This window comes from Triplophysa dalaica, chromosome 17 (genome assembly GCF_015846415.1).
Source record: "Triplophysa dalaica isolate WHDGS20190420 chromosome 17, ASM1584641v1, whole genome shotgun sequence".
NCBI classification, from domain to species: Eukaryota; Metazoa; Chordata; class Actinopteri; order Cypriniformes; family Nemacheilidae; genus Triplophysa; species Triplophysa dalaica.
In genome coordinates this window covers 4,230,059-4,369,733 of record NC_079558.1, presented here as the reverse complement: position 1 = coordinate 4,369,733, position 139,675 = coordinate 4,230,059, and the positions used below count along the sequence as shown (strand labels likewise).

Here is a 139,675-nt window from a genome sequence, read left to right as displayed (position 1 = left end):
ATGAGCAGATTTACTCCCTGTAATTCCAAAATAAGAGGCACTCTTTTTGTTCGAAAATATCTAATAATTAGACGTCATAGTCACACTAATACGCTATAATGCCCTTCCGGCACTGCGGTGAAATTCTTTACAATTTGAAGCAAGGTCACGTTTCACGTGGCAGAGTATCTGTTTTGTACTGCGCAAAACCTCAGGTCTGGATTTAAGCCTGACGTCAGGGGTGGCAAATAGCGCTTCTGAGGACAGTAATACAGTACTGATGATTGGGTGGCAGGTCTAATTCGAAAACTGTATCTGGTGGACAAAATTAAGCTTCTCCTCTAGGTGGCGCTTGGCGGCTCATATACGCATATATGCGTTCAAATATCAGGGCAGTTGTACATTCGCTGAATGAATGTGTTTATGTACTCATTAATATGACTGATAAAAAAACACACACCTGTTTATCCACCGTATCGGTATCTATTTATTAATGCTTTAAAACCTTCATCGAGGAATGTCGAACGACTGTGATTGGCGTATCCTGACCAGCGCAGGGAAAAGTATTGCGCACCACGTGATGACGTTGTACGCCTGCTACTCAACTGTCTCGACATTTTTAATCCTAAAATTCACTATGAATACTTTGAAACAAAAATATTATTAGTATCCCACCCTGTGTGACGAATCAGAATCGAGGCACAGGACTCTTATCTCCGCCCATTTTGTTACCCTAGCCTCATAGTGACTGGCATTCTACCTATTACATTTCTATGGCACCAATACGCATCTGCATCCCATCGCTCAAGCGGCCGGAGGACACAAGATACAGGGATGATGATAAATATACCGAGAAACTGTGTTATTACAGACAACATCTCACTTAGTTTGGAAGGCGGTATGTATGCCTCATCTTGGCAGGAGATGCCGACCACTGCAGGAGAGTCAACCTTGTAAACGGGAGACGCAAAAAGAAGCTTATGTCTGCAGACAAAACCACGACTGTGGGACTCTGCGGAGCTTAAAGAGCATTAAGAACACAAACTAATCCTGCGCATTGGTCAAAACATCACAACTAAGAGCGATTTGATCAAAGAAAGATGATGTTTGTTTTAACGAAGACTGTGGAGCAGTAGGATCGCGATCTTTTGGTGTCATTTTAATTGTAGACTGTGTGAAATGGGAGCTTTGACAAGCCGTCAGAATGCCGGAGTCGAGGAGGTCGATATACCGTCCAATTCTGTTTACAGATATCCACCCAAAACCGGTGAGATTTTTTTATTATATCACTATAATTTATATAAACTTTAATAATAAAATTGTATACTTATTGTTTAAGCAGATCAATTACACACTAAGGTTGCAATTTATTTAAATTTTTATCTTTTCTTGGATTTTAAATGAGAAGGGCCCTCTGTTCCTTTTACCAGAGGCACAGAGCCACCACCCACTGTGTCTTGGTCAGCAAGTCTGTCTCTCAGAAGAGCAAAGCAGGCCAATAGATGCTTGCACTTACTGTATATTCATACGGCCTATTGAAACTATCATCACTCAACATCCAAACGCATAATATGAAACTAGTAGGTCAAAGTAGTATATTGTACAGTGGATTTGTTTTGTCAGGTATCCTAAAAAGTCTTTCTCGTGGCAATTTATTTTATTCAAATCAAAATATTATTCTAATCAACATTGTGGTTATAAATATAGTTCACCCAAAAACAAACATTCTGTCATAATGTATTCTCCTGATGTTGTTTAAAACCTGCATGACCTTCTTGGTTCTGTGGAACACAAAATAAGATATTTTGAGAAATGTCTCAGGGGTTTTGCGTCCACACAGTGGATTTCAATGGGAGCCAGTGTTGTTTGCTTACCAACATTCTTCAAAACATCTTATTTTGTGTTCTGCAGAAGAAAGTCACACAGGTTTGGAATGACATGTAGGTGAATAATCAATGAAGAAATTTCATTTTCGAGTGAACTATCCATTTAAGGTAAAATTTAATGTTAGGACATTTTAAAGTACAAATTACGTTCATTTTACACCAGTTATTATTGGCTTTACAAAAATCATAATTAAACAAATGTTGGTGTGTTAACCACAAGTAACCAGATATTCAACAGTCTATGGGCCTGATTCTTGTAACCTGCTGCTCTAGTTTCATGGTTTGTCATCTATCTACTCTTGTATCTTCCCCTGGTAGTGGCCTCTCTATCCTTGGCCTGCACTTGACTTTGTCTTTTTTTCAATCGTTTCTCTAGTTTGTAGTCTTTATGTATAAACCTGAACATCTTTATAATCACCTCTACCTGCTGCTTGCCAACTGATCATTTTAAAAGTGGTACTTATGTGTGGCTAACACCCACAACCTGCCTTTATCCAAGAACTACTGGGAAAATGTTATGTCACCCAGTTAATATTCATGAGTTGTGGAGGTTACTATGTCCTACATCGGTCGCTATAGAACATAATGATGTATTTCATACCTATAGTTTTGTCAGGTTACCTTTAACCCAAAAACCATCTAAATTAAGAAAAAAGCATTACTAAATATAACTTAACTACCTTGAATACATAAGGTTGTGTCAGGTAGGTTTCAGAGTACATGTGGACATTCAGTCTTTATGTTTCTTCATTATCTGTCAAATCTACATGGAAGTTATGTTAGTGTTTCCTTAAAATACCAATATTTTCGTCACATAGGGAGTTATTTCGCTAGCCACTTCATAATGGGAGGAGAGAAGTTTGAATCAACTCATCCTGAAGGCTATCTCTTTGGTGAAAACACCGACCTTAACTTTCTGGGCAACAGACCAGTAGTGGTAAGATTTTATTTACATTTCTGGTCAAATTTGAATACGATTTACCGAGGGGTAAATTTTGCAGAACAAATGTAAACTTGTTAAAATGTCATAAATGCAGATCTTGATATGTATGTGTGTTTTTCAGACTTAAGGCAATGTATAAATGTATTTCTGTACACTACAGTCTTTGTGAGTTTTTATTTACAGTGTGTGCATTAGCTGGTGGACCAGTATCAAACAGCTTATACAGAGAGCCACATTCAGTCTGAACTGGGGGAAGGGGAGGCAACAAGCTCTCTCAATGTTGACCCACGAGCATACACACGCTTGTGGCCTCTCTGGCACGTGGACATGCCTGTCTATCGCTTTTTTAGGGAGACAAAACACACACACACACACACATATGCATTAACAGAACAGCTTGTCCAGAGATTAGCGTCCATGTAATGTGGTGTTTTTGGCAGATTAGGAGGTCAAATGTCTGCTTATTTTGTGGGTCTGTCATGTATTGTAATCAATAATTTGACCTAAAACCCAAAATTCACTTTCAATAAAATAAGTTTTGTTTATGCTAAATCTGTATCGATATGATTTGCAGTTTCCATACAATGCCCCCCCTCCCCATGAGCCGGTCAAAACCCTCCGCAGTCTCATCAACATCCGCAAAGACACTTTGCGACTTGTGCGGTAAGATTTCTCTTCACTATATGTGCCAATGCTTCTAAAGACTACCTGAAATGATTTGACAAACACAGATCTAGTGGTGAAGTCATTTCTTATTAAGGATTAGTCAGGGCATATCAAGGGGACCTTGCCAGCTGTGAAACATTTTTCATTTCGTAAATGTTTGAAAATTATTAGACATTGACAATTTTAATTTCATGTTTTTTTAAATATATTTATAGTTTTATTCTCCTTCATATAGGTCCTCAAGGGAATGAAAAATGACATATTTTGCTCATTTTTAGGCTACATCTTTCACAACCACAAACTTCATAACTAATATTTTAATCGTAATATTCTCTTCAGGTGTAATGAAGACATGAAGGTGCCCGGACAGGAAGCTGGGAAGAGCCACAGCTGCTACAATATTGAGTTTACCTTTGATGCCGACACACAGGTCGCCATCACGATATACTATCAAGCCATTGAAGAGTTTCACAATGGTGTGCCAATGTAAGTTTAGACACACTTTAAAAAAACACCTGTTTAAAAAGTCTATTTATCCTCAAAAAACATTTCAGAGTTAATCAATATTAGCTGATCATAGTGCAGCAGGGTAGGAAGTTACAGGAAACGTTGGCTTTTGATTGTTTTGCACTGTTTATTGTTCACATGTTGACAGATACTTGCCACAGGACAGCTCTCTGCAGTCAGAGACGGTGCATTTCAAACGCGGCGTCTGCCAACAGTTCTGTTTACCTTCACATTACGTCAACCTGTCAGAATGGGCAGATGAAGAGGTATCATTTACTATCATTCATTTGGGAGATTCTTTTATCTTACAAGTAGGAAAGCATGTAACACAAACAGTACCGTATCACATCTATAGGTATCACATTTGTAATCCTTGCCCTTGTGGATGAGTGTGTTCTAGAGAGAGAGGCTGGAATAAGTCAGGTTGAAATGATGCACATCTTACTGAAGAAAAGATTGAACGATTCATGATGCATGTGTGGTTATGGCGCTAACTGTTATGTATTGTTATTCAGCTTTTGTTTGATATAGATAAAGAAGTCTTCCCCATGGTTGTACAAGCAGTAGTGGACGAGGGAGATGGTGAGGATGGCTTCAATCTTTTTATTAATAAAAACGATCGTTTTAAAAGCATTGTTTGTTTTCATTCAAACTGGACTTGATTTTTGGTTGCGCAGATCACTTGGGACACTCGCATGTTCTTCTCGCAACCTTTGAGAAGGTACGTTTTTTGTGTTGTTTTAGAAAGAAATACATCCTAGATTGTTGTTATTGTTGTGTATATTCAAGAAGTACAATTGCCCTTATTATTTTTGTATATAGAATTTATGCTGACTTAAACATGAAATCATGAAGTTATACTGCATGTGTATTTCTGCCCAAACTGAGTCTCGAAAAGACTATTTTACTAAATTATTATTTTTTTAATTAAATTTTAACAATTAATGTTGATTTTTATAATATTACTTTCCTTTTCTCCTAGCACATGGATGAAAGCTACTGTGTTAAACCTCTTAAACAGAAACAAGTGGTGAGTCTTGACTCCGATGGCTTTGTTAGGAGTCTCTTAATATCAATGGACACATTTCCAAATGACATAACTGCTCTTTAATCTCATAAGCCTGTGATGAATCTCTTTTAGGTGGATGGTGTCAGTTACCTACTGCAAGAGATCTATGGAATTGAGAACAAATACAACAGTCAGGAATCAAAGGTAAGTTCCACATGTACAAAAAATTAAAATCGGTAAACTGAACTGACTTAAAGTATCATATTTATTATGTTATTTCAAAGTATTTTTGTGTGTAAAACACAGGCAGTTTCCAGTTGGGGAGACTTAAAACAGAGACAAATTGAAAATGAGAAGTAGAACACCACTTCTATATACCACTGCTGTGTGCACAATGTACAGCATCTGCTAAATTAATTTTTTTTCCACATTTTCAATTTCTCTCTGGTTTAAGTCTCCCCAACCGGAAACTGCCTAGGGTTCTTCCTGTGAAATGTGGAAGTCAGGCATGCATAGAGCCCATTCACATCAATGCGATTCAATGTCTGTCATTGCTTTCATTTGATTCTTTGATGGGGAAATTTGCAACAATACACATTATTGTTTACAGGTAACTGAAGATGAGATCAGTGACAACAGCGCTGAATGTGTAGTGTGTTTGTCAGATGTGCGGGACACACTTATCCTACCCTGCAGACACCTGTGCCTGTGCAACGCCTGCGCAGACACGCTGCGTTACCAGGCCAACTGTTGCCCCATCTGTCGACTACGTAAGCCCCAACCCCTGCACGACACTCATTTAATAGTTCTCTTTGATTGAGAGTTCCATTAAAACAAAATGTGCAGCCACCAAGTTATTAACACAAAATAAATCCAAAAAGGTCATCGGAACAAAATGTCATCTTTTATTTTGTTCCATCTACCGTTTCCATCTGTGTTTTTTATCAGGTTTTTGTTTTTACTGTTTTGGTTTTCTTGCTTTATCTATAAAATATTTACACTCACAATATAATATAAGTTATTATAATATAAGTATTGTAATTTTTATACAGGTGTATTCTTTTCTACAATATATCCGCTACTGCATCAATCATTTAAAATCTTCTTTTCCGAATCCCTGCAGCATTCCGCGCGCTTCTGCAGATCCGAGCGATGAGGAAAAAATTGAACCCGCTCACGCCAACTGGATTCAACCCTGTCATTACTTCCCACACCTCAGACTCAGAGGAGCATTCGGTAACTCACTAAATCTGCTTTATTATTGTTTCTTATGTAATCAAAACATTCATGGACATCATTGTAGTAAGATTGTCTTAAAAGTCTAAAATACAATTCTTACAGATGCATTTTCTCATATCACCCGGCTGTATGAAAAAGGTTTTTGCTACTCCGATGAAATATTGCAAACAGCTAATATAAACATTGAATTGTGTATGTTTTAACTGCAAATATTTCTACATTTCCGTCATGCTCATTAAACACACTACACATGTTTGTTTACTACAGGCATCAGAGCACATCCCACCCGGCTATGAAGCTGTGTCCCTGTTAGAGGCGTTGAATGGGCCCCTGAACCCGTCTCCATCTGCTCCTCCGCTGCAGGGGCTCACCAGGGGCCATGTTTCTGGATCTGTTCCCACATATGGCAGCGATAGCCACCACACGCCCGCACGCTCCCTCTCTCCACTAGAACACTCTGTCAACTCCAACATGAATGTGAAACACAAAAAAAGTAGCACTAAGTGAGTGAAAGTCAACCAAGGGTTAATGATTGACTAAACAAAACTGTGTACTGTTATTACGCTCTACAAAAATACTAATTAACATCTTCAAAACATTGGTATATATAGCAAGTGTTTGTTCTTGCACACCTGGATATTATAAATATAAGGTGTCAGCTCACTTAATTACCTGAGGAAGTTAAATTATGGACTGGGGATCCAGACAGGTAAAGAAGTCGTTGCTAATAATGTGCTTTGAAAACTGTTTAGATCCCTTTCCCAGAGTTCTTCAGTGCTTCCTGAGGAAGAAGATGAGAAATCATGCAGTGAGTCTGAAGTGCAAACGTGTAGAAGAAAACTACATGTAGAGCAGCAAGAGGTACAGTCATTCTTAACATAACCTTTATATAACCTTCTTAACATAACCTTTATATCAAAATTTACACAAAACAGCTTTTTTGTAAGAGCATGGCACTAGCAATGCCAAGGTCATGGGATTTATTTTTGTTGCAGTCTGGGGTAACCCCGGAAAGTGACAACCTCACCCTGTCATCCTCGGGGGCAATAGATCAGTCCTCCTGCAATGGGACCCCGCTCTCCTCCACTATCACCTCCCCAGAGGGTAGAACTCTTCAGTGCGTTTCAGTAAACAAACAGTAACACAGAGCTCGTGTTCACATTAATTTGCTTATTTGTACAGATCCAGTAAGCAGCAGCCTGGCCCAGTCTGTGATGTCGATGGCATCCTCTCATAGTCAGCATTCACAAATCAGTACCGACACACTTTCTTCCATGTCTGGATCTTATATGGCTGGGGCCGAGGGAGAGGAGGTACCTGAGACACCTGCAGAGAGCAGGGCCCCATTCCACCATGAGGGTGAGGTAAGGGATGGTGGTGACATTATAGTTTTACGGAAGGCTTAACATTAGCATTGAAACAGTCAGCATATGCTTTTATTTAAAGCAACTTACAGAGGTGAGAAAAACAGTTCGAAGGTTGTGGAAACATCTAAGAATGAAATAGAAATTACAAGGTAAATAACACAATAAATAAAATGTAGATTAAAATATTATAGTATTATAAATTATATTAATGTAACTAATAAAATATCACATCATATAAAAAAGAAAAAATCCTGGAAAAATCCAGGAAAGATAAAAAATTATAATATAAATATATGAATTCAACTATTAAACATTGACTTAAAATAGCTTTTTTTTTGTGCCAGTTTACATAATTATTGAAATGTCCTCCGCAGGAAATCCCAAATTTGGATGCAAAAGGGCATAACTTTGTGGCTGCCATAGAAGAACAGGATTCAGAGGTAAACCGTTATTACAGCTAACCGTCTAATTCTGAACCCAACATATTTCACTCGTTAAGTTATTGTTTATTTATCCAGCTCTCAATTTTTTCCTTAGGGAAATGATGTCACAGAAGAAGATTGTGGATCTCCAACCAAAGAACAGGGTAATTGTGACCTCATCTTGTATGATTATTGCCTTTGGATATCACTGCACTATGTACTATATTAAAAAGAAGGAACACTCTGCATTAATGTGAACCGTAGGTGGTATTTCACCCACGGAGCTTCTAAAACTGCCTACACACCCGTTTCTTTTAAAACGCAGTGTTTGCAGGTGGGCCACAGGTTGCTCACTACAAAAATAAAGGTCACGTGATTCATTTGTGGGGCATTCAGTTCCATTTTCATGTTTTAATAATTCAGCCCACATCAAAGCACATTTGTCATCTGACTGTTAAACACACATTCAGTATGCAGCCTTTTCCTTTTAACTGTGTAGGGTAGTGGGATTTTTATCTGGTCAGACTGGACCATCTTAAACCAGCTAAGACTAACGATGTGAATTTAATCATTTTGAATGACCATTTTGCATAAATATGTTTCGTCTGACCACATGTGCTGTGTGTATATTTTGACAAAAGTAATGAATGTCTATAATAGGCCATTTGTCAGCACTTTCATATGCACGTGCCAACCGCATCCGCTCTGCTTTCACACAAATATATGTGCATCCATAACCACAGCCATCACAAAATGGCTGCCGTAGCATCCTGCGCCCCGACCCGCTCACCGCCGCCTCCACTCAGCCGCTCTGCCCTGCCTCGGCTGCTCTTGTTTGACCTCTGACCTCGCTTGCAGGTGGGCGCAGGAGGAGCGAGGTGCCTTGTCCAGAGTTTGACAATAACAATCAGGGACAGTCTGACACCCACATTATGACAGGCCTGGACAATGAGCAGCCTCCTGACGGCCGATTCGCTGGTGAGTGGCAACCCCTCGAACATGGACTTTCAGATTGGAAGCAATTGGGTGAGGTGTCCCTTTAAAAAACGTCACTGGCTCTAAAACCCTATTGGCTTTCTCTGCTCATGCACATTCTTTGACCCTGCTGTAGTTTTGTTTCCGTGAATTGGTATTGTGGCCAATGCCCCCCCCCCCCCCCTCTTTTGTGTGCGTGTGTTTGTGTGTGTGTGTGTGAGAGAGGGTTTATATTATTGACTTGTATCTTTCTCTCTGGGTCACACTAATGGCTAAGTTCATGTTCAGTGTCTGCCAGCTCAAAGTAGCTTTGCAAGTCCCTTTCATTTCTACATTCATCTGTTCATTTTCTGCTCATCCTTACTCTCTTGCCAGCATATTCCATCCATTTTTAATTTACAACGTGGTTTATGTTATCTAGAGAAAATGTTGAAGAACCACCATAACTGTAATTTGCTTCAGGTGCAATAGTCTAAGCGGAACATTGTCTCAATCTCCAGTCTGCATTGTTCTATAAATATCACATTTTGCTTTTAGTTGAAAAATGAACACTAACTGTTGGCTAATATTGCAGTGTTGGAGTATCCTTGATTAGCGTCCATTAAATGCTATACAGATGCTGTAGTGAAAGTGCAGTTTCTCAGAAGAACCCCAGCGTCCATCATCTTCTCTCATCACTTCATTGCATTAAGCTTCTTTTCTCCCTCTCAATCCCACTCTTTAGTTTCCTTGGAGGGTTGGTTGATTCTCTTGATGTGCTGTAAATGTGCTGTGTTCTCTCTCTTCCTGTATCTGTTTTTCCCTCCATCATTTCCCATCTCTCTTTCTCACTGTCTACCTGGATGTCTGTGGAATGGACAGACGAGGACTCGTGTCCTGTTGACATTGAGGAATAGGTATGGACTTGTAGCAAGTTAACGCACAGAGGTCACGGATTTTGTCATTCACTATTGCCATCAGTTGGATTCTTGCCTTTTGACCTCTTTGGGGTAAAAGAGCCACTTCATTTATTTAGGATGCATGGTGAATATTCAGTGCAGGACCTTTCGATTTAGAGAAGTCTTGGAGAACAATGGATAAAAGTGTTGGTCTTCTTGAGGGACATTATGGCTAAATTACTTCAAAACCTCTAGGAAAAATTACTTTCTATTGATCTTCAAGAGCTACTCCAATACAAGTCTAGTAAGGCCTAGTTTTTCTGATTTGTTCATTTCTTTCTTATCTTCATTCCTATGCAACGACCACACAATGCTGTTATGTTTATTATTCACAAATATCACTTTTTTATTTCTCGTCTGTTTCACACCAATCTCACGTGTAACTTCTCACATGGATTCTTTCTGTGGTATCTGTTAGGTCTGTTATACCTTGACATATACCGTCACGGACGAGATCCTTTGACACATCATGCGTCCACCAGCAACATCAACCTGGAGGAGCCGGAGGTCAACAATGATGTGTCAAACCCAAAGAATAAATCTCATCGTGGACATCTAGCTGTGTGAAATCCTCTTAGCCACTGTGCTGTCCTTAACCAAGAACAGATCTACACGACTTCTAACATGGTCTTCATGCCAACAAACCTTTTGTCTGATTGTAGAAAATTCTCATGATTCACATCCTACATGCAAACCAGGGCCTAGGAGGATGAACTGTGTGATTTCCCCTCTCCATTGTTCTAAGTGTTGTGTTTTCAGTGCTTTTTGATGTTCATACTGTAAAGCACCACGTTTACACCAACGCTCTGCCCTCCTCCGTGTGTATGAGCTGAGGGAGGACTCGAGCAGCTCTCCTGATGAAATCTTGAAAAACAAGGTCATGGTAAAGACTCCAGCCTCTAATCCAGGCAACACTGCGGTCTCTAACAACCAGGCAAATTTCACGGCTACGCTTTGTGAACGCTCAGATGAAATATGCTGGCACTTATTTCATCTATTATACTTAACCCAGATAAACATAAATCATCATTAAATCCTATGTTATCTGAAATAACAACAATTTTATCAGGCTTGTTCAATAGAACACTCATTAGCGGTTGTGAATACACACCTACATAACTATAGTGACATCACGTCAAATTCAAAAATGAAAATACTGTCATTATTTACATGCCCTCACGTCCTGTCAAGCTTGTTGAGCTTTTAAATTAGAGGGACGATTCAATTATTTACTATTGGACACCAGTGACTATGATAGTAGGAAAAATAATGATGTTAGTCAAAAGTGCCCCACTTTGGCTTTCCTACTTTCTTCAAAATATCTTCTTTTGTGTTTAACAGAACAAAGACGTTTAAAAAACTTTTTTTTCCTACTATGGTAGTGAATGGTGGCCAAGAACTGTTTAGTAACAAGCATTCTTCCAAATATCTTCTTTTGTTTACATCAGAACAAAGAAATGTAAACAAATTTTAAACAACTTGAGAGGGAGTCAATGATGATAGAATTTTCATTTTTGGGTGAACTGTTCCTTTAAGATTAAGAACAGATGAGAACATTTTGAGCAATTATAATCCCAAACATTTCTGCCCTCGTAGTTTGCTGCAGCTCACTTTGAGCGATACATAGGGGCCTGCATGTCACAAATATACAAAGCTACCGAGCTGCCAGACCTGCATCACACATAACGGCCACGGAGAAGACACTTAACTGCTTATCGCTGAGCCTTTTGAAATATTTTGTACTGGGAAAACCTGCCCGTGAGGTCCACATCTGTGGTCATATATCTCTGCTGTTAATGGTATCCCAAATGTAACAAAGCTACTGTCAAGTTTTTCGTTTGTTTAACAAGCAGGTATTCATGCCATGTGTTACGTGCAATCTAACATATACATAAGCTACACTTTAATCTATTTATATCCAAGCCTTGTAATTACAGGAAAAGCAAAGCTGATGTATTGTAGCTCTTCAAAAGAGTGTTGTTGGACTGACATGGATTGGTTTGTCAAGTCATTGATGTAGTTCTCATGTATTGCTTTTGAAAAGTGTTGCACTTTTGGGGATCCAGTGTTTACTTAGTTCTTAAAGTCTTCAACTGTAAGACATGATGTTGAAAAGTGTGCCACAACTTAAAAAATAACAATTGATAGTAACAGTTCTGCCAAACATATTTAATACAAATATGACCTGTTTTTCCGTGGGTTCACTTTACACAATTCCTTTAGCTAAGACAGTTGTCTAGCTCCTTTGTTTAACTGTCTGTATAACAGAAAGGATTAACAGTAATCAAATATCTGTCTTCAAAATGTCTATCCTACTTTAGAAAACAAACTTTTCTTTTTTGTGTAAAATATGTTCTTTTCTATTTGTTTGTTAGATTTGCGCTTGTTATCAATGTAACAGTCTGTTAAATGTGTTGTTTAGTATATGAATGGTGTGAAATTGCTCCAAACGGGATTGTATACTTTACACATGCACTAGTAGATTTTTTCTCCCTTGACCGCATATGCGGTGCATGAGATAAGCGCATGGTAGTTGCAGTCAAGATAATAGAAATTTCTCGTTTGCACTATATGTTTAGCTCTTCCACACCAAGCTTCCACACACTAACACACGCAGTTTAATCAAGAGGCATTAAATCACAAGACAAGCAATACACTGGCATAACAGCACGGTGTCTTAGAGGTACAGATAAACACTGTACTCATGCATTGAATGTTTTACAGCGGAATGTCAAATTTACCTGCAAATTTACTTGCGTCTTTTAAGGGGCCCGGAAACTAACATGCATTCAGCATGGATATATTCAAGGGTTTTCTCGAATTCTGTTATCTGTATTGCTTTTGTGATTCTGTTTTGTCCTCTTTCTGCACCAGAAGGAGTGACACTAATCCAATAGTATGTTAGGAATGGGTTCTATCAATGCTTCATCACTTTTTTAGAATGAAGATTACAAAATGTCAAAAACACAATAAACCTTTTGTTAAAAATATATTTATTTGGATCATCTTCTATGACAGGATAGCACATGTGGATGGTTGATATTTATAATTGCATATGTGGTCTTTAACCTCCCCAAATTTTCCTTTTGGGTATATTGGAGAATATAATACAAACTACAAGATACCATCCCCCAGCACTGAGGCAAATCAACAGCTTGCTGATGACCTGAATGAGTATGTAGATTTGAAACCTCCGGTCTCACACCCCACACTGACCACAACTTTACACAGCCATCAACACCTCCAGCTACCACACTGACCACCTCTTTACACAGCCATCAACACCTCCATCTACCCCCCTCTCCTCCCCTTCTTCACTTCAGATCAGTGATGCTAATGTGAGTCAGGTTTTTAGGAAACAAAAGAGAAGGAAAGCACCAGGACTAGACGGTGTGTCACCAGCCTTTCTGAAATACTGTGCTGACCATCTGGCCCCCATTTTATCACAGATCAATGGAACTGTGCAAAGTCCCTTCCTGCTTCAAATGCTCCACCATTATTCCCATCCCAATGATATCCAAAATCACAGGACTTAATAATTACAGACCCATTGCCTTAACATCTGTGGCCATGAAGTAATTTGAAAGACTGGTGTTGGCTTACCTGAAAGTCATCATGGGACCTTTACTGGACCCCCTGCAGTTTGCTTACCGAGCAAACAGGTCTGTGTATGATGCAGTCTATATGGGGCTGCATTATACCCTACAAGGGAATTATGCGAAGATCCTGTTTGTGGACTTCAGTTCAGCCTTTAATGCCATCGTCCCAACACTCCGTCAGACCAAACAAAACCAGCTCTCTGTTCTGTCTGTCAATGGATCACCAGCTTTCTGACAGACAGGCAACAGCTAGTTAGAATTGCTAAATTCACATAGATCAGCCATATGAAAAGCACTGGTTCCCCCAGGGATGTGTGCTCTCCCCACTGCTCTTCTCCCTGTAAACCAATACCTTCACCTCTACTGACCCCTCTGTCAAGCTCCTGAAGTTCGAAGAAGACACTACAGTTATTGGCCTCATCGAGGACGGTGACGAGTTGGCAGTCTAGTGCAGTCATAACAACCTAGAACTAAACACCTTAAAAACAGTGGAGATAGTGGACTTTAGGAAAAACACCCCTGCACTCCCCCCTCTCACTGTCATGAACAGCACTGAGTCATTCAGGTTCCTGGGCACCACCATCTCACAGGACCTTAAATCTGACAATCAAATTGACTCTATTGTCGAAAAGGCCCAGCAGAGGCTGTACTTCCTTTGCCAGCTGTGGAGGTTCCACCTGCCACAGGAGCTGCTCTTACAGTTCTACTCAGCTGTCATTGAATCCCTCCTCTGCACTTCCATAACTGTCTGGTTCGGCTCTGCTGCAAAAACTGACCTCCGAAGGTTACAACTGATGGTACGGACTGCTGAGCGAATCACTGGCACAACCCTCCCCAATTTACAAGAACTGTTCTCATCCAGAGTGAGTAAAAGAACTCGCAAAATCACTCTGGACCCCTCACACCCGTCCCGCTTTCTCTTTGAACTGATGCCGTCTGGTCGGCACTACAGAGCTCTGAGCACCAAAACTGCCAGACATAGGAAAAGTTTCTTCACTCAGGCCATCTACCTCATGAACAGTTAAATGTTCTATTGCGCAATAAAAACATGTGCAATACACAACAATATACTCATATTTATTATGCAAATGTTATTTATATAATATTCAGCTATCCACATCCCACTGCATAACTATATAACACAGTATAATTTGTATATGGCACATCTGTACATACTGCCTATTGTCCTTTTGTCTAATATTGTCCTTTTTTGTCAAATGTCTCTCACATATTTTTTGTTACCTGTGCCTTGTCACTTTTATTACCTGTATGTGGACTAAAAGCTTCTGTCACTAAGACAAATTCCTCGTGTGTCCAAGCACACTTGGCAATAAAGCTCTTTCTGATTCTGATAATGTGCCTTACATTACAAACTCCCTACATCTTTTAAACTGTAACACGCTGTTTTTTCCCCAGAAGATTTACTTTTATTGTGTGGTTAGACTTGTTTCATCTATAATATACTATATAGTATATAAATAATATGTGACCATGGACAACAAAACCAGTCTTATGAGTCAATTTTTCAAAATCAATATTTTTACATCATTTGAAAGCTGAATAATGAGGCTTTTTATTGATGTATGGGTTGTTAGGATATGATAATATCTGGTGGAGGTATACCTGTTTAAAACTCTAGAATCTGAGGGTGCAAAGGAATCAAAATATTGAGAAAATTGCCTTAGAAGTTGGTAATAAGAGCCCCTGTTACTGGTCATCCACTCACAAAAATAAAGTTTTGATATATGTATGGTAGGCAATTTACAAAATATATTCATGTAACATGATCTTTACTTAATATCCTAATGATTTTTGGCATAAAAGAAAAATCTATAATTTGGACCCAAACAATGTATTTTTGGCTTCAACTACAAATGTTACCTTTTTACTTAAGAGGTTTTGTGATATTTTGTTTAACAGATTAATTCCGGTGCTTTGCGGCGTCATTGCGCCCCCTGACGACGGGCGATAAAAAGAAACTCCTTGATTGAAAATAAAGCTTTTAAAGATTTACATTTTCCCAATGCAAACAAAATATGAAAAAATATCAATTTGTTTGTGTTTGAAAGAACAAATATTGAATGAACCGAAAATACAGAGATAGTTATTTTTGGAAATAGAAATCAAAAGAGACCTCCAGACCTCCCGCCGCTAGGGGGCGATCATTGCGGGCGCTCTTGCAAATACAAGACACGACGTAAACTGCTACTCTTGGCATAAGCGAGTAGTGACGTGGATTATCATCCATTGCTGTGCAAATCTAGTATTAGCTGACTCTCCACATCAATACTCCACTGCAGGGGGTTTCGACTGTTTCTGGGCATATTAAACGAGTAACTTTCGCTCTTCACAATAAGACGTAATAGTAAACCTCTGTTGTTTGTAGTCAACTTTATCTACGAGAACTCTTTTACTTCGCTCAAATCATGTAGCTGTCAAAAGTTGTTCCGTTCATTCTTATTAATACATGTAATGCAGTGGGACTTTAATCGACTTGTTCAATTTATTCTCGTTTCTTTATTTTATTTTATGTGTTTTTATGTCTAGCAAGGAAACAGGATGAATAAAGGCAAAGTTGAAAACCTTAGAGACAAAATCGATGGCAATGAGGTTGATCTCAGTCTCAGTAACCTTACTGAGGTGCCAGTTAAGGAGCTGGTAAGTGTGGCTATATTTCTAAAGTTTATTATGTTATTTAAACCAACCAGCATTAAAACCTCAGAGGTAAGCTTTATGTAGACCTTACTGGGTTACCTAGTTAACTACACATTAATTGTGTCATCACATTTTCACTTTCAACTAACAAAATCTATGAACAATGTGTGTGAAGACACCCAATAAAAATCTTTGCTTTTTCTTCAGGCTACATTTCCAAAAGCAACAGCTTTGGATCTATCCTGTAATAACCTCACAACATTGACTGTAAGTAGCAACAGAGTATATTTCAATGCGTAAATTAGAAGCAAGTTTTTAGTAATGTTTTTTATTCTTACTACGCCAGCTTGAATTCTGTAACCTGACTCACCTTGTCAAAATCGATCTCAGCAAGAACCAACTTGTATGCTTACCAGACGAAATCGGACAGCTCTGTAACCTCCAGCATCTGGATTTATACAACAACAAACTGAGAAAGCTTCCCGTCAGCTTCTCGCAACTAAGGGTGGGTATAGGGTCTCAGGGCTAGGACCCTAGGACATCACCAAATCCATGCCTTAACTTGTTTACTTTAAGTCAATACGTTGGTCAGCAGCAGATGATAATTTTTTTTTTTTTTGTAGAGTCTGAAATGGCTGGATTTGAAGGATAACCCATTGGAGGCAACGTTGGCCAAGGCTGCAGGTGATTGCTTAGATGAGAAACAGTGCAAACAGTGTGCGTCCATGGTGAGTGAAAATAAAAGCATTGGACCGAATGAATACGGTTATTTACTACAAAGTAGATGCTTTGAAACTTTCTGTTCTGTACACTAAAGTAAAATTATGTCTGTATTTAGGTTCTCCAACATATGAAGGTCCTTCAGGAGGAAGCAGACATGGAACGAGAACGTCGGCTCTTAAAGGAGAGAGGTAGGGGCTAGGGTGTATCGAAACGTTCAACTAAACTGAAGTATTTTGCATTTTATTTAATGTAGTATCTTGTTAAAAATATATTAACAGCATAACACTTCTAGATTGAAATTAAGATACATTTTACATTAAGTATTTAAATGTCCGACATTTTAAAATAAGGAAGTGCTGATGTCACAACTTTGTTTGATTAGTGAACTAGAAATAGGAATGGATCCTAAATATTTCTTCCTCATTTTACAAAACTTATGGGGGGTTTATTTCTAAAACATGAAATGCTTACAGTACAAGAAAAGAAAAAAGAAGATAAGCAGAGGGAAAGGGAAGCCAAGGAAAAAGAGGCACAGAAAAAGAAGAAAGCTGATGAAAAGGAGAAGAAGAGACAGGAGTATCAGGCTCAGATGTCTGCTCTCGCCGCTCAAGAACAACAGAAAAAGAAGAGGGAAGAAAAGAAAAAGAAAGCTGCTCAAAATGACGGTATGTTTACATAATGAAAATTCTTTGTGTTGTAAAATGATACGCCTGTAAATTGCTTTGTCAAAATATGTGAAATGTGTAAATGTTATTTTAGCTTAAGCTAAAACATTGTGACTTTTATTACACTCTCTTCTCCACAGGTAAAAAGACCAACTCAGAGTCTGTCTCCAAAGGCAAGCGGTCCATCTGCTCCTTGTTCTTCTCTTACCTCCTGAAACTCCTCCTTCTGCTGATTGTGGGAGTTTCAAGTGTTTTAGCAGTTTGTCAGTTGACTGAACTGAGAAAAGAGGCATACTGTGTTCCAGTAAATGTACACTTTGACGAAACCGTGAGATGGGCTCAGACTCTGGACATCGTACGGCAAGTCAATCAAATAATGTCTGATCTCAGAGTGTGGGATTGAAACGTCTGTCAATAATCCATCCTGCCCTGGATCTGAGGCGGCATGCAGTGGATTGGGACCAAATCACAGATCTGTCTGCGCGAATTCCTATGGAATTGATTTTCTCTTATTTTTTAAATGATCATTAATGCTATGGATCAGTCTGTGAATAAAAATCTGGCCCGTGTGTCTTTAAACTGCCAAAACAGGACAGGAAAATAACTTGAAAACTTCAAGAAACGGTTTATGAATTATTACAGTTGTGACCTTTGTAATCTGATGTACCACAACATCTTATAATAAAGGTTGTGATGAATTTTCAGAATCTCACACATTTGCTGTTCATGTTACCAAGGGGATAAAAACAAATTAAAGCTTTTACCAAATGAAAAGTGTGCAACACCTTATCTGTAGGTTTTCTCAGACAACCAGTAGAGTCTGAATGAGTTATAGGTTGTACCAAATGCTTCCGAGTAAAGCTGTACATTTATAACATAATGCCTGTAAGATTGTGATAAGCATTTTTATTTTTAAAAAGAAAAACAGCCACAAAGTCTTTTTAAAAAGACCTTTATGTATTTTGATGGAGGACATTAATACAATTTACTTAAACTAAATTTACTACAAGAGAAACAGTATGTACATAAGAATATCTCTTAAACTAATTCATTATTATATTAAAATATTGGCTAAATCTATCATTTATGTTCACTTTGCAATATTGATTGTAATCAAAACAACATCATCATGCAGATGGAAGGCTTTAGATTGGAGTTTTACAATCCAATTTCTTTATATATGCCTTAACAAGATAAAATCACACAATATGACAATATACATTACAATGTTTAGTTGCGATCGATTGCTTTGAGTTAGAATTCTTGTTACACTTAAACATTACAGACAAATGTCACCTACTGGAAGTATATCAGCTTTTTTGGACACAGTGAATCATTAATAATTAATATGCACATAAGGCTTTTTTAAAAACAGAAATCAAATCTTCTATGAAAGCCAATTCTGCCTTAACTGCATTGTATGAAGGCTATTCACAGAGAGAAAGGCTGGTTTGCGGCTTGTCTACTATCTCGTGCCTTTCCGTATTCTCTCTGCAGCATGAAGTCCATGTTTCCAAATAAAACTTTCCGTACGTTCTCATTCACGGTGACCCCAAGAGTAACCTCCTGAAAGACTTCACTGACAGTGAGCTGCAAAAACAATTTTCAATATGTCATTTTCTGGAGTATTATTGTAATGTAAGATGTCATGTGAAAATAAAAGTAAATTCACTCTTCAAGTCCTTCAAGTGATAGTTGAAAATTCTGTCATCATTTACCCACCCTCAGATTGTTCCAAACCTCTATACATTTCTTTGTTCCAGAATGAGATCATGTTTTTTTATACTGTGCATTCCAATTAATATCAAGTAAACTGCAGTTGGTTTGTTTTGATTTAAGCCTTAATAGCTAAAAAATACAGCAAATTAACAAAATGATAACATGATAAAAACATGATTTTATTATCTCATTTTTGAACCAAACTCTTCAAATACTATGAGGGTCAATGGGGGATGAGATATGTATGGTTGCTGACATTCTTCCAAATATCTTCCCTTGTGTTTAACAGAAGAAATATATAAAGTTTTGGAACCACTTGAGGGTGAGTAAACAATGAAAGAATTTTAAGTTGAGTTTGTTTCTCTCACCTCCTTAAAGTGAAATTTCTTGAACATGGCAATACTGGTTTTATTATCCAAGCCAATCTTGACCTCAAATTTTTTAATTCCAAGCATGCTGATGCCTGTTTGGAAAAAAAACAAAAATACTTTAGTTACTATAGTAATGGTTCCTCATTAAACAAATCATTAGATTCATCTCACCATAGCACATCATCATCCGAGTTACTTCTTTGCCAAGTCCTTTTCCTCTATAGCAGGGCACTAGCGTGAAAAAAATCTTTATGTTACTGCCAGACCTAGTAGAGCTAAGAAATGTAACACATTGAATACATATTACCTGCGATCATGATCTCCAGTTCAGCCAAAGTTGGGTCACTGGGGTCTGTCAAGAAAATGTTGACATCTCCCACCATGCATCCCTCTTCTGGTATACTTGGATCTGCCCATTTCTGTTTGTCCAAAACGATGAAGGTGCACTCTATGGGGGAGAAATCAAAGACGAATGAACACAGAAACATATCAAGTAGAGAGCATGTGCGTGAATGACAACAGGACACTAACATGAAACATGTGCATGTGTTAGGTGGAAGCTCACTGTCGTTATCTTCTTTCCAGCTCTTTTGCATGTCATACTCCTGCTCCAGGGTCAGGGGCTCTGATGCGGTCAACTTCTGCAGATCGGGAGACGACATCCATTGATGATATCTAAACAGGGATGAAATGAATAGATTTAAATGAACTGCTACACCCATCACGCAAGATGACATCCTGAATCCGCAACTTAATACCTGGGAACATGATCTGCGTTGTAAGGTACCAGCACAACCTTCTGTCCCTCTAGTAATGTATCTTCATTTATCCTCATTATAGCCTGTAAAATAGAGCGCTTTAAAAACATAACCTTTCAATCTAAATAGCTGTTTATCACGTTTCGTCGCTGTCATACCTCAGATTCAATCTTGTAGAATAGTCGCTAAAAACTGTCCATCTGTTTAATTTACGAATTGAATTTTTAATGAAACGCACACTGTATGAAAAAATCTTCAAATCAACAGCGGCGCACGTAAACTGCGTCATCACCGTGAGTCGAAACGACATTTCCACTTTCATCCACTAGAGGGCACAATTCTCAAAGTTAAAAAATCATAGAAAGTAAATAATGATTATTCAAGTAAATTAGACAAACATTGCTTCATTTGTTTTTTTTGTTATGCCAATAAATTTGATTAAATGTTTAATTGTCAGTTTTTAATATTTATGTTTTATGGTCTTTAAATGTGACCACGAGGTGGGGCAAAGGGTCTGTAAAGAGGACAATGGCAGACTGGAGCAAATAATTATAGGTGCTTATATCGCAATTTCACAATTAAAAGGATCTTCAAATATAATGTTAAATAATGCTAAAGTAGAGTAAAGTAAAATAAAGTAAAATGAAAATAATAATAACCTTTAGCTTTTTCTGTCACTGTGATCCTTTTGTGGAACTGCGATGATAAGTGGCCAACTTCATGGCAAAAAGGGCAGTTTTGTATTTAAATGGATAGTTCCACCAAAAATAAATGTTACACTATTTATTCACCTATTTTGTTAAAAACCTGTGTGACTTTCGTTCTTCTGTGGAAAACAAATCAAGATTTTTGGAAAAAATGTGTTGGGCCACTAGGCCAATGGAGACCAGTGTTGTTTGGTTATGACATTCTTCAAAATATTCTTTTGTCTTCCTACAGGTTTGAGATGACAATAGGGTGAGTAAAAGGATGACAGAATTTACATTTTTGGATGAACTGGTCCCTTCAAGAATTAAGGGCCGGTCTGTTCTTAAAGCGACCAGCTCCTCATTCCCTTCACCCCGTCTATATTGACAAGTGGTGCATTTGGCATCATATTCCTGCTACAGCCCCTATGCCAGTCATCCACAGCGTCATGGCGACGAGCCGTCACTCAATGCTAATGAAAGAGATTCATTCAGCTCACTCGCTGGGAAAGCGCCTATCAGTCCCCTTCTCTGAAATGAGTCTAATGGAGTCCCCACAGCCTGATTCCTCTGAGGTAATGAATTAAGTGACAGTGAAGGGGCCATAAGTACGGGGGCCCGCCTGTGTGATAGACACTCAAGCGGACAAGACAATCCATCTCTCGATCTCAAAGCTCTCCATCTCGTTGATGTGCCTGTAGATACAAATAAACACAAAACAGCCGACAGGCTGCAGATTCAGTTCTGGAGGGGATATGTGAAAGATTTATTTCACTGACAGGCTTTCCCCAAAAAATCTAGCACAAGGTGATTATTTTTGTAATTAATATTTTCCGACTTAATGATCCTTTTCGACGTGCCCTGTTAAACTGCAGGAAATGCACAGGAGAAATCAACAGCCTGTTATAGGGCTGATATTTGAACAGAGAGTCGTGATTGATGACTGTCCTCTCTTGTCATCTCAGAAATCTGTTGCAGGTGCCATTTATTGTGACGGCTTCATAATCCATGATATATGCCGAATTTGTGATACAGACATTTTTGTGTCCAACTGAAAGCAAAAGGATTTTTACTTTTTTACACATCAGATCTTTCACAGGCTGTACCGTTATTGCTACAGCATAGCAATACATCACTTATTTCTGCCTTGTTTGTGTGCTGAAATTTACCTTTTACATCAAACTAATACAATTAGATGAAACTCGGAGGTACAAAGTATATTCTTACTTTTGTCACACACTGAAAAACCAAATAAGTTGGGAAAACTCAAAAAAATTGTTTTGAAAATTGTTCAAAGTTTTGAGTTTGTTGTACTCATGCCCGTTAATTCCTTTTGATTTTGAACATTTAGTAAGGTAACTTTTTTATTTACAGTTAAAAAAAGGCCCCAAAAGTAAGAATTAGTTACAGGAACTCAAAATAGTAAGTACATTTTTTTATATAAAATTAAGTTAACACTACTTCAACTATTTAATTACTTTGAAAATTCGGGTTTACAGTGCAGAAAGAGTTATTTGGACATTTAAACCACTCAACAGTGCATAATAAAAAACATACAGAATAAAAAGGCTTACATAGACAAGCAAAACATTTAGAGAAAAATACAATAGATATTTTTTTAGTATTTGCAATTATTGACTGAAAGTAAAACTTCAAAAAAAGTAAAATAAAGGAATATGAGATACTTTCATAGACAGTCAGGTTTACACTGAATAATAATTACTTTTTATTACACCTGTCCTTCATAAGCCTTTCTTATGGGACATTGTTGTTTGTAAAATGATGACTTAAAATATTCAGTTTATTCCATTAGGAGATAAATGCAAATTCTTACATCTACTCCCCCACTCTTATGTGAATTCTAATTTTCTTATTTCGTGTTCATATTTTGCATTATGCAAAAAACTTTTCTGCCCTGAAACTACATAAGGGAATAAATTTAAGGTAAATTGGTGTGAAATATAGTCCATGAACCTTTTGAAAAGGTACGTGTCATTTCAGATGTTTTTTCTGCAATTCTAAGGTATAATTTTACTCTTTTTGTGGCTTACTTGGGTATTCCATTGACTTTGAAGATTGTTTAAAAGCGGTCCAGGTAGCGTAGTCAGTGGAAGGACTAGAGATGGTTCTGTGCCAAAATATACAGTATAAGTCATATTGCAAATAAAGCAAATCTACAGCAAGAAATCAGGCATAGTATTTACAATATCAATGGATCACATATAATTAAAAGGACATAGTTGTTTTATCATTTATACAAAGTCAATAATTGATTTCCCCTCCAGATACAATCTAAAAACATGCTTCTTATTATGTTTATTTTAAGCTGAACATTTTTATTTTATACCAAAACATCATTTAAAAACCAAATGAAACCTTCCAAAATATGTAATTATTTTTTCCACTGTTGACACAGAAACAAATGAATCCATTAAAGTTTAATAGCCTAAAACTATTGCTTCTCAGGGAACAACAGCACATAATTACACTTGTTGTATTACTGCATGTCTGATGCTTGTCGCAATTATTTCCATAATCCAAGGACAGCCATTTAAGATTTCTCTATATTTGAAATGTAGTATGAATAATGTTGCACCAAACATAACTGCGTTTATGTAAATATGTTATATTGTCAATTTCTGACATTTAAACAATAAACAAAGTTTCATATAATCAAAGTTTCAATTTAATAACAGTTATTATAAAGAAATACATGAAAATAAGATATCACAACCACTTTCTTTAGAAAACATAATCAAAGTCTTTTTAAGAACACACAAGTTTGCATATAAATGTTTGTATATAAAGTTCATCTCTTCCCTACCCACCAAGTGAGGAACCAACCAGAACATTATCCGAAAAGTCCACACAATTAATTTGAATCTGAGAACGGTTTCTTTTCTTTTTGACCTTGTAGTTTATATATTAATTATTGAACAAGAACTCTGCATCATCCCCTATACTGATGAATGTCAGTCTTCTGCCACCTCACCCTCAATGACCACACGCGTCATTCTTTAAACTCTGCCGACAGACCTCCACCCTTTTCCGCGCTCATATTTTCATCATCATTGCCAATTACGTTATAGGAGGTGTTTTTGTGTGTTTGAGGTATTGAGGCATTGTGATAGCGTAGTGGGGATGCAGCAGGATGACGTGGCAGATGGTTTATTAGAGATGATCTCAGCTGGAAAGCCTGAATTATGGAGAGGGCAGAGACATTCTGACAGCCAAGACACACACTTAGACACACGCACACATGACTTGGCCACTCTTCGATCTCATAGAGCGTTTCCAAATCACACAGAGATCTCAATGACCACATATGCTGGACACATATTCATCACGGACAAACATGATAACCACTGTCTGTTTACCATGAATCTGAATATTTCATTCATTTCATAATGCTTTTACATATGGTTGGGGACTTCAATAAACCCCTGAAATTCAAACTTTGGTCTGTTTACAACTGAAATTAATGATACCTGAGGAGAGGCGTGCCATTACTTTTCAAGTTTTGCCTGGTGAAGGATAAAAAAATGAAAAAATGTATAGGATTCGAGAGAACAATTTGGGGATTGGCTCTTTTGACAAGTTAGCAAGCATCTGGCAAGCATTCTAGCAACCATCCAAGGGGTCTTCAATGCAACCTCCCAGGGGCTGTGTTTGGGTGACCTCTGAGAGAAAGGACAGATGGTGTTCGGGGAGAGAGGGGTCTTCAGGATCACAGTGTTTACCCAGGACCATCATATCAACGGTGGGCCATGCAGCCTCTTGCTGGATGATATGGCAGAGGTAGTTTGTCTTTGGGTTATCTGACATGTCTTTTGGAGGACACACCGCGCAAGCAAAGCTAATTAGAGGTAATAAAAACTCACGTACACACTTGTGAAAATGGGCTCATGCTGGGTACAAAATTGCTGTGGATGTGAAATAGTGTCTCAGTCACACAAGGACGGAGCAGGCGTCTTAATAAGTTATTTATTTACACTTAATAAGTGTAAATAAATCACTTATTTACACAGTTCTGTAGCTTCATGAAACATAATTCTTAGCAACAAATGTGTTTTCAATGCATTTAGATTGCAATATAATATGTGGGGCAAGAATATATATCTTGCTGAATTCTACATTAACATCTCATGAAGTGATGCTATTTTGTGGTGTGTATTTTAATATTAATATCTTTTACTTTAATATGGTTTAGACAGTATCTTTAAATGAAAAACTCCAATTGATTTTACATGTGTTTGAAACCTTTTTAATTTTGCTACATTTTTGCGTATATTTTTTTACATTATTTACTATAATATATATATATTTTATTATTTTAATTTTAATTTTGGTATTTTATTTTATTTCATTTAATTGATTAATCACACGCTTATGATACTTATGATTTATTTCAGATTGGATTTAACCTGAATGATAAAAATAAGATTAAAGGTGTTAAGATTAAAATACACTGTAAATTTAAACTTTAAATTTAAAAGAAATAGTTTAAAATATACAAATTGATTGAAATTAATTTAATTATTTTGTATAATGATAGATAGCAGTCCTCAAAAAGGTAAAAACAACCCCCTTAAAGTTGCACCAAAGTTTATTTCTGTTTCGCTCATTCACTCTTTGAATGTTTATAAAACAAACAAGCAAATCAAAACACTGCCAAGTACACCAGTGGTCTTGTTTAAGAGACCTTAAAGAGATTCCAAACTTTTTTTGTGAACTGAGAAGAATCGTGAATTATTCATGCATGATTCATTATAAGAGAGCGTCAATAGAGGACTAATCTCTAACTGAGCCTTAGTTCTGGGAAAATTACGTCCATTTAATGAGATAGATAAAAGATAATTATGATTAGGACCCCAAGATGCAGAAATCTCTCCATAATTACAGATAAAATTACAGCTGGCGATATTGTACCCCAGCAGCAAGAAAACAAAGCACCAATGAGAAGAAAATCATACTCGTTGTCTGGTTGCAGAACAGTGACTCCGCAGAAAGTTCAGCTCAGTTTTCAACAATTTTCAGTGGATCATAGCAAAGTAACTCAAGTTGTGAAGAATAACAAAAAACTAGATCGATTTTTAAAAAGAACAATGTGGATATTTTAGCGGCATCTAGTGGTGAGGTTGCAAACCGCAACCAATGGCTCCCTTCCACCCTCCCTTTCAAAGCACTTTGATGACTGACACAGGATGTCGTCGCATTTTCGTTTTGCCGAAGCAGATAACATATTTACAAAACCCGCTGTAGAGAAGTTTGTCAGTTTAGGGCTACTGTAGAAACAACATGGCAAATTCCATGTAAGGGGAAACCACGGTGTATGTGGATAGAGCTAGCTCATTCTAAGCTAATAAAAACATAACGCTTCATTATGTAAGATCTTTATACACCTCTGAAGACATAGTTATGTATATTATATTGCTTTTCTGTCAGGAGACCCTCCTTAATACTACACACTGGACCTTTACGAGTAATCTGAGGTAATATGGCTCAGCAAGTGTCTAACACAATGAGAATAAAAGTAAAAAAGCTACCACCAATTATCAAGTTCCTAAAAATAAATGTGAAATATATAACCATGATAGCTACCTTGCTATTACAGTATTATGTCTTGGAACTTTAAGCTAATTTTAGTAAAAAGACATTGACAGGAATTTGAATCTAGCCATAAGGACAGATATCAGAGTTAAATTATAATGATTTACTTCTCTAAACATTTCAGATCCAGATCTGATAAAGACAGATTTAAGTATTTAGCTCAGGTCTTCTCACACTTTAATGCCTTTAGTTTTTTTTTTTGTATAAATAGTCTGACTGAATCAGGTTTGGTGTCGGTGAAAGAATGAGTGAAAGGCGGATGAGATGTCGATGTGTCTAATTTTAAAAGTTTTAAAATCAAAAGAAGACAGCGATATAAAGCTTGCTAAAATCACCTGATAAACTTGGACAACTAGAGTGAAACTTTAAATTATAGACAATTATTTGAAATCCCATAAAATAGTATTTTAATCAAAGCTATTTTTCCATTCATACTGAAAGGAAGTTCAAGTAAAAGGTCTCTTGTAAGTCCTCTTCCTGGTTCTGTGTGGAAACTGAGCAATTCTGACAGACCTGGCAGTCCATGTCTCCCACAACAATTACAACTTGACACGGAGCAGCTTTTGAATATAAGGTGCAACCTTTTCTCCTGATGAGTGCCATCTGAAGGACATCAAAGAAGGAGACAAGGGCCGGACATGGAGGGCCTTTCACGGTCACCGGATATAAGTCTGATCCTCACTGACAATACCAATCCCTTTTATTCCTCACGTGATGGACTGACTGAATAATTCATTCATACAGTTTGTGCTACATTTTATGTTTTAAAGCATCAGGTGCAAATTCAAAGTATTTGGGGTGAGAACTATTAAATGTGTTCGATATCGAAGACATGTGACAGTTGCTTGGGCTGTTTTTGTAACAAAATATATTAGATAAAGTATTGTCAAACTTTTCCAGGGTAAAATGTTTTTGCTCACGAGTCAGAGAGTGAAAAGGTTTTGGTCAAACTAATAATTCAGGAGATATAAAGTAATTATAATAATTAGGACCCATAATAATTAGTAATAATTCAGTAGACACTGCTCCTTATCTTCTATGGAATACAGTCTCCACAATACTCACATTGTGCCATTCCACTCAGTATTTAAGCATCAGGACGGTCTCATAAACATGTTCATTAAAACCAGGTCAGAGGCAAATATAGTCATGAAGTTTGACGACTCCCATTTCTTCATTAATGGAGGGGCGACTTTGAAACGGCGGCCCTGGAAGCGGAAAAGCAATATTTTGAACGCTTGCATCCATTTCTGGTCTAATTAATTTAGCTTCTTAATTATGCCGGTTTGATTGTAATGTATTCAGTTGATTAATGATGCTAAAGGAAGGCTTGACTCTCATCTGGAGAGCAATTATCAGCGCACCCGAGCTGCAGCGCACCTGTCAAGCTCTCAGCTCAACTCTCAGGTTCTCAGGTTCCATCAGATTGCTTTCCACAGGCACCTAATGGTTTGGGCTCAAATATAATAACTGTATTTTTAGGACTAATGTGGACGTATTATATCTTGCTGTGGGAAGGGATATAGATGGGTAACAGCTTTTGATTATATTTCAACTCAGACTTTGTGGATTACATTCTCACTTTCATCTGTGATGCGATTGTAGATATGTTTAACTAATGCTTGATTCTTTCTATATTTCAGTGGTGATTGTTACCTGTGAGGCTGTATTTGTGGTTTCACGGCCAATTTAACACCCGGTAGGAAAATAAATGAATGTAACCTTTTAGTACCGCAGTAATTTGTTAAGAACAAATATCTCCATCTCTTTTTACAGATGGTTGTTGTCTCTACATGCTGAATTGAATGTGCCCATTTATCTGGGTCTATTTTCAAAATCATGTGAACAGGATTAACATGTAACCTCTTATTTTTGGGGAGCAAATATCAAACTTTTTACTGCATTCTTTTTACATTTAATAACATCAAATTCTAATACTTTTTAACTAGTACTTTTTTTGTAAAAATTCTTGAATAAAATTAAAACAGTACTAGATTTGAAATGTCCAAAAAAAGTATAAAAAGACATTTATTTATGAATATTTTGAAGTAAAAAGTATGATATATGCTTTATATTGTAGTGGAATAAAATGTTTCCTAAAGTACCCAGATAAAGCACAGATATTTGAAAATGTACTAAATGGCAACACCAAATGATGACCAAGACTGTAAGCAATTTGGCAACATTTTATTTTATATTATTTGAACTCTTTTAGACTTAAATTTAAATTGCTATGCTCTAAAAATCTCCCTAGTGTCCCTGAAATCAAATATGGCATCTGTGGTATTTTCACAGTTTACTAGTTCAATACTTTTAGCAATTTTTTTTGTTTATAAAAGTACAAACGTACTTGTAACTTTTATTTAAATGAACTCAACATCATGCTTACAGTTTATCATTCATGTTTTTTAGTAAGGTATTTATTTTATACTTGAAATATACATTTAACTGTACTTTATATAGGCCTATCATAGTATATTTCGATCAGAAGATTTAGTATAGGGCAAATATACTTAGACTTTTCTGTCAGTATGAGTCAACTATGATTTAAGTCTTAAAAATAAAGGTTCTTTAAAGTTTATTTGATGCCATAGAAGAACATTTTGGTTCCATAAAGCACTTTTAACAACAGCACATAGGCCTATGAAAAGTAAAACTTTCATTTTAGATTAAAAGACGTATACTAATAGCACACTTTACAATCACAAATTTAAAATCACAAAATGACAAAAAACTATATTGCTTGTTGTTCATTCAAGCTAATGCATTTACCAAGGTTAACAACTACGACATAATGTGTCATGTTACTGACCTCTGACCCTCCATATTAGATTGAAAAGTGAAAGATTGACAGTGAACTGTAAAATGAATGGCTAAGTGTCAGCCTGCTCCTTCTGTATGACTTTGAATATGACAGTTATTTTATCTTTTTTCATCATGCTTTTAAAGTAGGCCTACTTTTGATCTTTTTTTTATCTTGACAGCTCATGACTACATTGTCACATATTCCACTCTAAAAAAAGAAAGCACACAGGTTTGTAACAGCATGAGGGTGAGCAAATACTGACAGGATTTTCATGTTTGTGTATTCTTTTAATCTCATGATGTTTACATCATACATATACATGCGTGATGGGCAGTGTGTAACTCAGCAGGCTTCCTCCTTCCGCGTGGCGTGCAGATGTAATCAGGGCGTCTCTCTGCGGGGGCGTGATGAGCTCATTAAGATGGATCAGTCTGAGGAAGCAACGCCTGCTGAACTGATAACGGCACATCCATGTCTGATACCTGTTCCTGGCATCCTGGTTCCCCATCGACTGACATCAAGAGCCATACAGCTTTACTGCTCCCCTGGAGGGATGGACGGAGTCTTTCATCTGAGCTCTGATGACGGTGGAGAAGCGCTTTGATCGGTGCTATTATTTCAACGATTAGTCATTTTGATATGCGGTTGCAATGTGGCTCCAGCACGTGTTGTCTGGTCCTGGGTGAGTTTCCTTGGGGAAAATATCCCCTCAGAGTCTGAAATTCAGAGACTCCTCAGACTAGACAGATCAATGGTGATTGTTCAGTCTCTATCTTCAGATGTCAACGCCGTGGTTTGGTTTCAAATCGTTACTGACAGGAGCGACGGCATGTGTCAGATACAGCCGGAAACACACATCAACGACGCGAGTGAAGTGAAACAATAGACTCTAGAAATAACATGTTAGCAGATGTATTAATTCCTCCACGGCTGTGGCTATATTTGGGCCTCGGCTAAATGTTCCATCCTGCGTGTTGTGACAGATCGATGAGAAAATAAATAAATAAATGGAAAAAGACGTAGCCAACGAAACCTATCTGTGGGTATTGGTGTCTGTTGTGAGTTAATAGGATGTCAGTGAAGATTGATGGCCGGGCCGTTGGGGGGAGAGGAGACTGGAGACGCGTGCATTTATGAAAAGGGGGCGAAGGGACGAGAGTTGAGCATTATTCTCAATCCATCTGAGTGTTCGGGTTGGATGAGAATTTAAAGGTTTACCCCAGAAAGAAAATTCTCTCATCATGTACACATCCTTCTGTCATTTTGAACCTGTTGGACTTTCTGTCTTCTACAGAACTCAAAAGAAGATCATTTCAAGATTGTTTGTAACCGGCACCCTTTCTCTTACATCGGTTTTGTGTCCATACAATAGAAGTGAATGGGTGCCGGCGCGGTTCAGTTACCAACATTCTTCAAAATATCATCTCGTGTGTTTCGCAGAAGATAGAAAGTCATACAGTTTTGAAATGACATGAAGGAGACAGAATTTTATGTTTTAGTTAAGATGTCCTTTTAAAACTCATTTAAAAGATTTAGCTTTTTTATGGGAGTGTTGCATTTATACACATTACAACAAAACAGAAGTTATTCATATTTTTTTAAATATTTTTTAAACAATTATTTATTCTTACTCTTTGATTGTTTATCATATAGATCATGAAAAGATTTGATTTCATTTTTTCCCTCATTTACCCATCCCAGTGTCATTCCAAACCTTCCGAATCTTCCGCAGGACACAAAAGAAAGATATTTTGAAGAATGTGGATAACCAAACAACATTGGACCCCATTATCTTCCATTGTGCAAACACAAAACCATGTTCCACCATTTCTTGCTTTTTAAAAGCTACTTTAAAACTACACTTTTCTAAATATTGTCTGTTAAAAAAGAGTCACATAAACGGTTTGAACGACTAAGGGTGAATAAATGACATTATTTTTGGGTGAACTATCCCTTTAAGGTTTTTGCTCATGCCCCATTTCAACCTCTTCTCTCCATTCGGCTCTTTTCCAGATCCAATCAAATCCTCTCCTAAAAAAAATTCTGTTGAATATCACAATTTGCTCCAACATACATACTGTATGATTATGGAAATAAAGTGGTTTGCAGCTGCGTTTCACATTGACTCTAATATTGACTTTTGTCAGACACAGTTCAGTTCGATCTCTGTGTTTCGAACAGTCCCTTTAAATTGCTCTGTTTGTCTGATACTGACTGAAAGTGTTACGTGTGTGACCCTCAGGTGAAGAAAGAGTTTTTCTGTGTAAACCTGACACGCTATCTCCAGGGCCTCCACACCATCTCTGTTTTCTTAGATTAGCCTCCCTCCCCGGATCTGTCAACTATTGAGACTGAACCTAATTCTGCACACACTGAGAATGCATTCTCTCTATTTCAGATTTTCCCTCTCTCTCTCTCTCTCTCTCTCTCTCTCTCTCTATCCCCGCTTCTGTCTCGCTCCCTTCCCTCTGCTTCTTTTGGGTAAGAAAAGCCCATTGAGACTTCTCTGTCGTTCTGAATCTCACATCCATCAGTCAGCCGTTGAAGCGGAGTGTTGCGGGTGTGGATGAGATGAGTACTGTGCGGTGTGTGTGTGCGCCGTTGATACCTCAGACCGCCATCCCTGGGCAGTCTCACAAGCACGTCAGAAAAGGAGCCATCTGCTCTCTTCAGAGGATTCGCTTCAGGTCAAGCTTGAAACCAAACGTTGGAGATGCTTCTGGAAAGCTCAATGAACTCGTTTTCATTTCACTATAACAAAGAGCTGCTGGTGAAGCGTGTGGTCTGTGGGATGCTGATCAACGACTCGGTCAGCTTTCCAGATGGATGGTGATTTCTAGGGGCATTCCAGAGCATAATGTTATTGGACAGAGCTTGATCATTTGTAGCTCTGGAGATTTAATGGAGATCTCAGTTATGTGGAGTGTTTGATTGTTGACATTTGGGTTCAATTCTGAGGACAGTGTGAGAAATTGACAAAATTGTGACAGGATCTTTTTCTCAGGAGAAAAGCTTTATTGAACACAAACTAAAGTCTCCACTTGCTTATTTCTGTCTAGGAAAAACAAGAAAGAAATTACAGAGATCCCTTTGTAATCTTTTCTCACTCATTTACTCAGTCAGTCAGTCCATCGGTCACATGGTTGACTTCCATCCAAATCTTCAATCATTCTTCAGTTTGACAGCCATGACAGCAAATCCCATTCGCCATTGGGCTTGACACCCGAATGGAAGCAGACAAATGGAGACGATCACCCTCTCTGGCACCAGGACGGTTAAATCACAACAACCGTTCCACCTTCAAAACCTGCCGGATGTACAGAGACACACATCTGCAAACACACTCAACGTGTGGGGAAGCAAAGTTTATTTATGCAACATCAAACAAAAGATTCATGTTCTCGTCCCAATGCAGAGTATGAGCACTTAAACCGTCAAATGTGGGGTGATTTATTCAGGGAGTTTACAAGCCCAGTTCACTTCTTCATTTTAGTTTTGAGGGAAAATTTATTGTTTTGAGGGAATCTATCTATCTATCTATCTATCTATCTATCTATCTATCTATCTATCTATCTATCTATCTATCTATCTATCTATCTATCTATCTATCTATCTATCTATCTATCTATCTATCTATCTATCTATCTATCTATCTATCTATCTATCTATCTATCTATCTATCTATCTATCTATCTATCTATCTATCTATCTATCTATCTATCTATCTATCTATCTATCTATCTATCTATCGTTCTATATCCATCCATCCATCCATCTATCCATCCATCATCTTTCTATCTTTGACCTGAATAGCCTTTGACCCGAATAGCTCACCCTTGGACCCTCTATCCTGGATTTCAAAAGTCCAACTCTTCTGTTCCACTTTTGGGATTGCGATGAATGTGTTTCTGGGCTGAAAATAGAAAATTGTTTAGTGATGTGGCCAAAAGCTTCACAAACTGGTTGCGGTCCAGCACGGTCAACATGACTGCATGCAAAGATACCAGATGTCACATTGGTACCTCTTTAGTAGCTGGAGAGACTACAGATATCACAATGCAAAGTCAACTCTTTCTGTGTATTTTGGTGGTGTGACAGTCATTCTGGCTGGCCGAAGCGTAAGGTGAAATCAGATGAAGGTTAAACGATCAGCGCGATTATATATAGACCTTTGAACTGTAATATGCTGTTAGCTTCGCTGTCTATCCATCTTTAACATCTGCTATGTATGATTGTGACGATTTATACTTGATACATTTTTATAATACCAGCAGCCATTTTTCTATAGGCTGCAGTTGACATTACAGCAATGAACAACAATCAATTTTCATACAAAATTGATCGAAAGAAGAAAGTTCAAATGAATTATCGAACTAGCTTCAAAAGAGGCCAAAGTAATGTCATTAACACGGATTGGTAATGATGCACGTCTAACTGACGTTATTATGATCGACTGTGAGCTGCTGTTGAATCTTAAAAGTGTTGAGATTTACTGTGATATTCCCTGGATGATGAAAGAAGCTCTAATTAAACACAGCGACTGGGGGGATTAAAGGACCTCGGCGGATTTGCTACCTGTGGCACAGTAGCTGAATATCAACAGATCTAATGACAAGCTCAATATGATTCATTTATGACCTGCACAAAGTATCACAGGGGAGTCTGGCCCACATCAGGTATAGCCTACAAAAATATGCCAAATGCAAAATAATTGCATTTTGAAGGAAAGGATATTACTTACATTTTTAAGTGCTTTTAGTCATACGATCAAAAAAAGTTTTATAAACATTCAAAGAACACTTTTTGTTTTCAGGTTAAAAACAAACATTTAAAAAAGGTGTATTGTTACTCTAGGTGTTGGGTAGTTTCTAAATCTAATTATTTGGCAAACCCTATTCCTTAAAAATAAGTATATTTAGGGGCCATTACTGCTCATCAATGTCAGTTCCAAAAGGAGTTAAACTATCAGAAGAATTTGGAGGCGGGGCAAGAGATGCAAGCTAATGTTCACAGTAGCAAGTTGGCATGAAAACTGTTTTATTTGACGGCAACATGGCAGAGGAGGCACATAGTGGCTGTGTCCGGATACCTGCATCTCGAGACCCTGGTGTTCTAGGATATGATTTTTTTAAATAATATCTGAGCACTGCTCGCAGAGGCGTTCTGTCTGAATGGGCCCTCAAAGTTTATTTTATGCATTTTTAGCGCAAGGTGCACATAGGTAAAGTATTCTATAATAGTATGGTATGGTAGTGTATGGCATGGTATATGTATTCTTTTGTGTAATAGGTATAATGTATACCAATGTACTTGTAGTGCAAAGTAAATTTCAAAGCACACTTTAAGTGTAATTGAGTACACAGCTATTGCAACTATACTACCCGCAAACTTATAGGTATCCTACTGATAGTTTTCAATAATATTTTAATAAAATTATGAGTAAAGGCCAAATATTCTTGTCAGTAGAGGTAAAGTATACTTGAAGTGTAAAGCTTATTTCTGAGAGTGCCTTAATTTTTCGTTAAAAAGAAGTACACTTCTAGCTCATCAAATGTATTTTCTGTGATGCACAACAAATGAACAGAACTCAAGCCAACAACTTGAAATGCCAACCTGATCTCATGGGAATTCGTAACTATTTTACGAGATAATTTGTATGTTGTGAATCGTATAAAAATGTTTGATTACTAGAAAAAATAAATATTGAAGCCCCCCCAACCCTAACGTCACTGGCGCGAAAGCAAATCTCACTAAACATTGTACGAAATACCCAAAATTAGCCATATCGTGAAATAGTTGAGCTTTTGCCATGATATTGTATTGGAAATGCTCAAAATCACCTCTGAATTTGCGATATTTTCCAACATAGCAACGAACAAAAAATACTCAAACGTATCCACTCCATTGTTTTTTGACCAAAAATCTCAGCCCATTCGCACCAATAAATACACGTGATGTGCATTATTGTATAACACGGACGCCAAATTGCGATTTTGCGTGCATAAATATGCCTATTTTTGCATGCATATGATACGCTAATTAGCATGTTTGCATATTAAACAGCAATTTGTCTCATTACCCTGTCCCCAAACCCTAAACCTAACAGTATTATTTTAATTATTTCAGCGTTTCCTGTTCATGTACGTTTTAAAATGGCTGCTCTCCACCCAGGTACAAGCAAACATTGGCGTATCATATGCACGCAAAATCGCAATTTGGCGTACGTATAAGACGATAATGCAGCAGCGTGTTATTTATACGCAATTGGTGCGACCAGGTTGAAAATCTATACTGATGCAATATAGCCAACATAAAGAATTTGCATTGTCTAGCTACACTTACGTGCGAGTTCCCTTTTCTGTTTGTGCATGCGTGTCTGTGAGGTATGGAAGTGAAGGTGATGAGTTCCTGAGAGCTGGCCTGTCATCCCGAGCTTCTTGTGATTCAAACAAAAGTATATCCTCAGTGTCTCCTAATCATCAGGGACAAAAGAAAAGTCTGTGTGACAAATGTGCCTTGTCACATCTTTTCCCCCAACATCTTCTCACCCTCCTCCACATGCACTCAGGAGTTTGACGTCTAGGCTGGTAATACTTTAAAGTGCCCTCAGGACAAAGACATATTATGATGCTTGCAAGATCGCTCGCAAAGCTTTAGGGGTATTTCCTTCCAGCTGTGTGGCAATGAACAAATTTTATAAAATGATTTCAGGTGAATCAATTTAAAATGTTAATAGGGTTCATTTAGAAATCTCAGAATTTGCTAAATAAGGCCTGTAGGATAATTGGTTAAATAAGCGGGTCCTTAAAAGGTTTTTAATGGCTTTTTGTTGGGGTGTACGGTTTAAATGCGGTGCATTGAGGGAATCCAGTTATTTGTAAATTAAAAACATACAACGCATTCACTCATATTGATCAATAAAAAAAAGGTATTCATAGGGAATAAAGAACCAATGATAGACATGTGTTTCTCGAAAAAAGGAGTCAAGATATGACATGAGGATATGTATGCACTGAAAGAATGAAAGAAAATTTCGTTTTAACTAAATGAATGATGGAACAACAGAGAAAGAGACGTCTCCATGTCTACACAAAAAAATGTGTGAATAACGCAACACTATTAATAGAAAAGAGAGTGTCTAAGGTGCTATGTGACACTCCTGTGAAAATGTGAACTCATTTGCTTATATTCTATTTTGAGCCATTTTGTCTAGGAAATCCCTAGAAATAATACAATTTCTAAACTATTTTGATTATTCACCTTGAAGTCTTTCAAAACCTATTAGTCTTTTATTTGTGGAACACAAAAGAAGATATTTTAAGAAATGTGTTCTGTCCCCATACATTGGAAGTCAATGGGGCAAGTGTTGTTAAATTACCAACATTTTTCAAAATATCTTCTTTATAATGACATTGGGGTAAATTACGCTCCCAAAATTATTTTTGGGTAAACTATCCATCACGGTTGATAATATGAACCTATAGCACACTTAAAAACGACCCCTACAATAAGTATGCAACCAAATTTTGAAATTACTAAATATTTTAAGCTGCATTTAAAATCGTCTAAAAGTGTAACTTTTGGGAAGACTATGATAAGATCATATGCCATGTTTTGAAACCTTTAATCTTTAACACTATCCAGTAAATGTTTAGTCCCATCTGTCTTCACATCACATGATTTGAATCATATGAGCGATCATGACGCTACAGAGGGAAGAGGTGATGGCTTTTCTCACAGAAGCAGATGAGCGATGTGTGAAATGGATTTTTGTGCTCTGCTGTGTTCCTTTCACACTTTGGGCTATCATAAGCTCCGCTAATTCAGCTGTGTTGCCTCAGCCCATGTTAATTATAGACTCATTGACAACAGCTCCAACTTCGGTGCGATCTAACCAGCGTGCCAGCTTATTGAGGGTCGACTGAAATGAGATCCAGTTTTATGAAAGCCCCCAGAAACTTCAGCGATGGCTTAAAGCAATGCTGATAATTAGATCCTGTGACACGGCTCTAAAATGAAGTTAACGCTTTACTTGAACCCCGTTGTGAAGAGAGTTATATCAAGAAATGTACCTTTTCAACATGTAATATGAATGTGTGCTACATGAAAAAGCCACTTGTTTGGGTAAGTGTTTGAGATAAAACGTTTTCACAGGCCTTTTTATGACCGGCCTTAATGATTTTACTTCAAAGACATGATTTAGCAAGTTTACCCAACAATAAAAATTCTCAAACCTGTATGACTCGTCTATGAAACACACAAAAAAAAGATATTCTGAGAAAGGCCTCCACACAATAAAAATCTGTCCATAGAATGGAAGTCAATAGGGCCAATGTTGTACGTTTACCGACGTTTTTCAAAGTATCTTCTTTTTTGTTTTGCAGATGAAAGAACATAATACACGTTTAGAATGACATTTGGGTAATTATACTACAAAACTATTTTCATTTCTCTCTGGTTCACTACTGTCAAAAGTGATTGACAATAAGCACACAGTTTAGATTGGTGGTCTTGTTCTGTTTTGGGCAAAATTCCCTGCCCATCCATGCAGACAGCATGAATAAGAGCAGGGAGCACAGCGATAACCCCCCTTAGGGTAAACAGAACAGAGCAAGCAGATTTCATTAGCTCTTAAAGAAATTTAAAGGTGCAATTTGTAATTTTTTGCAGTAAAATACCCTAAAACCCCCTAGCTAGTGTTATATATTTTGTTCAGCTGAGTACTTACTATATCTCAAATGTTTCCAACTACTCGTAAATCGTGAGAAAATCGCCATTCTAAACAATGGCATCATATCCGTGTTTACCTTTATTACCACCTCTACTGACGAAGAAACCGCATAACAAGAGTGTCTTGGACAAATGCAGGAGTTGTGTCTAGCGTCTAGCAAAACACTAACTTGTTTCAAGCAGTCACTTATTTTTGGACCACAATTATTCGCAACAATCATAAAACTTTACCTCATCTGCTAACATGATTTCTCATTCCCGTCTGATTGATGGCCATCAGCGGTGGAGTTGAAGACAACAGATCCCATCATTTCACGCTCCTTCACAGCCTCATCAAGCTACGGCATTGTTGCTGTTTTTACAAACTGCACCTTTAAGTGTAACACAATAAAATTTGAGACTTATGCAAAGGAATAACAGAAGTCGAGTTTCGATTGTAAATGTGAGGTGAAGCTAGGGATGGAGGAGGGTAATGTGCTCCAGAGCAATGCAATAAGCTGCTAATAGCTGAATGTATTTTAAAATGGAATCTGTGATTGCGTCATATTTCTATTGGTAGAGGAGGATCAGCTGATACAAGCTTGACTCATGTGATCTGGAAGAGCTGCCGCTATATGCTTTTTGGGTGAACTAGCTTTCACGGTCAAAACCAGGAATTCCATCAGAAGACATCAAAAAGGTTTTAATCATAAATACCAAATTTTGTAAAAGAGGATTGAAATATTGTGGCCATTTTGTTACATTGGTATTTTTTTAAGTTATTATTGCAATAATTTATTTAAAAACAAAAACTTTTTTTGTCTCTCATAATAGACTTTCAACTTATAACTAAGATAAACTTACATGATTGTTATCTTGTATAAGATTATAAATGCTTTCTGCTTGCAATGCACGTGAGTATGTGTGTGTGAATGTCACATCAAAAACCTTGCGACTGTAAGTAAAATCTAGCACTATGATACATTATAAAGTTTCAGTCATTTCACAATGACATTGGGATCAAAGTAAAGGTGTCCATTATTTGAGAGGCAATGTATTACACTTATCTTTAGCCATATTGATTCTTAGCTGGAAAACAAAACTCATGTTTTCTGAGGAGTACTTTGCTTCATTCACATTTGTCTTCATCCACGTCAGGGGCGAAACCAAATGCGAGCAAGCCAACATACAGTATCTGCCAAATTTATTTTCTCACTGGAGGAAGAGCATGACTCTTAGAAGAAACAGAGTTTGCCTTAGTTTTTGCAATATCTAAAAAAATAACAGTAAATTCTTTTTTTAACATGCACATATAAACATCTTTTAAAGGTCCAGTGTGCATTTTTTGTCTCTATTGATGGAAATGCAATACAATATACATAACTACGTCTTTAGAGGTGTTTAAAGACCTTATTATGTCTTTATTACATTAGAATAAGCTATTTCTATCTACATACACCTAAAATGTAATTCACTATATTGTTTATACATTAGCCCTAAACGGACAAACTGCTCTACAGAGCACGTTTCATAAATACTTTATCTCTTTCAGCAAAGAATCGAAAGCACAAAAACATCTTTATCCTGTGAGAGCTGCCGTAGTGCTTTGAAAGGGAGGAGGGAGGGTGGAGTATAGACTAAATAACTTAAGCACATGCATGGTGTTTTTATACTCATGGAAGCAGATCAATTTATAATCTTGCTGTTGTGGGAGAAACTAAACATCCACAGAGAGTGAAAGTTTAAATCGTCTGTCTTTTTCTTTCAGGGAATGAGTTAATCCTGGAACACTGCGATTAAAGTCCTTGGAGTGTCCATTATGGTTGACGTGCAGCCTCTGGCTTATAAAGAACCATCCAGTGAGGTCTCTCTTTAATTAACTCAATGACCAAAACCAGAGGAGACCAAATCCTCATCAGAAGCTTCTAAAACAGCAGAGAAAAGACAAAACAGCTGCATAGATAATTGTGTTTTGACAACCCCACATGGGGGTTAGGGCGAAAAGTGTCCTTCTGTAAAATGTTTGGTCGTAACTCTGAGGTAATGTTTTGCCTTTGCTTCTTTTGGCTGTTCATCTTTTAAGTAAGCAGCATGATTTCTGAAGATCCTTCACTTTCTCCCTGGACTGAAGTTTGACAGATTGACTCACCCTATTGAGTTTTGAAATACATTTTTAATTTTAAAGATATGCAACTTTTACAAAGTGTCCCAAATTACATACTTTACACTTTGAACTTAAACTATGCACTCAAGCATGTAGTGTATCAATTATAGAAGGGTAGAATTGTCCCAAAGGAATACTAAACGGTATTATACTAACCGGAAGTATCATTTTCCCAGACAAGCGCAAATGACGTCAATTTTTTTATTGGCATGCACAATGCATGCCAATAAAAAATAAATTTGTACATTGTACATTTAATTTAGTTTTCACCTTTTTTTGCCCAGCATTACTTTAGTCATCATCAGATTGAAGCGTTATCATAGCGCGGGAGTGTTTCGCTCGAGCAGCATCTGAAAGCCCTGACTCTCTTCCGGTATGAACCAATACTGCAACCTCTGAGTGCATGACATGTCCGCAGTTCCTCACTTCATATTTTCGGTTGAAAAAGTACATTATCCGGAAACTTAAAGTGCACTTCTTTTTAGAGAATTTTCAATGTAAATGTACTACTCAAATATTTATACAACAAAATGGCATAGAATAGTGCATAAGTACGCTACATATGTTTGCATATTAAAATCTGAATTTACCCTATTTGATAAGCTTCTTGTTTAAATCAAGTGAGATTAAACGTAAGCATATTCATAGACGTATGAACGTAACACTTCATGCTAAGCACGTTGAGTACACTGTTAAGAATCTCATATCAATTTTTTTTTATTTTTCGGCAGTTGGGGCGCCAGAAAAAAGTAAAATGTGTTTTTTTCCACGAATAACATGTTTTTCATGTTTTTCTTGAAAATTGACATTTCTGTAAAATTACTGTTTTTATAGTGTACATCTGTTTCGTGGTTAACTGACATTTAGAGTGTTAATAATACGGGAAACAGATTGGATTGATTTATGGATTTATAGACACGGAAAATAATGTGGCTGTTATCCTCTTCGCCAGTAAAGTACAGCAGGGTCTGTGCATCCTATTCTTTGTGGGACAGCAGACACAATTTCAAGCTCTAGGGACAAGACTTTACTTCAAATCTCTGGGGTATACGATTATCAGCATAAAATGTGATCCGTGGCTTAAGACTGCAAACGTGATATCGATCAGCTCAGTGTGACTTTAATCTGATTCTTAAATGTCTGTCTCTTCTGGATGAGCTTTTCTATAAGGCTTGATCTCACATAGGTGGATGATAGAGATAGAGAAGTAGTCTGGTTTTCATCCCTCACTCAACAGTGGGTATGACGCCTCCAGTTTAGTCCACTTCACTTTTGTGGTGTTAACTGACTTTTTGGTCTGATTCATTCTGGACATGCTCCCTGTCTGGCTTTTGCTATATCAGACAGACCCACCGCCCAATCTGGTTTCCATATATTGCCTGTTTCACCTTTCCTTTTATAACTTTCTCGAAAAGTGAACCATATACCTTAGGGGCTCTAAAAATGAGAATAGTCCAGCGCAAAGCTCATTATTTACTGGCCCACGGGCCAACCGAGTCCGGTTAATGATTTTTATAAAGCCCTACAATCAATGTCGATGAAATCTCTGCACTGCGTGAACCTTCAAAGCGCTCTTTGCGCAAAATTTAGCACTGGGTTTTCGAAGCACTCTCTGATCGTCAGTTTGCAGAGCGGTTCCTAGCTGGTTCAGTTTTAGAACCCAGATTATATTACCCAATATTATATATAATATATTATATTGGACATCAATTAGGCTTTCCTGTGACCTCCCCAAGGTCATAAATTCGATCACAGGGATTGCACATAGTCAGAAACAAATGTATAGTATAATGCAATATTCGTTGTTTTGGATAAAAGCGTCTGCCAAATGCATTAATAAAATAAAATAATGACTAAACAAAACGTCCTTCCAAAATTATGTTTCCAAATATTTGATGCTCTTACACAAAATGTTGAGTTGCTTCAACTCATTGTTTGGTCAAATATGGACAACAGTTGGTTATAAACAAATAAGATTTATTTTGTCCCTATAATGGGTCCAAACAACTCAGCATTTGGGTTGAAACAACCCAGTGTAGGTCATTTAGAACTCAACATTTGGGTTAAAATAATGGTACCTATATATACTGTATATACATTATAATATTGAAATATATTAACAGCAGTGTAAAAACTCTTTGCTTCCTTAAATTTGAAAGAACAATCAACTTGGCTTCACAAATTATTTAAGCAATTTTAATATCTTTAATATCAATTTATGATATATCTTAATAATTTTTAATATCAATCTTTTTTTTTATTACTTCAACACATCAAAATAAGTTAAGGAGGTAGTAGTTGGAATAGACATAATTTACCCAAATATGAAAATTCTCTCATAATTGACCACCCCCCACATGCCATCAGATATGACTTCTTTTCTTAAGCTGAACACAAAAAAAAACTGTAATGCTATCTTCTTATAACTTTGGCCAACATGCCAAAGCGCCAAAAAGCACATCCATCCGTCCATCCATCACACAATATTGACAAAGAAAAATAATGAATATATTAAATTAATGTAGAACAACATTAATAATAAAAATAAGTAGTAATAGTAATATGAATAGATATATCAGTCCATCACACATTATTGACAAAAGAAAAATAATGAATATATTTAAGTAATGTAGAACAACGTTACTAATAAGTAATAATAGTAATATGAATAGACATATAACATAAACATTAATACTGTACTTTAACATTACTATGCACAGCATAAAATATGCATGTTAATTTTGATGTTGATGCATCTATGCATTGATAATATTAGCATAAATATACTCATATTATAATATATTAATCTTAAATATTTTAAGATTATTTAGCGACCAAAATGTTGTAAACAAACAAATAGAAGTGCTTAAAAGGTTGCACATTCAAAACTTTAAGTTTAAATCTCTTTTTTTGTCAGGGCACTTGTTTCTGCCTATTGGAATGAAGTAGATGTATTTTAACTTTAATCCTTAAACTGCAACACGGAAAGTAGTTGAAAACTTTATTGTGCTGTTTCATTGCTCATGTATAACCTGCGGAAGTTTCCTCATTAGTCTGTAATGCTCCTTTAATTGGTCTTTTAATTTGGGTCTGCGGCGCAGCCAGCAGACATGGCCGGCTCGGGGCAGTGCAGCCCTCTCGCAGTTTCTCAGGTGGCGTGTTTATTGCGCCCACCTATTTGCTTTCAATCTGTCAGCAGCAGGGCAGAGCGCAAGAAGAGAGGAGAGGCATTTGGCAAGCCATCTTTCACATGACACCCAAACAGTGTGTCCCATCTGCCAGACAGGCGTCCAGGCCGGGACCAGCATTTGGTAGAGTGTCTTCCTAGATACAGCCCCCCTTACTCTCTCCTTTTTCCCTTCAAGGTATTTTTTTTTCATGTGGTGGATGAACAGATGAGGAGGTCATGTACTTGTTGCTTGACTGAATGAACCTCTGGGTTGTATCTTATTTTAGCTCCGCTGAGCTCCCAGGGTTCGGCTTGCTTTCTAAAGAAGGCCACCACTTTCTTTTTACACAGTGTGAGTGTTTTCACATCACGTAGTTCAGAGGTTCAGCTTCATCTTTTCATTTGGGGGAAAAAAGAACAAATGCAAAATTAACCCAAGGCGACAGGACGATGTGTAAAACCAACTTCAAGGTTTAAACTAAACACAAGGGCTGAAGGGGACTCAATTAGTTATAATTTTGGCCAGTCAGATCGCAGAAATGCAGCAAGTCCCGCCCCCCTGCAGACCTATGGATGGAAACGTCCTAAGTGGAGGGTGATTATCAGGTTGTCACCTGCCCTTATTAGCGGTGCGAGGAGCTTGCCTACCGACCGCTGTTGTCCTGACTCACACACAGTCAGTGGGCTTTTTTGCCCGGAGCAGGATTATTTTCAACTGTCTGCACCTCAGGCAACGTTTCACATCTTTGCTTTGAACATGCTCATTTACGATGTGATGGCAGGCAGGCATTTGTCTGTGAGTAGCGTGTGTATTTAGACATATGTGCCCATGAGTATGTATAAAAAGACAGAAGATACGTGACATTTCACTGCATCAGTATGGTGCCGTTTCACATGATTACACCTGACACTATTGCAGAAGTAATTGCATAATTTTCTACATTATTTCAACAAAGTTTCAAAGTCACCTCTATAGGACGATGAAGCAATGTGAAACGAGCAAATGGAGACGTTTGTCTAGTAAAATATACTCGTACAGCTGCTGTGATAGTAAGTATTTTAACATCAAAATTTCACAAATGTTGGAAATCCACAATTCAACAGTCCAAAACCAAAAAAGGCTGATTTGCTTTTGTGGTTTGTACTTGATTTGAGTTTCTGGTATTTGTTGTAGGCCTATTTCAATTCAATTCCAGCATTGTGGATGTGACATTTCAGTCAAAACTTAATATATACATTCTCAAAGAAAGTATTTATTTCCAATATTGGACCATCTGCATACTTTATAGGATTTCTGTGAACTGTGTGCAAACCAGAAGCAATAACACCCAACAAATGGAAATGGGATGGGTCTTCACAGAACATAAAATAGTTATTTTAATAGTTATATTTTTATGTGCACATTTATAAATCACATGCTTTAAACACAAAAAAGTACCTTAAAAACTGTGCGACCACACATGGGTATTTAATTCACCAAATATTGAGATCTGACCTATCAGTATGGAGAAAACCTTTGGTAAAAAATAATAATTTTAAGGTTACAGATTGTTATCACCTCCTCAAAATCTATTTAATTGATTTACCTTCCTTCATTTTTTTATTTTCTTTATATAATTTATTTTCATTCTATATAAAGAATACAGTATATATATGAAGAGCTCTTTTCCAAACAGAAATAAATCCATTTTAATAGTTTTCATGAAAATGACATTTTTTTACCTAGACTTATACATTTTGTTAATATTCAATTTATCCTGTTAAAATGGTCTGTTGGCTCAGTCTGAACATGTTAAACAATGATTGTTAAATGAAACAACAATATTGTCGATTATAAATTATAAAAGAGTATATATTTTTTTCAAACGCTACAAATCCATCCTTTTTTAAAAAAATATTGGTTTATTTCTTTTTAAAAACAAACAAACAAGAGAACATGCAACATATGAAATCAGGGACTCATACTATAAATTAATATAAAGCAAATAAATGCAAAGGCATGAAATAAATAACAGCCATATAAAATAAATAGTAACAAACTAAATAGTCAAATAAAATAAATATATTCAATTTCATGTTTCAATATTTTCCACCACAAACAACAAGTTTAAAAATAACACGCATACAAATACCACTAAAGAGCGAATTCTGATTGGTCGAGAGGAGAGGTTCAGAACATTTTAAACAAGGAAATATAGCGATTTGGCCTGAAACATTGATGAGCAGTGAATAGGTTAAATTTGGTGTTTAATGCGTTTTGGAAAAGAGCTCTTCATATATTCTTGATATTTTTTTCTCTTCATATTTTCTTTCTTCTACTGTATATCTATATATTTCTAGAACATCTACATAACATGTGCTGTATTCTCTCCAGGGCTGTCTCTCTCTATTCTACAGTCTCTGGTCTGCCTGTCTCCTTCTTCATTTACATTTTCCTGAAATAGGACATTCTCTTTGGCCTTTCCCTGTTTTAAATAACCAGACACTTTCTCTAACTGTCTTTCTTATGCACGTTGATAGGTAGACGCTCAATATCCCAACAGTGCATATGAGACGTTCACTGGACCAATGACATACTTTCACAGTTTGCCGGCATCTGAAGCTGGTTAGCTTCATTGTCACTGTAAAATATCTCTGGTGGAACAAACACAGATAATCATATAAGACCCAAATAAGTGGAAACAAGTGTTATGAGGGGTTATGATATTTTATTTTTTATAAATAATAATCTTTTGTTGTTGTTGTTTTGAACGAAAAACTGCTCAACATCTTATAAAAGCTGTATGACCTTGACAGAGGTTTTAATCTTTTGATATGTTCAGAGAATCCATCAGTAAACATTCTGATGTTACAGTTTTTACACCATCCACTTTTAACTCCGATGTTAACCCTGCGTCTGCCAACTTCCGCAAAGCAAACAATGTCATGCAAAGTCATTTAAATGACTGTCATAGCTTTGAATTAATCTTCGCCATATACAGTCAATTCATCACGAGTTGGTAGAAATACAGTGATGTTAAAATACATTCTGCAAATATACAATAACCTTGCCTGTCTCCATACACTCCACACCTTCATCTCGATAAAGATTTGAGCCTGTCCATCTATCTGATCCGAAAGGACTTGAGGCAAAACAATCCCCATTCACTCATTAAATATGTTCGTCTGGTGTCTAGCTCCATCCGAAAGCCAAAACTTCAGCCTGTCTAATAAATGAAAGAGACATTGGACTTATAGGGGAGACTTCATATAACATCCCAAAAATTGACAGCAATGCTCCTGATATCATAGACATGAGCTTGATCACACACTGCGTGCAAGCTAATTTTCTGCATTTATACACCGGACAACATTGGCCAACGTGAGCCCTCTCTCTCCCATTTGCTGAAATGCCTAATTCTGCACCTGAGGCTTGTCTGTATGTGGGCCGAGCGGGCGATGGAGAACAAGTAATACAGCTTGGGATCTACTTACCGCTGACTGTTCCTCCTTGTAAGCCCTTTAATTCAGTCTGCTATCCAACTCCCTGTGGACTGCTCATCTGTTTTAATGACACATCATAAAATGTCGAAGGAACAAAGTTGGCTAAATTAGGGGATGTGTTTTTGGACCCCCACCCATGGACTCCCATCTGGTAGGCCTCCGGAGTGAGAAATTCATTGTGGTAGAGCAGAATTAACAGAGAGTCTGTAGATGGATGGATGGAGGGAACTGTGGGGGGTCAGACAGCTCACAGAACATTGGAGCTTATGCCACTTGTGATCTGAATACAGAACGCCACTTGACTTGATGATGATATTAAATGACAGCAATGGCATATGAGTGATGGAGATGGATACAATGAGTGGCTGTGATTGAAGTTCTGGCTGAAGATCATGCTGAATATTTCACCACTTGTTATTTGTTGTTTACACATTCTGTTTATAATTATAATGACCAACCGACGGGATAATTCACACAAAATAGTCACAATGTTTGGTGATGATGAATCTTTTATTCTATTAGGATTTTACCACAGTTGTCTCTGTTCATTTTTGTGTATGAAAAGATGACACGGTAAACTCAGTTTAAGTTTACTTTGTCCTTTTCTTTTACAAAGTCATGTCAAATACAAGTTTTGGGTGCGATGAAAATAACTAAATGATGACAGAACATTCATCTTGTGTAAACTGTCCCTTTAAATGACAGTCTGTCACTCGCGTTTTAGGAATATGATAAATAGTTATAGTGATGTTGTCAGAACAAAGATGTTCGGAAACTAAAATATATGGGAATATGCTGGGAAACAAATACAATAAAAATACATTTTAATATATTGGAATGAATTGCATATATTTTTCAATATATAAAAAGCAGCAATTCCTCATGTAATATTACTTTTATATAATACTTTTTATTTATATATATATATATTTATATATAACTATTAATATATATACTTTTTATATATTTACTAAAATGTTAAAAAATCTTTGCTACCTGTTTGATGTGTTGAAGTAATAAAAAATGATTGATTTGAAAAAAATTGCTTTTGTAAAGCCAAGTTGATCATTCTTTCAAATTTAAGGAAGCAAAGAATTTTTATACTGTTGTTAATATATTTTAATATTATAATAAATATATATATATATATCTTAGCGGTAGACCCCTGCAAAAATCTATCACTGTTGAGAGTTTTAATTTAATTCAATTAACACATTGAAATATTAAAATAACTGAATGTTACCATAATATAATAAAAATATTTGTTATATTATATATTATATTATAACCAAACATCAATCCGAAGTTAACTTCGAGCCACGGGAGTGTGTCTGATGAAACCGTATTGTCAAATATATATGAAATGATTTAGTATAGTGACATTTAATAGAAAAATATATTTTATTTGTGTAATTGAGTGAATCTCTTTATTAATTTCAATGTTTTAAATGAAAAAAACGTGTTTCAGTTGCATACTGTACATTACCATGTACAGAACATAAACAATTTTGAAATGCGAGGCAGGTGAACGTGTCAGTGATTGACAGGGCTCTTCACAGTTTCATTGATTTCTCATGTCCCACATATGACAGGCTTCTTTTCTCTCTCGTTGGTGCGCCTGGCACTTGGCTGATGTCACACTCATTGATCTGTGCAGTCTCAATCACATCACTGACACACACAGCAGGTCTATTTTTTGCCTGTGCTTTAGGGACTCATACTGCCTGCATACGTCGACACTTCATATGTCAAAACCGCCTGGATGATCTCAACTCACCGGACAGTACCTTCTGAGAAGGGCAGTCTTAAAGGGGCAGTGCACCAAAAATGAAGAATGTATATCTATATACTAAAAAGGTTTTATCTTGTGCAATATATTCCAAGTCATCTGAAGTCATTCAGATTTAAATTGAATTCTTTACTTTTTAAAAATCATTCCCGCTCTTGCCTTGCTGCACATATGAATATCAATGCTGGTGACATTGACTAATCGTTTTTCACCTTCATGTGGTTCAAACCGTGTATATGACTCTTTCTATTGTGAAGTGGTTTTGTGTCCATATAGTGTAAGTCAATGGGGTGAGTAAACAACAAAACAATTTTTATTTTAGGGTGTACTGTCCCTTTGACATCTGTTCCTTACACAAACTATCATATGATTTCAAAAGACTTTAAATGTATTATAAATACTGTACTATGATGTTAAGGATGTTTTTCTTTTTTACTGTACCATTAAAATAAGATCATACAGTTTGGAATAACGCAATTCAAGTTTTACACTGAACTGTTTCTTTAAGCTCGTACAATAGACTCTCTGTTAAGTCTGATTCATCTCAAGGGGCATGTGGTCACAAAGCCACATCTCCACAGATTCGGCATCAGTTCCTTTAATCTCTTTCTCTGCGGTCTCCTGAAGGTGAGGCTAGAGTTTAGCAATTTCCAGGACTGTTCTCCCTTTTCTGTCTCTGTCATTCTCGATGCCTCCGTTGTCGTGTTCCCCGTCCTCTCGTGTCAAATTCAAAAATTGATTGCCGGCCGATGTTTTCACCTTAATTAGTTCCTATGTGACCACATCCATCCCCTGCCGCCCTCAGCCAATGACAGCACAGGCAACGGAAAGATTCATAAAGATCAGTCTCTTGTATATACAGTCTGCGTTCTGTCAACAAAGTGATTATAGTCTATTTAGTGTGTGTGTGTGAGTGAAAGACTGGCATAACAGATTCATTCATATCGGTTCATTTCCACCTTCCGAGTAACTGGGACAGTGCTGTGTTCTGTTCAGCTGACCTGAAGACCATATCTTGCCTTTTTATACCTCCACAATGTTGTAGTCTATTTTTGCATATTCATAATCATTATTATTGGTCTAAAAGGGTTAGGTTACCCAACAAGGACAATTCTACTCACTCCTGTGTCTTTTCTACAGATCCAAAACATTGTGTGTCTGTCCCCCTTGGCGGCCGAGAAAAGGTCATCATGATTTGTCTTGATGTCCGAAAGCACACACCAAAGCGAGCTCCTTTTGTAAAGAGAAATGGCGCCTCTGAATTTTCTTTCTCTCGTGAGCTTCTGACAGAAAAAGAAGTTAATTTAGTTGCTGAAGGCTTAGAACATGTCATTTCACCCCAATTCAACATTTATTTATCGCGATACGATCTTTTATCTGTCAGGGTAAGAGCAATTGAGATTCTCTTCAACAAAAACTGATACGGCAGACTCACACGTCGCATTCATTGAAAGCCCGCACTAATCCTCCAGTCTCAGCTACAAGTTTAAATCATAAATCTATTCTGTTCGTAATAAAATGGCTCATTATTTTTCCAAGTAACTGAATAAATGAATATGAAGCGAGTCGTTCGCAGTCCTCCAGCACAATTAGGGCTAATATAATAGTCCATTTAAGAGGACAATTGACTTCGCTTTAGTTAATTCCTGGTGGCTGTTTACTAAACCGCTTACATCTTTCACACAGTTGCGTTTTAAAGCCCTAAAGAGGACCTCATTTCATGGACTTTAAAGTCATCTATCCCAATTATACAAATAAGACACCCAACACTGTGTCTTTGGACCGGTGTCATCTGACCGTCCACCCTGTGGGGATTGCCGATCGGCTCTTCAGATGTACATTACCCACGTCTCTTTGGGACTGAATTTGTGCCACAAATGCGATGTAATATGGTGTGGGGTGTTGCAATTTTCCCTGGGATATATATCCGTATGGCAGGAGTGAATGGATCTTAAGCTGCACAGTCTATTATATTGTGTATTAGGCCAGGCAAGGGCTGAGGCTATCAGTGCCTTGTGCACTTTATCACGATAATGAAAAATCTGCTGAGACGCGTCGGACCGCACCTTGCTTTTGCACATCTCCTGAATTTGTCAGAACGGGGCGGCACGGGGTGTTTGCCGGCAGTCTGCGTGAAAAATGAAACTGGTGCCGGGAGGAAAAAAGGCATGCTGTACAATAATGTACGAGTTAGTATGCATAGGATCTATTTGTTAGACTTTATTATAACATTTGTTTGGAACATTGACTTGATCATTTACGTCTTTGCAGTCAAATTGAAACAAATATACTTTCTTATTTAAAGTAGGCTATCTGAAATCCAGAGAATGGTTTTTAAATACTGAAACATTTCTTGCATAGAGTATGCTTATTGGTAGCTGAAATTTTTTTTATATCTTAAATGTTTCAAATAAAATTATAAGATGATGCATATGCATATGAATGTTATAAAGTTATGATATCAGGATTTTGTAAAGTTAGAAACAATAAAGATTTCAAATATATTAGGGACAGTTAACCTACAATATTTTTTTGTCATCATTTACTCATCCTAGAGTGGTTCCAAATCTGTATACATTTCATTCGTTCTGATGAAGACAGAGAAAGATATTTGAAGAAATGTTTGTACCAAACAGTTCTTGGTCATCATTGACTACCATAGTAGGAAAAATGACAATAGTAGTCAAAAGTGTCCCAGAACTGTTTGCTTTCCCTTATTCTTCAAAATATTTTCTTTTGTGTTCCACAGAGCAAAGAAATTTCCGTACTATGGTTGTCAAGGGTGGTCATGAACTGTTTGGTTACAAGCCTTGCTTCCCGTTCTGGCTGCTTTCTTTCTCTGTGTTCATCAGAACAAAGAAATGTATACAGATTTGGAACAACTAGAGAATTTTTTGGGTGAACCGTACCTTTATATGGATAGTTCATCCAAAAAGGAAAAATCTGTCAAATTCACTCAGATAAATATATTTGGAAGAACGTTAGCAATTTTAAGATCATCCACTACCATAGTAGGAAAAAACATTTGTATTTTTTTGTTCAGTTGAAAACATAATGAGACATTTTGGAAGAATTTAGGACTAGAAAGAGTTCTCAGGCACCTTTGACTGCGATTTAATTCTTCTATGGTAGTCAATGATGTCCCGGAACTGAAAATGACTAACATTCTTCCAAATCTCTGTGTTCATCGGAACAAAATAATTTACACAGGTATGAATTTACATAAGGGCGTGTAAATGATCACAGGATTTTCATTTTTGGGTGTATTATTCCTATAAGTCAGTAAACCAATACTTGTTGAGTTTGATAAGCTTTTGGAGATCAAGTTCCTTCCAAAACACTTTGACGTGTTTGCTTTGGCAGAACAAAATCCCATTAATATGAACCCATTAATGCAAAGATTGTGAAGTGTTAATGGCCCTTTTGTGCATTTTAAGAGTGTTTAAATGAATTGAGACACTATAAAACGGACACTTGCCCTGGGCTGCCAGTGTGAACATTTGTATTCAAGAACACTAAAGAGTCCGAAAAAGCGATACAGTCTAATGATGATTAAACATGAACTAAGTTATTCTTATGATAACATTAATGATACCAGATATTAATGGTATCAGAACGGACACCGTGCTGCATTCAGAGCATGAGTGTGTTTTAATTGCCTGAGCTCTTTCGTCCTCTTCTGCGATACACAATAGGATGACCTTCTGCATGATATAATACGGGTGATCATCTACAAGATTATAATCAATGTGCGGGTTGGACATAAACACCTCCTCAAGGTGAATTCCTTCATTGTATTATTTATTTGTAAGGGACTTTGGATAAAAGCATCTGCTAAATAAATAAATGTTAATGTCTCAGCTGTGTGTCGAAGTTTCAGAACTGTTCAAAATCACTCACCTATATTTCCATTGTGTCTAATTTAATCCACTAGTTCCCGCATGATGTTTCTGTCAGTGATCAGGTGGAGTTTTACTCTCTCGTGACCCAGGTTGTTCATCTGCCCTCGGTTCCTGAGGGTTTTACAGAGCCAGAAAATGGGTCAGATTTGTGGAGCATGACTGAATCTAAATTGTTCCTGGACTCCATATCATTTTTTACGAATACGCTGCAGGCAAACAGTACGGTTTGGGCCGTGTCTGTAACCTTATTCACAATTATTCACTCTGTTCAGGAAAACATTGTATTTATGTGCCATGTATATAAATATGACACAGATACACACTTGGTGCCAAACTCAGACTTTTTGGTCTATCCACCTGGACTTCAAAATATGGAAATTTAATAAACACAGGTATCTTTATTTATTTAAGTAGATTTATTTATATACAGCGTCGTCTTTCAAGGTCGCTTTACAAATCACAAAACGACAGTCACAACGTATGTTTCGTCCTGAAATGGCATTTCTCATTTCAGACAGAGCCGTTCTCCTCAGTGGCGGAGCGAGAAAAGTGATTTAATTAGAGAGAATTACAGAGCGTTCATTTCATCTCTGTAATTGCTCTTTTTTAAATTTGATGAGAAGAGAACAATTGTAGAATCGCAAAATAAATCAAACTCATTGATAACATTATAATTAGTGGAGCTATTGTAAAAAACCCTCTTAAACTGAGACGCACAAGATCGTACAGAAGTGCAAACAATGGCACAACGGTGAAAAGAAAAGCTTCTACTCTAAAATCAATTATGCAATACAACTAAATGGAGTGTATTGTCTGTTTGTACTGTAACTATTTTGAAGTGGGGAAGTGGGGAAGTGTTATTAATTGAAAAGATATGAGAATGAATAAAATAGTAACAAAATAACATTCTGTCAACATTTATTCACCCTCATGTCGTTTAAAACTGTAAATACAAAATATTTTGAGAAGTGGTTTTGTGTCCATACAATTGGGGGTCAATGTTGTTTGGTGACCAACATTCTTCAAAATATCTTTATTTGTTGTCTTACAGGTTTGGACTGACATCACATTCATTGGTTTTCTCAGTTCCACAGCACAACAACACCTACGGTAAATCCCATGTACAACAGAATACAGACTCTGAAGATACTCATACAAACAGGTGTGATATGAATCCAGTCACCATGCTCTGCTAATTTCTTAAACACGGTCGAGCAGAATAATGAGAGAAAAGTGGGACTTCACTTGGCATTCTCATTCAGATTAGATTTTAAGTGCTCATTTGAGACCTCATTTATTAGTAAACATCATCTTGACCAGCAGTATCTATGCTTTGAATAATTTCAGGATCTCAAATTCATTCCACAGGAATTGAATGAGTAGATCTTCATGCTTAGTTAAGCACTTCTATTGTGCTGTCTTTCTCATTATCTTACATTGATAACATAAATCAGAGCGAAAAAATTGACTAATTTCTCTAAATCTATACCAGGAGGCAGTTATTATGCTAAAACATACGCCGCAGAAAAAAATGAAGAGACCATAGAAAAATGATTTCGCTTTTTTTTGTTTATTCATGGGTATGTTTACTATATTAAAAAATAATGTTTGGTTCATTCTGTGAAACTTACAATATTTCTACCAGATTTAAAAAATATATATTCTTTCTATCTGCATTTATTTGCAGAAAATGAAAACTGGAGCAACAGGTCAAAATGACAGAAAAGATGCTCTTTATTTTATTCGGAACTCAAAAACTGTTTTTTGAACAAGTTTTCGTTCCCTTTTAAGCAATAGAACAGCAATATTTATGACAGTTTTCATGTGTCTTGTCTTTCTTGCCAGTCTTTCACATTGCTGTTGGATGACTTTGTCAATCCTGAGGTTTGATTTGGTTGAAATCAACAGACACTGGACTTGAATGGCCAAAAAATATTTAGAAATGCTGAATAAATGAAAATGACACGGTCTATAAATGTTTTCCGTGGCATTAGTTTTCATCTCAATTTAAAAAAAACTATTTACGGCTCCATTTTCGTCACATCCTTCCATTAGCCAAATTAGCAAATGCAAAAGAAATGTCAAGGGCTGTATATTTGAAAAAAGGCTTGTGTTGTAAACTGAGTCGGTGGTTCAATCTGAATCTCTTCTTAATTAGAAATGAATTTGTATCCAAGTGCTCACTGGCAGGCTGCTAAAGTGTCGTCTCACCCATACAGGGGACTATGGCATGGCAACCTAAGGGATGTTAATTTGCTGCCGTATTAAGAGCCAAGGCTAACTGCTGGGGCTGTCACCTTGGAAGGACAAAAAGAGAGATGATAAACAAAGTAGGATTTATTCAGGCATCGGTGATTATAATGACATTAATGCACTGATATGCCATTTGTCTGCCGGGTTGTTTTTTCCCTCATTGTTTGTTTATTCAGCGAATTGCCTAAAACTTGTTCTGAATAAAATGTTCCCTATGGAAAAAAACAGGATTCCATGTCTGGAGGGTAAGACACAACTATATCCATTTCTTACATCCTATATTGGTTTCATTCTCCATGGCCCATAGAGCAGAAGATGATCTATTGCTTATCTGTGGCCCTGTACATAGCCAGGACACTCCTGACACAAGGTGAAATTGGTCTTCGCCAACACATTTTGAACTCTGTCTAAAGATAGAATCTCGGGCAACTTGAGTATGGCTGTGAACAGAGAAACCGAAATATATAGTATGATTTTACATAGATTTACTGGTCAACTCTCATTTTAAGCCATTTAGAGAATACTACATAAAGTAAATTAAATGGTTAAATGGTCCAGACTTTCCCAGACATTTGAAATAATTATTTGTTTAAAGCCATAGAAAGTCATTCGTACTTAAGCTGTTTCTTAAACTGAATTAATGTTTTTGTTCTGTTGCCAGATCAGTCATTTACCATCCAAACAGTTGCTCTGTTAGAGTAAGTTAAGGGTAGACAAAAATCCAGTGTGCTTTTTATATATAACTAAGCAATTATTTTTCTTATTTATTGGGAACAAAATGGGGGGCACGGTGGCTTAGTGGTTAGCACGTTCGCCTCACACCTCCAGAGTTGGGGGTTCGATTCCCGCTTCCGACTTGTGTGTGTGTGAAGTTTGCATGTTCTCCCCGTGCCTCGGGGGTTTCCTCCGGGTACTCCGGTTTCCTCCCCTGGTCCAAAGACATGCATGGTAGGTTGATTGGCATCTCTGGAAAAATTGTCCGTAGGGTGTGAGTGCGTGAGTGAATGAGTGAGTGTGTGTGCCCTGCGATGGGTTGGCACTCCATCCAGGGTGTATCCTGCCTTGATGCCCGATGACTCCTGAGATAGGCACAGGCTCCCCGTGACCCGAGGTAGTTCGGATAAGCGGTAGAAAATGGATGGATGGATTGGGAACAAAATCATAAGTTGGAAACAAAGGTATGTTACAGTAGTTGAATAGTATGAATGCACACATAGACGCATAAAGAATACATCCATGCTACCGCCTTTAGAAACCACAATATTTTTTTCTAAGATATGCATTGCATTTGGACATGCCTTGATGTTTAATATATCCATCTACTGTCTAAGAAGACAGCGTTTATTTTATTTCAGATATCTACTTAACGCTAAAGATAACCAACCTAGAGGAACATAAAGGAGTTGGTAGGAGTAGGAAAATTTGCCTTATAAATTTCTTTGTTCTGTTGAACACAGAGATATTTAGAAGAATGCAGGAAAGAAAACTTTTGACTATCATTGTATTTTTTAATGGCGGGCAAGGACTGTTCAAGCTGCCAAGCATTCTTCCAAATATCTTTCTCTGTGTTCATCAGAAAAAATCATTTATACAGACTTTGGACAACTCGAGAGTGAGTGAATGAAGACAATTTTTATTTTTGGGTGATCTGTCCCTTTAAGAAGCAGGCTGCCAGCATCTTCTAGTGACGTTTCCTCCAACTTACCGGGATAATGTCAGATTGTTTGACTATCTCAGTTTCTGTCTTTTAAGCCCCGTCACACCCCATCTAATTATGGAGAGAGCCGGCGGTCTCACCGCCAAACGCGTGACAAAGACCGCCAGCTTCTGATGACAAGAACATACCCTTATTATCCCCCTGCTGTCACTGAAAACACCGGCCCATGAACGCTTTTAAATAATTAGCCAGCGGACCGTGCCTTTGATTCAAAAGAGCGGTTATCCAAAGTTAATAACCCCTCAACCTCTACTTTGAGGCTGGTTGAAAGCTCGGCAGGATTCAGGTAGAAGGTGCAGAAAGGTCAGGTCAGTCTGTGACCTGCTGCCGCACGACGAGATCCCTTTTGGGCAAACATGAGAGCCAGAACAGATAATAAGTACAAAGGTTGGGAAGTATTCATATAGCATAGGGATGCTTTAATTAAAACTGAGCGGTAGATTTTTACATGAGTTGACTACAACCATACGAGAAGGGAATGCAAATTATAGTTAGAAGCTAGACAGACTTAAAATGGATGGAAAACCATTAATCAGATCATTTAAAAAACCTGTATTTCACAGCATATAAACTGTTTATAAATCCCAGAAACGGACGAGGAAAAATCATGTGTAAGTAGTGTTTAAAAATGAATAACACTAGTTTTTGATGAATTCTGTTTAATTTGCAATGTTTTGTTACAGGTCTTTCTTTATAGATGCGATCTTTACTTTGGATTCCTGATATAACTGCTATTCTTTAATATAAAAACATACAGAAAAGTATAGAACTGTACACACAATTCTCAACATTGTGCTAGCAACTTGATCAAATGACGTCATTTGAATACAACCTTTTTTACATAGGCTATACCTATTTCCTGTAGCTCAGTGGTAAGAGCATTGTGTAACAACGGAAGGTTGTGGGTTCGATCCCAGGGGATTGCAAATACCTATGTAAAATGTATAGGATAAAGCAATGTAAGTCGCTTTGGATAAAAGCTTCTGCCAAATGCCTAAATGTAAAATTTTGTTGCTTCAAGTGTCATAATAGATTGTGATTTAACTTTTGAACTTCATCCTGGCTTTCAGGGTCACATTTCACCAACTCGGGACCCCGACCACCAGTTTGAGAACCACTGTTATAACTAAATTCATTATACTTGGGCTCATGACCGAACAAAGCATAAATAGTTTATGTTTAGATGTTTATTGCTGCCTACGAGCAATGAGTTAATGAGTTAATTCTGCTATTCATTAGTCTTTTCAGAACGTCACATCTCCAGCCTCTATGCGCTGTCTTCCTCCATCACCTTTCCCCTCTCCCACTAAGCTGCGAAGCCCTTGGCTCAAGGTGACCAGCAGCATCTGGGACAATTAACAGCCCCTGAACTGACACTTTAGAGAAATGCAACCGTATGAAGGCGTGGCACAGTTGGTATGAGTAATCGTCGTATTGTGAGTGTGTCTGTAAGTGCGTAGGTATACAAGCTCTTATACATTTTTAACAATTTCTTGCTCTTAAGAAAACAACACTATATACTTAAGGAATATTTCACTCAAAAATGATCACCTTGGCTTTCCATAGTAGGAATATAAATGACCATGGTCAAGTCAATGGGGACCATTTTTGAGTGAACTATTTCTTTCCTGATGCTTTAAAAGCCTGGAAACTATACTGCAACATAAAAAAAACAATATAACTTACTCAGAAACCAACAAAGGAACATTAAGAAAACCTTATTTGTAAGTGCGTATGCTATTCTGGAGGGCACAATATTTAAAATGAACAGACACATTTAAACGAACGGGTGAATTATTAATGTTTGGATAACACGTCTGCCTCGTCATTCCATTGCATCTTTCTCATTACCGAATGAGACAAGCCCCCTTGACTTTTAAACGCATTTCATTTTTCACCACAGCTACCTGTGGCGTTGATATATTACTGCTTATTTCTTCCAGAGGACGATCCTCGGCCTGCCTTGATGTTTTTATATGCATGTATTGAATCATTTATCACCTTGCAAGATCATTCAATAATATGCTTTTCAGGAACATGCAGAATACGACCGGCACGATGATGATGATGGCTTTAGCCTGCCTCTCCTCGTGCCTGTGTTTTTATGAAAATGAAATGCATGTCATTCCGCACCAGGCTTCTTTTTAGCTGTCACAGAACTGGCAGGAATGTTATGAAAAAAGTATGATTATCCTACCGCACATAAATCTATCGGTGAGCACTGGCAGTATTGAAGATTAAATCAACGTGCTATAAACTGCAATACAGCAATAACAAAGAAAAGATGATGAAGAAAGCACTAGATGTTTGGATTCTAAAACGCTTCTCACTGGAAGCTTGAAAATTGGGCTCTTTTTTCGTAGATAACAAAAACCGTAGAGCATAATTACCACAGCCTGGGTCACCTTGGACGTCACAAGAATGCCGTGCGGTAGAGACAGCCAACATAATGAAATTCTTAAAGTAAAAGACACTTTTTGGTAGAGCGTCCTTCTGGATAATCACTCCACAGAGTTGGTTTAATGAGACTCTCATGACAACCTCAAAAGCCAAAAGGCTCATAAACATTCAGATATTGTAGCTTAAATCCCAGCTGACAGAAGTGGGGATTCTTTCCTCTCCTTCTCGCTCTCTCGTTCACACTCACAAGTTAATTTTGAGGCACATACAGACGTCCTCGTGGGTATGTGAGGTGCAGTGTGCAGGTCAAACAGGCTTATTGTAGTCGTCCATTTCCACCGGCCTAAACCTGATCTACGAGCATCACATTTAACAATATTCTCACCATTATTAAAGTAACATTTTGATTTCCGTTTGTGTCAAACAGTCGGCGACGTCTAAAATATGGTTCTGCATATATAAGGCAGTGTTCAAAGGGTTGTCTCCGTCAGCCATCCAAAGACGACAGCGGTTACAAAGGACTAACTGATGGGCCTTTGTGATTTATTAAAGTGTGAAGATCCTCGATGATGCTAATATTAGAGAACCATTCAAACAGCTCTTCTTCAAAAGCCCACTCGCAGCCAATAGAGAGAATAGGAAGATCGAGGCATCGGATGAGAGACAGAAATATAGCCCTGCTGGTAAAAAAATATTGAACAATAGTCGTTTACAAAATTCTGTATCATAGAGAATACATATTGTGTGTTATACCAAATTTACTTAAATAAATAAAATGTATCACATTACGTGTTATATAGATACAGATATATAGTTAAGTTAATCGTCTCTACTACAATCTCTTAAAAAACAACAAGAAAATCTTTCACCAAGTCAAACAATAACTGTATCTCATTTTTGGGGATAAGAATAACCAAACATATTCAGTCCAGTTGTTTGTCCAATCAAAGGTTGCCATTGTTCCCTCAAATCCCTCCTTTTTCAATGATTACATTATTGCACTTTAAATAAAAAATGAATTCATCAAAAAACAAAACCCCACCAACGCTAGTAACACGGTTAATATTTCAGCTTGTGTTGAAGCTGAAGTGTCTAGTTTTTCAATGTCAGCTAGGCTGTGGCAAATAGGGGTAGGTAGGTGGAATCCTATGAAAAGCGTAAACACTGTGACTCGGTGGTGCTATCAGGACATTAGCCTGTTTATTTGAGCGTCCACACCAGCTCCACAAAGTTTATGGCGTAATGATCCGACCAATGGGAAGCATTCAGAAATCCTGTTTGAAAACCATCACTTTTAGTGACTCTAGTGTTGCAGAAATGACCCTTAAACCCTAAATCGGTTTATTAGTCCGTAAAAGACTCGACCACAGGGCTAAAGTTTATAATTGTCAGGTGTACGGATAAGTTCACACTTCCGATTCCAAACTAGAAATTCTCCCCCATGACATGGGCACAATGGGGCTACTATGAACCACCCTGCTGCCTGGGACAGGCACTAAATGGTCATCCTGTAGATGTGTGGGCATCCTGTACCCTCTAGAAACATTGTCAGCGGGATGTCCCATGCAGGGGAAGATGTTGCATAACTCCGCTGGTCCGTACGGCAGTGGACTCTGATAGATCGGCAGCTCTGGGTACGAGTAGGGTCTATGCACCATGCTGGAGGCCCTCCTTACAACCGCTGGATTGTGAAAAACTGCCTCCATGTAGGACGGAAGCCTGGTTGACTGGCTGTGTCTTAGCTTCTGAGTTTTCCTTGTATGTCGTCGGAACGGGTGAGGGTAGGTGTGATCCACTGGTTGGGCGAAACAAGTGTTTTTTCTAACCCGTCCGTGTACGTCCACGCAAGGGAAGAGGTCTGGGATGGTTGCTCGTGAGGAGGGTGCGGCCGACGGTCTGTCACCAGGAAACCAGACTCTGTCAGGACCCCAAGTGGCTTTTAGGAACGAAGGTCTTCGATGAAGCTTTCGTTTCCCTATCAATGGTATGTTATCAAGAACAGGGTCGAAGTACGTTTTGATGCAGGAATTGTATGCCGTGTCAGCCGATGTGAAAGGATTTTCACTGTATAAAGACGAGAGGTTGTTTTCACCAAAATCTTTTGCGTCTGCGCGAGTCATGTGGTCTTTATAATCGTGAAGACCCCTCAAATCCATCGACTCTATGAGGAGATTATGGGCTCTTTTTTTCTGCCTGTGGTGTTCGGTGTAGATGTCCGGCACGTGTAGATCTCTATAAGGAACGAAGGAAGAACCAGTATGGGCCGGATCTGAGTGAAGATCATGCATGGCAAGATGCGGAGTGCTAAGACTGGAAACAGGAAGCATACCGTCGTACAACCCCCTGGTCCTGGCAGGAAGCGTGTATCGTAGAGGAGTGGGCCGTGTTAGGACTCTGTGGTTGACCATTGGTGGTGGGCTTGTGGTTTTGGCATGTTGAGCGAAAGGTGGAGTTATGGACTGCTGTAAATGAGGTATGTGGTTCTCGGTGATGTAAGAGAAGTGACCGGGAGCTTTCTCAGTGGTGGTCACCTGTGGGATACGCGCTGGTAGGCTGCCGCCATGTCTGCTCCAGTTCTCGATGGTCTTTGTGGCATTATCCAATGAGTTTTCCACCTTGGTTGAGGAGACGATGTCCTTGGCTGTCCGAAGCATTTTTAACATGTTGGCCTGAGCATAATTGGCGGTGACGTCTGGATTCTGTATGCTCGCCGATCTGCTGATGTCTTCAACGCCGTTAAAGCAGCTGTAGATGCCCTGAAATGTAAAGCAGCAATATGAATAATTTGCGTTGATACTGTCCATTTCTAGAATAAATTTCATGTATGTCTCTCCTTTATAAAAAATATTAGTTTTTTTATTTAATGTTTTATTTCATTTAATTTACGATAAGGTATTATAAATTAACAATAGTTAATAAAACAGGTTTCAACTTACAATGAACAATACCCAAAATTACTAAATAAATACCTTAAAAATGTAATGGTAATTTATATAAATATGGTTTTGTTATCTTTATAAATGAATTGTAAGCTCATGTACATAATGCATTCATGTACATTTACATGTTACTTCTTGTTTAATCAATGCAAATTGTATTAATAACAAAGACAAATAAATGTTGTTTAACTACTGTGGTGACAATACAATAAAGTAACTGATGTTTATGCATTAATTAACCTAAACAATATATGTTGGTCATCAATAAATAAAAATGCGACTGAAAATGCAGGAAACGTTAAAATGAATCATACTGTAGATGCTTTGTTTATTGTCAGTTCATCTTAACTTAAGTAAACAAATCGTCACTGTCCTTCCAAAACCTCAGATGTCCAAACAGGCTCTTTTTAATACTTTTAATTGGTTAGATATTTGCAAAACCCAATGACGAACATAAAAGTGACTAATAGAAATGATAACTGCAAAAAATACACATCACGAAATATGAAGATGTAAGTGTTGGCACTATTGTTTATTGTTTGTTATCTATTACATTAGCAATTCTATGTATATAATGTGCATCTTCTCAATAAATTATTAATGTTTACCAAAATTACAGATTTACTTTTATATTTGCTCTACAGGCTAGATAGCAACACAAGAAGATAAAAGTATACATTCATCAGTGCAACTTGAATGGAAAACACAAAAACACTTTTGGAATGTAAGGTATAAAGGAGGTCTTACCCTACTAATAGCCAGCAGAAAATCTAAGTGTTCAGACTTGCGAACAGTGTGTCTGAGTTTCCAGTAAAGAAAATGTTCCCAAGCGAAGACCAGCAGGCTGAGACCCATGGCCACTAGCAACATGTAGAAAACACCTGCCATGTTGTCTATGTCCAGTTTGGAGCTCATGACCTCGTTTTTCTCATTCTGGCATATTCCAGAGAGCCATACTGTCTCCAGTCTCTGCGTGTCCCCTGCATGAGAGGAAATAGGATCAGAAACTTTGCCAGAAGAAACAGCAGTCAAAAGCCACTTAACAAAGACAAAACAAGAGGACCTTATAAGAACCACATGCAGCCTATATATGTTCCGTTTAAAAACCTACAGAGTAACACCTCAGGATGGCATTGTAGAAATGCTCCCGATGTTAAGGCTGTTCTAGTAGTCAGTACAACTTTTACTAGACTTAATAATTAATAGAATAATATCGTCAAATATTAAGGGAGTGTCGTGTGATCCTCCACGTGGAATGCAATCCCAGAACGCCAGCATCAACAGTTTAACAGAGATGCCCGTAGTCTGCATTGGCATTACACAACCTCTCAGTTCACAGCACACCGAGTACTTTATCGTGAAATGTGTGGTAGTTTCATGCTGTGCGGGAGGATATTAAGTATGGAACAGTTCCGGTCCCCCTATTGCAATTTACCGTCTCCCAGGAACTGGAGGAGAGCCAGATCTATGGGGCGCTTCCAGCGGGAGTCCTTCTGCAGAGCAATGCCATAACCTGTGGTAGCGAAGACCTTCCCACTGCCAATGGTGACCAACTTGCAGCCCTCGTCTTTGCCAGCCATATAATTAAGAACTGCTGCATCGTATATGAAGGCATCCAGCTTCCTACACAGAGGATAGAAGTGAGCAAAATGTTTTAGCAAAACACAATGAATATGATACATGAACCATTTAGTTTATCTTAGTTCAAAAGTAGTACCAAGCGATGCTGTACCGTGGTATCACAACGGTGCTATTTTGTAAAGGGTCAAAACTTAAGACATAAAGTGTTGTTGTAGAAGCTCACCCTGTTTTTAGGCTATTGAGAGCTTCTTCCACTCCCTTCTGGTTGTATTTTATCATGTGGGTGTGCATGTCGGGGTAATTGCTCCGAATGTTTCTCTCAGTGCTCCCGTTTGGAACCGTCCCAAAGCGGAAAGGAGGATAATGTTCCTGTGGTTTTTGAAACTGCAACAAAAAGGAATAAACTGCATTTCACTTGTTGATCTGAAGGCAGGTTGCGGATTAACCTTGTTAGCACAGATCAACAGATTTTACACAACCACCTACTGCTCAGAAGCCCTAGAGAAAGAAAATAAACTGCGAAAAACATTTTCTCTAGGATCTGATTTGTATTTTCTTGCACTGATCAAGGAGTTTGGACACTAGGCAGGATATAATTTCCACAATACACAAGGGATCTAATACAAGATAAATACAACGAAATACAATTTGCTTGGAGTGATCATATTGGACTATTGTTCATTTTTCTGTCATGACATGAGAACAAAAACAGGCCGCAGGACAGAGGATTAGAGGTAGATAGTCATTACTGTTGTACCCTTGAGAAAGCTGAGGTCTTATAAATATGCATATCTAACGCTACTGTGTATCACTGCTGGCGAAACTGAAAGTGTGCCTTCAAGCGCTTATTTTGTTTTTATTTGAATCTACGAGCGATTAATCTGTCCCTGTTTTTCCCCCGAGGTCTGATACGTTTGCATAATTTGAAGCATTTCTGTCGCTTCTGGTGTTTTTCTTAAGAAAACTAATGAACGTAACAGCAATCAGTAATGGTGAGGTAGACTGTAAGGCGTCAGTGAGAGACAACTTTGAAAGTTGCCAATTAACTGATATTCGTAAGAAGCGTTTGTTTCTGTTACATTTTTCTTTCTTTGTTCAGTTTTGATGCCTGCCTAAATTGCTCTGCATAAAAAGTTGACTAATCATCAGAGTGATATATTTCAGACATACATTCCAGACTTGTGTGCCTTATAGGAATACATTTTAGATTGTTGTTGTGAATTTTTATTAAGCCGAAGATTTGTCACAAGGTTTTATTTTCAAACTTTTGCCATAACTGTTATTTACACTTTAAACAGTGGCCTCAAAACATATAGGGATGAGACTTAAAATACTTAAGAGAATTAAATTAAGAGACCGTTCCAAATTTTCTAGATGAGGTCAGTCCAGTCCTGTGTCTGTTGAACCTCAAAGTCAAAGTCATCCAACAGCAATGTGAAAGGAATGAATCAAGGTTATCATCACCTAAAAATAATTTCTGACATTTTACTAAATACATGTACAAATATTACTGTTGCGTTGCTTAAAAATTGAATATGAACTTGTTTTCATTGCAGTTTTTGAGGTCTTATGAAACAGAGCATCTTTTCTGTTATTTTGACCTGTTTCTCCAGTTTTCATTTTCTGTAAATAAATGGAAATATAACCTTATTTTTATTTGAAATTTGGTAGGAATATTGTTGGTAGTTCTCAGAATGAAACAAAAATGATAATTTTACCAAACACATAATTATAAATAGTCAAATGTAAAATCAGTAAAACGGATTTTGAAATGGTCTCTTAATTTTTCCGTGGCTGTATGTCCTTGAATTAAGCCCATATAACTTTATAAATGAAATCAATAAACAATTAATAAACATGATGCAGATATAATATATAATCAGGGCTTTATTTGTGCCGGAACCGGCCGGATTCGAATCCGGCACCTCCGAAATCCCATCCGGCACCTCATTTGGCAGATCCCTCTCCTTAAGCCCTAATGGAAAAGTGCTGAACTGTTGTGTGCATATATTACATTAAAAACCACATGTGTTAATTACAATTGCAACCCTATTTTATTTTGATAATGAACAGGCTGTCAAGTTTGAGATGCTGGAATATGTGTGTGCGTGTAAGGCGTCGGCGCAATCGCTTGAGCTGTTGAAACGGCAGAAACATTTATGGTTAAACAGATATAACTATGAGTACGTCATTAGTTAAAAATGTAGCTACTTTTATTCGTGTACATACCTGCACTAAAGGCGGCCCTAATTTGTTTACATGCACAACTATTCACAACATCATCATTGTGACAAGTAACGGTTTCCACACATTTGAATTTAGGCATGCAAACTCAAGGTAAATCCCGTTAAATTTCTTTGATATTTCTATGATTTTTCATGCACATTTTTCAAAACATCTAAATAGTTAGAAAGAAAACCCCACAGAGATTACAAATTCCATTACACCGCGCCCCCATATTCCAGCACCTCAGAATTTACAAATGAAGCACTGCATATAATCTACATTAAAACTGACCACATCTAGAATAAAACTAGAATAAAACGTGCAGCATATTCAGAAAAAAGTTAAAGCATAATTTGTATCTATATCTCACTTAGTTTGACATTTTCTATCTAATGACATTCATGTTTTTTGTAATTGCAAAATTGTCAAAAGTGCGATTTTGAATACTACTTGGGCTTATTGATGTTTGGTTGTCTAAAGGTTGGCAAAGGCATCATCTGTCACACACCTCATTTAAAAATACTTCTCACCTTTTTGTCACTAAGTCCAGACACAGTGTCAATGTACTGCTCTTGGATCATGAAGGCGGCTAAATTGGCCGTGTAACTAGCGAGGAAGATGACAGCAAAGAAAGCCCAGACCAGGACCATAATCTTGCTGGTCGTGCCTTTGGGGTTTTCAATAGGTACAGAGTTGTTGAAGACAATTCCCCAGAGAAGCCAGACAGACTTCCCAATGGTGAAGGTGGGACCTCCAGGGGCTATGAGAACATGAGCAGGAGTGAGTATGACATAGTATACAAGCACATAGCAGAGTAAAATACATATTGATAAATACTTCAGTTTTTGATAACCTATATTAAAATGAAAATTCTGTCATCATTTACCCTCTTGTTGTTTAGAGCTTGTATGACTTTTTTTCTTCCTCAGAACACAAAAGAAGATATTTCCAATAAACTTGGTAACTTGATAACAGCACCCATTCACTTCTATTGTGTGGACACGAAACCAATGCAAGTCAATGGGTGCCAGTTAAAACATTCTCCAAAATATCTTCTTTTGTGTTCTTTGGAAGAAGATACATGTTTGAAATGACAAGAGGGTCAGTAAATGATGACAGAATTTTCATTTTTGGAGGACGATCACTCTAAGCTATGAATGATAAATGCTTAAAACACAAAATACATGCATACCCAATGCCCAAAAATAAAACTTGCCAAAAGCCGAATGAAGGTCAAATTAAATTTTGCTAAATTAGCAAAACTGACTTACTCACGTATTACAATTCCAGTAACACTATCAACCATTTTCTCAATTGGCATTGGCAGGTGTGGCATAAATGCATTTTAAAACCATGCATACACCCAACATAACAGATGTTCTCATTTTAATTGAATTAGCCACAGGTCAGGTCACATGTGCAAAATGATTAAAAGCCGCGAACCTTCGCCAAGACTTTCTATTCAAGTTCCACCTTGACATCAGTTCTTAAATGTGCCTCGTGTGTTACATACAGCCATGTAAAAGCCAAGCAATCAATCAAAGTCGAATTAGCAAAGCGACAAACGTTAATTAAAACGCCGAAAAATGACCTTTTATACTAGGAGACAAGTACACACCCTGTCAGCCTGGTTTATGTGGATTGATTAGACCGGTCTTAACTATTCTTCTTCTTTCAAAGCTTTGGAGACAAAAGAGGAGAGTGTTTGAAAAACCAAGGCTGACCTTTGGCACTGACAAGGCTTCGGTTGTAGCCAATTGGACTGAAGTATTCAAAGACGAACACGGTGACTGCCACGACAGTCAGGCACATTACAAACATCATAACCCATACGGCAGGACTGTAGGGCTCTGAAAGAGAAAGACAGAGAGCAATTTATACCGAAAAATAAATCAGATGATTAACTGCCGTTGCTGATGACAACTCGCAGATAAATTTGGGTATTTGTTTGTCACAGAGACATGGCGCAATTAGCATGAATAATGAACTGAATCATGTTTAATGTAGACAAAATGCCTCTGTTTGTGTGCAAAGTCTGAGATTAAGTTCAAATTGTTTTTCCCCGTGAGGATTTATCACTGGTTTAATCCAACGCAGGCATAACATTTTAATCTAATCACATTCAGATCACAACCGCCATTGGGTGTTAATATTTAAAACTGTCTTCAGGCTCTTCTCATCTATAGAAAAGGGCTAATGATGACTTCTCACCCAAAAAGGCTGAAGGTGAGACCGTTCCGTTGCTTCTGGCCACCATAACACTAATCCCTGTTTCTACGAATGGCACGGAGAAGTCTACGATCTCGGACCGTTCCTCATTTATCGTAAGAGAGCCGATGGCCATATCTGCACGCTTGTAGAAGACCTTGAACCAGGAGAGAAAGGGATTTGAAGTCAGCCACGTCAATACACACACATCTGTGGAATTATTACTATTTCAGAGGCGTAAAAAGTATAGAGAAAGTATAATTAGGTTAAAATGGAATCGTGGTAAATGTCGAGTCAGTCTGTGAAAATCAAACATCTAAGTTTGATTTCAACCATTGATTTCACTATGATTTCAATTGTTGGCGTGGTCTTAGTCAGTATTGAATATATCATGGTTATATTTTGAAAGAATGTTCTTAATAATATATATGAATTTAAAAAAAATACTTTAGCTGGGTTTTCACAGGCAGTGGCAGAATTTTTCACAAATCATTGCTATCCTTATGAACCATTTTATGTCCAAATTCACCGTTTTTCAGAAAATGTAAAACACAAACACTTTTGAAATGATTAGATACTATGTTGTCCAAGTTGACATGCAATTTTTAATACTTTTAATGGTTTAGATATTTGAAAAACAATTGCAAGTGACATAAAATTTTAAACATTTAGAAAGCAACTAGAAAAATGTGAATCTTTTTGCTTTCAAATACTGTAAGTAGATTTTACATATGACTTCATCAGACATTGGTCATTTTTCTCATTTAAGTAACTTGCAAACTCTGTATAGCTGTTTAAACACATTTTCTGAGGCACACACATTGTTAAACTGAAACCAAAATCCTGCTACCTGAAATAGTTACATTCACGGTGGAGGTGGTATATATGGTTGTTTATATTTGTCACCCCTTTTCTCAATTTTAAGTTCATCTATTTTCAGTAATGGTTAATGAAAGGTTGTGCCTTAAGTTGAGGTGTCTGTATGACTCATGCAGCATCTCTTCACAAGGATCAAAGACCACGGTTGTGGCCGATTACTGGATGGGTTTCATTGCTTTAAAAGAGTGCAATTTCAGAGGCTTGACAGCTCAATACATTTATGGCATTTTTAAGTCATGATAAAATTGTAAGGAAAAGGTTGTTTCTTTCTTCATAACATACAGGTACTCCACTAACATACAAATTCTTCAAAATAATACTTGAGTATAGCAATGAAGTACAATTACTCATTTTAACAATTTTTGAGAAAATAATAAAATTTAACCCATTGCTTTCATTCCCCACCTTGATTTCCAGTTTCTTTAACAAAAACAAATGGACATAAACCGTGTTCTCTGTCCTTACAGGCCTTGTAACCTCGCAAATCAGTGTTGATAGGTTTGTTTTCCCGTCACTCTCAATCAATAAAATTTCATCACATCACACTCATGACAGAATTTAATTTCTTTCCTACAATTACATAATGATTATTTATCTCGAAAGCGTTTAAGGCCTATACAGTATGTGCAGCGAGGGGTTGCTATCTTTAAACTTCTCAGCGTGTGAGCAGATGCAGGTGATGAGATGCGATGAAGCGATCAGCAGCTGTGGAAGACACTTAACCACCGGATGAAGTGACGCTACACGCAGCAGCAGATCACAGGATGAATGCGTCAAGATGACTTTTTAAAGCCAGATTTGCTGCAAAAATGACTAGTTTAGCTGCAGTTATTGAAGGATGTTATAGATTTTTAATAAATAGAGGAAGAGGCACGAGTTACGTCAGGAAAAGTGCTAATTTAGCTCAATTCCCGTGAGCTTTGAACTGTTGACATGTTTGAAGTGCGAGCGTGCTTATGTGAGTAAAAAGAGAGCGAATGTGCCATTTCATACCTCTCCAATCATCCCATTCCAGACGCCCCGAACCATCTTGCCGTGCTTCCCGTTGGTGACCAGATAAAGGTCATATGAAAATTTGATGGTGCGCGAGAGCTTCTTCAGGATGTCTATGCAGAAACCTTTGCAGCAGAGTTTGGTGTACGGCTCTGTGTGACCTGTGATACTTCACAAGAAAAGAGCAAAGAAAAGTGCAACATTACCAAACATTTTCAACTTCTCTTCAAAAACAAACTGAATATTTCGTGAAAAGGATCATAGCATGTGGTTTTTGTGCAACACAAACCGTGTTTGAGATTACTGATAAAAATTATTTGTGGCCAGGAAATGACTGGAATAATACAAGCATTATTATGGAGCGAGGCAATGATTTGCGTTGCTATAATAGGATTAGAAGACAATCGTTTCAATAATAATCATACATTCTACAGTTTAGAGGATAAGGAAAGATTTTCAGTGAATAACTTAAGGACATACTGTAAGTCATTCCCTCACACAAATCTATGGTATGATTTATAAAGTGTACTAGTTGTATTGACCAGAGGTGTATATCTTTAAGGTGCTTTTTGTCACATGTCGCGCTCATGTTGGATAAGCTCCCACATAATATAGGTTAAATAAAAAAAAAATATCACAACATGATGTTTTATGTTCAATCATCAAACTTAATCCATTCAAGTTAGGACTACATGAATGATTTGTAAATCAATAGTTGAAACTGGGAAGAGAATTTTTTTTATTAACTGTTATTTTATGTGTTTTTCAATGAAAAGAAAGACTTGTTAGTTTTTAATGTTCATTTATCTTAGAGATAGAAGAGTTTGTTGTATATATTATAGTTTTGACCATTGTTCAGAAGAAGTTGCTTGTGGAAAGGCTGTGGGAGGTTACGTTTCTAACAGCTATTTCTGTTAACTTACATTTTTTATTTACATTTACATTTAGTCATTTAGCAGACACTTTTATCCGAAGCGACTTACAAGGAGTTAAGGGAGCAATAAGCGATATGTCATACAGGAGCAATAATACAATAGGTGCCAATACAAAGTTACTGGTGTCAACAAAAGTGAGCCAACTACCTGTTGAGAGGGTTAGTGTTTTTTTTTTCATTTGTCTGTCAAGTATTCGCAGAAGAGATGGGTTTAAAGTAGTTTTTTGAAAGTTGAGAGAGATGTGGTTGACCGGACCGAGTACGGAAAACATTTCAACCAGGAAGGAGTTGTGAATAAGATTGAGCGGGGAAGGCAGTACAAGACGCAGCTGGTTTGCTATAGGAGGGTTTGAAGTAATAGTCCTGTAGGCAAGCATTAGTAACTTGCATCTGACAAGGGCTTCAACCGGTAGCCAGTGGAGACAGATGTAAAGGGGTGTCACATGAGCCCTTTTGGGCTATTGGAATACGCGGCCTGGTGCTATATTCTCAACCAGCTGGAGTGGTATGATAGCCTTTGCAGGAAGACCAGCAAGGAGAGCATTGCAGTAGTCCAACCTTGAGATTACCAGGTCTGGACAAGGAGTTATGCTGCATGCTTAGTGAGATAGGATCTAAGCTGTCTAATGTTGAATAAGGCATATCGGCATGATCGCGTCGTCTTTGCAATGTGATCATTGAAGGACAGCTGTTCATCAAATATGACTCCGAGGTTCCTGGCTGTTTTGGAAGGAGTGATTGTGGTATTGCCAAGTTAGATAGTGAGATTGCGTTGCAACGTGGGGTGTGCCGAATACCTGGTATTTATCTTTAACAAGAAATTAAGTCACAATAAAATGTTTAAGTTAAGAAACTTTATACGATAAAACTGTTTGTTTAAACTAAAATTTAAACAATTTGAACATGAGTGAACATCATTTTAAAGGGATACTTCAACCAAGAAACCAGATTTCTCCATGTCTTACTCACCCTCAAGGCATCCTAACTGAATTTGACTTTCTTCTTGAAGAATATTGCAGTTGGAGTTATAATATCACGTATCCTTTTTCTTTCAAGCGGTAGAATGGGAGTGAATTTTTTGAAGCTCTAAAAAGTGCATCCATCGCTCAAAGAACTGCTCGACATGGCTCTGTACTCTTAACAACGGTCTTCTGAAGCGCATCGATGCATTTGTTTTGAAAATATCCATATTGACAACGCTATTAACGATAATGCTAACCTTCGTTATCCCTCGGCTGCACGTGAACCCTCGGCTTGTTTTTCCGGCAAATGTCACAGGCGACACGTCGTAAGTTCTGGTGATGAATGCAGAATTTTTTATTTTGTTCCAATAGTCTTCTCTTTGGGATAACGGAAGTTAGACATTATCGTTAAAGCGTTGTCAACATGGAAAATTCCCCCTAAACAAACACAGTAGCCTATCCCTTTATGTGCAACCTATATACAGTACATATTTTTATGTTATCCAAAAGTCTTTTTATTTAGTGTATATGGGTGATGACTGAATTATCAATCTTGGTGAACTTCTCCATTAACAGCTAACTTTTTTAATTGCAAAATGACATTTACCAGCAATGACATTTACAAATACTCTGCATAATTGTTTACTCATATCAATAAGTAAATGTCGGAAGCAAAATTCAGACCCGATAAGGATATAAACGATAACTCTCCTATTGTAAACCTTCACCCATCCAACTACACAAACGACATATTGGTTGTGAGCATTCGGACAAACTACTTGAAATATCTCTCAAGCAAACCGATGGCCTCCATTAGCTGTTAGCTGCCTAGAGCACTCAGCAGAGAAACTCACAGAGCAATAATGATACATCACCTCTAACCCTGCACAGACCTCCTGCGCAATGAGCTGTATGTGGAGGGGACGCAAACGGAGGGCCGGCAATGCGAAGCGTTCACCACTGGCAGCCACCATAACAAAGAAAGACAAATGAAGTGTTTGCAAAAGGTCTGGGTGTAACGTAAACAAGAATGTCTCTCTCTCGCTACCCTGTCTCTGGTGCTTTGGGTTAAATGGGTTGCGATTTAAGGATGAGATGTTTAATCAGTCAAACATACACACAAGGCATGAGACAAAGATGAAGAGAAAGTGGGTGTCAAAGTGCCTCAATCTAATTCCTGATATGTAATGGACACAGACACTTAATAGGAGTGGAGAAGATTGTCTTAGTCAAGCATTTGTTGAGAAGCTGGTCCCTATACCATCTTAAATTGCCTGTGCGTAGCATTAAAAAAAAAGAGAGATTTTAGGCAAATGACAGATAGCACCAAAAAGCTATAATAAACTTTATATATTTAATAACTTGTAAATTGATTAATACATGATGTATTAAAGTATTAAAAAAGTACTTCATACATTGTAAAAGAGACTTAATATTTTTGGTGAAATCTTTAGAAATATTTGAGTTAATCAAATGTACTTGTAATTTTATTTACTGAAATTTTAACGTTATATTTCATTGATTTTACAGCTTTAAAATGTACAATTTCATTTCAAGTAAAATTACAATTACGTTTTTAAAAGTGCCGTTTGTGAATTATTCTTCCTATATATGAAGAGTTTGTTTCCAAATAGAGATAACTATAATAAATCATTCGTATGAAATATTTTTTTTATTATGTCATAATGTTTTTATTGTGTTTTGTTGTGTAAGTTAGCTGTATTTTTTAGGGTATTATGGCATAAATCAAAACAAACCAACTGCAGTTTGATTGATATTAATTGGAATGCACTATAAAAAACATGATCTCATTTTTTAAATAAACTTTTCATATGCTCCATTATACCATTCTTATTTGACACGTAAACTAATTAACAGATGTAAATTACACATTTGTAGACCAGATTTGGGATTTCTTTCTAACTTCTCTCTCACATCAAATGCTCATTGTTACCACAGGTCCAATTAAAAACAGCTGTCAAACTCTCCAGAACTTCAAGAACACTTGCACCAATTAACATGAAGGTGTGTGATGGACCCAAAGCAGAGCGTCACATAACAGGTTACTGAGCATTGTTTCCCCCTCGGCCATCACACGCTCCCTGAGGGGTGATTACTTTGTTTTATGATTTATTTACACTTTCTCCTCTCAGCATGGAGCTATAATGAGGCTGTCATTTCTCTCTGGATGCAGCACGCTGCTCACTGCTCACTCACCATGTGTTACCTCGAGAGCCCCACAATACAGCGAGACTGCTTTCACTCACCCACGGGAACAAAAGACAAAACTTTTGGAATGCCACTATTTACTTGTTCATGTCTAGGAATCCCACTGACAGAGAAAAGCAAACTACTTGGGGACCTGTGAAGTTACAAATTCAAAATTGCAAGTTTATGTCATAAGACATGTGGAGCTGGGGATTAATTGCTGGAATGAGCCAAATAATACCTCATAATGGGTTTGGGTTAGACTCAGAGTTTCAATTGAACGAGCTTGTGTTTAAGTCATTAAGCCAATCTGGTAAATAAAGATGAGACGTTCATGTGAGGACAAAAAACATTTAGATGGTTTTGGGAGCCTCAAAGGTGCTTGAATTTCAGTCTAATTTTACTGTTTTTCACTTCTTTTACTTCACGTCTATTTTTAAAAACACAATCCTATTGTGAGTAAATATTAAATACTAAAATAAATAACTAATTAACTAATAAAGCATTGTTTATGTCTTTTGATGTGGTTTAAAAAATATGAAATATAAATAAAATAATACATATTTTTACCAGTCCCCTAAGGTCTTAATCCTAAAGAAGAATCAGGCCAGATGGGTGCCAAAGAAAGCTCAGTATACACAAATAAAACATGAATGGTTAACATAAATAATTGAAATGTTTTTAATTATTGGCAAACAATTCTATCAGGAAGGCAATGACTCCTAGTATTTCTAGACACTATTTTAAAGGGGCTTTAATCCCCTGTTTTTCATTTCCGATCTTCTAAAACAGCAACATATCCTCCATACCATACAACATACAAATGTATCCTTCCTCCAGATTCCACACCATCAATGAAAACAGTGACTGCACAAAGATAAGTGAAGATATATGTAACCCCAATTCCCTGTAAGTATTATATTGTTCTATAGATGTAGTGCTTGTACACCAAATAAAATTACTGGGTTGTCTTCAGCCCATGGTTGGGTAAAAAATACAAAATCAATCACTGGGTTATATATTAACCTAAACTGGGTGGGTTCAGCTAAATTAACCCAATAGTTGTGTTTGTACATATTTTACCTGGGGAGACCACCAACCAACAAACCATATGTGGGACAGTTAATCCGTTTGTGTGGGACAATGTGGGACACTATTGAAAGGAAGCGTAAACTGTAACATATTTTATTTTGTTTTCGTTTTATTTTATTTTACCTTTATTTAAAGCAGCTCTGAGATTAAAAATCTCTTTCACAGGAGTGTCATGGCCAAGATGATCAGCAGTACGATCTGTATACATCATTGAATCATCTTCCAGTTTTCAAATAATACCTGTAAAATGTCCCAAAGACACAAAGTTTTGCAATTTCAATTTTGTTTGTAGAAAATTCCAATCAAATGAAGCTGCATAAAAACTTTTTTCCTAGCTCAGTTCGAGCAAATGTAACAGAAAGAGTGTAACAATTATGAGAAAAAAGGGCATATTTCCAAACATTTTTCTGTTGAATAAAACCACTGAGATATGACGGCAACGACCCTAAAATGGATTCGTAAATCAATAAGTACCAATGCATTTTTCTTCTTGTGAACAAAGAAGGTCATAAATACGGAATGAATAAGTTTCTATATATTTTTTCTACCTTTTAGCTTGTAAAAATTATTTGTTATTTAGTCCATTCCAACTACAAAATTTAATTTAAGGTTAACTGGTTAAATTTTGAGCACAGATCAGACTCCGAGTTATCATGTTGTACATTTGAAGATGTTCTCAAAAGGTGAAAACTAAAGGAATAAAGAAGAAGAAATAAATAAAAAAAGAGTTTATCGTTTAAAATGTATTGTTGTTAAATTATGCATTTCATTATTTGCAAATGATTTTTATTTTAATACGCTATCCAGGCACGGACTGTCCATACGGAGAACCGGGATGATTCCCGGTGGACTGTCGACTGATTTGGCCTGCTGCCAGCCACTTGTGGAATTTTCTACATACAAATGTCGATGGCATGTTATTGTAGCACAAACGTACGTCGCTCGCACACGGTTTTCTATTGCTCTTGCTCAAAACTGGACGAGTGCTGCTTATGCCCAGGGAATCAAAGGGCATGCGTCAACTTTTGTGCAAGAGCAAAAGAAATCTGCTTGCGTGCGGAGAGGTTCCTTTCGTGCTTAAATAACGTGCTCTTGACATTTGACAGTAGAAGCACGCGATATAAGACTGACATAAAGTTGGCTTGACGTTGGACATTCAATAATTTAGAATTTAGGGGCCGTCAACAATGTGACATTAAGGTTTCTTACGTCAACAGCATTAATAGGGAAAACGGTCATAAAGCAGTGCAGGAGAGATAATTGACAGCACGATTCAATTGTTTATCTTCACACACAATTTACGCATATAATGTGTGTAGTAGAGTAGGCGGGGCGAGACCGTGGTTCGAGTCCGGTGAGTAATTGTGAATTAGCGCCAGCTGTGCGCACACCGGGAATACATCTCAATAAAATGGAAGGAAGGAGGCGGGAACCGGCAAACATTTAAACATTTAATAAAGTAATATAACAGCCGGCGGCCCCTCACGGACGACCGCCGGCGAACAAAACATAATATAAATACAAACATAACATAAGTTCGGGCCCGGTCCTCTCTCTTCGACGGTCCGGTCGCTCGTTCCTTTTATGCTCCCATCTCCTACGTGATTCGAGCCCGGTGTGCGCACAGCTGGCGCTAATTCACAATTACTCACCGGACTCGAACCACGGTCTCGCCCCGCCTACTCTACTACAATGTGTTTATGTTGTTTTATTACAAAACCTAAAAGATCGACTGAATCGATATAATATAATATATATATATATAATGCATATAATTGCAGTAAAATTAATTTAAACGTGCTTCATGTGGCCACATGATAAAATTCACATGATTAAGATTTCTTGAAACTTTCTGAAGCCAAACTGTATTTATTTTGCTCATAAACAATGCACTGTCCCTTTAATTAAGCATTGATGGCTTAATTATATGATGAATACAAAGCGTTCTATATTTAAAAAATTAGATTTGTGGTTTGTGGCCAGGTTGAGTGTGGGATATCTCGGCCTGAATTTGTTTCCCAGTCCGGTCCTGATGCTAACCAAAACTTAAAGGGTAAACACCGTTTTAAAATCACACAGTTTATGATGTTTTAACGACTTATTATTTGGCAGGTTGGCATGAGAGGAATGTCACCCGATAATAAACTTTGCAGCCTCTTGATGACGGAATCACTTACATCTTTTCATACATTGGATATATGTCAGGATATAAAAGATAGTTGGGTTTGTATGAGCTTGTTGGACACTGTTGTGAACTGGGTCACTGCTTTTGACACAGCGCTGTTAAAGAGTTAAATAAACAACGGCACAAACAAGCGTCATGTGCGTTTCGGGTCAAAGAATGTGTTTCCTTTGACAACTAAACCAACACGGACAGATGAAATGTGGCACATTTTCTCAATATGCGACATGCGGGACAAGGGGTGAAGATGCTGTGTGGTACAACGCAAAGCGCGACGGGGGCGTGTGGGGGGCATGGGTCACCCTAATTTTACCCAATCATATGTTGAAAACAACCGGTGTGTATACCAAATGATTTGTGCATCTTCATTAAAACAATCTACCGTTCTGTGCTTTGCTTGGGATTGTGTTAGTGAACATAACTAAATTCTTGATATAATACTCCAATGAGGTAATTAGCTACTTGCCCCTTAGAGAATAAACAAATGCAACATTCCAATAAAGTGTTTAACAAGCTTGCTGGACTGTAACAAGTTGCAAATGTTAAATGACTCTTCAGGCATATTACTAAATGTGTGTGTGTGCCATTTATTTTAATTAGCTGCTCTGTTTTTGCTCTATAACATTAGCACAACTGCCAAATATTATTTAAACACAATGGAAGACAGCAACAAATGTCTTATGATTAATCTTAATTGGTTAAATAAAAACCACTCTCCCTTTAAAATGTTAAATTTAAAAAGTAAAAAGATTTCATATGTTTGTATAATGACTCATTCTCGAAATGAAAAGGTTGCTGGATGCTTATGTTATTGTTATTAATGGACAGTTGAGGGTATAATCCATTCAGTAGACACTCTTTATTGCTCCTCTTAATAGGAGACCATTAATTTTTAGGATCAATGAAATCAAATTAGCAAGTTTGCATGTGCAAACTCTTTGAAAAAGCTGTGCACTTTATGAACTTTCCAAATGTTGGTCTCACACACAACCTGTCTGAGGAATAACCTGACAAACAGCAGCCACAGATGTTGACATTTGTGTTTTTACCTCTCGGTCCTGTTGGCCTGGCGACGGCAGGGCACGGTATTACGCACACAAGTGCCGGTGGCAGGATCAACGCTCTCCACGATGACAAAGGGCCTCTCCTCAAGCGTGGCCACTGTCAGGTGGCGATTGTCAGACACGTGCTCCAGGAAGCTGCCGTAACGGGGCCAGACGGGGTAACGCATCTGCAGAATCCCACCTTCGTAGCTGCCTACCTGTGGAAGATTGGTGGGCAGGTGAGGATTAAAATGGGATTATAATCAGCAAACAGAGTAAAGGTTAAAACACACACAGATGTTTGCCATTCTATCACGGTACGGTAGGGACTTTCTATTGACTTCTATAGTTTGCTAATGAATACCCACACAAACACAATCGAGCAAGCAAATGACAAAAGTGATAAAGGGAAAATGTTCGAAATTGCAATTCACAGTGTCTTCCTCACGGGTACGTTTTATTTATCATCCATTATTGATGCATAATTCGGAAGACCTACCATCAGCGTGATGTATAATCGAATACGCCCAAATCTTTTTTCATGTTATTCTCTTTTTATTGCACATATTTCTTAGGTTTTCCCCGAACCCGGAATGAATTTGTAATAATGCTTAGAATTTAAACTACTTCAGTAATGAAGGTGTTGCGCAGAGCCCTAAATCTCCCAGGGCTCAAGGGCTCATGGGAAATCTTCACAGGCTGTTTTCTAGACTAGAAAAGCCCTATTATCCAGAGAGAACACAGCCCACTGGTCCAGTTCAGCTTAAAAGAGACTATAGAGAGCCGGTCCAAGTTCTGCCTCCACTTTCCCAAGAATATAAGCGTCACACTCAAATACCTAAGGGGGCAAGGAGTGACACTGTTAAAAAAATCCAGGAGAAGAACATGCACTTCATCTAAAAGTAGACTGGTCCGTATCGGCCATTAGCTAGGGCTGTTACCTTTTTGCTACTTCTCGAAAAAGTGACACCTGGAACTTTGAACTGAGCGATAGCATTCGCATTTCCAACCGACAGAGAATATGAATAGTTTGTTTTGATATTGTGCATTCCAATTCCAATATCAATTAAACCGCAGTTGGTTTGTTTTGATTTGAGATATAACAACTAAAAAATACAGCTAACTAACACAATAAGACATGATAACAAAATTAAAACATGATTTTCTCAAGAGTTATCTCATTTTGGAACCAAACTGTTCATATGTTTCGCACCATGCTTAAGAAGTGCATTGTTGCATATCCCTATAAAAGCTCACGAAAGCGTTAACACTAATTGTGTAGTGGCTGTTATACGGCCTTGCCCAAATGCAGGGAAGGCTTTACGGATTGGGAATTGTAATCCATGTTTGGTTATGGTATTAGCTGTGAGGGGAAGTGAGCGTGATAAACCTCGCCAATAGGGATTTATTGAAGGATAATTCATAAACTTCAGCAGAACAAATAGATTCAATCTCCAGGTTTGGTTTACATGACATCCTTGTGGCATTACATTGTCTCACTTGATCTAAAACCTAATAACATTTAATGTGAAAAAATTTTTGTGCATAAGTGAATCTTTAAGGCGATGTCTGTAATTTTTTGCAGGATCTATTGTCAGATATGCAATATAAAATACATAACTGTTTCAGAGGTGTATAAAGATCTTATATTATGAAGCGTTTTTATTACCTTACAATGACCTATTTCTATCTACATACATCACGGGTTCGACTTGCATGGAATTCACCATGTTGTTTGAACAGTAGCCCTAAACGGACAAAATGCTCTAAAGAATATGTCATCTCCTTCGGCAAAGAAACGAAAACATGACGACATCTTAGCCCTGTGTCAGATTCTGTAGTGTTTAAAAAGGGAGGAGTGAGGGGTGGATGCCGCTAAATTTCATACACTGGACCTTTAATGAAACGTAACAACTGTGATTAAATATAGGGTTGTGTCAAGGAAACTGTTAATATACGTGTAAAGAATAACTCCAGAAAAAGAAAGCGATTATTTTCGTCAGTAGTTTAACTGAGCACCTTTGAACCGGAGACTGAAATAGGCTCTGTAGTGAAAGTGAGGGGTGTAGTAATTCAGTAGACTATAATGGCAATAATAGCAGGCTATTCTTGTTCTGAGGCGTAAAACAAATTTCGGTCTCAAGTAGTTATTTGGAATAGCCTATTTCTTTTTGTAGTCGCAGAGATATGTCTAGCATACCCAGAACTCTTCGGCTGTAGATTTCTAAAAGCTGTCTAAGCACAAAATTCATCAAGTACTTCAACTGTGATTGCATATTGTCTATTGAAACAGTTTTCCACCAATGCTATAAGAACTTAAAGTGGGTCACAGGTCTTTTCTTAAGGTTGTGGACAGGAGGGCAAAGATAATGTTAACCAAGATTACATACAAATATGGATAAACATGGTCTGTTTAGTGAATTACTGGCTGAAAAGAGCATTGCGCTTGTTTACTTTAAGACTAAAAAATACTGTGTTAAATCAATGTCCTTGTGAAGCAAAACTGGTTTTAACACCGATTTTCTTTCGTCAACAGCTGTTTTTTTTCATAAATTGATCTGCATCTTTTAGGCTTTGTGTGTCTTTGAGATTTTTCCTTTGTACCAACAGAGACAAACAATATCTGTGCTGTCAATAGTACTGTACTTTAAAACAGAGAAGCAATGATTTATCGTTCTAATGGCCTAAATACACAACAAGAGCGGAGTGTGCACAGCATGAGAAAGTGAGGCGATACATAGAGTGTCAATGGGAGTGTGAGAGGGACTACAGCGCAAGGTGACCAGATATAGATAAACTGTTATGTCACACAGTGGGTGGTAAGGTGAGCTGAGAAGGCAAGAGATTAAGAGGAGTTAAAACTAAAGACTGAATTAAAAAAAAACATTTATCTATCAAAACTTTCACAAACTTTTAAATTGACAGCGCAGACATATTTCATTTATGTTAAAGCTGTGATTCTGCAGCTTAGTAGGTGGAGCTTTGCAATGGCAGCACAAAGATTGTGGTTTTGAATCCCAGGAAACACACACATTCAGATAAAATGAACAGCTTAGGCTGTGTTCACATTTGACTTAATTTTGGTAAGAAAAAGTTGACGATGGCGGCTTTTTAGTTAGTAATAAAGGCTTGCAGCGTTGCGGTTACAAACAGCAGCCGGCAATGTTCACAGATAGCATTTTTGCATGAAGGCAGCTTAGAGAGACAGGCTTCATAGGCAGCATAGCTGAATTGTCTTCATTAGCTCTGTCATTGGTTAGCTGTGATAAAGGTGATTGACGTAGGGCTTTTTTTCAGAAAAATTACACTTTTTTCAATTTCAGTCTGAGCTGTAGAAAAAGACACTGGCGTATATAAAATACTTTTTTGAAAAGACGGTTTTCTAAATAGAATTATTGTGTAAAACAGATGCTACAGACGAGTTAAAGAGTGAACACGGCCTTACACTTTAAATCTACTGTAAATCATTTTCAGCAGAAACATAAATAAATGTAATGTGTACTAAACATCCGTTATTTAATAGAAGATTTAATACAAGCAATATATAATAAAAAAGTATAAATTAATATTCATTTTAATGAAATATAAAGTAAATGCGTCCGCTGAAACTGATTATATGCATCACAAAATGAAAATAAAAAATCCATACATACGAAACTGTATACTGTATGATGAAATAAAGAGACAAAATCAATACAATTATAAAATAACGATATAAAAATACAGAAGAATAAACAAAAGAATAAGAAAATACACTTCTTAAGGAAGGGCCCTAGTGAGATAAAGCAGTGGCAGCGCCAGGACGTTTTTCTTGGGTGTTCTAAGAGGGGCTTAAAGGTTTAGAGGGTGGTCTAATGAAATTATTAAATTAATAAATGCCTTAGCTAGACAACATGCTATTTTGCCATTTAAATACAGAACAGCTTCTTAAAAATATTGTTGTAGCGCATTAAGCCACTGCACTAGTTTTTTAAACATTTTAGAACAAGCTTACATTATATGCTGTGCTATTTTGTTGAAAACATTATGCAATGAGTAAAATAGACTACGAAACAAACGTGTTTGTGCACTAAACTGAAAAAAAGCAAAAGCAAATGAAAAATACAGCAATGAACATACAGAACGTACTGTAGCGTACATTCTGCGTATGGTTTTGTAATAACTTCAAGTTTCTGTTAAGAAAAAATAGCAAAGGCCTATACACAAGCACAAGGTTCGAGTACTTTCACTAAGGGTCCTTCGCTAGCCTAATTATCCTTTCTATAACCATAAGCAAACTAATCAATGCTATTCTCTTCTGTTCTTTGTATTGGAATGGAAGTTGCAGTAAAACACACTTATTTCAGCAAAGACCACGACATGTTCCCATAAAGTGCAGATTAATCAATCGTTGAATATATTCACAAAAAAACCCAACCTTATCCTACAACTTCATTTTTAAATACTCGTTAGCCACTTTTCAATCTTTTTTAATTTTATTAAGAATAAATAGCTTTATGATCTGATATGTGATGGGGAAGAAAAGTAGGCAGGAGGCAGATTTAAACCTGGGACGATCTGAAGTAGTTAACATACGCTTTACTCTCTACGCTACTGGAGACGTTAGTCAGGCAGTGGCATTCTTACATCTTTCTGAAGAGAAACTCACAGACCTACCGATAGAGATGTTTTGTTTAATTTTACTGCCCAATTCGCTGAAGACATTATGCAAATCTAATAACGGCAACTACCACATTTGGCACATAATAATGCCCGACCTTGTGGTCCCATGAGTGGAGAATGCAACAGGTGATCTGACACACTTTACTAGAACAGCACATCATTGCTCCACCCATGAATCGGACCTCAAAAAAATAAACTAAAAAAATGCTCTCACCTGTGCTGTGCACCTGAATCAGTGTACACTACCATAATTGAATCATCACTTGATGAATTACTGCTGCCATAACCGCATATCTTTGAGCCATAACAGAGCAACCATACATTTCGTCAATAGGGCGTAATCTATAATGAGGGTTATTTACATGAGTCGCATGACAAGACAAGAATAACTATTGTTTCTTCTAAACTCACTTACAGTATTAATGCTTATGGGCAGCACTTTTCAAGGTGTGTATATTTACCCCTCTTTGGAGATTACGGCAAAGATGATCAGACATGCAATGTTTTGTTGTGGCCTTAGATGACAACGCACGCATCCTCTAATATCCGTATCATCTAATCCACCTAGAGGAGGGCGTGATGACCGGATGTAAATTTGGATGTCAGTTTGATCTCTATTTATTCCTCTAATCTCTTTTTGTAGTCAGGTGGCGTTCACACATTGCCAGCTTGCCTACACATGTCCCTATCACAGGCCAAATAACTGGAGGACTGCTGGCCCTGTGTTGAGGAAGGGACCGTTTCAGGGAGAGAAACGTAATTGCATCATGACCCGATGCGGACGGTCGTGAATCTACTACATTTGAGGAATCTGTGAATAGTTTTTTCCTCATTCTAGCTACAATGTATTAATATGAAAATCTGCGATAAATAAGAGCTAAAAATGCAGTGTTCTTGATAGAATTGTATGTACAAAACAGACTAATAATCTCTTTGCACCACCTTACATCTGCACTGTTGTATATTTCACTGGTTTGCACTCTATCTGCCATTACCTATCTTCTTTCTTTCTTTTTTTTATATCGCTACTTGTAATTGTTGTATTTTACATACTGTATAAATCTGTATTTATCTGTATTTTTGATACATATTTGTTTATTCTGTGTAGTGTTATTTGTATGCACCATGGGTCTGAGAGTAATGCAATTACAAATCCTCTACATGTATGTACTGTACATGTGGCAGAATTGACAATAAAGCAGACTTTGACTTTACATCATCTGTAGTGTTCCAGGCGTTCCAGGAATTGCAAGATCTGACTAATTGATTTTCATAAAGAATATATGTAGACTAAAGATCCATTTATGCATGTGTTTTGTGCACATGATGAGCTATGGCATACATCAACATTATTACCTTGTCCCATTGTCTCTCTCGATCCAGAGCGATGATCACCATGGAAGGATTGGTAAGATAGCCATCAGAGTTGAATGAGAGATCCTTGTGCTCCCATGAAACATTTAGCATATGCCTGAACAACAAACCAAACATAAGCTTTGTTATGACGTCCATCCCGCTACACTTACAGCAGGAGTGATTATAAATTCAAAGTTTTGTTAGATCTGTGGCCAATTATCTGAACACCAAGTAAGAGTGATGCAGATTTACTCCATCTCTAAAATTTTACAGAAGACTATTTAGCTGAGGAACGAGGACAGTTCGAATGCAAGTCCATACTATTCCATGAGTGAAATGAATATAAATCACAGGGTGCAGAGACTAATACATCTACAGTATTCATTCTGCCCACTTTAATCCTCTATATCTCATAGACCTGAACATTTCTGCTAAACGAATTGTTCACTTAAGGGTGGCCACAGGCAGATCTGAACATGAAGCAGGATTTAAAGATGCCGTTCAATCCATTTGATGCAAAAGCATGCTGATACAAGCAGCTAGTAGCGGAAACCCTTTACAGATATGATTACATGACTATCTACACCAACGACCTTCAAAATCTAAAAGACAGTTTGATTTGATCATATCCAAAATCTCTCAGATTTATAACCCCTGAACAATAGCAAAGCTCATAAAGATTTATTCAATCGCAGCTGTGATCTACAAGCTGGAAAATGCATTACTATAATTAAACAAATATGTATTTATGTATAAGAACAATATGAATTATTCAACCTAACCATGGGACCTCAAATCATCCCACCAGGCTACTCATGTGTGTCATTTTTCCAGAAGAATATCTTCCGTCTTGCAACTTGCAATTAGGCCACACTAAGAAATGGGGATCCTCGTGATAACATAGAAAAACATTTTATCTGAATGGTTCCATAAAGAACCTTTAACATTCAAGGAAACTTTGTGTTTCACAGAAAGTCGTGCTAAGAGGTCCTTTAGATAATAAAACAGAATGAAAAGATGTGGTTAACATAAGAACATTTGAGTAAATGGTTCTTTGGGAAACATTGGAAGCACCCTTTTCAAGAGTGAAGATACAGGTGAGGGTTTTTTCCTGTGCTCAAAAACAGTTCTGTATTTAAAAAAATGTCTTCTGACAGATGTTTCTTTTTATGTGAAAGATGGGCTGAAACCCGAACAGCACATAAAGGCTGGGAAGATTCCGGATGGAGGACCCAGTCACTCATGTGTCTCCGATACGCTTGATCACAGAAGGCTCGGAGAGGCAATTGGAACGCTTTTTAATGAGGAACCTCGACTCCCAGGTGAACAGCCGATTTAACTAGAAAATCTGGAGGATCTGCCAGTCTCATTACAAGGGAGGAAGACCACAAGAAAAAGCATAAGAATGCAGTGTTTTGTCTGTAAAATCTATTTATGATCAAATCTCCACTGGCCAACTAAACTTAAAGGATTTGCCAGGATTTTGGGATCTGTAAATTTGCCACCGACACATTGCTGTTTAGCCGAATTTGTCATCAACAAGTTGGACGAAAAATAGGGCAGTGGTGGCCAAGGGAAGACTAAATATATGACAGCTTCTTCAAACATTACTGGCAGCCAGAATACTCCAAAAAGTCCAAAGGGTATACTATGATGCATTACATTTTTAATGGACGTGATTTTGATGTAAATCAATAAAATAAAAGGTACAACAAAATGTTTTTCACACTAAAGCCATAGAGAAACCATTTTTGTGTTCTTACTGTACTATAACCATTTATGTTACTTTTACTGTCTAAGAAACCATTTTCCACAACTTTTCGTAAAACAAAAAGTTCATTAGATGGTAAAGGTTCTTTATTGAACCAGTCATCCACAAATGTTTTTTTTTTCTGTGGTATCGTGAAGCACCTTTATTTTTAAAGGCAAGAAATGAAAAGTGGCATTTTATTAACAAGCAATGTGGCTCCCAAAATCTAAAAAAGCTTTCAAGTCTTACCTGAAGAGGGAATCATTGGTATGTGGTTTGGCAGGACTGTTGCAGTCATTGTTACCCTCTGGAACAAATCCTCTATACTTGTGGAAACTGTGCACCCCTTTTACAATAACCGCCACACCTTCTCGAACCCTCTGACGTAACGTTTTCTTCCAGCGGTCTGTGATAATACTGATCACCCCCACTGGGAAACTCTCAGGTGGAGACACTTCGGGGTTTCCCACAGCCAGACTGGGAATGACCCAGATGTATCCAGGCCCCAGAAGTCCCACATCCGACGCCATCCTAAACAAGTACTGAGCCTCTTCATGCGAGCAGTACACCAGATATACCTGCGCATCCACCTGCTGAAGTAATCTGCGTGAGCGGATGTCATTGGACCCCACGGACATCTCGAAGCTCAACACATCCTGCAGCTCCCATAAGAAGTAGCTGGTGTCTGTGAAGGACCGTATGTAGTCCACGAAGGTCTCATAACCGGGATACAAGCTGGTGATCACCACAAAGTTACCCCAGTTGTACTCCTCCATCACTTTGAACATTGCATTAATCTGCTGCTCTATGGAAGCACCCATCTGTAGAAAAGTCGAGCCTTCAGCCTGCAGAATCAAAGCAGAGAACAGAAGACATGTAATCCAACATTTGATGAAAAATATCTATAAAGCACTCATGCAGGGAGACCAGAAGAAATTGTAACATTTTTAACACTTCCCTTCGTAATTCACACTTAACACACAATAATAGACGTATAATTAAAGACCAAATCATATCATTACATGTAATACATAAAGGTCAGTGTTACAATGGCTCCATTTCAGGTGATTGGGGTGATTGTAACACTTAAACTATATTTCCCTACTATAAGTAGTTCTGTCAGCCCTATGTGAAAGAACCACAATAACCACAACAAGAGAGTCGACGAAAGAAAGTAAAAAAGAAAGTTCACGAAAGAAAGAATAGAGACAGAAAGAAAGAAAGAAAAAATAAAGTTCACGAAAGAAGGAAACTCCACGAAAGAAAGATGCATTTTAATATATTAAAACTATTAATTTCTTTGAATACAATTTCACGAATAATAAAAATATTTTAAATTGACAAGTGAATGAGCCTCAGATCACATTTCAGTTTTAAAATTGTTTAACGTACACGAGATCTATTGTCATTGTATTGTAAAAAGAACCACCATAACCACAAGAGAGTTGACGAAAGAAAGAAAGTCCACGAAAGAAAGAAGCATTTTAACAAATTACAACAATTTAAACTTTTTGGGTAAACCATTTCTTTGAATACAATTTCACGAATAATACAAATTTTAAATTGTCAAGTGAATGAGCCTCGGATGACATTTCAGTTTTACAGTTTTTTAACGTACACGAGATCTATTATAATTCAATCATGGCACATGGGTCTCTCATACCACTGAAGTATCATGTATTACCGAGTAACAATAACCTTGAACATGTTCCAAAGCATAAAATACCAGAATTGGATTTACAACGCAAAGACAATTCAGACTATTGATCCTATCTGTGGCAGAACCTCGCCGTAGCAGTCTTGATTTATTGCCTGACTTTGAACCATTATTACCCTTTCTGTAATCCCATTAAAAAGATTTACACATGACACCTAATACTCGTTTGTCCATGGCACATCAGATGTGCAGATTACACACTTGGCATGTGTTTGTATGTGCATGCAAATAATGACTCTATATCTCAAACTTTGATCTGCCCTTAGTTGAGACTCGCAGGAAAGCGTCTTTAGGTCATACACTGCTAACTATGTTTACTTCCGCCGCAAACCACGAGGTGTCCTAAACCTACAGGAGGAGGCGTTATCCAATTAAGTTTCAAAGTGAGAAAAATGGGCATGGATTTCTGGGAGTGTCAGGACCCGAGAGGTGCTCTCCCAAGACTCCACTTCGGCAAGAGCTTTCTCCTTGACAGACTGATCTGGTGTCCTTCAAATAACTTCAGCGGTGAAAGTAGGCTACCTCATGGAGAGAGCTAGTGCTAGTGGATGTCAGGTGCTCTGGGATTGCTGCTCAAAGAAAAGAAGCTGGCAGTGAAGAAGTTGTAAAACTCACCAACAACCGGCTCAGCTCTCCTGCGATTAGCACTCCTGAGCCCCTGTAAGACCATTTTCGAGTTATGCTGTAGCAGTCAAAGAGTTTAGTTTGCACTCGATTCGGGCAACAAAATAGCAGGATTCTCCGAAGGCCACCATGGTATTGTTACATTAATAGGGATTGCATGTACACCCTGGGCATGAACCTTGGGTAGAAGTGTACAGTATTTTTCAAAATGGAGCAGCATTTTTTATCCAAAGAGACTTACTCTGGATTCCAGGACCTAAACATAACAATTCATGGGTTTCCTGGACATCTTGATCTGATCTTGATGTTGCTACCAGCCTGCTTTACCTGTTGAGTTACAAAAACTTTAAGCTTGGATTTTCTAGCAAATGATTTTATACTTCATGTCGTGTATATTTGCATAGAACATGATGCCAAGTCTCAAGCTACTGGGATTTCATGGGAAATCCTGTACCAGATGTCTGTGATTTCTAGTTCAATCAAGAGATACACAAGAACAGCTTATTCAATTGCATGGGATTTCTATGTGCAATTATACATGACCGTTGTGTTGTCTTGACGTTGCATGAAGATCGGTTGTGACAAAGTCAAAGTACACAGAACATGTTGTCCCATGTGAATTGTTTGCTCGCTCACTGCACGCTGCAATGACAACATATTTATATGATACAATAAGCATGCAATCCTAACGGAGATTAAACCATTGATATTGGCTGTCCATAAAATCTGCTTTCTGCTTGTTATTGTGGGATGCATGCATTAATAAAAAACTGATTAGATGGGGATTATTAATTATAAATGAAAACAGGAAACATGTATTTCATCGCGCCTAAGAACTTAAAAAAAGTTATTTAAAAAAACTATGCAGAGGTACAAATTTTAAGCTCTACAGTTACAAAAAAATCCTTCATTCCCTAAATGCATCACTTTAATCCAATCCTTACAGAATAACCTATTTTGGGTTTTGTTCTATTTTTTACGCTATCAACCTTCATCAATTTTCAAATCTGGGAGTCTGAAAGGCATTACACAAAAATGACAGCTGGCCAGGAAACAGTCGTCGTTTTCTCCCGTACTGAAGATCCTCATCTGTCCCATTGAATTAAAGGCTATTGTGCTTCTTATTTAAAGATATACATCTTCTACCATTCCATGTGCATCATAAATGTTTCCAACAGTTTGTGCTCTTTTTATATTTCATATCCATCGAGGGTACACAAAGATGATGCAAAGCGGGCTGCAAATGGGTGCTAAAATTAACAAATTGATATGACCAAACATTTTTGCCCTTCAGTGATGCCTTTTCAATTCAAACCAAGAGTGCAAACACAAATAAAAATCATGTCTTCATTTATTCAGGTCATTTCCAAGATGTATGAACATTTTCTGAAAGTGGAACACAAAAGAAACATTTATATGTAAAAGAAATTTATGAGGACTGAAGTTTTAAAAGGACACAGATAACCATAAAAGTATTCTACAGAGATTTGTGTGCAGTTTGTTCTTTGGTATGGCACTTCAGGATGAGGCCAATACGAAGTTTGAGCTTATGCTAGGAATGTGTAAGAAAATATCCATATTTAATATTTTTCAGTGATTAATACATTTTGATATGTTCATAGCTCATTTAAAGCATGCCAACAGCTTCAGAATACTTGGAGCATAGTGGCATGTTAACATCATTTTTTATAGCATCAGTATCAGTAGGCCTACTTGAAATCTCATTTTCTGATAGCAAAGAGTCGTATGAGTAATAAGATGTGAGGTTGGAAAAATGATGACTGAATTTTCATTTTTGGGTGAGTAACCCCCTAAATGTCACTAAATGTACTCTTTGATCTCTTTAGTAAGGAACACTCAGTTATCTGTCCTTAGAATTTCGGTGGTATTTCTGAGCTGCTGATCATGTGTAATACCATTTAGAAGCAGTAATGCTACCATAACTGCTGCTATCGTGAACTCATCTGTTATTTATTGTTTTCACCTCATGCACTTGAAAAATGTCAGTGTGTAAAAAACAGCCAATTTAAAAGTTAGACAAGAGTAAATCAAGTACAAACTATATTTAGGGGTTTGTACTATTCTATCACATACAGCTTGGATAACATGCAATTGACAGCTTTCCTCAAAAGAAACGTAGAGACTGCAATGAGTCCATTCCCTAAACAGGCAAGACATTCCCATTTTCTGTTCAAGCTGTAAACGCAATTTCAATGTCTTTCAAGCCGTTGCTTTAATAGATATTGAAAAGCCGTAATATTACATTCTTGATGTTACTCAGAAATGTTTTTAGAAGTTTCCACCCTTCAGTAATCAGTGGAAAATGGGACACCGCTGTTGGGTGCTGGATATACATCACAACACCTATTGATTTTCCACACCTCGCAAAATCACTTTTCCACGCTGCTGTTCAATAACATATCAGTGCAGGGTGCTGACTGGAAAACTACGGCACAAATCACATGTACATGTTAACATTTCTCAACCTCACAGTAGTTATTTTAGACACGCTGTGTTTCTGAAATGAGCTGCGAGAACAAGGTTTCTGAAGTGATTTCACAGATACCCCGGATTAAATCTGGAGTCAATATTTGAAAGGTCATGCCTATTTTTGTATGCGTTTTGTCTTCTTTCTGTGTACATTTCACCTGTACTTTACCTGTAATCTTTAACAACTTCATTTAGCCAAAACTCCGTCTCCACACTCACCTTATGAGTTATAACAACAGCAGAGCCTCCACTGATGCCCACGATGGGGATAGATGTCTGGGAAGAGATAAAGTCTAAGATCTGTGCCACGGCTTCCGAGTCCACGTCATCTTCAAAGACCACACCGTGAAGGTTCTCTTCAGCCATGGTCTGACACAGACGAGTGAGAAGAGCTCTGGGGTTTGTGTCATTCACCAGCACGGTGATGGGGTTCACTTCCAAGGGCATGTCTAAGAAGTTTTCTGGACTCAGACGGCCCTTGATCTCGCTGTGGTGGGCCAAACCGCTGAAAACCACAGCCACATTTACCGAGGGAGGGACGAAAAACGGACGGCCACAGCAGGGAGGCATCACGTTGAGTAACAGATTGACGAAGACGAGGAGTTGAAGAGAAGGACCCCAACACCCTCGAGGAGTGGCCATTTCAGCCTCCTACAGCCTGAGAAACAGAGAGAAAATATTTATAACATATATAATATTATAACAATATTGTATTTTTTTTTATTAAGAAATAAACAAAATAATGGTTTGATAGCTGTTTCAATGTTGTTAATGCATCAGTTTTTCACATTAGCATGTCATTGTTTTTTTCCAAAACCCCACTGACTTGTTCTGTCATGAAATCAAATGACATCAAACCCAAAATGATTGACAGGCAGCAAGATAAAAAAAAAATCCTGACACTTTTATGGCAGTTTACAGAGTCTATTGTGTCACAGAGACTAATCATGAAATTAACATGATTGACAGCCCTAATTTCAACATAAATTACCCACGCACTCCGAATATTGCTGTCATATGACCTATACACTGTATACTGATTTATTTTACAAAGGTGAAATATTATGTAATATGAAATAAATTTCTCATGTAACAGTTAAAAGCAAAAGTTCAATGTAAAGTAATGCAATGCTTAAAATATGACGAGAGAGCATACATGTGGTCCGAATGTCTATTTCTGTCACTCATAATCTGGGATTGCATGCATTCTGGTGCGCGTCTGTGTGACACAACAGGCCATTAGCAGACTCGGTGGGAGGTATACATTGAATACAGCAGGGATTCGCAGCAAACCAAGCACTAGACACTACACAGGGGTCGGTCCCTGATCTTCCAACCCACAGATGGCCTGGGTCATTGACAAAATCAGCTTTGGTGAGAAAGAACTGTACATTTTATTTTTTATATCACACCACAAGTCACTGGTACATTTGTATGCTTTCTTGGAAGTAACCAGATCCACACAGATGATCTTTAGTCTAACCCTATCTCTGGCATTGGCATTAATGTTCCGTCGGTTAATAGAAAAGTTTTCTGTCAATTATGAGAAGACTTCAGTTTTTACAACTTTCCATCTTTTACTGTTATACATACTTACTGTTACAAATACTCGTTCCAGATTGGAACGTAAAGGATGATAAAAACATTTTCTCACCTGTTTGCTAAGAATGTTGTATTTTTTAATAATCATACCCACATATGAATTGACAAATGAAAACTAATAAATATCTTTCTCTGTTTTTATCAGAGCAAAGAAATTTGTTAATACAGAAAAGAAATACAGATTTGGAACAACTTGAGGTGTTGGCTGCATTTTGTGTTGGCTGACAGAACTTGACCCATCAGGGTCACACCCCGCCTCGAAGTATGTTGCGGTCTATACAAATAAATCAGGCTCAAAGGACACAGCAAAGACTTGCTTTTCAACGGCAATCTAAATCAGAATCTGATGAGATGCACTTGAATTAGAATCTTAAAGGTTAGGCCCATCCATCCACGCCAACGGTTTACAACTGTGACACCACAGCCTATTAAACTATCACAGCTAGCCGCTGGACCATGCGCTGTAATTACTACCAATGATAAATGTAACGCTCACATTGCGATTGCTTATCATGTTCCATAAAACGCTCCCATGAATACATCTGGCCACTATCAGACCTAATTGGTATGTTGCGGGTATAAACACCACGCATGAGGATTTGCTGTATTGTTACGCCACGGAGTTCTTCATTAGTAGCGCTCCTCGCCAAATGTGGGATCGCGAGTACTTTCTGCTCTAGTGGAAGACAGATGGTGAGGTAAGAAAATAGATATGCATTCCCATCGCAAAAGTGACAAAACATAACACTTGCCAGGAGAAACCCCAGACACTCTGAGAGTTAAAGCCGTCATGCTCACGGTTTTCATTCTTTCTTTATCACCCTCTCTAGACGAGATTTGTTTTTTAATCCTCATTAAAAAGAAAACCGTTCAAACTCCACTCAATTCTGGCAAAGCATCAATGAACATTTTTGTATGCTCGTAACTCAATGAAATCCGCACACTTTATGAAGCTGTAGGGTTAACATAGCGACAGATACAAGTTTCAAGAGAACACAACAGAGGGGGATAGAGAGGGAGAGAGAAAGTGACAAAAGAAAAAGTTTCATTTAAAAAATACAGTTCTATGGGTGTTTCTCAGTCGTTTTGGCCCGGTGGCCTCTTGTAAGACACTTTTGATACCCTCACTAACATTTAATGTGTTCACTAACAAACTGTACATAGTACAATTGTACATAGAACATAAATCACATGAAAATTAGACATTTATGTGTATGTGTGTATGAAATTCTGGGAAGATAATGTTCCATTTGATGTTTTTTGTAGGCCACCCCAGAAAGTTAGCGCTGCATTGGTTCCCTCGACCAACGCCTGTGGATTTTTCCCATAGACGTCTAGCAGATTGTAAAAAATGATCTCTGTGACTAACAAAGGTTCATGATATTTACAAGTGTTGTCTATCAAGATAATCTTCACAAATTAACACAACATTTGTTATTTTTAAAGCCAAAATTCAATCTGCAGAAGTAAAAAACTAACACGAGGCTATAAACAGCCTACAGGATTGCTCAATAGCTCAATACTCTTTGAATCAAACCCCATCCACATTTTTAGATATTTGTGTCTGTCATTATTTGTAATATTTCGATGTCTGCACTTTATTTACTTGTAAGCAACCGTTTTTAAGACAATAAAGCGTTTAGAAATCAATGAGCAAGTTATAACTGGTGTGTTGTCTATGTTTTATTATAGATTAAAACGTAAAAATATTTAGAGGTTTTGATTATCACAGATCTTATTTCAGGCAATTTACCAAAAATCCATTTAAAAAAACATAGACTTTGGGGCAATGGAACCAGAAGTGCTGGAAATGCTAACTCCCTTCCGACTTTGAATACAAAAATAAGTCATCCCTGAGGTACTCTATTCATGCATAACAAATGTAAACTTATTGTAAAACATTACCAAAATATTTACACAATAAGAATTGAACTACTCTAATCACTCTTTCTTTGGATTATCATACATTTTTAAATGTAATATTTTGAAAATGACTTTCAATATTTTAAGATTAGGTTCGGGAAAAGAAAAAAACATCATAACAAATCTTCCAAATTTGTTTACTTCCATATATTGTGTGTTTGTTGGCCCACCACACATGACATTCTGAACAGCAATGAGACACCTGCAGCTTTGCTTTGATGACAGCAAATGGAGCACACACACAGTCTAGTCGAGCCGCTGCTTGCTAATATATTCACTGTCCTGCTTTCAGTCTGTTAGATCTACTGTTGATGTGGATCTTCACATGTGTTTTTCAAGTCTTCAGATCTCTTTTAAACAAGACACTTTGATAGATGTTTGACCATAGATCACATGGACAATCACATCACAGCTAATGCACGTGCTCTTATTTAACTCAAACAAAACACCAAAGGAAAGAAAATGAAATGGAGTTCATCAACGTCTGATGAATAACAGATCCATACAATCCGTCTTCACTTCATGAGATCATCCCTTGAATTAATCAAAATATAAATCAAAAACATATATAACTAATGATGGTTATTACAATGGTCTACGTCTGGCTGAATGACACTTGTACTCACAGCATTACAAATAAACACGAAAATTTAATCTGCACCTTCCATGTAGATAATCGCAGATAGAAATATTTTCTAAGTGAAACACCAGCTGTGGGTGCCAGCTGTCCATGCGGTGTCTGATGGGTGAAGCTGATTAAAGCACAATGGCTTTTAATACATTTTGCATCTGTAACTACAACCTTCACATCAGCCATCCATTTCGGCGCTGAAACCGATATGAAATTTTAATTACGCTTTCATGATTAAATGACAAAGAAACTTAAAAATAAAACTATCAAGAGGATTTATGAAACATATTTTTTTTACATTTAATATTTGCAAACTTTCAATTCGTCAAAACTATTTTAAAGTCAAAATTTTTTCAAAGTGTTTGTTTAATGTGAATCATTACATAAAATGCTGTCAAAATGATTCAGGCAGTCAAGAAGAAATGTCAACTGCACAAAATGTGTATCAAAATATAGGCTTTTAGCTTCTTCTATACATGGCAGAACCTTAAATGGTTTTAGATCGGGAGGAAATAAAAACGACAATAAATGGGCTAGCAATGTGCATGGAATGTCTTACACAGCGGCCAGATGGTAGAAAAAAGATGATGTGTTATAGTAGCATGAATTAACATCTTGTGTGTTCTATCAACGTGTGTGTCTCGGAGTTAAAATGCCACCACAAATAAAAGTGTTAGCGAGCTTTAAGGCTGAATTACATTTACATTTGGAGTTACACTGTCGCTGCTATTTACACCGACAATCCCTATCCCTTTTTTACTTGAGTGATTTAATTCACGCATAGCTAATTTGCATTACCGAAATCGTTCTGTAATGTGGGACATGGGCTGCCTGGGATGGTTTTGGTCTTCAATCTCATAGATGAGGAGCGGGATCATGGTAAGTCTCACTTTAAAGCTTGAGGTCACAAAGGTTATGACACAATCCCTGCCTTCCAGATGTTACTGGCTATGTTAACCGCTGTTTGAGCAACCGAATGCTGACTGACATTATATACATTGAACCATAGAAACCAACTTTGTCCTAAAGATGAGTATACAATACACACACAAATGAAATGAATGTTTACATAAGTTAGGATTTGGTCCTGGAAGGCTTTCGAGACACACGTAACACGCCAAGAGCCATTTAGTATTCCATAACTGTGTTCCTTAAACATTTTAAAGAGTGATCCAAGGTGAGAGGGATGTGCAATGTCATGGTCAGATGCCACATTAGGGATTCTCAATAAATGTACATTACATGCTATCACATCACCTGTTCTCTCCATTATCTATTCTTAAGAAAGCCAAGAGTCCTGAATAATCAATATATAATCTACACAATCTCATAACATTACAAAATAATGGAATCTATTCACATTATAGAAAATATAGAACAGCATCTCAAGCATAACATTTCCATTGTCCACATTTGTAACCTGTGTGGCGGTGCAGACGGAATCAGACGCTAATTGTGATGTATTAGTCACAGTCCAAACAGTTGTGATTGGACATTTGCTGATGATCTTTTTAGAAATAATCAGAGTCTTATGTCTCATGAATGCTAAAAGGGTCCGGAGTGTCTGTCAGAAATAAATCACCATAACATGTAAGATCTGTGGGGTGGGCTCTTGTTATCTCTGACACAGGAATACAAACCTATACACACACAGTATCACATTCTTGAATAAGTGTTTACATTTATGTTTGTAGACTGTCTCTCTGTTAATGTATTTTGGATAAATAAACAAATATAGAAAGACACATGTCGAACGGACACATGTTTTATAGCATCTCAAATGTCATTTGTATGTGGATTTAAATCATGAGAAAAGCAAATAGACAATTTGCAACAGCCAGAAACTCAATTTCTCCCCTTTGACCTTGTGCAACATATGGTCTACAATGTGTGGATATCAATTGCACGATCTGACCGTCAACTCAATGGGTAAATTTTTCTGATACTGTATTTGTTTGCTAAGTGAAATCATTGAATTAAAAAAGGACCTTTGCCACCTTCGCAATCATGTACGGATTCGATTTCACAAAAAAGTTATCACCTTTACATGATAAACTGTTGCATTATATCTCTCTCGCCATAAATAACACCCTCAGTTTTTCCCTTTCTCCCATTTTCAATTGTATGGAAACAGTACCGGTGTCTCAGTAAGATCGAGACAGACAGTGAACTGATATATGCACGCCACTGAATGACAAAAAGTCCCAGTGCAGGTATGTGTCTGAACCGCATGTGTCAGAAAGCATTTAGATCTTCGAAATCCTGTTTGCTCGTTTCTGCAACCACGAGAGAGAATGACGCTCCACCTGTTAACCACAGCGGCTCTAGCCCTATAGGCATATTTCCCCAGCCACGCACTAAACCCACAGACAGAATTACGCTCTCTGTTGACACGTGTCCCTGAAACTGAGCGAGTTTTTCTACAGAGGGGCTGTACATTTCCCCAGAGTTAACAATCAACACAGACGGTTTCAATGAAAGGAAAATCTTTACCTGTGCCGTCTGAATGCATCCGAGCCCGACCCCAAGCTGTACATGCTTGTGCTGCCTGTCTCCGTCTTCTCTCTTCCCTCCGTTTGGCCTCTTCTATCTTTCGCACCGTCTCGCTCACCTTCTCTCGACACTTGTGCGAGTCTACTTGTGTGGCAGCTGAAGACCCCGCTGTGTTTATGCCATTTCTCTCTCTCTTCCTGGCAAAGAGGGTCAAACTGAAGATGGTGTCATTGACACAGTGAAAAAAGCTATTGGGGACTGAGTGAGAAATAGAGAGACAAGTGTCCAAAAAAAGAGGACGAAGCAGCTGTTAGCAGCTCGAGACGGCGATGAGAGGCAGCTGGAGAGTCGCAGTTGTGATCTCTGACTGAGGAAAGGTGCGAGAGCAGGTGGGGAGCTGCGCTCAAGAGCGTGCCGCGACTCCCTTGCGCGTCTGTGTGAATGTGTAAGGTTGTGTCTCACTCTATAAATCCTGAATCTCACGTGGATCTTGTTTACCTGTGTGGTAAATTACAATATTTGTAATATATTACGCTTACAAGCGAAGTTTCTTTTTTGAATCAAGTCTGGGTTTCTGAGCTCAAAAAACAGATGCCGTTTATGCGAGAGAGTTCTGGGGTGGACTAACCATCCACCCTCAATCAGACCGCTCATCCACAGCCTCCGCCCGCTCCGTCACAACCAACCCAGTTCTCCAACCTTGGGGAGTAATCATGATGGAATGATGATGCTGAGAAGAGAGTACAGCTGATTAAAATAGATTCACATGAAAGACTGGAGCTGACCTTTGGTTTTGTTGGTGGGGTCTGATTTTGAGGAAGAAGTCCATACAGATGCTTTTCAATTAGTTGCAATGAATTTCCTTCGCTCGCTTACTTCTGAATCCTTTAAATCCGCAGGTGCCACTCCAACCAAATCCAAAAAGTTTGAGTTGAGCTGTGGACTGAGGCGATCATGAAAGCAATCCAAAACAAATACTCAATTCAAAATTAAGAGATGATGTTTGTCCAGTTTGTAGAGCAGATGCGCACCTCATCTGTTTGATGTGATCTGCCTTCTGCTCTCCAGACCACAGAACAAGCTTCTGATACCTAATCATGATGCTGTACAGATTTATCCTGCCTCCACCCCCCTCTCCTCATTTACGCATGCTTTTATTCTCTCTTTTTCTCTCTCTCTCTCCATCCTGATCCCCTTCTCAATGCATTTATCCAATCGTTTATTTCTCCTTTTGAAATTGTTGGTTCTCTCTCCCTCTGTTGTTTTCTGACAGTCCTTCCCACATTGTTTTTATTTGGTACTTCTGCAATTCAAACCCTGTCTTTTCATTTCAAGCCTTTCTGCCTCATGTCATTCTTATAGAGAAAAGCAGGTCTGACTTACAAGATGCTTCAAGCTGTCCTGTTGATTCTTTCTCTGTCTCTGTCTTTTCTGTTTTTGTCTGTCTCCCTCTCTCTTGCTCTCGCTCCCTGACGCCGTCTCTGACACTTGTAGTCATCCCTCAACATCCTTCAACCTTGTCTGTCCTTCAGGTCTGAGGTTGATCCGAATGCAGTTTTGTCCTCTTTAGCTGGAGGGCTATTACCAAATCTCTCCACGTTCTCAACACAAACAAAAACACAGACAGACCTTCAATGTTTCATTCGAGGTTAATGATATTTTCAATCCCCTAACCTCTCCCCTAAGCTTACCCTTCATACAAACCTGTTGATATTTAAAGACGCTAAGGGTAAAGACGTAATTCGGCTAATATAAGAATGATTTTGCTAGTGAGAGCCACAAAAATGCCAGCGAAAAGTTTATTATATTTATCAGGACATTTTTTCCAATTATAGTCAAACATGCACACACACACACCTGCCATAGTGATGACTTTCCATTAACTTCTATTTACAATCCAAAATTAGCACTCAACAAGCACCAAAAAGAGTAAAACTTTAGGTACTGCAAGATAATGTATGGATTTTATCAAATTGTAACAGCGATATTTGACAGTTCATATTTTTGTGACATGTAATTTCATAGCAGGCAGTATATAGGGAACCTAATATTTGATAAGCCACACAGAAAGCTTGAAACGTTAACGTAGTTTTAAATTAAAAGATAAAAAGGATGAAAGTGAAGTTAATTTTGTAATTAATTTCAGAAGCAAATTGAACAAATCTAATATAATTTAGCCACGTTTTGTAAAGCTGACAATGCAAATTAAACTTTTCACCTGCAAGAAAGATATTTGATGTGACATCACTTGTGTAACTCATGCTACTGTAACCAGAATAAAAACTTACAGTTGGTTTTGTCAAAAATTACAACATTGACTGGCAGGTGCATAGTGTTTCAGTTAAAGCATATTCAAACAATTCAGGAATCAACTTCCAGTTTGACTATAGAAATCTAACCATGTTGTTCTTTTGCCCATGCTCAGCGTGTATAATTCACAATTAAAAGCTTTTTTGAGCTCTCCGTGTCTCATTTCATCTCAAGTCTTCTCAAAAGGAACTCTTTAAATTGTCCAAATCACTTTGTGCACATGGCAGCTTTTAAGAAACTAAAAATATCATGGAGCTATTTTAGAAGAGGCCAGGTGACGATACAAACTGACAGCAAGAGAAGCCGGTGTGACTCTGCTTTAAACATGCTCAAGCTAAACTGCGCACAAATTTGACACGTCGGATTTGCTTACAACACATGAGCTCTCTTCCAAAACCTAGTTTAGCTGTCTATATAGGCAGTATTCTAACCTCAGGGCAGCTTACTGTGTTTTGGAAGAAAGCAAGGGTGTTTTAGGGGGATTTAAACACACACCTTATGTAAAAAAATGTTAACCTGGTGCAGAATGTAATATGACAACGTACTGTAAGACAGCTGCAAAGGCTAAAAATGGAAAAATTACTTATACATTCCCATGATTCATATGTGTTAAACAAACAGATGCTTTACCATAAAGTACCTGAGTTTCTGAGTGCTGTTCTCTAACCATGTTATTGACTGCATCTTGCAAAATAGAATGTACATAATTTTTAGTCTGTAACAGTCACAACCAATTCTGAAAGATCAAAGATGTTAATGGAAGTTTAATTCCACCACAATTAAACAACTAGAAAAGATGTTTACCGAATGCTGTCGGCATCCGAAGCTCCAGAAATTTAGGAACGCATTATGCCTTTATGATTAAAAGCAGTGAGATGTAGAGAGACATTGTTTGTAATAGAATTAATCTGTGCTTCTGCTTGAATGGCATTATTATTAATCTTATTGTGGAAGTCAAGTTGCTGCACTTTCTCTTATTATCTGAGTCTTTAGTTCCAAGCAATTTAGTGAGCTATAAGGGTGAAATAAAATAAAATTCATCATCACAGCACCTACATTTGTGAAATAAATGCTTGTTATTTATGGTGTAATGGGTGATTGAGTTGCAAAATGTGACCTTTATGCCCATCTATAGTGTGTAGTGACACGAAATCTCTTGTTCAGCTATAAAACTTTCTCAAAGGTGTAAACAAGAATGCAGTAGCCTACCAAGATGCACCTGGGGAAAAATGGTGTGTGGTCAAGTGTCCCTGAGGGCTCAGGTGGAAGCTGCCGGTCCATCAGGTGTCTTAGCTTCAGCAGCTAACATGCCAAAGGCAGAAAACTACCACCTTCATGCTGCATCAGATGGACTGCAAAATCAGAAAATGGCAACATTTATAGCAAAATTGCTTCGCATATAAATACATCAAGTCTGTTGTCTTTCATCTATGGAATGTGACATTCAGGATTTATAAAAAAATAGCACATGGCTATTTTTAGATAAGCTTTAGTAAGAGAACCCAGAAAATAAGAAAACGTGCATTGGGGTTAACTTTGTTGTTAAATCTCCCCTGAGAGGCTGCTAGAAAATCAAAGAAGTCTGGATTCTGACTGTAACTTAGCTTCAAACCCTTAACATCTCACTGCGTTTTACAAACAATATTAACATATCAGACGATAGCTAAAGTGGAGTTTGGAAACGCCAACCCAGTCACATGACCCAATGTTTCAGGGACAACAGGATACAGTAAAATATTCACAGAATATGTATACACACTTTTTCATCACCACACACAAATAATAATAAGCTGGATATAAAGAAACAATACACTGTTATTCATTCAGATAAAAAACAAAAATACTTTTTACTCACCTTTATGTTGTTCCAATCCCACATGAACTTCATCCATGAAACACCACGGGCACCAGTACTCCGTACAAAAAGCACCAGTACTCCTTATGACTCAGGAACTATTTTCCATGACTTTCTCAAATCTTGAAAACAGATCTCAAAACAGTTGTAACATTTATGAAAAATTTCTGATTGTTCAGAAGGGTTTGAAACACAAGTTACTTTACAGCTAAAGTACGTTACGGTAACGTGATATCTGAAAATTTTACCATAAAACGCATATTTATAAAGTGCTATTGGGAAAAGTATGAGCTGAGAGTTAAGAGTTGGTGCATATTAACATTACGTTTGGAAGGTTAGTCGTGTCATTAAATATGATTAAACAAACATAAACAGTTAAACATACGTTGTTATACAGGTATTTGTGGCACAAACTTCCATTACTTTTCTAAAACTTTCTTGCTTTATTAACATTTCCCAAACTTTTCCAGGCCTGGAAATAGCCATTTTAAAATGCAATGACTTTTCCAGGTTTTTCATGACCGTACGAACCCAGTAGCAAATTCTCAGTGGAATCATTTTGCAGATAATAGACCTGGACCGGAAAAAAAGACCATAAAGAGAAAAAGGACAACTGAGTGATCTACCCCGACCCTTGCTTCATTCATCTGTGAATGCGTATAGAGCTTAAAGCTTTATTAATATCCAGAGAGATTCTTCGCTGTAGCGTTGACCGAGGGACACAAAACTTCTTGATAGTCACTACGCACACCTCAGACAACAGAACTCCTAAAGCTTTTAAAACCCATGATTAGGATCATTTTTCTCATTTCTAATCCCTTATCCAATTCTCATTAGTAGATATAAGAAAATTATGAACTTTTAAGTACACTCTAGATTTGCACATGTGATATATACGCTTATGCACACGTACGTTTGTGAGGAAAGGCTTACATGTGAATGTAGAAGTGCTGTTCTGTCTTCATCCCTTATACACGAAGCAAAACATTTTATTTCAGTTCAGGGTTCAACCTTTATCAATTACTCTGGAGACCAAACGCAGACATTTTATGAACTGAAATCGTGTTGTGAATGAATATGAACAGGTTACATGGAGATAAGAGGAAAGTCAAGTGGCTTGTATAGGTACGTTTTCCCAAATGCAAACAAGATGCATTTCCCTAAGGAGAAGGAAGAACGAATGTATCTTTTGTCCTTTTAAATATTTCAGTGTCATGAGTGTTCAGTGCTCTTTAGATACACAGGCACTACCTGGTGATCTAGTTCCCAAAAATAGAACCTTAACAGGGTTTGACAACTCCATTAAACTGCAGGTGAATTAATTGCAAATGAATTATTAACATTCAACTGTAACATAGTTGATATTCTCACTTTAATAAGGAAAGGGATTTTCACAAGGATTGCAACGACAGAGGAGCAGACAACTGGACTAACTTAATGATTATACAGTCTGAAGTATCTCTTTGTGCTGGCCAGATGGCTGTCTGCAAGGTGGAATGAGCTTGGACTCCATATGCGCAGCCACACCTGTGGACTATCTGTCTGTGTTTTTTTGCTCTTAGTCAGAGAGCGGTCTAAGACAAAGTATCCAAATACTGTGGCTCAGTGCGGCACATCTTATCTGACTATTAGGAAAACATAGCCTGGGGTGAAGGACTTACTATGCAAATTCATTTGATATAAGCACCGCAAGAATAGATCTAGTATTTATCAAAGCCTGAAATTTATGTTTTTGACATGAACCATGTTGAAGCAACATTTAATATACATAGAGAGACTCGCAATGAATATTTCATTAGGGTGCAAACAGTATCTACGAAAAAATAACATATGTAAATGATAGCCCGTTGAAGCTTTCATGACAGTTACGAGATAAGCAGGAAACAAGTAACAACTTGTAAAATAAACATAACATCGTGTGGTTGTGATCAAAAGAAAAATCACAAATCTGCTTTAAAGGCATATTGTGTAAGATTAGGAGGATATATTGAAAAGAAAAACAACATAAAATACTGAACTACGTCTTCGGAGGTGTATACAGACCTTACGTAATGAACAGTTATATTTTTATTTCCTTAGAATACACAGCGTGTCCACATAGAATTCGCCATGTTGCTCAGAGGGAGAGGCCAACAAAGCCATTGGTTGCGATTTGCAACCTCACCACTAGATGCCGCTAAAATCTACACACAGAATCTTTAATAGGTGTCCAGAAGATATGCTGAATCAAAAAATAATACAAGAACCACAAAATGTTTGGGAAGGGAGGAAAGAAACGTCACTGTCAGACTGAAAGATTTGTATTTTTTTCCCATAATCATTACTATTGTTCACAATTCATGTTTGTCTGTGGGTTCTGCAAATATTTATCCAGTGAAATATTACAACACAGAGATGAATTATTAAAAAAATGCAGTTTTTTTTTTTCTGTAAAGTGCCGGTTTTGGAGATTCAAACCTTCAGTCAGACAGCGGCAAAAATGCTGTATATAACTTTTGGTTAGTGGCATTCAATCAAAGTGTTTTTGTGCAAATTAACAAATTTGGTCATGGCACGAAACCTGTTAAAAACCAATCCCTTATACAACGTAGCCTCAGTGTGTGTTTGAAAAGGGTCCCTGCATACTGTCCTTGCTTCTTGTCAGATAAACAGCTACACACATCCCAGCAAAAATGTCATTTCAATCATTTTTGACAGTTGACCCTGTTTTTCGCTTATTAAAATGACGCAGGACACAAATGAAGGCCAACTGACCAGTCCAGGGAACTTCCTGTTGCTCATGAATCAAAAAGCCTTTATAACCGCATGACAGGTCCACTAATCCAATGTGTCACTACACAAGAGCATATGCATGTGTAGATGCCTGCTCTCGACCTTCCATTAATGGTACGGGTCAGCCATTTGTCTTACATTGACAGGGTTATTCACCCTATGCCCTGAAGAAGGGTATGTCCTTATTCTTTTGCACAATAATTTCATATGTCCAAAAACCTGGGCAACCTGACTGTCCATCCCTCACAACACTTGATTTCATATATGTCAACGTTTTTTTTAATCATTGTAGAAATACATGGCATCTGTGTGAAAATGACTGACACCTTTTAGACGAAGGCTATGAAAACATATAGGATAATAGAATTGGATATACTGAATATATATTTTCACGGACTAGCTGAATATTGTTAAGATAACCAAAGCAGGATCCAAAGCAAACGTTCAGATAAAGATATGAGGAGTGCGCCCTCTGCAGGTTGTTTAATATTTATGAGCTGTTGAACACCGGAGTTACCATGTTAAATATCTTATTCTACCAATTATGTGCTTTTAAGGTATGGAAATTAGTATTTAGTAATTCACTATAGTAATTCGCTTCAATTTATTAATTGTATTCAACATAATCGTTCTTTAAGAAATGTAGCCTACCTTATTATGCGGTCAAACTTCGACGTTTATGGGACGAATTGCCTACGTGTAAAATACACGCTATGAAGTGTAGCAACAAAAAACATACAAAAATATTATACATGCAACGTTTCTTTTCAACCTTGTGTTAAGTCTGCAAAGTTGGGATTTTTAATTCCTGTCAGAGTTGGCGGCAAACACGAAAACGCGGCAACTACCCGCCAGTCGCGCGAGAATATCAGATAGCGACGTTTCAGTTCATCCGCCTAAGACAATAGTGCCATGCAGAGGTATATTTAGACAATATGTGAATAAATTTAATCTGACATTTTTTTAACTCTCTTACCCTTTAATTTTGTTATAATATGAATGCAGGGTGGATGTGTTTCCATTCCCTCGTCAAAGAAAAACGATCGTGACGTGCACACTTGGGCTGATTCCTTATCAAAAGCTAATTTACACAACCCAGTTGGCGCCCTAGCAATTTAAGGCTCCTTTAAAAACACCAACACTGCCATCAAGTGGACAAATAGCTGCACAAGCTGATAACGATACAAAATGACCACGTGGTTTCATCATTGATCTTTATTTTAAAACCTGACATGATAGCATGTTAGAAATTGTGTTTGCTTGGTGTATATCTGAAATAATAGTGTTGTTTTCAATGCGACAAATGAGGCCACATTTTAATCTCCTGTGTCTTTGGTGTGTGTCCCATAAAATTACAATATTGGCAACATATCAAGTATATCACAACAATTAGGAATTCCAACAACATAGTATCAAACAAAACAAATTATGTACAAAGTACAAAGAGCAGTGTGTGTCAACCTTGAAGTTTCACTCAAAACCCCTGAAAAGTGTCCGAAGAAAAGTATTAAAGGAAATGAAGCTGGTATTATCTTCAGTAAGGTCCTTTTTGAAAGTGAAGCGATCATAAAACGCAAAAGCCCCTCTGTTTCTGTTGGCTTGGTCCAGGTTCAGTAGCAAAAGAGTTCTCGACAAGAAAATGCAGTACAATCAAGTTTCAATACATTTACAAGACATAATTAACTTGTACATTTATTTAAACAATGCAAAGCATTATAAAGGCTTGGCAACACTTAAAAACAGATCCTTACTTTTACATCTGTCTTTTAGCAACCACTGGATAATATGTCCAGGACGACATGTTTAAACAAACCCACATAGTGAACAAATCACTTGATATATTTGATCACATAGCCACAATTCTCCGGATTGTTATTTATTGTGAGACTGTGGCGGTATTTCGACTCTAGCTCCTTGTTTAAACTGCATTTTAAGTGTGTGAATTATAAGTACACAAACTGCATTGAACTATGAAATCTTGCAGCTTGTTTGTGCGCAGTTCTGGGACGGGCTCAGTGGTGGATAGATGAGTTTGGATTTTTTGGTTCCGTTTCTCTTTTTAGCGTTGCTGGCTATGACCGAGTAGGAACGGCCGTGCATCATCCTGGCATTGAGACCGTTGGCCATGGAGAAGGACTTTAGGTGGCATTTTAAGGCAACAGGAAGGGGAAGTTTGTCCACGAGGTGCACCGGGGTGCAGGACACGATGGAACGGCAGCACAGGTCCTGCAGACTCAACACTGCACGAAAAAAGATAAAAGAGTCAGAGCTGAACTTGGAGTCTCCAAGCAGTGTTTTGATCTTTGGGAATCAGTCATCCAACGCAACAACTTCTTTTATCACTGTACTTGTCCTTTACATATCTACAGTCAAAACAAGCACATAATGCCTCCATATAAGTGACATATTGGAATGTTTTCCTCTCTCTTAACCTTGCCCCTACAAGCACTTTTCCAACAAAAAGCAAAGCTATGATTTTTAAAAGCTGAAATAAGCTGTGGGCGGCAGTCCATTACGATGATACTGGGTGTCTCCTCTTTTTAACAGTATTAAATCTTAAAGCTTTGCATACTTCAGGTCTCTTAGCATTCTTTGGGTCTATACATAATTGCAGCGTTGGTCTAAGGAAAGAAAAACGTTCAATAGCTGTTTCATTTGCGGTCACTCTCAGAAATGGTTTTACTGAAGGACTACTTGAATCCATGACAGTGTTCTCGGATGCATAATCTAATGTCAAAAGGCGTTCATGGTGAAGCTTGTTTGATTCTCAGAGAAAACATTTCCAACCTCAGCAAGAGAGTGAGTCACGAGGAGATGTTTTTGTGTAATGGAGCAGGACTATAACGGTATTGAGGCATGTGGAGCACTTGAAATTTCAGAGGGAGCCCAGTGTATAGAGAGATGTATGGCTCAATACATTGTAAAAACCTTACACTACTAGCATTTGTCATTAGAAACACATCCAATATTTTCAATTCTTAAAAAATACCTACATGTAATACTCATTTTAACCTAAGGAGGCTGCCATGTTCTTTTTTGGTGACGTAAAATGGTTTCACGCACAGCAAGGCAGCCACACTTAACACAGACACTCCAATCAGTTCATCAGTAAATATAAGGTGCTGTAGGATAATATGTATGTAATGCTCATTAATAAAGAAAGAAAATAAAGATACTATTTGGTGTATTTTCATACATTTGGATATTGTTCGTCAGAAACAATACAAACGTACATATTAATAACCAAAAACATTTAAAATGTATTATATACACAATGATTTAGCCATTATAAAAATGCATTTTATCAAGATTTTGACTTTTTGATGCTGATTTATCAACATCCGTAGCCTAACGTTATTGTCTTATCTCTCTCGGTCACTAGCTGACGGGGACTACCAACATTCAGGTAGGTTCTTAAACAGAATAAATAACCAAACCGCAAGCATCTTATTATTGTGTTTATCAGTATACGATTAGGGTGGAGGCCGATGTCTTAAATAGTCTTAAATGCGGTAGTTTAAAGCTATGATTTAATGCACGTTTACCTTGAACAGATGCTTACTGATACTGATATATACTATTTATATATCTGATCTTATGTTTGACGTTTCCCTTTTAACTGTTATATATGGAAAACATGTGTGCTTCGCTATAGCTAAAGAGAACATGTTTAGGCTGCAACCATTTGACATCATGGATTTTGATGCAAAAAAAATCGGCGGCCTCCAAGTAAAAATCTTTTTTCAAAGTTTATGAATACTGTGACAGTTACACATTTTTTTTATTTCACATTTATACTGTTAATATATTAAGCCATACATCTCTCTGTACCCAAGGTTTCTTTTAAGGATTGAGCTCATTTATTTCTATTCCTATAAGAAAATCACAAAACAAATCAGTCATCTGATTGCTTTCGTAATGTAAGGTTACATATTTGCATGTGTGAACAATTCACACATCCAATAAAGTCTGTTTTGACTGCTGGATATTGTTTTTTGAAAAATTATTATAAAAATCTAGCTGTATAAATTAATAAATATACATTTAATAAATTTTTATCTTATTGAAGATGTTTCTTATTTCTAGACCTACACGACTGTTTTGGTACCTTTATTGGGTCTCCAAAGTCGCTCCATACCATGCCTCATGAGCACAATCCGAGCCAACTCAGTGAAGGACTCTGTAATGTTGAAGTTACAGAGAGGGCTGACTTCGAAGAATGTGACGCCCAGTCGCTCTGCAAAGGCCTGGGCATGCTCGGTGGTCACCTGACGCTTATAGGCCAAGTGAAGTCTGTTCCCCACCAGGATCTTGGGTACACCTGGTGCATGCTGGATACAGAGCAGTGCAGTATGTCAGAGGCTATTAAAGAGTTTTCTGTTTTACATTTGTACAACTGCTATAATCATAAACCATTTTTTAGAAAGCAGTTTGCATCCTCAGCCCCCTTCTATCAATTACAAAACCCTCTGTTATGATTCTAATCACTGTTTTCATGAATGATAAAAACTGACGTTACTGTTTATTGGTTGAGCTGAATGAAAAACAGCATTTTCTGATCTATGATGATACACATCTATTTATGCAAAACATATTTAATTTGACTGAACCAGACTAAACTGGGTTATTAAACCAGAAATAAAGTCATATTCATTGCTCAGATCTGCCAAAGATTGCACAGTTTAATATTTAAATGTGCAGTTTCATTGATCTGATTTTACCTCATCAATCTCTTTAATCCATCTGTCGATGCCATCAAAGGACCACCGGTTTGTGATGTCATATACAAGGATAACACCCTGAAAAAAAAATGTTAGTTTGATCTAACAGTGCACAGTATACCAACATGTACTTTTAAATCTAAGAGTTAACAGTTGTTCCTGTAGTTCTAACTTGTAGAGCTTTGGCTACCAATACCTATCCTGGATCATTTAGATTAAAACAAATGACAAATAATTGTATGAACAAAACAATCCAAATAGACAAAACTGTTGCAAGTTAATGGTTAAAAAACAATGATTATCAATAATCAAATGAAACAAATCTTTAAAAAAATAAAACCGTAGTGTAAAAATTTGTGTTTTTTTCGTCTGTCTGTGGTGGTTGTTAAGATATCAGTGTTTTCCAGATCAAGGAAACATTATATCAACAGTACCAGCCCAGAAATTCCACACTTTCAACAGGAACTGCTGATCTCTGGGTGGAGTGTTTGAAAACACTATCTGGCAACTGTGGGGTTTAGAGATATTCAAAAGCCCATTTCCTAAAGTCTCCTTGCTCTTGATATTATGGACATTAACACTATTTAAAAATGGAAAAAAATAGCTATTTCACAGTTTTTATAATACCTGTGCCCCTCTGGAATACGAGCGGAATATAGTGCAGAATCTTCCTTGTCCTGAGGTGTCCCTGCAAAAAACCACACAACACAGAGAGTCCACATCACAAAGATCACATTCAGCTTCTGCTCCTCAAAACATCTGTAGCTATTGTCTGTCCTTTTGCCTGGTGACATGAGGAGCTCTCTGTGGATGGTGCCAGGGCACCAGACTTTGAGTAGGAGCAGTGAAATGAATCATTCACCATACAGGGCTGAGCGCAGCACCACGACGTGCCAGTCATGTTGCGACAGGCAGGATCGGAGTATCGCAAATGCTATCAGAAATGCTTTGTGTGTCCATACCAAACTGATAATTGAATCCAGACTCCAGCAAAGCTTAGATCTCTAAAAATGCAGCACAGTTTATAAACAACTCCTGGAATTGACTTGGCTGAATATTTCATTGGGGTTTTGTTGTGGACCACTATAATTAACATAGCCAGACGTTTGGCATGTATACTTCATATTTTGCAAACCAACAGAGGCTTATAGATATTTGCGTACACAGGCATGAGGGAATGGAAAGGTTGATGTGTAGTCGCTCTTTATGCTTGTTTTAACAACATAGAAAACAATCAATGTAAGTGATGTAAATGTAGTTTCCAGTGAAATGATGTAATGCTAGTCACCAAAGCTGGAGCTTGACTCTGCGTCCATCAAGCAATATTGTAGTTGTCTTGTAGTCAATTCCTACAAGTGAGGAAGAGATAATGAAATGATTTAAACATCCTTCAGTTCAATCTTTCTTCAATGTAAACTGTTTGAAAGAGCCAACAGGCAGCACAAATGCAGAGAAGGTCTTATGTTCATTGGTTACCTACTGAGGGGTGCAAAATTCACAGCCACGATTTTAGGATTTTGTGGATGATGGTTATGGCATTGGTAGTTTCCATGATATTTTGGTCCCTATATAAGGCTCAGATCATTGAATTAAAGTCAACATTTTTTGCACTGATTTTTCATCCACCATGGGTCATCATAATACACAGCTCCCCATCAAGACACTCGATTTTGTGTAGCACAAAAACAGAGTTAATATCGAAGTGTAATACTCTGTATATTTCTTTTTCTGATGAACACAGAGAAAGATATTTGGAAGAATGCTTATAACCAAACAGTTCAAAGACATTTATACTGATTTGGAAAAACTCGAGGGTAAGTAAATGAAGATAGAATTTTCGTTTTTGGGTTGAACTGTTTCTTTAAGTAAAATCTGTCTGTATCATGACACTTAGGGATGTTTGAGCTGAAATAGGAAAGCTTTAGCATCACCTCTGTGGGGGTTCCGGATTCCAGACACATTCTTATCACTCATTTCTGCTAGGAAACTTAACAACCCATCACACATTCTACAGTGATGAGACTGTAATCCAACACTGAGAAAATATGCATGGAACAAATGGAGATTCCATTTAGGTGACCAAAGGTTGATTTAAAAGCATCATCGCAGTCACAAAAGAATGAAACCAAATTAACCACAATCCTATTTTAACTGTGTCAGCTGTGAGGTTACTTGCGGTATGCACCAACTGTTATGTTTAACCTTCATTTTACTGGTTTGATGCTTTAAATTGTTATACTGGGATGGGAAGGTGAACTCATAAAATTGCTGTTATTGTAACACGTCAATTATTGGGTTCAATTGAAGGCTCGAGGCTCAACAGAGCATGACGGTTAAATTCTACATTTAATTTGATGTTTCTTTCAATTGTAGTACAACAAAAAACACTTTATAAACTTCATATTGAATAACATTAGATTGTGTCACATTTTGATTGTTTGATGATTCAATGTGGTGCATTACATTTAGACAGATATTGTGTAATTTCAGCTATCCATTTATATTATTTTCTATTATAAAATGTCTGTATGTAGGATGCAGTCATCCTGTTTGTGTGGGCGCTCTGATTCATCCTGACAGACTTTTTCACACTAACTCTTTCTGTCTCACTGCACAATTACCCTACACCTCTCCTCACTTCCCTCACAACAACCAGCAAAGACACATTGAGCTTTCTGACAGGATGACACATATAGAAACCTTAGGAGTTTTAAATCTGGAGTATAGGGAGAAAGTCATGATCTTGTATCATATTCAGGGCCCTATCCATGCAACCTGAAGTCTCACAATCAGTCTTCATGAAGGTCATGTGTCTGACTAAAGAAGGCTTTAAACAGATATAAACCGAGTTGACCTAAGTCAGGGTGGACGGCCAATGTAAAAATGAAATCGAATGATGTCTGTAAGAGATAGCACTACAGCCTATAGTGTTCATTAGGGTTGCTGAAACATTGTAAACACATCCAGAAATGTTGCACAAATCAGATGATTTAAGACCCTAAGACAGTCCAACCCATTAAACACACTTCAATCCCTCACAGCTTGTGTACATTCGTGCAAAATTAAACACGGCGTCTACCTTCATTAAACTCCAGAGTAGTTACATAACCTACACATTCCACATGTTCTTTATAAGATGATAAAATAAATGTTTCAGTGGCAGAAATCTGACTCTGATTTCTCAAGTAGCATGACCATAGAGAAGTACAGCTGTTAGGCTTCAGTCGTAACAGTTCCTATAAGAACAAACATTTAAGTCACCACTATCCTCACACCATTCAAACAAACAAGCGACTTGAGAGGTTCACGCAAGATAAACATCGAATGTTCCATCCGTTTATCGCCAGCAAACTTTGGCTGCATCCTTGTTCCCTTCAGCAGTCAGTGCCTGGGAGCGGGCGGAGAGTTACGTAAGAGCTCTGGCCACTAGTAATAATATCTATAAACAGAAATTCCAGCAGAGTCTTCTGCTGGCAATGTTGTAAGAGCTCCCTCCGTGTAATCAGAATGGAGTTTATCGACCATGTAAATTTGCACTTATAAGGAATCGTGCTTGGTGAGTTGCTCCCAAGGTTACAATACAAAATAAACATGCAGGTTATATGAATATGATGTAGAGAGAATGTTCTGAAAATAGCAATCTACCCAATGTATCCCTCGACAAAACACAGCAGAAATAAGCACCGGTCCTGCTCTATTAATTGCCTGAATACCAAATGTCTTAGTATCTGTTTTCTTAGCATTAGCATCCTGGCAGGGCTGTTTACTGCCCCTCCGGGGCCAATATTTTTCTTAAATTAATGTAGTATGAAGTCACTTTTACAGGCCCGCAGTGGGGAATTAACTCTCGATGCTGTCGATGTTGACAACTTTTGTACACAAATGCCATTATGCAATGCAGTAAAAAGAAAACAGTTAAAAATCTTAATCAAATTTGTCTGGTCTATGCAATTCAAACACTACTTAAAGTCTACAGATTTATGTGTGTGTGTGTGTGTGTGTGTGTGTGTGTGTGTGTGTGTGTGTGTGTGGTGTGTGTGTGTGTGTGTGCCTATAACTTGTTACCCCTTTTCTAAAAGTAGATGACATTTCTTTCTCAGCTGCTTGGATAAATGGGTACACAAGTGTGCAAGCCACCCAGATCTTAGGCAGTGTCTGCGCATAAAATAAAAGACAATCTGTTTGTTTACTTGCTTGTAATATCCAATATCAATAAGAGTAACTAAATTAGACCAGTGTAATCTAAGCTGCTAAAAATGGCCAATTGACCTTGGACTTTGGCTTTCTTACAATATAAAACACCATGTGGTAAGGTTAGTTTGTCCTAAAACGTTTCGGTTTAAAAATGGAGTGTGATGGGCTATAATGCTGAAAACTTGTTTTATGAAAGAACTAAAATAAATGATAAACTAAGGCACTTTCACACAAACATCTGGATGTGGAGTTAATATATTATACAAACATTAAGTGATTACACATAAATGTGTTGTGGTCTTTGTTTTATTTTATCAAGTACGTGCAATGTGTTACCTATAAAATGCTGTTGATGTTGTAGATATATGAAAAAAAAGGTTAGGTCTGTCCCACAGGAGTTTCACTACAGCAGTTCTGTCTCCTGGGCAGTGTTACTTTTTCCAAAACAGGGAGTACTGTAATACTACTGAACAGTTAATAAAAAGTTTTATTTATGTGATATAATTTGTGGATAAAAACATACATCATCAAACATAAAGGAAAAACCTACAATAATTACAGAACAGAAAAATCCCTCCTTATCAGAGTACAACATTTCTGGTAGCAAAACAATGGAAACACATTAGGGAAAATGTAAACATATTGCTTGCCAGTTTAATCATTTTCTTATTTTTGCATGCGAAGATGTCATATAATACCAATGTCACATAATCTATGTATCAATTTAAATAGAACATTCTAAAATGCACAGACCAACTAACTTTTGCTTCTTATTTGCACAATAATAACTTACCCATATTATATCCATAGGGTGATTCACTGGACCCATCCTGTAGACTGGCCAGTATTTCCCCTTTCCCCACATCACTGTCTCCGACCAGCAGGAATTTCAGAAGGAAATCATAAGCTTTTGCTGGACTGCTCCTGTGGTTCATGTTCACATCAGCCCGATGACCCATTCTGGTACATCATGTAATGGACTTGTTGTAACAGATCTTAGACCACCAGTGCCAGCAAACAATACATTTGATTTAAAAAAAAATGTTTATTCTTCATAAAGCTTCCCTGCGTTTAAATTCTCAAGTCCATTACGTCACTAAAGCTGTCCTATTGTTCAAAAATCCTGGTTGTGGATCCTGATGCTGTTGCGTCACGTTAGGAGATAAATAAAGACATGTTTACAGTATGGTAACATAAGCCGCGCAACTTCCTAAATGTAGCTGTTTATATTTGCGAAACAACAAAAGAAACATTTGTCTTCATTAAACTCCTGTCACTGCGTGCACTATCGAGGTTTTGTCAATCTTCCCTTTCGCGCAAACATGATCCATTGAGCCATTCTGCCACGATCACTCGCTTCTATCAGCCTCAGTGTTCGTCCTCTGATTGGCTCCTCGATGGAGTTGCTAGGGCAGCACTGATAATTCATTGGATGTTAGTCGTGTCCGTCAAAACCAGTCAACGCCCATTAAGTGTTGGAGAGGGTGTGGCCAATCCCCTGCCTTCATCGCATATGCCCTGATGTTAGATCAGCGCACGTTTTCTCATCCATTTAGATTTTGTGGCGCGGGCGGTGGTTCGGCTGATCCTGCGTCAGCTTGCCCGCGCGCTTCAAACGCGTGCTCGGGTTTGTTGTTGGCCGGGGCACCAAGAATGACGTAGTGTTAAAATGACGTAATAATTGTCGTTTCCCTAGATGGTTTAACAAGGCTTTTAATTGCAGACTATCTTTGTTTGATGATTCGGGCAATACTCTAAATTATGAGCAATTTATGAATCACCATAACTTTCCAGTCCCATCAAAGGAATTGAGCTCTTTGATAAAAGCTTTCCCAGCAGGTTAAGGTCAATTAGCCAGTAATCACCTTAAATTTGGTAAAGGTCACAGTGTTTAGAGGGGTTTGACTTTCTGTGTCAGAAATGTAATAATAGTCACATTCATAGAATCTTTTAAATGAAAAGAAGAATTACTCCAAGCGGTAAATAAGCATTTTTCCAAGTACATTTTGTATATCTAACAAGCTTAGAGGTACATTGCATATCCTGTCAATTTTTCGATATCTATATATTCTGATGTTGATGAAAATTGCAATGAATTAACAATTCTTGAGAGACTTAAGCATATAGGCCTATGTGTTCAGCCCTAAAAAATGACACCCATAAAATCACTCTTAAATATAACATTGTTTTTCAATAAAAAATAATTGTTATTTTTTATTTTATGTGCCATATTCTATATTCATAAATGAATAAGGCTTAGATTCCCTTTATATTTTCAAATTTTTCACATTTCATCCCCAAGACTTGTAAAACATTTTCACTATGTCACTATGATGATCTATTTACAGATGTGACTTTTTGTTTCTTTTTTTTAATTCATATTATAGTTTTATACTGTGTGCACTTACGCTCAATATAGTTAATGTTTCTCTGTTATTTCTGTAATTACTTACAATTGTAATGATATTAAGACTTCTTTACTTGTTCTTATACTGTTTGTATGTAGGCTATGTCTGATGCCGGGGCCTCGCCAATTTCTTTTAATCTTATAAAACCACAAACATGAGGACAAAAAATCCTAGATTTATTTGTCTTGCTCATATAATGTGTAGGGCGCCGTGCGAAAAAAGCACACCACACACGAACAGATTTTCAAACAGAGTCCTGACTGTGAGCACAGGAAATCTCGCAAATTCTCTTGAGATTTCAGAATACTTTTTTTGTTACTTCATTGTAGCCTTTGTTTATTATATATGTGTTCAATATAAACAAATGTGTATATATAACCTTTTATGTGGTTTTAAAAATATTATTTATCGTTGAGAAATTGCTCAAGCAGCATCGTCAAAAGCATTTATGTATTACAGCACTACAACCACTACGTCACTTGCCCTTAGCCTGTTTTCTATTGAAATTATTCCTAATTGCGATGATAGTGTTTGTAATGCTTTTGACAGAAAATTGACAGAATAAAGGGAAGGGTTTGTGGAAGTGATAACTACGGTTGTAGTTGTACTTCTGTCAGCTGGCTTTCTAATTGGGTATGGTTTTGTTCCACGTGTCAATCAACTGAGTTCTTGTGCGTTGTATCAATAGTTTGTAAAGATTGTTACATTAAACTAATCAGAATATCCTATACAAATATTTCACATGATGCAATATCTCTATTAAGAACTTTACTCATATGCATAAAATAAATGAGAATTTAAATTTTTATTATGACCACAAATCTCACAGACAGATATGAAATGCCTTCATTACTTTCCAACATTATCACGGACCTTCAGTTGATCTTGGTTATCTATGATAAATTCAGGCCGTATAATTATTTAAAGTGCAATGTGACATCACATATACATACAGCATATTCACACAAAATATAATTTGAGTTAATATAATTTCATTCTGATTAAAAGTACAGCATAAATAATAAAGCATATTGTTTATTTAACTATAACCAGGAATGGGTAATCTTTGTCCTTCCTTGGCTTCAAAAAATGTGTATGAGAGCGTTATAGTGTCAACTCGAGCCATTCTGGGGTCATCATCAAACTCTGGGTCAATATAAAAGAAAACAGGCATGTCTACCTCCTCATGTGGGTTTAACCTCTGCTCCTCAAAACAGAAGCACTGAGAAAGAAAAACAGAACCATTATTAGTGCATTACAAAGAAAAAAGAAATTATTTATTCTGATTTACTCTGCAATAAATCATAGCAGTATTTGAAGTGTTCATTTAACAAATAAGAGTTTGCAGTTCACGTCGTTTACCTGTATTTTATTGAAGTATTGTCCAGCATCAAAAGGCACCACATTGTAAGTTGAAATCCCTATAACAGGTTTGTCTGTGGGATTCTTTGCCCTGTAGAAGGCCAGCGCAGTTTCTCCTGGGACGAGCTGGGAATAGAATAACCAATGAAGTCACATTGTACAGTCTCAATTCCTCAGTGGCATTATAAAACAATATTTAAACATTTCAAAACTTTCTATTTTTCCAGGTTAAAATACATTTTTAGCACCAATTTTTTTATATCTTCATCTGTGATTTTCAGACCACTAGATAAGACTAAGTTGAAATCACACAACATTAATAACTGCACGATATATAAATGAAAAATAATATAAAATCTCACATAAATTTCTGACTGCTGTGGACGGAAGTTCCATTGCATGCTGGCATGTGTGTCTGCATTGAAAGTCACTTTAATAACACGATCCCTGATTGGCTTCATCGTCTCCACTTGCTCAGTGTCGTGTCCTGCTACAGCTGCACCTCCCAACCCTGTTGCCTGTGGAGAGAAACGTGTTAGTGTTACTACTCAAATCTACTCTCAAAATCAACTTTGAGCTGTCAAATCATTTGTGTAATACTGACTTGACAGTACAGTCTGTAGAGTGGAACAGAAGCATACGACATGCCAATCATCCCGACCCCGGCAGCCGCAATGTATGTGAGGACAGTCTTGTTCCTTTTCTTCCAGTCATCTTCCTGGCTCTGTTTTCTCCTGTTAGTTTTAGCACCCCGTGACGGATTGAGGAATCTCTGGGGGATCCTCCTGAGAAAGACATGACTTCTGGATGTCGCTACTCCTCTGAAGCTGCAGCAATTATTGCAAAAACGAGTGCTCGATAGTGCTACCTGTCCATATTTTGAACTGCACCCACGAAGGAGGTATGTTAATATCATAATCTCAATTTAGTTAAAAAAGAAATCACCCACAAGACAGACGTGCTTCCCCTAAAATACAAACAAAATACATTTAAATATAGTTGCATCATTTTACATGTTTCATAACAGCAAGTGATGGATCCAACAACACGAACTGTAATAGCGTAGTGTACTACAGAACAAACGGACAGAAATAAGAATAAGCTTGTAAAACATCTATTATTTTACCTGATAAATAACTAAGATTGTTTGTTTAATGATAAATTATGCTACCCTGATAAAGCTTTGTCGTAAAAGTGTGGAACAATCCTCACACGCACAACACAATTTTACATCGTTTAGTAAGCGGTATGTTGTGAACATACACGATCAATCTGTGACTAAAGTTCTCGTTAGTAAAGCTTTGGACAGTAAGGAAAATTAGGATATTAAAAAATCTTACTTGACTCAATGCATGCCGTTGTGTAACGTTACATACACACTCCAAAAGCAAAGTTATAACACATGGTGCAACAGATTGATGTTCCCCACTAGATACATGCCTATGATACTATAGTTCCGGTGTGTCGTAAAAAAGTTACCTGCCTTAAGGAACCTTTACTAAACCACAATAATATACGGAATGTAGAAAGCAAATTAATAACCAGATTTATCAAAAAAAAATATTTATAAAAAGGCTGTTTTATATAAACAACCAAAGTCTCTTGATACAACTAGAATCTCTGCAGTGTCTCCTCTTTTGTGTGAGCGCCTTCCTCTGGCCACTTGTTTAATGAAATTGTGCAACATCGTATTTTTCTTCACAATGAATGTTGATATTCAAGGACATTTAAGGATTAAGGATTTATGGCCAATTGTGGGTTCAGGATTGAGTAAAAAAACAAAGACCTCCATTTTGACGTGATTGTGGTTTACTCTGTGATGCGGTTTTCGTCAGTGTTTACAACTACGTCACTTTAATATGGAAATGACTTTTTCTTAGACACTATATATGGATTTAAATAGTTTTTTGTTCGTTTGTTTTTGTAATGTTTGTATTGTTGCGTATGTGCTACGCTACCTTGTGTTTCTCAGTTTTGCGTTTTAGTGTATGTTAAAATGTATCTTTAATACAATTAAAATCATTTATTTTTTGACAACACTGTGACTAATTTGGGAAGTATATCCCTGTGTCCGAGTGACGCAGTCAAACTTTATCCACATCAAATCGTTCCCTCATCCTCTTTCCTGTCCCCCGAGAGTAAGAAGCATCATGAACAATGACAGTGACGGGAGAGGTGAGGCAAACCACGTGACCGCGGGGTATCAGGACAGATTAGTGAATAGGTATGAGCATGTCTGTTAGTGTCTGGGCAAATTGCTGTCTCTTGGTCAACGAGGACTGACCCGGTTTGAACCAGCGTTCCCCCCTCTGCTCAGTGACCAGATTTACTTTATAATATATCTTCAGTTGCTCGTGGACCTGTGATGGCTCTCTTCCCACAGTCATTGGAGGCAGAACACTTTGACGGGCTGTCGCTCCTCTACTGGTAGGAAATGACGTTATCTAGTTATCTGGCTGAATGACTTTGGGTTAATAAAATACTGATGTTTTTTAGCCTTATTTGGGTTCTATTATATTTTTTGGACATGTAGTAAGTTTTGTTTGGATTTACAATGTTATACTGCTTATTTATCTGTGCTTGCAACATGCTTTAAAAAAAAAAAAAACGTCTCCTTTCATGTTTTATACGTGCAATATGCTAATATTCGGTTTAATCATTTGTGTAGCTCCATTAAAATGAACTAGATCGTTGCATTCAAATATGACACAAGCTTTTAAAACATAAGCAGAGAAGATATAAACTAAAATCCTTCGCAGGAACTTTCCATGTAGAATTTATCATCATCGTCATGGAGACCGACCGGCAGGAAGTGTAAAGTTGGGTCAAGACAAATAGGAAGCACCCTGCGGGGACGCCTGCGTGGGTCTGTGATATTCCGTTGCATATCCTAACATGGCTTGTCCAAGGTAAAACAGATTAGGCAGAATTAAGTGATCAGTTTAATGCTGGATCTTCTGTTACACAATCTCACGCACAATGTTTGAGCTTTCTTTGGTCATGTTGGCTTTAAACATAACGGGTGATTAGATTCATATAATTGCCATGGTGGTTTATAATAACACTGTGTGAAATAAGTGTATATAGCTTTCAATGTATGTAGAGGACCATTTACCTGCAGTCTTTAGAAGTAAATAACAGATCATTAGGATGCATGATTTTAGACAGCAACAAAGGGATTATAGTGTAATGTTTACAGCAAACATAGAACACTAATGGGGTCAAAGACGTGAGAGTTTGTCCTTGACTTTCTGTTTAGTTCAGTCTGACCCGCACGATGAACTCGAAGAAACTTGCACAATAATGACTCTTAACTGTAAATGGCTAATATTTGTATTTTGACTTGCATGTTTTTGAAACAAATGCAAAATGTGCAGAAAATATAGCATATTGTATTAACTTGCACAGGCCATTACAATGCTGATGACATTTAAGTTTATTGCAAAATATAAACAAATGTTATATAGAAGATACACAGGAATGAAAGGATTAAATCAATGAATTAAACAAAATGTGTTGGGATATCTTTGATATAAAAAGCCACAAGAATGTTCATTGACATCAGTCAATATCCTAGTTAAAGACAAAACATTGTATTCTATTTCTATTATGGGGATTAAAAACAATAGAGATCAGGTTGTCATTAAAAAAATTAAATACATGCATGCATTTCCATAAAGGCTTTACTGTTAACCTACAGTACATGGTTGAGATTCAAGCACTCTAAACTACTTCCTGCATACATACTTATTTTACTTATTTTATTCTGCAAGGTTATGAATGGATGTTCCTCCTATTATTATTCTGTTTACTGTCGTGAAAAACAAATGTTCATTGACAGTTTACTCTGCAGATCTTTCCAGGTTGTATGAATAATTTAAAGCTACAATAATTATACAGTCAGGTGTTCCCTTAATCATAAATATCATTATATTGTAAATCTTTCATCAACCTTATTCATACGTACCAACCACCGGATCTTTATTTTTAAAACACAGTTTGGAGCAGATTTATAAATAACTTTCATTGTGACTATTATCATATTAATCTGAATATCCGATCCGTCATATCTGAGGGAATATCTGCTTTTCAGGACGATAATGGGGCCACATGGCATCAATCGTGCTGTTGAGAGACTAGAGTTCACAGACTGCAAGAAAGGACTTGGTAAGAACTAGCGGAAAATCCCGAAATGTATTATATGAATAAAAAACTGGTTTATGCTGCATTATTTTCATTGTTTACAGCCCTATTGAATGAATAATAAAAAACTTAATCTCAATTTAACAGGGGTGAAGATTATTGGGGGCTATAGGGAACAGAGTGGTGAAGAGTTTGATATTTTCATTAAACGGGTTTTACCAGGCGGCGTGGCAGCACAGGACGGTATGTTCTCCTTTTTTTTAATCTCAAATTAAATGATCTTTGTACAATCCAGGATCTATGGACGTTGCCTCTTTTTTTCTTTCAGGTCGTCTTAAAGCAGGGGACCTTATTTTAGATGTCAACAACAGAAATTTAGGGGGTGTTACAACTGAAAGGTAGTGAATTCCAGATTGTTCATAATACCTGAGGTGTATTAGAGATTCTAATAAAAAAAATATGAAATAACTGTTTAGTCTGTTTCTCTCTATTTTTTAGGGCGGTGGAGATTCTTCGCATGGCGTCATCTACAAATCATATGTCTCTACTTATCGTTCGTGATGATTCTTCAAGGTAACTATTATTACAAACTGGGGTCTTTAAAGATGTAGATATGAATAATGTTAATTCTACCCAAACACATTTATATTATCTATATACAGTATCTATAGTAGTATTTGCAAGTAATTCGCTATGATTTGTTTTGTGTTTCTCAGTTTCAATTATATAGAGACAAGATATATTCCTTGGCTTGCCAATATTTGGACATTGTATTCCCAATCCTGTAAATAGATGTGTAGTGCGTACCGTATTTAAATGTAAAAATAGTCTTAATACATTAAGTGCATTATAGTCTTTAGCGGTTTATGAAGTTTGGCACTTGTAGTTTGCTGACATTTGTCAATAATTTCCTGTATTTTAGTTCTAACTTAAATCCACGGAGATTTCCTACAATTCTTGTACTGTATCCCATTCCCAATACAATACAGAACTGCAATTTTTAAAGACAACTGCAAATGTCAAAAGTGGAAATGCAAAGTTATTTTTTTTATTGATCTAAAAAAAGTACTCTAGTGAAGAATCAAATTTAAAATCGAATTGTTTAATCCATATAACAGTTTATTTGAATAAAACCTGGTAATTTAGATGTCACTCCATGAAGCAAACCTGACTAAGCAGGTTTTTTTTACAATGTGAGATCTTTTGTTTTAGCACAGTCTCTCTCTCTGTTTTGAGCAGTTGTCATAATCTTCCTGACAGTCTTAGTTTTAAAAGGATCTGTAATTTTGCTGGTGTCAGTGACTTCCTGACGTGCCCTTTTGTACTCGCGGGTAGACGACTGTTGACATATTGGGGCCACAAGTCTGTATCCTGAGTTGATCCAGCTGAGGTTTTAAGCTATTGTAAAAGGATTACCATCATCATTAATTGCGAATCAACCAATTCGAACAACATGCTTCAGATTCTGAGAACATTGTGTCATGAAAGATTAAAGGCTAAATCACATAACATGGATACTTGGGCAATTTATCTCAGATGACTCTCCTAATCTAATTAAATGCTTCTAATCTACTTTGAGGATAATTAGGACATTGCATTTAATAGGAATTTTCAATAACAGGACGAGGGGAAAGATTGTCTTCCACAAAGATTTTATTATGGTTTTGTTTTAAAGAGGAGGTAACACGCATTTTCTGGCAATATTATATCAATCTTGAGTACATGATGACTGAGTAAATGATGACTGAATTTTCCTTTTTGGGTGAAGTATTCCTTTAAGTTTGAGAATCCAGCACGTTTAGTAGTTGAAAATCAGAAATAGCATGTTACCTCATCTTTAAATCAATCCATCAATGATGACAGTTCATATTCCTGTAGCGTGTTCCTTAAAATCAAGTACAATAAATAGTTCATTCATAATGATTGTAATGTACAGTAGTGGCCAAAATTGATGTCTAGCTTTGAAAAATTTAATCTTTCAATACATACATACAGTGCATCCAATACTTTTCTATACAGTATTTTCTCAGATATATTAAAAATGTTGTATCCTTATGGCAGATATAAACAGCTTTGGGAAGAATTTAAGGAGGCTTGGCAAAAAATAAAACACAACACATGCAAAAAACATATCAGGTCAAGGCCCAAAATGACTTCAAAATATTATAGGGGATCAACAAAATATTAATAACTAAAGATGCATTGATATCGGCCAATAGTTTATAAACAGCCGATTATCAGGCCCTATTTATCTTGTCAATCAAAAGAGGAGAGGAAAATGCAATAAATTTGTGTTCTGTATATAGAAAATTGTAAGAAACATCACCAATTTGATGTTCAATATTAAAAGTCAATATATGAATTAATGACATTCAGAAATTTAAGAAATATGAATTAATTGGGTAATATCGGCATTTGCTTCAATTCATCAATAACTGATGAAATGTTTGCTTTATTTCCTTTACATTTTTTTTTGTTTTCTATGCTTTTTTGGATATTTAAATAAAACAATATATATACCTATAAATATATATATATATATATATATATATATATATAAATACAATTATTCCCTGATATGCTGTACCTAAAAAGTGTTTTGTCCCCTTTGTACATATTTTGATGGTTTTATCTAACCTAAGGGGGCATTAAAGGCAAATATAATTCAAATATATATAACATTTCGCCACCACTGTAAATATCATAATATCATTAAAATCAAGTACAATAAATAGTTCATTCATAATGATTGTATCCATAATCTTTCGGAAAGGTATTCCCAAGTAAAATCTAAAAGTCATACAGACAAAGGAACTATTAAAAGTGTCTATGCAAAATGTGAAATCATACCCATATCTTATTGGTTATGTGTGTTTTTGTCATACATTACAGGAGAGAATTCACTGTACTAATGGAAAAATATGGTTCTAGCAGCAGTACTAGTTCTGGATCAGACAGGACGTCGCCCACTTCTATTTCCACAGGTATTTTCCATTACGTCCATCCTTAAAATGTATTTCAGACGGGAATGACTAATGCCTATTACCTTCAGGAGGTTTCAGCATTCGAACAAATGGACCATTTGCTCTTTTCTTTACATCATTGTTTCCTGCTTGTTGTGCAGATGTGTGAGATTGATTTCATGGAAACCATGTAGAATTTACTTGTCTCCTTTTTAGGTGAAAGAGGGGCAGACATTTTGATTGTGGCATTGACATGACAATCTCTTGTTTTCAGGTAAAATGACTGACACGGCCTCCTCCTCTTCATCTTCACGATCAACCAGTCCTCTGCTTCTCAGCCCTAAAGATCTAAATCCAGTGTACACCAATGCCTGCATCGCCTCTCCATCACCACAAGTCTGCACGTGAGAGCCAATCGGCATTCCGGAGATTTAATTCGGAGAGATTCTTTATAGTTAAATTGAGAACAAACAGGACAAACAGTAAAATAGATATTATTTTTAAACTTTTAGGAGAACTCCACAGATTTCAAAAAACTGATGCTATAAATAGTCAGTGTCATGTTTAAGCCTGAGGCACCCTGATTTAATAGTCTGAATGAAAGTGAAATCCCACAAAAGATTAATTTATTGTCATTGAAAAAAATAATCACTTCAGTGGACATTGTTTGTGCTGTTGATCCAAGCCCTTATGTTTACTCCTCTCCTCCCTCCCAGCAGAGACTGCATGATTCAGTTGATATGTGTTGCCAAGGGGACAGGATTAGGCCTGGTCATCAGGGGCGGAGCTAACCGTGCAGAGGGGCCAATGGTGTTCATTCAGGAAATAATGCAAGGAGGCGACTGCCAAAAAGTATTTCTGAATTTGTATTATTGTTGATGTAATTAAGTGATATTTCTTAAAAAAATGTAAAATATTTTTTTCTGATTCTAGGATGGGAGACTTAAGCCGGGAGACCAGCTTATATCAATCAATAAAGAATCACTCATCGGAGTAACACATGAAGAAGCCAAAAGCATACTCACTCGTACAAAACTCAGGTTAAACCTTTACACGTGTTGATTTGAGCACAACCTAAAGGAACAGTTCACGCAAAAATGAATAATTTACACACCCTCAAGTTGTCCCAAATCTGTATACATTCATTTGTTCTGATTATCAAAGAAAAAAGATATTTGGAAGAATGCTTGTAACCAAACAGTTCTTGAACACCATTGACTACCATAGTAGAAAAATCGAACACAAAAGAAAATATTTTGAAGAATGTTGGAAAGCAAACAGTACTAATGCACTTTTGACCTACTTTCCCACTATGCTAGTGAACAGTGGCCAAGAACTGTTTGGTTACAAGCATTCTTTGAAATATCTTTCCTTGTGTTTATAAGAAAAAAGAAATGTACAGTATACAGATTTGGAACAACTATCAGTAAATGAAGACAGAATTTTTATTTGTGGGGAACTATCCCTTTAATTAAAATGTGTGTAGTGTACTGTAGTACTAATGAAAACAGGAAAGCCCTTATGGTTAAAAATATCCCTTTTTGACCCTACAGACCAGACCCTACAGTAGAGATAGCATTTATCAGACGAAGGTCTTCTTCAGGCTCCAGCAGTGGACCCCACAGTCCCATCTCCCTTCAGCCCCCCTCGAATACTGTTCCTCAGTTAAGGCCCGCTGGGTTGGGGGGAGTGACTCTGCCTGGAGGACTCGTTCCCAAGATAGCCAATACATCCAACTCTGGAAGTGAGACCCTGCCTTCTGTAGAGCTTACTAAGGTAGGACGAAGGAAACTTTGGCTTGAGTTATTCAACATGTGACATCAATGGCAGTCTGCCCGATGGGAGATCATTCATGAGAACCTCACGCACATATACATACTGTACAATATCCACTAGTTGTCCGCTACTAGTTGTACACCCTTTACAGTGCATGTAAAGGATCTTTGACATAGACAACTTATTGTTTAATACTATACTTTTATATCAGAAAAAATGCAAACTCAATTTACACTTTAAAGTCGATTAAATTTTTTTTAAATGCAATGCAGTATGTTGTCAGTACAGTATATTACTTTTCATGCCAGAAATTGATCTTTGTAATGTGCAGTAGTGGCCAAAAGTGATGTCTAGCTTTGAAAAATGTAATCTTTCAATACATGCATAAAGTACATCCAATACTTTGCTATACAGTATTTTCTCAGATATATAAAAAATGTATATATATATATATATATAAATAAAATTATTCCCTGATATGCTTTACCTAAAAAGTGTTTTGTCCACTTTGTACCATACTCCTCATATTTTGATGTTTTTTTCTAACCTAAGGGGGCAGTAAAAGCAAATATAATTCAAATATATATATAACATTTCACCACTACTGTAAATATCATAATATCATTTGTATATTATACAAATTTTATTATAGGCCGGGCTTCAAAAGCTCAGTTTCACAGCACACTGTATGTACCAGCCACTATTTCGTTCTATCAGTTTCTTTGGCACGGCGAAACAGTGTTGTTAATGCTTTATTAAAGGAATGTCCTACTTTCCTCCTCAGGTACGAACCACAATAGGAAAGCCTGAGCTAACCCCGGTTTCCTCACCCGAGAGTGCCTGTACCACAGTGGCCGACTCTGGTACTGCAATTAAACTGACCATAAATACTCACATTGATGTTTTTTCAGATTAGATCGGTGCATTCTCAAACATGAATGTTTTGTGTTCTCATACACCTGGCATCAGAATGGCATTTAAATGTCTTTTAAAACAGGAAGATATAAAATGATTTGGCATAACCTGGATTAGTCTAAATGTTCAGAAGTTTAGAGAGTCGTGTGCTGATGAGATACGGGGGTGTCTGTAGGATAATCCAGCTGACAGGTTTCTGCTCTCTCTTCGTTCTGAAAATAGATAAAAACATCAACAAGACTCTTAACTCCAGGTGAACTCAAGGGTAGTGAACCCTGTTCGGGACAGTGTTTCATTTCATGGACAGGCACCTCTGATAAAGCCTTCTTTAGCAGTGATTTGAAACAGATTGAAGCGCCAGCTGTGCCGAAAGGCAATCATGAAAATTTGTTTTCAAATGTTTTGAGTTTGTGGTCAGACTAACCTCTGATGTCATAAACTGCCAGATGGATATCTCAGATAGAGGGAGAATAACAAAGGTGAGGTGTTTAATATTGGATCAGGAATATCCTAAGAGGAAACCGCTGGGGGAGCAGCACATGCACACTGTATTCACAGGTGTTGAAGTGGTAACCAAGTTCCATAAACATAGCTGCTAAATTAAGACTATTCTCACAGACTAGCAATGGGTTAGGACTAATCAGTCTTATTTTTCATATTTCTATTAGACCAATCTTCCATTTTACGTAACTGACTTGAAGAAGTTAGGACCAGTCTTGAAGAAGTAAAATTAGGTGACTAACTTTTAAGACTATAGTCCATATGACTTTCTTACCGTGGAATCTGTTTTTATTATTTTAAGACTGTAATCAATATTATACTGTATATTATACTATATGTTTTATATGTATTATATGAAAATTATTATAAAAGGGCTACATTGAAAGGGATCCATTGAAACTCAAGTAAATTATTATTTTTGAATTCCTGAATATGTAGAAAGTCATGTATTTTCAAAAGCGAAACAAACAAAAAGCAAGCTGCTGTCCTTCTGAAACCTCGTACCTTTATTTTTTATTTTTCATAAATCATTATTATTAGTCACCCTTTGTTTGTCTCTTAAATTTTGCAAATATCTTACCAATATAAAGTATTGCAAAGTGGCTGTAAACTATCACAGCTCAGTATTTAAAGGGATAAGTTCACTCAAAAATATCCTGAAAATTTTTGATATCTGTGGTTTCAGAAGGACATCGACGTTATGCAAAACAGGTCAGGATTTAACAGTGTGACACTATTTTGAGAAGAGCGTTGTGCTTTCTCTCCACTTCACTCACTCAGAACTGAGTTTGGTTTTTGGAGAAAACAGCCTTGTGCAAATGATTTTACTTGTGTTTAGTTGCAACATCTGTGATGAAATCTGGTGAAATTATGTTTATACAATTATTTATGATGTATACGATTATATAAACATAATTATAGAGTTATGTAGGTACCTTACAAAACAGTCAGATGTTTTGCAAAAAAAGCCCAGCTGTTTTGCTGAGACTCATTTAGTCTCTCTTTTTTCTTTGCCCAGATGTAAGTGTAACTGCTGTCTGTAAACCCAGTGATACCTTCAGACCACCAGAACCTCCGTCTTCCAGCATCCAGCTTAAGCCCGAGAAAATAAAGCAGGTTTCCCTGATCGTTCAGTTAGTTTGACATTTGTGATTATTGTAACTCATTGTTACATGCTTTCATCCTGTACTATTCTGTTCTCTGGGAATCGAACTAATGACTTTTGCATTACGCTAAATAGATCTGTTTTTTAATCACATGAAAGCTAAACCAAATGAAAGTGATATTTTTGCCCATGGCCCAAATTCTGATTTATGGAAACGTTTTGTGTTAACGGCAAGTTTAAATGTTGGTTACCCATCAGCATTGATCATTCACATCTCACGTTGCTGGGAAAATCAACAGAGACTATACCACATCCACAGTACATTCTGTAGCACTAATGCTGTAGAAACATGTTAGAGGATCGACACTTTTAACGTTTTTTATACACATAATTAAGACATTAAGAAAACTATCCTTACAAAAAGTTTCACGTTTAGAGGAAAATGTGAAAGGAATGATTTTCGTTCTGCACTGCATCTGGTTCACTAATCAAATAGTGATATTTATAACATTGAATGAAATAATGTTGCTGTAGGTTAATCATGGATCATCAGGTTTTGTTCAAGCTTGTGGAGTCCATGCCAGCCTGAGAAGACGGACGTACTTAACATTAAATTGTTAGACGCCAAGGTCATGGTTTCGATCCCCAGGCTACACTACTGATAGAAAATCAGTGATATCTTAATTATAAGAAATAGAGAATTTGCAGACATGTATAATAAAATAAACAAGCATTGCAGCATGTTTGTATTAGGGAGAGAGTTTAGCCGAAGCCGTGACCATGTTATGCATGTTCTGTCCACAGTCACTGGAGACCCTGGGATTGAAACCTACAGCGTGTCAGGTCCAGACTTTAAGAGAAAGACTTTATTTGAGCCCAGAAGGGACAGTGGCCTATGGAGGTGAGAATAATTTATGTCACACACGAATGTGAGTGTTACACAAGTATAATGCATTTTGTATTATTAACTATTTCAAGTTTAAAAAGTATAATTTTCCTGTAAGATTTTGAGAGAGCGGCAAAGGAACTGTTTAAACTACCCCCAAAGTCTAACTCCGAGCAGAAAGTAGCGAGATTGACATCAGACGATCTCATCGATTCTCCATCAAACCCTACGGTAAATATTTGTATATTCTTTTAAACATGCAAACGCAATATGTGCACTGCCACACAATCAAAGTAACAACAAAATGTTTTATTTATGTCACTTTTTAGCCATCATTTTCAGACTCGGATGATCTGGATGAGATGGAGAGATTGAGAAAAGATCACATCGAGGCCTTGACTGAGATCAAGCGACTGCAGGTAACCCCTCCGCAACAACCACAACACTGTCACATGCTGGAATGTGTGACTTTCATTCATGTGTCATTGCCTGCGGCTCTCAATAATCCTATTTGCGAGAGTGAGTCAGTGCGCTAACTCCAATGCTGATTCATGTGGAGATATCTGTTCTCACAGGATAAGCTGGTAGAATCCCAGAGCCTTAATCGTAACATGCAGCAGGACCTAACAAAAGTTAAACAGGTGAGCAACTCTTTCTTACATCTGTATCACATCACATTATTTTTGTCTTTTTCTGTGTTTATCACTGTGCAGTGTTACATACGCCACAGGGGGGTGCTCTTGGCACACACTTACGTGCTCTTAGGTGAGATTCAGGTGTTTAGTTTGATGCTGAACATGATCTTCTCAACTGCATAAAAAGTCAAAAGACGCCGTTCTATGAGCAATATCCAAAATCTATTTTCAGCATCTGCATGCAATGTGCTCACCTCAGGAAGCTTAAACACCCACGTAAGAGCGTGATGTAGGCGATGAAGTATGTAGGATGTTATGGGATGGCAGTCAGGTGTTTGGAAATAGTTCTGTTCGATATGTTATGAAGACATGGGCTCCCACCAGCCCTTTAGGTTCTGTCTCACAGTCTCAGAAGATTTTGTTATATAAACCCAAATCCAAAGAAAAGCTTTAGCATTCTATTCAAGATTCTTTAGAGGTTTATGCTTTTTTTAGGCTGTTACAAAGGTAGCAGAGCATTACAGTATAAATTTGAGACATCATACTTCCGTATCGCAAAATTGGTTCGATCAAGTGCACTTACTCATTGCAATGACAAGCATCAGGCCTTGAGCTATGCAGGAAAATGTAATATACAAATATCTTTCTACATTCTGATGGTACTCTGACTGTATGTACATCATAGATATATCATGGATACATATATACATAGAATATGGAAATTACAGCCTTGGCACAATCACTTCAGCAACCGCACAAATTTTTGCACTCGCAAAAATCACATTTTCTGCTCAAAACACGATTGTTTATATATCTGTATCTTGTAAAGTGCTTTTGTCCATGCATTTCATTTAATCAGCGATTGGTGTCACTGGTTGTAATTCTCCCACACAAATATTCAACCGCAATTTCACTCATAGTTGACCTTATAGGATGATCTTAATAAAGTAGGAAAGTACAGTTCTACCATTTATCAAAGAGACACTCAAAAATGTTTAGTCAGCTGTCTGAGCCCCTGTGACGTTTTCATTGGTGACAGGGTCAATGCAACGTCGCTCCTACCCAGAATTCTTTACTCTAGCGTGTGAGGTCGCAGCTGGTCCCTCCTGGAGCACTATAGAGCTTATCCAGTTCATGACATACAAGTGCTTGTACATGGTCACGCTCCCCCTCGTGTGAAGCCCGTACTGTATGTTTCTTTAAAGTTCAGTTGTGAATTGAATTTTTTCTGATCACCCCACCACACGCTACCGTCTGCCATTAGAGCTACAGGTAGGCTGATGGGCTTTTCAGCATTGAAGCAGCAGGCTTTTAAGCCTCCTCTCCTGTGAGAACTGTGAGGCTATATCACGTCCATGCAGTACATTACAGTACATCCCCAGGTACATTACAGTAAAACGTGTGCGGGTACAGTCATGATTGTTGTGAGGTGTGACTGTCTATGTGGCTCCTGGGATGAAAACACTTTATTTTAGCCTTAGGTGTACATTGTGTGCCGGGGTTAACATGGAGAGTCTTATTTTAAACGGATTGAAATATGGTGAATTAATGATTTTGCGCTAATGCATCCACCGTCTCCTCTGTGAGACTGTGAAGCTCAATACTAGCTACTGTACTGATAAAAAGTAGACCCTTAAGTATATTAATACAGAATCCCCACAATACATAATACAAGTACTGTACATAGTAAAACATTTTTTTAACATTATGATTTTGTTAAATAAATGAAAGGGACAACAAAAGGTTGAATTAAAAGTTGTGTTGTTTTTAACGCAATAGTTTTTAGAGTGTACTAGTAAATCTTATTGCTTAGATGTTATTCACAGAGCTCACAAGACTTATGGACGCTCACAAGACTTATATTTCGTACAATTCTGGAAGACTAATCGTTGAGAGATCTTCTAGTCAGTTGAACTGTGGTGTTTTTTTCTCTGGAGAAGCATCCCATAGGAACATTGTTTGTGCTTAAAGGCTGATATTGCGTTGCTCTGGAGATTTTTTGAGGTTTTAGTTGTTTCGTTTTAAGTATTAAATTAGTCTCAGATGTCTTGGATGTCTCAGACTATTGTTAAAATACATTAGGAGTACGGAGCTTAGTAGTCAAGACCACGTAAATCACGATCAAGACTTTGAGGGGCCAAGACAAAGGCACTCCTAAAATTCATCTAAAAGATCCACAAACACTAAAAAGTTATATACAGAATAATGCATTCAAAGTGTTTTTATCTATTCCATAGCAAAGTAGCGGTTTCTGATTTGTCTAGATTTGTTTGGCTTCTTGTGGTCTTGACTGGTCTTGAAATAAAATCCCATGACTAAGTTTAAGATCGAGACAAGATCGAGACCATCAAAAAAATGTTCTTGAGACCAGTCTCAAGACCAAGAGTACATTCATTTTGCAGATTATTTAGTGTTGTAACAGAGTTCATAATCTTCAATGATATTGACTTTTGATCACAGACTTGGCAAATCAGAGTTCAGTTTCTTAAGCTCTTGCCTGAAGCTGAAAATTGAAACATTTGCAAGATTTCTAACTATTTGCATATTTTCCATCATAAATAGTATTTGAAATTAAAAGTAGTATGTCACAAATTATGGTTTGTTGTGGTATTCTTAATGTACCTGGATGCTCTTAGTGTAGATCCTTGGACACTCAAACGGCCGATATAACCCACAACTCATTGCAAGAGGGAAGAATTTATTAACACTACCCTATTAGTAAAATTATAGAAGTGATGCTTGACTAAATTAACTAATTAAATAATACAGTAAGCATCACATAACAAATAATGAATAAAAAAAACTTAAGTCCAGAAGAAGCAGCCTGCTCCAAGTTAATTTCCGGTCCATGTTTGGTTGTATTATAAGAATGTATTTGTTATTCCATTTCTATGAATATTATTTTAATGTACATCAATTTTGTTAAATTTAATTAAACTACTCAACAGTTCTAGATTCCTGCAGAGGTCTACCAAATGTAAAATTTGGGCCACATAACGTTTGTTAATGTTGTTGCCGCTGAAACCGTGTATAGAAAACAGTTGACTTCCTTTTCGTGTTAGTATGTCCCAATATGCTCATACTGTTTTGCTAGTACACAATTAAAAAGAAAACACTTTTCCTTAAGTGTTTCCTTTAATCGCATCATTATCATAAAATATTACACATATCTCATTTCTGGTTTTACTTTCATATATAATCCAAGTAGTGTAAGGCTGAATCAAGTCTCGATCGCTTTCTAGAAAAAACGTCTTTATTACCAGCTAAATTCACATTGCATACGTGACCAATGCAGGATCTTCAAACGAAATTCACATAGTCTTCATTATGCATAGACGTTAAATCGACAATAGTGACAAATCTTTCCGATGTAATAGAGTCCATGTGCGATCTGTCAATCCTATCAAGTCTTTATTCAGTAGGCAATCATCTCTTCTCTTTTCATATGTCATTCCTGGTGTTTTGAAAGAGTGACATCTAATAGTACTCATAATGAAGTGTGTTTTTCTTGCTTTAATAGAACCGGTGTATGAAAGTCAATCCAAGCAGCCAAAAATTACGAAATTTCTGCCCTCTTTGTTTCTACGGCATTTATGGTGATGTATCACGCTTTGCATGCATTTGTAAATCCTCACAGCGTGCTTTCCATAAAATTTCTCTCCAGCATATACAGCGCAACCTTGCCTTGCGTGTCACCTGTCCGTTAATGAGACCTGGTGTATCACCCCTCGCTGCTTTATCATTACACTGACCCGATTACCTTTCCTTTGTGTATGACTGCTATTGACTGACAGGGATCCAGTAGTGTGGTTTTCATTAATGCCAATACATCTTTCACTCTCTTCATAATGTAACACCCGGTTTTTCTGGTTCGACATCACGCTTGCCAACACCTGTTTTGTCATCTCTATAGCTGACACGTATTCGGCGTACCTGTCATGTACTCCAGTTCTCTTGAAGCAAATGCCAAATGTACAGAGAGATAATAACAAGCAGTGCTTTGTCATGCTGAGAGTGTAGGGGGTCACAGTGGGGGGAGACTAGTAGGCATTTCTTCAAGTTTGCAGTGTTAGGGGGCGTTGTACCGCTCTACAGTACTCGCATTCTCAGCATCACAGCTCTTAAGTGGAACTCTGCTGTTGCAGGATGCAAAATCCGCAATGGACGACGGCCGATCATTACGGACCCGGATCCATCTGGCAGAGGCTGCTCAAAAACAGGCCCGGGGTATGGAGATGGACTATGAAGAGGTTATCCACCTCCTGGAGGCCGAGATTGCTGAATTGAAGTGTCAGAGAGCGGGGCAACCTGGACAGGTATGTCACTTTGAGAATTATACCTTAATATTCCCGATCCATCGGGATCCACAGATCCACCCCAGGTGTTTGCTCTCGCGTGTACTGCAAAAAGTAGGTCAGTGTTTGCTTTGTATTATTCAGTAACTGGGCTGATGTGCTATGAAGGCTTTAACATGATCTTGCAGGTCGACGTGGGCTGATGAGGTTATTTTTTAAATCTTTGACTAGCAACCTTGAGTGTAGCAACACGAAGCAATTGATTTTCACATAGGTTATTTTAAATATATTCATTTGATTACTTTTGTAGGGATTGCTATGGAAAACTGGTATTGGACACATGCATGTTCATTTTAGTACAATCACAATAACATTTTTGGGTTTTTTTCCGGATCACTTTTTTCCGCTATTCAAAGAAGCTAGTACCAAAGTTTCATACATGTGGTCCATACAACTTGTTCTCTGTCTTATAAAGCCATACAAGTGCGCCATTAAAGAGACAGTTCACCCAAAAATAAACATTATTTAGTCATTATTTTTTCATCCTCATGTCGTATAAAACCTGTATATGATCCTTTGTTCTGTAGAACACAAAAGAAGATATTTTGAGAAGTGTCTGTGAGCTTTTGTGTTAATATAGTGGAAGTTAATGGTGGTCAATGTTCTTTGGTTACCAATGTTTTTCAAAATTCTTTTGTGTTTTGCAGAAGAAAGTCATACAGGTTTGGTAAATGAAAATAATTAATAAACAATATAATTTTCATTTCTTGGTGAGCTACCGCTTCAAGTGTGTTTTGATCACTAAACACATGGGAACCAATGGCTTTTGGTTGCCATCAACTTTATATGACCAAGTAGGCCTACATTTCACCTATAAAGACTGTAGTTTTGGACTGTTCTATTCAGAGCTGTCATATGTCTTCAGGTTTACGGTCCCATTGACTGCAAATTTTATCAATATATATATTTTATGTCTGTACATACGTATGTATGACAACCCACTTGGCCATGCTCAGTGGCACAATTCCATGGGAGGAGAAAAATGCATTTTATGACGCTGTTTTCGTGTCTGGAAATCCTGGAGGCACTTAAGTTGAACTCTTTATTCAGGAGGAGCTACAAGACCTGAAAAAGAGAATCGCCGTTCTTGAATGTCACCTAAGGAAGAGCGAGACTGCAAAGAAGGGTTTCGAGGTCTCAACTGGGAAACTTCTACAGTTTGTGGAGGTGATACATGAATCACTTATAAAGCATAACCAACTTTTATAACATCAACCACTTAAAAAATTGATTATTACATCCCATCCAATTTTAATGTATTATTTAAATTGTCATTGCTAAATTTGCCCTTTGAGAGAAATGTACTATATGAAGTAATGTTTTGAGTCCGTGTTTACACATTTTCAGGATGTTGACGTTCTAATGGATCCTGTATTTTTGTGCCTTGCTCACTATGATTGGATAAACTGTTTAAACTTGAATAATTACACACTTCACAGTTTTTTGCGCAATATCAAATCTTTAATTCTAATTTATTTTAATCTGATTTAAACATCTAAACTTTCAAAACCCCACAGCTCGTCCAAGACGTTCTCTCTGAAAACCAAAGCTGTACAAAAGGCCACAGGTAAGACAATAAATCATGTACGTTCTGCAGTCTTGTCCTATAGGAGAAGTTCACCCAAAAATTCAAAACCTGTATGACTTCTCCAGAACACAAGAGAAGATATTCTGAAGAATGTTGGTAACTGAACATTTCTTACTTGTATTATTGTATGGACACAAAACCAATGCAAGTCAATGGGGGCCACCGGTTTTCGCTTACCAACATTCTTATAAATATCTTCCTTTGGGTTCTGAAGAACCAGGTGGATGCTACTTACTGGTGGTGGCTGAGGAGGGACATCCCTCATATGATTGTAAAGCGCTTTGGGTGAGCAGCAATACACAATGAAGCGTTATATAACTGCCTCATTCATTCATAAATGATGACCAGATTTTTGGGTAACTACTCCTTAAAGGTTGCTGTAGTTCCAATAGCAACACACATTTCTATCAACAGGTGTAAAGTAAAGCATGATTTATGAACAGATACACTTTTCCTTAACAGAATCATTTAACTTTGTCTTTGATAGGAGGTTGTGTATTCACACTGTGTATATGCTAACTTGAGTGGAATAAAAGTGTCTTATATTCTATTATAAGAGATCCTCACTTTTAGGTCAGAAGGCAGGAATATATAGGGACGGAAGGTCAGTATAACACCTGTCTGTGGCAGTGATGTTGATTAGGCCCAATCAACATGGACGCCTGCAGATTCGGCTAGCAGAGCACTTCTGGAGAGCCTGTTTTTCCCCTAATGATCATCTCCAACGAAAGAAAAAGTCACAGTGTCTTTGTCTATTAGGGCCAGAAAATATTACACGTGTCCAGATGAATCAAATTGAAGGCTGTCAGCAATTTGCAACCTGGAGTGTGTACGATTTTTCTTTTTGCAAGAGGGTGGATGGTTTTGAATGACTTCTGGAGCTCTTTAAGCTTATTCTGAAATAAAACAGACCAAAAGTGGATCATTTATCGAATGCTAAAACATTAGAATTATAATATTTATATAATATTATGTTTAAGGATCTATAGACATACAGTACTTCGGGTGCTTTTTTTTGCTGTGTAAACGGTTTCAACGGCAACAATGTGGCCCACTTAATTTCCAACAGACCTCTGCAAAAAATAAATGACTGTTTAGTAGTTTTAATTTATTTGAATACTATTAATGTATAATAAGATATGAATATAAATTCATATTAATATAATAAATTGTTATATTATTACCAAATAATGACCGGAAGTTAACTTCGGGTATGTGCATCCGTTGAAATATGAAATGTGTTCTGAATTGCATTATGCACAATAATGAAGGTTGTTTAGACGACACTATTAAAATTATTGTTTAGTGTTAGAGGTTCTTACAGTGGATATTTTGTGCAGTATTTAAAGGGATTGTTCACCCAAAAATGAAAAGAAAATTGTGTCCTTACAGTGGAAGTCAATGGGGGATCAATGTTGTTTCGTTACCAGCGTTCTTCATAAAATTCTTGTTTTGTGTTCTGTAGAAGAAAGAAAGTCATACAGGTTCGGAGCGACATGATGATGAATTTGCAAACATTTTTAGCGAAGATTTTAACATCTTTTTTTCTGTGGGTTTTTAGTAATCCATGATTGACAGCAACAAAATAATGTGCAAACAAAACCATCCGTTATTCTTTCATAAATTCAGATTTTCTCTGACAGTCATCCTTTCATCGGTGATAGACAGATGTGTGATAATGTCAAACGTGTCATAACACAAGCAGATACGTGGGAACACCGGTAAAGGAATATGCCATATTGACATCCTACATTATGTTCTGCTTCTTATGATATGCTTATTCATTCGTTAGTAATTACTCAAGTCTTTTCAAACTAGACTGTAGAATAGTTTTAATATGTTTCAAGTGTATTTGATAATTCAATCAGTCTGGACCAATTCATACCCTATGGTTTCCTTCCAATGACTCAAAAGCGTGGTCGTTTTATAACGTGTTTTCGTAACACCTGTCCATCCGTGTCAGTGGGTCTGAAGCCCCTTTCTCAAAAGTCCAGCCTTTATTAGGAGGTCATGCTGCCCTCTTCTTTTATTCCAGCTTGGCCTGGATGCTTTGTTCAATTTTTGTTGAAGCGAGCAGACTTTTCTATGGCACTTTTATTGTTAGTCCACAGAAAATCACACGAGACTGACACAGTTTTTAAAGTAGTTATTTGAAATAAAAAATGAAATGTGCATATTTAATCATAATTTTTTTCTCTCTGGAACACTTGAATACCTCCAAGGTCAGTTATTTAGCAATAATGTTATTTAGCTTAACTTGTTAACAGAGATGATTCGGTGAACTATTGTTATGCTTAATGTTTTACTTTGGTGTCTTGTTCCACATGGTTTCAGAATATCAGTCAAAATATCTGTGCATTACATTACCCCTTAAATATGTTGCATTCATATACTAATACCTTTGAAAAAAATAGTTTAGATTAAAAATGAAATTTCTATCATCATTTACTGTTGTCATTTTGAACCTTTGGGATAGAAACGAAAAGAAGATAATTTGATCAATGTTGGTAAACAAAAACGGTCATCCCCCCTTGACTTCCATTGAATGGAAACAAAACAAATGTAAACCAATGGGTATCAACGTTTCTTATTTTGTGTTCTGCCGGAAAAAACGTCATACAGGTTTAAAATGACAAGAGGGCGTGTAAATAATGACAGAATTTTCATTTTGAAGGTGAACTCTCCCATTAAGCAATATCAATAAATATCAATGAGCAGAGCAAAATTTTAAGTTTTGTTAGTTTTGAGGGCTGTTGTACTGAACATCGCTCGTATTTAATGTATTTAATGTAATCACTTGAAACATTTTAAAGAAAACAATTTGGTATTTTGTTTTTCAGCTCTGCCAGCGATCCAAAGTCAACCACGCTGTCTCAGACGCTGGCTTCTCAAGGAGGGAAGAAACCAGCCTGGACAGCGTCTGCTCTTGCAATGGAAGCTAAAGAATTAAGTCATGCTGTTAGAGCCATTCTAGAGTTGGACTGTAAGTGATGCCCGCGGCCACAATTTCTGCTTCTCCATGAAAATCTTAATTGCCATCGTCTCCCTCAAACGGCCATGAATATTCTCACCGTGTGACCCCTGACCCACTGTGAAATAATTTCAGCACAGAACTATATGTTGTTGCAAGACCGTCACATTTATCATGTGTATATTATCTCAGAATCAGTTTAAAGGATACGTGTGTAAATTTTGTGTATTATTTACATTGTTTGTTTTCCAAGCAAAGTGACTTGTAATTTAATAAAAGGTGAAATACTCTGACCTGCGGCGTGAATTTTAGTTTCAGCATGATGTCACAATACTAATTTGTATGAGCCAACATTTTTACATTAGCTATATAGTGACACGAAACTGATTGATGTGTCAAATGACAGCTGGCCTTAAAGCAATGCATGACCTTACAATAATAATGCATTTAATGACCTACATGTCAAGTACAAAACATGTCAGTCATTAAGTGATTCCACCTCATGCGTGCATTAGACGCTTGTAATTAACAATATAGCACTATTTTGTCAAGCATATTGTAAAAATGTCGAAAATCTTTTTTTTATATAATGATAAAACCTTTCTGTACAC

At 37.2% G+C, this 139,675-nt stretch overlaps 7 protein-coding genes across 26 annotated transcripts; 3 read left to right on the top strand and 4 right to left on the bottom strand.

Annotated features, from left to right (window-relative positions):
- Positions 1 to 726: 726 nt before the first annotated feature.
- Positions 727 to 12,921, top strand: rnf157 (ring finger protein 157). Of its 3 annotated transcripts, XR_008909393.1 has the most exons (20): positions 727 to 1,246; positions 2,684 to 2,802; positions 3,383 to 3,471; positions 3,814 to 3,960; positions 4,130 to 4,247; positions 4,497 to 4,563; positions 4,659 to 4,702; positions 4,964 to 5,011; positions 5,123 to 5,194; positions 5,601 to 5,760; positions 6,114 to 6,226; positions 6,497 to 6,732; positions 6,982 to 7,090; positions 7,225 to 7,333; positions 7,412 to 7,593; positions 7,971 to 8,036; positions 8,134 to 8,182; positions 8,877 to 9,044; positions 9,855 to 10,175; positions 10,350 to 10,489. XR_008909393.1 is itself a non-coding variant. In XM_056771232.1 (19 exons), the coding sequence occupies exons 1-19, from the start codon at positions 1,159 to 1,161 to the stop codon at positions 10,496 to 10,498; spliced, it is 2,133 nt and encodes a 710-aa protein (XP_056627210.1). In that variant the 5' UTR covers positions 727 to 1,158; the 3' UTR covers positions 10,499 to 12,921. The 3 variants fall into 3 exon arrangements, 2 of the variants coding, with proteins under 2 accessions (XP_056627210.1, XP_056627211.1); XM_056771232.1 differs by lacking the exon at positions 9,855 to 10,175 and having other exon boundaries at positions 10,350 to 12,921; XM_056771233.1 differs by lacking the exon at positions 9,855 to 10,175 and having other exon boundaries at positions 730 to 1,246; positions 8,877 to 8,996; positions 10,350 to 12,921.
- Positions 12,922 to 15,727: 2,806 nt separating this feature from the next.
- Positions 15,728 to 18,285, top strand: lrrc59 (leucine rich repeat containing 59). 2 transcript variants are annotated; one of them, XM_056772137.1, is made up of 8 exons: positions 15,728 to 15,863; positions 16,078 to 16,188; positions 16,393 to 16,452; positions 16,532 to 16,690; positions 16,809 to 16,913; positions 17,024 to 17,096; positions 17,382 to 17,573; positions 17,714 to 18,285. In XM_056772137.1, the coding sequence occupies exons 2-8, from the start codon at positions 16,090 to 16,092 to the stop codon at positions 17,974 to 17,976; spliced, it is 951 nt and encodes a 316-aa protein (XP_056628115.1). In that variant the 5' UTR covers positions 15,728 to 15,863; positions 16,078 to 16,089; the 3' UTR covers positions 17,977 to 18,285. The 2 variants fall into 2 exon arrangements, with proteins under 2 accessions (XP_056628115.1, XP_056628114.1); XM_056772136.1 differs by having other exon boundaries at positions 15,734 to 15,889.
- A 174-nt stretch (positions 18,286 to 18,459) lies between these two features.
- nat9 (N-acetyltransferase 9 (GCN5-related, putative)) lies at positions 18,460 to 20,712 on the bottom strand. 2 transcript variants are annotated; one of them, XM_056772139.1, is made up of 7 exons: positions 20,580 to 20,712; positions 20,422 to 20,504; positions 20,229 to 20,338; positions 19,971 to 20,111; positions 19,835 to 19,894; positions 19,661 to 19,755; positions 18,460 to 19,163 (listed from the first exon to the last, which is right to left on the bottom strand). In XM_056772139.1, the coding sequence occupies exons 2-7, from the start codon at positions 20,496 to 20,498 to the stop codon at positions 19,005 to 19,007; spliced, it is 642 nt and encodes a 213-aa protein (XP_056628117.1). In that variant the 5' UTR covers positions 20,499 to 20,504; positions 20,580 to 20,712; the 3' UTR covers positions 18,460 to 19,004. The 2 variants fall into 2 exon arrangements, with proteins under 2 accessions (XP_056628117.1, XP_056628116.1); XM_056772138.1 differs by having other exon boundaries at positions 19,971 to 20,338.
- A 36,802-nt stretch (positions 20,713 to 57,514) lies between these two features.
- grin2cb (glutamate receptor, ionotropic, N-methyl D-aspartate 2Cb) lies at positions 57,515 to 105,604 on the bottom strand. Of its 13 annotated transcripts, XM_056771733.1 has the most exons (17): positions 101,770 to 105,569; positions 101,134 to 101,266; positions 98,390 to 99,205; positions 98,233 to 98,303; positions 97,605 to 98,102; positions 91,175 to 91,613; positions 86,374 to 86,969; positions 84,375 to 84,489; positions 78,363 to 78,574; positions 69,936 to 70,104; positions 68,067 to 68,220; positions 67,580 to 67,705; positions 66,386 to 66,615; positions 63,853 to 64,013; positions 63,484 to 63,671; positions 62,796 to 63,028; positions 57,515 to 61,865 (listed from the first exon to the last, which is right to left on the bottom strand). In XM_056771733.1, the coding sequence occupies exons 6-17, from the start codon at positions 91,595 to 91,597 to the stop codon at positions 60,516 to 60,518; spliced, it is 3,957 nt and encodes a 1,318-aa protein (XP_056627711.1). In that variant the 5' UTR covers positions 91,598 to 91,613; positions 97,605 to 98,102; positions 98,233 to 98,303; positions 98,390 to 99,205; positions 101,134 to 101,266; positions 101,770 to 105,569; the 3' UTR covers positions 57,515 to 60,515. The 13 variants fall into 13 exon arrangements, with proteins under 13 accessions (XP_056627711.1, XP_056627703.1, XP_056627706.1 ...); XM_056771725.1 differs by having other exon boundaries at positions 97,605 to 99,205; positions 101,770 to 101,904; positions 105,518 to 105,604; XM_056771728.1 differs by having other exon boundaries at positions 97,605 to 99,205; positions 101,770 to 101,891; positions 105,518 to 105,579.
- A 121-nt stretch (positions 105,605 to 105,725) lies between these two features.
- Positions 105,726 to 114,813, bottom strand: rab40b (RAB40B, member RAS oncogene family). Its single transcript, XM_056771967.1, has 6 exons — positions 114,250 to 114,813; positions 110,551 to 110,611; positions 109,890 to 109,950; positions 109,263 to 109,340; positions 108,650 to 108,872; positions 105,726 to 106,781 (listed from the first exon to the last, which is right to left on the bottom strand). The coding sequence occupies exons 1-6, from the start codon at positions 114,413 to 114,415 to the stop codon at positions 106,510 to 106,512; spliced, it is 861 nt and encodes a 286-aa protein (XP_056627945.1). The 5' UTR covers positions 114,416 to 114,813; the 3' UTR covers positions 105,726 to 106,509.
- A 1,837-nt stretch (positions 114,814 to 116,650) lies between these two features.
- On the bottom strand, positions 116,651 to 118,650 carry LOC130439132 (cytochrome c oxidase assembly protein COX11, mitochondrial). Of its 2 annotated transcripts, XM_056771574.1 has the most exons (6): positions 118,567 to 118,605; positions 118,095 to 118,193; positions 117,831 to 118,011; positions 117,589 to 117,744; positions 117,227 to 117,352; positions 116,651 to 117,086 (listed from the first exon to the last, which is right to left on the bottom strand). In XM_056771574.1, the coding sequence occupies exons 2-6, from the start codon at positions 118,100 to 118,102 to the stop codon at positions 116,904 to 116,906; spliced, it is 654 nt and encodes a 217-aa protein (XP_056627552.1). In that variant the 5' UTR covers positions 118,103 to 118,193; positions 118,567 to 118,605; the 3' UTR covers positions 116,651 to 116,903. The 2 variants fall into 2 exon arrangements, with proteins under 2 accessions (XP_056627552.1, XP_056627550.1); XM_056771572.1 differs by having other exon boundaries at positions 117,831 to 118,193; positions 118,567 to 118,650.
- A 308-nt stretch (positions 118,651 to 118,958) lies between these two features.
- stxbp4 (syntaxin binding protein 4) lies at positions 118,959 to 139,357 on the top strand. 3 transcript variants are annotated; one of them, XM_056770509.1, is made up of 21 exons: positions 118,959 to 119,450; positions 119,575 to 119,653; positions 121,320 to 121,393; positions 121,517 to 121,612; positions 121,698 to 121,767; positions 121,868 to 121,942; positions 124,262 to 124,353; positions 124,607 to 124,736; positions 125,049 to 125,184; positions 125,266 to 125,372; positions 125,886 to 126,108; positions 126,893 to 126,971; positions 128,543 to 128,640; positions 129,434 to 129,530; positions 129,634 to 129,746; positions 129,845 to 129,934; positions 130,091 to 130,156; positions 134,296 to 134,466; positions 135,556 to 135,672; positions 136,023 to 136,072; positions 138,934 to 139,357. In XM_056770509.1, exons 2-21 carry the CDS (start codon positions 119,592 to 119,594, stop codon positions 139,082 to 139,084), a joined length of 2,097 nt encoding a protein of 698 aa, XP_056626487.1. In that variant the 5' UTR covers positions 118,959 to 119,450; positions 119,575 to 119,591; the 3' UTR covers positions 139,085 to 139,357. The 3 variants fall into 3 exon arrangements, with proteins under 3 accessions (XP_056626487.1, XP_056626489.1, XP_056626488.1); XM_056770511.1 differs by adding an exon at positions 119,986 to 120,135 and having other exon boundaries at positions 118,960 to 119,653; XM_056770510.1 differs by having other exon boundaries at positions 118,960 to 119,653; positions 125,052 to 125,184.
- The last annotated feature ends 318 nt before the right edge of the window (positions 139,358 to 139,675 follow it).

Bases quoted from the DNA above. Each gene is read 5' to 3' on its own strand.
- rnf157 (XM_056771232.1), top strand. From the start codon at position 1,159: ATGGGAGCTTTGACAAGCCGTCAGAATGCCGGAGTCGAGGAGGTCGAT. The intron at 5,761-6,113 runs GTAAGCCCCAAC...GAATCCCTGCAG, and splicing joins TTGCCCCATCTGTCGACTAC to CATTCCGCGCGCTTCTGCAG. The intron at 7,334-7,411 runs GTAGAACTCTTC...TTATTTGTACAG, and splicing joins CACTATCACCTCCCCAGAGG to ATCCAGTAAGCAGCAGCCTG.
- lrrc59 (XM_056772137.1), top strand. From the start codon at position 16,090: ATGAATAAAGGCAAAGTTGAAAACCTTAGAGACAAAATCGATGGCAAT. The intron at 16,189-16,392 runs GTAAGTGTGGCT...CTTTTTCTTCAG, and splicing joins AGGTGCCAGTTAAGGAGCTG to GCTACATTTCCAAAAGCAAC. The intron at 16,691-16,808 runs GTGGGTATAGGG...TTTTTTTTGTAG, and splicing joins TCAGCTTCTCGCAACTAAGG to AGTCTGAAATGGCTGGATTT.
- nat9 (XM_056772138.1), bottom strand. From the start codon at position 20,498: ATGAGGATAAATGAAGATACATTACTAGAGGGACAGAAGGTTGTGCTG. The intron at 20,339-20,421 runs GTATTAAGTTGC...ATCCCTGTTTAG, and splicing joins AACGCAGATCATGTTCCCAG to ATATCATCAATGGATGTCGT. The intron at 19,895-19,970 runs GTAATATGTATT...TTTTCACGCTAG, and splicing joins ACTGGAGATCATGATCGCAG to TGCCCTGCTATAGAGGAAAA.
- grin2cb (XM_056771725.1), bottom strand. From the start codon at position 91,597: ATGGCCACTCCTCGAGGGTGTTGGGGTCCTTCTCTTCAACTCCTCGTC. The intron at 66,616-67,579 runs GTCAGCCTTGGT...ATGTTCTCATAG, and splicing joins AAGCCTTGTCAGTGCCAAAG to CCCCTGGAGGTCCCACCTTC. The intron at 63,672-63,852 runs GTGAGCTTCTAC...TCCTCTGTGTAG, and splicing joins CTCAATAGCCTAAAAACAGG to GAAGCTGGATGCCTTCATAT.
- rab40b (XM_056771967.1), bottom strand. From the start codon at position 114,415: ATGGGTCATCGGGCTGATGTGAACATGAACCACAGGAGCAGTCCAGCA. The intron at 109,341-109,889 runs GTATTATAAAAA...TTTTTTTTTCAG, and splicing joins CGTATTCCAGAGGGGCACAG to GGTGTTATCCTTGTATATGA. The intron at 108,873-109,262 runs GTAAAATCAGAT...CTCTGTATCCAG, and splicing joins GGATTAAAGAGATTGATGAG to CATGCACCAGGTGTACCCAA.
- LOC130439132 (XM_056771572.1), bottom strand. From the start codon at position 118,142: ATGATATTAACATACCTCCTTCGTGGGTGCAGTTCAAAATATGGACAG. The intron at 117,745-117,830 runs GTCAGTATTACA...TTCTCTCCACAG, and splicing joins TCTACAGACTGTACTGTCAA to GCAACAGGGTTGGGAGGTGC. The intron at 117,087-117,226 runs GTAAACGACGTG...TTTCTTTCTCAG, and splicing joins AATACTTCAATAAAATACAG to TGCTTCTGTTTTGAGGAGCA.
- stxbp4 (XM_056770509.1), top strand. From the start codon at position 119,592: ATGGCTCTCTTCCCACAGTCATTGGAGGCAGAACACTTTGACGGGCTG. The intron at 124,354-124,606 runs GTATTTTCCATT...TCTTGTTTTCAG, and splicing joins GCCCACTTCTATTTCCACAG to GTAAAATGACTGACACGGCC. The intron at 129,747-129,844 runs GTAAATATTTGT...GTCACTTTTTAG, and splicing joins ATTCTCCATCAAACCCTACG to CCATCATTTTCAGACTCGGA.